Raw genomic sequence first — 144,179 nt, 5'->3', positions numbered from 1 at the left:
GAAATATCTTACAAATTTTGCTTTCTCAGCATTCAAGAAATTAGACTTTCCTCTTGAGACGTTACTTTGAATACCTATTACCTTTATAGAAATCCATTCATGGATACCATTCTCATATTTGGAATAGTGCTCGACCTTGTTCTTTAAAAATTCCTGATTCAGTACAGAACAATGAAGTTAGGTGATTAATAATCCATCTTTCATCAAATCACTCTACTCTCTTTCATACAAATATCCAATGTCCGCTTGCATTTTCCCGCAGATCTTTCCACAGTTACTGTTCATCAGAATTGGCATCGATTCTGATGAACAGAGGAAGTTGTAAATTCCTCTCATTCTGTTGAAACAAGTGCGGCAGTTATTCCTCATCACTTCACATTTCAAATTCACTGACCATATTATTCTTCCTCATCATTCATTCATTCATTTCCACTACTTCTATATTTTGAAAAGACTTCTCTCTCTCTCTCATGTAATTTCCAACGAGTACTCTGTAGGTGTTCACATCCAATATTAAAATTTTTTTTCTTAACTTTCTTTTTCGTCCACGATACTAATGTAGTATAGGCTGAACAACAAACTCCTCGTGTATGGGATCACCATAAAAAGAAATAAAAACCAATTAGTTAAAGCCATTTTCTCCATAAACTTGACTCTTTTTTAAAGATTGTCATGCATTTAAGCTAGTTGGGAAAATAACATTTTGCTCTGAATTTTGGATTCGCATTTGTAAGACAAATCCTTCTGTAACGCAAAACTATTTCTGTCGGGGGTGGTGGTGGTGGTGGTGGGGGGAATCAAGTATGCTTTATCATAACAACTATTCGTTTCCCTTTGTAACTGTTGCTCCTTTCCATTTCTTTTCTACTACACACTTTAATCTTAGCTAAAAGGCCGTATCTCTGAAAGAGAGACAAAATACGCATACCCGCCACTGAATTTGAAACTACGCAGAAATGTGTCGTCTCCGTACGAGCATACCAGTACCAATACTGACCTTCATTTCCCTGTGCAGGGGTCGGTGAGTTATGGGTCGGGAACAGCCTTCATTAAAAGCTTTGGTTAATTGGTGCACACAAAAAGTTCTGTTGTCCGTACAAGCCTTCTCAGACAACAGGACCACAGTTATGTTTCTTAGAGTGAGAGAGAGACGTGGGTTATTTTTCAACTGATTACCAGTCAGCTGTGCTGTTTACAGAATCGTGCCTCCAGCCAGGTGAGTAATCATAAAAAGCACATTATCGAACTCCGAAATATCCTTTGTTTTTCCCCATTAGAATCAACACTATTGACGATTACTGATCAGTAACATTCTTAAAATAGTTGCCTTAAACCTGTGGTAACGCACCTGACCAAGTATTTTGTTTTGCATCTGTAAATTAGAAATATGTATGTAGTAATGAGAAGACTTTATACAGATATACATGAAGTTTACGTATATCTGCATACAGGTTTCTAATTCAGGGGCCGATATGTGTAGAATCTGAGTTTATTTTTAAGTCTAAATCGATTCAATTTTCAAACACACTTCCCATCATTTCTCTATTTTTCTTTGAGTAAGAGAGTGTTTGTGCAAAGTAAAGATTTTTTCTTTTGTTTTTGCTTTTTCTAGGATTGAAATAATCAATATAATTACGAACTCTTTGAAAAGAATCAGTTTCTAGTTTCTTCAATTGATGTTTAAATATCCGGTAGTTTGTATAAATAATCTGTAATCGATACGAACTTAAAAAAAAAAAAAATGAAAACAAAATCTCTTGTGAAACTGCCAAGCTTTGTTGCAGTTGTTAAACGAAATATTAAAAATTACATCACATTGATTTTCAGAAGGGTGTAATGATGGAATATCGTTTTTAAATAAATGCTAATTTCTGGAATTACGACGACAGCTTATTAAAAATACACTTGTAATAATTTTCCCCTTTGTTAACTACTCACTCTATTTCGTGTAATTATTTCGGAGATGATTTTCACAGGAAGGAACTTCATTTTTCACCTCCAGTGTTCGTCTGGCACACATAACAGGACCGGGAGGAAATGTAGCTCCACCCACCCACACCCTCGTTTCTCTAGCACTTCTCATCCGGTGTCGGAAGTTGCCTGCATTTCCTCTTTAGAATACTTTCGTTTGTTCGTCCTTGACGGCCACGTGCACTTCGAGTAAAATCCTAAATTTCCAGTGGGATGTTTTCCTGCGGATTTTTTTTTTTTCTTTCGCTTTTTTCGTTCCCACAAAGAACGCCTGTGCTTCATCGCAGGTGTGGTACGAGCTCTTTACACATCCTGTTTACTCGACAGGGCACGCGTAATATTCAGAAATAAAGTTCAACAAAAAAAAAAAAAAGAAATTGGATTTCAGCAAGGAGTGGAAGATGGATACACTGCGAATGACATCGAAGTGTCGAAAATGCATTTGTACAGAGCTTTTGCGCAGATTATAACCAGAGGAAGTTTTTTTTAATAACACACACACACACACCCACACACATATAAGCGGTGATGTAACTGGGATGGAACACTCTATGAGATCACAGCAAAGCCAAGAGTACGACAAATAATATAAACATTTAATAAAAAAGAAAAAAATGTTTTTGGTTCTATTACTTATTTATCTCTATTTAATGTTCTTGTTCAGCAGTTTTTGAAAAGACGATAAATTTTACCCAATCTCTAAATCCTGACCTAAAAATTTGGTCAAAACACAGAGCTTAGATCTAATTATTGGTAACAATAAAATTGTACAAGTTTCTAAATTCAAATAATTGGGAAGCTTCTTAACAAAAACTGCCAACTGCTCGGAAGAAATAAAACAAAAGATAGCCATGACCCTTCATGAATCTTGTAAAGTAGGAATCATATAACGAGTATGAAAAAATCCTGAAGGAAGCCACTAAACTTCTATGTATATGGAAATGGCACTTTATTCTTTTTGGAACTTGAATCTCACGATAGAGATAAGTTCTTCTCCAACAGCATACCAGAAAGTCTTTGAGATGTAGTGGACACACACACACACACGTACAGCGAAAGGTAAGATGGACAAATAAAAGAAGTTTAAAAAGATAGGAGAGAAGAGAAAAAAATTTCAACAATATTCAGATGAGAAGATGAAATGATTGGGACATAGTCTAAGACAGTGGTTCCCAAACTTATGGATGCAAAGGCCACTTGGAAAAATTAAAATATTTCACGGCTCCCATCGAAACAAAAATCGTAATACAGACATATATTATTATAATATTTATTGTATTTATATCCAATACAAAACATACACAGCGAATATTGCAAAAATCAAATGCAAATATTACATTTTTAGAATCTTACATACGCATTTGACATGGCACACTAGTCTTAAAACATTTAAAATTTGTTATCATTATTTCACGGTCACCCCTCGACAAAACTAACGGCCCACAGTTTGGGAAGCGCTGGTCTAAGAGATGGATTCCTGCTCTTAATCATTAATTAGTCCACGAGAATACCAAGAAGAACATTCACGCAGCAATTGAATTGGGAAGAGAGAGAGAGAGAGAAATATGCTGCCAACTAGTTCCACGGATTGAAATTTAGATTGCATAATTAGTATTTTGTTTGGGCGCTGCAATACCTGGCTATGGTGCTGTTATATTTGAACATAATCAAGGTCAGAATTAACATACTTGGAGCAGAAGACCAAATGGAAGGAGGACTTTCTTAATTGTTCTTTTCTATGAGATTTCATTGGACAAACTGCCAAGGAGTGAAAAAGGAAGAGAACAGAAGCAGCGATTACATTTTATTTACACCACTTCGGAGATATATGTTACTATTAATATTTCTAGAGTGGTTGTTAAAGTCTCGGAAAAGTGAGTTCGGCATATTCAGAATAGGGTAACTAGCGATATGAAAGTTTATTGGGGGGAACAACGTAGGAAGAATCTATTTCAGTGATCTATCACTATACCGTGATTTACTACGCTTTGAAAAAGCCTCTGATGGAATGCATCGCTGTAAGTTACTACACCAGGTAGGATGATTCGAATCAGATCAATGTCCACTAGCAATAACTTCATATGCCGCTGTCTACAGAAGAAAGATCACGAACTTTTCTTCCTAGGACTTTTTTCCAGCAGATTTCACAGCTAGTCGATTTTTCACGCAGTTAGGTAAGGTTTTTCTCCAGGAAAAAAAAAATCAGGTTTTTAATATTTAAAATGGATCACACACACACGCACGCGCACACACACACACACACACACACACACACACACACACACACACACACACACACACACACACACACACACACACACACACACACACACACACACACACACACACACACACGTATAGCAGATAAATACTAGTTAGGATTTGAAAGATCGTCTCTTATTTAGCATTCTGTGGGAACTCACTTAAACTAAACAATGATGAGATCGACTGTCTACCACTTTCTAAAACTTTTTTTTTGGAATAAAAGAGTGCTACTTATCGAAGATTGTAGCAGGATGGTTGGTAAGTGATAATAAGCTATTGGTAATTCTTGCAGACATGAAATAGTACTGTATAGAGAAACAGGGCCCAAGAGAATGAAAATGACTATTAAGACCCCATAATTCAGACCCCTAACACTTGGAAACTGTCAATGTTTCCAAGTGTTAGGACTGATGATCATCTGCGGTCACTCGAGAATGAATACGATTGTCTTTCGAAAAAGGTGGCCTACTGGAGAGTCTAGAGATAGCAGGCCTAGTGTGGTCTCTATTTGGAAGACTGTGCTCGATATTTTATAATGTGGGATGTTGATAGATTATAACAGGTCACACAGTACATAAAAGTTCGGAGATCTAATTCCAGTGGCATGGAATCAGATCTTCGTAGTGTTACAGCCTTCTTCCACCATTCTGAATATTAAAATATAAAATATTTTTTCTCTCTAGTGAGTCGCTGACGTCTTCATGTATTTCATGTAGTCAGGAGCTTCCCTTTTGACTTTGCGTAGGACGACCCTACTAAGATGCGAAACCGATGGCAAACTCCATACCAAATTCCCCAGGATGGAATCAGATCTTCGTAGATAACGCAAACATTTCCATCGCACCAAGGTGGAATTTAATGGAGAGGAATGTTGATCAATCCACTCAGCCTGTGCCAATGTATCCAACATAATATACTTCGAACATAAGGCTCATTCCTGCTGTACTCTAAGTTCTTTCTTTTTTTTTTTTTTCATGACATAATTCTAAGAACTTATGCGTAACTTAGAATATGTGTTAGTTAGTATTAATTTTCTATATGATATTTATATATTTTTTTATTAATGACATTATTTTTTTTATCTTTCAATGGCAATACATTTGTCAAATACAAAATATGAGCAGCAATGCCACATTTTAATACAAGATAATTCCATACTGAATGAATATTCCAAGCGTTTAGATACCCATAACAACGCACTTATAACACAACAGTGATGGGTTTTAGAATGTTACAATTTGATTCTAAGGGATCAATATGATCCTACAAGATTTAATTGTGGCATATGCTTCATATTTAATGAATTTACATCAGCCTCAATTAAACGAAAATTAAAGTAGCAGAACAGGCTTTTCAAGTGTCAAGGAAAGTAATTATTAATTTCTTATGTAGTACATCAAAATAAATATACATTAGAAATAATTCTTAAGTATAGTCAATATATATAAGTAAGGCCAATATTTATTTTAAAATAAATATTGACTATACAAAACAAATCAGTACAAAAACTTTCAGTATACATTACTAGGTAAAAGTTAGCAATGTTTCAGCGTCATTTATGACCACAAGAAACAGTCTCAATCTTAAAGATTACCTTCAAATTTCTGAGCTTTTCTTTAAGAGAATTAAAGATTCTTAGTGCCTGAACTAACAATCTCATAATATAAGTTCTGTAAAAAATGATGAGACAATGCAAGTTTAATGTGTAAATCGATATAATATAAATCTTAATTTGTTAGTAACCGACTGGATATGAATTTTCCGATTGAAATTGTGGTCCATGTCATATATATACTTAGTACTGGTAATACCATCTGAATGATATTGCAACTGCAATCACGGGAAGTAGAATTTTAACTATGCTCATTATACACTCTAGGAGTCTTGGAAAAAAAGGTAAAGAAATTATTAAAGAAACAGCAGCAAAACACCTGGGCTATCAGACAAAGGTAAACAAAGATTGGTTTACACCAGAGATTTTGGACTTATGGGAGAAAAAAAGAATATCCAAAACTAACCTCTCAAAAGAAGATAATGAAGAAAATAGAATATTATACAAAAATTTGAAAAAAGAAATAGACAAAAATGCAGATTAGCAAAAATCGCATATTTAGAAGAAAAAGCAAGAATATGTGAAGAAGCATACAAAAAACATGATTCCAAAACCATTTATAAAATAGTTAAAGAGATAACTAGAATATACTCACTCAACCCAGTTTCAATGCTGCAAAAAGAAAGAACCACATCGAGTAGCCGTGAAACAATAAAAGAAATACGGATTAATCATTTTAAAGAAGCATTTGCAGCTAAAGAAAATATAGATCAAGACGTCTTCAACCCAGAAGAAACTTCTGACACAAAAGACATACTAAATGAAGAAATTATTTTTCATTATTTTTCATATACATTGAAAAATAATGAAAAATAATAAAGCACAAGGCGTATACAACGTTCAAAAAGAACTTCTAGAAAAAGGAGAGAAAGCTATGGAAACTATTCAACAAAATAATAAAGAAAGGAAATTTACCAACAGAATGGAGAACAGGCCAGATCATACCCATCCACAAAAAAGGAAATGTCAGATCCTGCACTAACTATAGACCTATCACCCTTCTAAGCCATTGCTATGAAATATTCATTAAGGATTCTTCAAACCAGAGTTAAATATTCCTATGAAGAATAAATGGAAGAAGAGCAAATGGGATTTAGAAAACGCAGAAGCGCATTAGATGCAATTTTCACACTAAACAGATTAGCAGATCTTATGAGAGACAAAAAAAATAAAAACCTCTACTGCTGTTTTATCGACTTCAAACAAGCTTTTGACTCAATAAACAGAAGCAAACTCATTAAAATTCTAGAAAACAGAGAGTTCGACAAATACCCATTAAATTGTATCAAGAATTACTATTCATAAACCCGAGCAATAGTGAATTACAAAAACATAGAAACAGATCAAATAGCAATTAAAAAATGAGTTATGAAGGCTGTCCATTGTCACCATATTTATTCAACCTGTACCTAAAAGAAGTAGTAGACGAAGGACTGCAGACGTGTGAAGGCATAACTGTAAATGGAAGAAATATAACCCATTTAAAGTATGCTGACGACATAGTTATCACTACAGACAGCTAAGAAAAATTAGAAAATATCCTGACCAAGCGCATCGAACAAGTAACAAATATGATATGAAAATCAATTTTAGTAAAACAAAAGTAATGGTAATAGGAAGAAAAAGGGAAGCAATCCTAACGAAAATAGGAAACAATAATAAATATAGAACAAGTAAAGCAGTTCAATTACCTAGGATCAATGATCACTGAAGATCTAAACTATTTCAAAACCATCAAACACAGAACAAATAATGAATGGATAACAATGGGCAGACTACAAAAAATATGGAACAATAAAAGATTAAGAAAAGAACTCATATTAAAAATATATAAAACACTAATAATTCTCACAGTACTCTATGGCTCAGAATGGATAAACTGTGGATAAAATGAAATTTATCCACAGTTTATTTTAAGGGGAAAAAAATGGATAAACTCAATGCTTTTGAAATGAAATGCCTAAGAAAAATCAATAGAACAAACTGGACAAAAAGAAAAACAAATGAAAAAGTCAGAGAAGAACTTAACTTTAAAGAGACACAATAATTACGCACTAAAAAAGAGCCAACTAAGCTGGTTTGGACATGTTTCTTGAATGAATATATATATATATATATTTTTTTTTTATACTATCATATATTTCGAAAGCATGTGAACAGCACTGTTGTCATTAATAATCTTGTGTTGATTTAAGACAATAAATATCATTTTATTTAGTACTTGATATGCATTTGTAGCCTTAAGGTAACTTTCGTGGCTCTAGACTCATCGACTAACTAGAGAAACTTTTTCTAGGCCTTTATTCAGCCGAATCTCAAGTTAGTTTGGCGCAGACCCGTAAGTTTTCTCAACCTACAAAAATTGGAAAATCAATATTCTGAAACTACCGAATTTCCTAAAATCGATCATAAAAACGATATACAATACACACACACACACACACACACACACACACACACACACACACACACACACACACACACACACACACACACACACACACACACACACACACACACACACACACACACACACACACACACACACACACACACACACACACACACACACACACACACACACACACACACACACACACACACACACACACACACCAGAATGGTAGTTAAGATTATGATCAAAAGATGGCGATAGTTGCCTGCCATTCCAATGCAATCAAATACACGCAACGTAGGGAGATGAGAAGAATACAGACCGGCTCTAATTCGATTTCCGATACTGTAGGCAGTAAAGATATTTTATTATTATTACATAAAATCAGTAGAATATTATTTGATACTTCAAAGCAAAAACATATTGGTTGAAGGATTGTATGGAAATCTCCTCAGCTCTATTTGGAAACAATCAGCCAGAATTTCAGAGTGTCTAGAAGAGCAGATTAGCAGTAGTGATAGGAAGCGAAGTAAAGATTGTGTAGGCTCTGGTTTTAAGGAAGGGCAGCCACACGTAAACGTATCACCACGGCAATCAGTGGTACGGGACTACACTACTGTATGCGCTGGCGTAGTCGTATTTGTTATGTAGAAAGTGGAGAATGTGTGATCATCGCATCACGCTATGCGATGGGTGTTATGGATGCCCGAGGAACTTATACTCATTTATATCATCCCAGCTGTGAAGTTTAGTCGTGGAACTACCATTTGAATTGTTACTCGAATGTCAAATGGAACTAGAGCTGTTTCTTCTCATTCCGAATTCTAAATGCCTTCTGAAGGTAACAAAGGAAAGCCAGAGATAACATTTCCACAGAATTTGGAGGTCCAAAATTTGAATATATATATATATATATATATATATATATATATATATATATATATATATATATATATATATATATATATATTGTTGAAATTAGGATTTACTCGGGATGTATACATTAATAAAACTAAATTTAACTGACTAGAACCCGAGAAAGTATAACAAAAAACCTTTACTACATCACAACTAGTTTCATCGGTGCTCCGACTTCTTCAGGTGAGAAATAAACACCTTCTTAAATAATGGATATTCGTCTCGTAACATCGCTAAACGTTTGAGACCACGCCAACATCCTCGACAAGAAGATGACTCCAACCCTATCACTCATATTCAGTTACCTTTTATCAGCACTCTTACCCCAAAACTAGCTAAGATTCTGAAAAAATTCAACATAAAGACCGACTATACTACGCTGCCAAAACTTCGTTCTTTTCTGAGTCGACCAAAACCAAAACACAACCATCTGCATTTTCCTGGTGTTTATAAAGTTTTGTGCAACTGTGGTCGACCTTATTTTGGCCAGACAGACAAATCTGTTTCACTTCGTCTTGAGGAACATAGACGTGACATCTCCTCCAGTAGAGCACGAGCGAGCGCCCTTTCCAGTCATGTCCTTTTCTCGGCAAACTCTAACCTTGAAGAACAGCCACATCAAGTTGATTGGGAACGCACTACTAATTTATATATTTGCAAGGATGAATTCGAAAGAAGAATTATCGAATCAAAAGAAATAGTTCTGGACCCTTCACATTTAAACAATAATCTTAGCTACAATCTACCTGATTCCCATAGCGCAGTAATCCAGTACTGGCGCTCAAAAATTAGCTGTCGCACACATTCTACTCATGCCAACGGTAGCACGCGGTCACCTATTCAAATATGACTGTTATTATTCTGCTTTTTATTAAGCTGTAAAGTTCATTTTTTACCGTGTTATTTTATATCTTATGTTTTTATTTCTCACCTGAAGAAGTCGGAGCACCGATGAAACTAGTTGTGATGTATTAAAGGTTTTTTGTTATACTTTCTCGGGTTCTAGTCAGTTAAATTTAGTTTTATTAATATATATATATATATATATATATATATATATATATATATATATATATATATATATATATATATATATATATATATATATATATATTACTTGGTAGTAGAGTTTCCTGTCCAGCTTAATATCATATATGATAAACCCTGTAAATGATCTTGATGTCATCTCTTTTATCAAATTGGAGGAAGCTGGAGCAGTGTGTGTGTGTGGGGGGGGATGAGCACTCAAGACCATATTATAAAGGGATGCTGGGTGCACTATTTATTTCATCTCTATATCTAAGCTTTTCCAAAATCTAATATATATGTTTCCTGCCAGAGAATACCAAATCTAGAATTTCTCTTTTTGGTATTCTGTAGCTTCAAATTTCCTCTCCTCATTCTCTATTAATTTTTTCCTGCTTCTATAGGGCGCCAAATTCTGTAAATTGCCTTTATTTCTTTGGTTGTTTATACCGAAGCTTGAATTTCTGCAGGTCCAATATCTAAAGAGTGAAATCATGTTTTTTGGTGAATTCCAGTCCACAGTTCCAACTGCTTCTCTACCTTTTTCTGCTGAAGAAGGTCCAAGAGATATTGAAGTATATGCTCTAAGGAATGATCTCACATAGATATTTATTCATCAAATACACAAGCAAATACTTGCAATCCCTAAACATTCTTGATGTTTTCGTAATCAGCTCTTTTTCAACGCGATCTTCTCTACTGCAAAACACCCTTCTATTGAAAGGGAACACAGATTTCGGCCAAATTTGGAATTTTTTTTTTTTTTTTCCGTTTCTGAATGCCTCTTGAGAAATTCAAAATAATTGGACTGGAATGAAGATTAAGGGTTGGTGAAGCAAGATCATATCGTCAACTGATTTTGACTATCAATGAGTCGAACGTTGTTTAAAATCTGACAATTTCTGCACGAACCAAACTGAAGGAGGAGGGGTGGATTGTAAAGGAAGGAGGAGAAAATAAAATGCTAGGAACATTTCTACACAGTGGTGTAGCTAGAGCTGTTGCCGTCCAGGGCGGTCCCTGAGTTTGCCGCCCTTTCAATACACATCAAAAATAGTACAAAAAGTCAAAACGACGTATAGGGAAATAAATTAAAACACTATGTTTATTTTTGAAGTAAAACCTTAATTTCCACATTCTAAAATGTTATTTTTCTTGCTTTTCTGTTAGCAGAATCGTCGATGACATTGGCGAAGTCTATTTCATAGTAATGTAGCTAATTCTTAATCAATTTTATTTAGAAAAACTCCTCTCACAACTAGCAACACTTACAGCAATTGTGAGGGAAATTCGCTGTAGTATTACAATATTTGGAAATGAGTTCCAGAGAATGTATTTTAGAATTAACTACAAAAGTTCAAAAAGGTTCAAAGTGCCGCCCGAGGCGGACCACCCCCTCCACCCCCCCCCCCTCTAGCTACGCCTCTGTTTCTACGTGTTATGCCGTTCAACCAATGTAAACAACTTACTTGTTGACTGCTTTTTCTACTTGTTAGAAAAGGGATGTCACAAAAAAAAAAAAAAAAAAAACAACGTATAACCTGAACTGAGTACTGAGTACACAGGAAATTGGCAATTCAGAATCGGCTACTTAAATGATATTCTCATTTTATTTGTTGTGATAATAACAGAATGTGATAAAGCAATCTCTTCTAAACTGTATTCAATATCCTGCTTAGCTATAGTGTAGATTCAGTACGTAATTCTTGTTGGTGGACCCATGTAATATACAATATTACATAGAGTTATCTTCAGATGGAAATTGTTTTAAATTTTCTTTTGATGAACTGTAGTGTTTAATGTAAAAACAGTTTCAATCATTTTTCTGATTCATTAAAGTCCATCTGCAGCAGCCTCATTTCCGTCAATTTGTCAAACATAGCTTCAAGAAACACAGTTTCTTGATGATTTTCGCGAAACAAACATTTTCGTTTAATAATAACAAATAAGGTAAATAAATAAATAAAATCAGCTAATGCCTTTTATTCCCCTATAGGGAGTAAGCGAGTAGCCAATCAGAGAATAGCTGGCGCAAAGACAATTACTTATTATACATTGCCTCCGGTGAAGAGAGGCGGCTGAGAAGTGCTGCCATCTCTTGGTTCCCAATCCTAACACTATGTTTTTACTGTCTAAAAAACCCGCTTGCCCGTGCCAGAGATCGATTAACTCGGGAACCGGTCGAAGAAAGGTTTAGCAAAAATTCCTCTAGTCGGTGACTAGAACAGAACTTAAAATTAGAAATCAAGTTAACTCTGTATACCACAGCAATTAAGGGTTTAAGACCCTTAATTTGGCAACTTTTTTTTTTTTGCTCTTGAAACAGTCCAATTAACCTGATGATTTACACAGTCGACCGAAAAATATTCATTTCTGACGGTCTTAACAGCGCCCTCAACCGACCGTTTCGAATTCATCGCAAAGAATGCAGCGAAGTACTGCGCATATAAACAAATAATAATAATAATAATAATAATAATAATAATAATAATAATAATAATAATAATAATAATAATAATAATAACTGTTGAAAAGGACCTGCTGCTTGTTTTAACCCCCTTCCTATTTTGCTATTTTAATTACATGCAGTCATAATGTTTGTGGCTTAAATTTCAGTATAATGTTTGAAATTCGATCATAATTAATCGTTTAAATAGGAACAATAATTAGAAGGCAGCTATAATAAATATTAAATACATTTTTAATAACCATTTATTCTCAAAGGAGAATTGAAGAGCATTCTTTAATCTTCGGTTTCTTTGACACTTAAAGAATGCATGAAAGATAGGTGATATGGAATGTCGCACTCCTGCTGGTCGAGTATCTGCAGACTTAAAAAAACAGGGTTTCTCAAACTGTGTTCCGCGAGAAGTTCTGGAATTTGTCATTTTAGTTTTCTAAGCATTTTTCATGAATAAATATTTTATAGTTGAAATATTCTGAGGAGAATAATATTCGTGAATATGTCGAAAAGCTCAGACCCAGAACGCCTAATAACATCTGTGTATCGTTAATTTTCACACATCGAAGCCTTTCAATATTTAGGAAAGGGAATAATTATGAATTATGAAATTATGAATACGGGTCATAAAAATTGCCTGCAAGCGGATTATAACAATGGGTGGCATATCCTCTGTTCTCAAAACTGAAGGAAATGACATCTGTGTAGCAAATGTCAGTGACCAAGCAGCATATTTATAAACATGGAAATATTCATGAATTATCGTTAATTTTCACACATCGAAATATTTCAACAATCGGGAAAGAGAATACCGCCGTTTATGACCGATCATAAAAATTGCTTGCGAGCCGATTACAACAATGAGCAGCGTATCCTCTGTTCTTAAAACTGAAAGAAATAACATCTGCGTTGCAAATATCAGTGACCAATCAGCAAGGAAGTATAAAGAAAATTTTTCCACTAAAATTGAAGATCAAGGTAGTCTGTATCCGGTTCTCAAATCTATTAATACGGAATACTTTCTTCGCAAGTTCGTGCTGTAGTGTGTAAGTGCATGTTCTGAAACTGGAGTGCCGTGATTTATTTAAAAGTAATTAGGAATACAGATTTAAATTCTAATATGAATAAGACACAAGGCACTTTGTTTAATTTTGGTATTAAGAAATTTCTTATTGAAGGTGTTTGTGATGCAACAGATAGTGAGTCATTCACTACCAGTGATCTACAGAATGTACAAAAGGAGGGGGGAAAACTACCAGCACACAGGAGAAAAAGTCTGCATTCACTCGTAAGTATTTATAATAATATTATAAATATATTTCGTGATCAGAATGGGATGTGTCAATGAAAATCAACACAAATTAATTTAATGATGGTTTAAATGATGCTTAATTAATTAATAATTATTAATTAATTATAGATTATTAATATTAAAAATCAGCTAAATTATCAAATAATTATTAATTAATACATTACAAAATAACCAAGGTGTTCCGTGAAATTTTCAGGATTTGTGAAGTGTTCCGTAGTAGAAAAAGTTTGAGAAACTCTGCTGTAGCACATTGTAGCTCACCAGTGGTGGCGCTGCGGTAGAGTAAATAGGATCTATCTATCGATCTTACATACACGAAATTGTAGTTACTTAAAAAAAAAGTCTATGAAAGTTTTTCACTGATAATGCAGATAAAAATTTAAAATAAATATTATCAATGAAAAACTGAAATTATACTTTAACAAAAAAAACTGTAAATACTTGAAAAAAAAAGAAGAAAAAGAAAAAAGAAAACTCAGGTATCGCATTTGTCTTTTTGGCTGCAGTTTGCAGTTGTACCTACAAAAACGTGGTACTATGCTATATAGATATTTATAACATTTTATAAACTTACGCTGCCTTATTTAAAACTATATTTTAACAAAAGCGTGTTTGTTATGAAACAAAAAAAATTTTTTTTCCCCTAAAAATAAGCTTTTTGGAGTAATAGCACATATTATATTGCATCATGGCTCATGATTCTTAATGTTGAAACAACTGTTTATGCCTAATTACATTAGGATATATTTATTTACTCTCTGCTAAGTATGAAAGCTATCTTAAAAATAGGGAAATTGTCCTAAAGGAGTAATTTCTTGACGCTCGAAAAATGGCATAAAAAATTTCGGTTTCAAGCTTCAAAAGCCGCGCCTCTCATAAAACATTAAATGCATTAAGATGTATTCTCAGATTTTTACGATACTCAAGAAGGACAACGATGTGAATTGGAAATTATCCATGCTTTTAAAAAATCTATTTTGCATACCCAATGGGTAAATATTCATAAGAAGTAATTATAATGAAGAGCCAAAAGGCTTCAATTCACAAGAATATTTCCTAAAGAAAGATGCAATTTCGGATAAGAGAGACTTTAACAACAACAATAAAAATGCGGAGAACAGTTCATAAATAAACCCATTCGCAATATTTTTGGAACAGAAATAAAATCAAAACGACTAACAGGAGTAATGAAGAAGATCATCGACAATCAGCTTTACACTGCCTCTGCGACCTATCAGTGAACCCCTTAACGTACAATTAAAAATCAGAAAGCGGTCGTTTTTCTGCCAATGTTTTGGGCGAGGGTGATTTGCTGGATCAAATTCATCATTATTTGAAAAATAACGGATGAATTTGTGCAAACGCAAACGAAATAGCCGATACACGCCGTTGGCAAATTTTCTCGGTTGAAAGGAAATAGGCACAAGATTGTCTAGCGTCTATATTCGGTTGTATTTATATGTGAAATAAACAAAAGACGTGTAACGGACGTCTTCGTATGTTAAGGGGTTGATCAGCAATTGCCAATTGCCAATATGGATAACACTATTCTCTTTGTTCGTAGACCTCCTCGCTAACCTTATCCACCTTTGGACACGGGCAATGGAACGATTTGGAGAAACCCATTTGGTTGCTGTTGATATTTCTAAGACGTGTGATCTTATCTGGTACTGAGCTCTTTTTACCACGTACCATCATATGATCTTCCTCCTGACCTTCGTAATTGGATTGCTCACTTCCTTTATGGCACTTCATCGCGTCTCATAGTGAGGGCTTCCTCTCTCATTAAATTAATTATAATTATTATCATTACAACGTAACATTTCCAAGGAGTCTAAGGACTCATCGCGGGAGGGCACTATACTCTACTCCGGCTATATATATATATATATATATCGTCATCTCTCTCTTACTATTTAATTCTCCAGGTCACAACACAACGGTATCTATCGCTCACCACCAACAACAGTACTTTTTGTCTATAAATTACATGTGTATTCATAGCTGAATTGCCTGCTTTCATCTTGTTCCGTAATTAAAACTCGGGTTTCCGGGAGAGAAAAACGACCCTCGTCACGACGAGAATCGAACGTAGATCTTTTCCAATCGAATGGTGAAATGTTCCGATGTTCTTCCAATTGAGCTACGGAGGCGCTATAACTTTTCAAAAATTATTTATTTTTATCAAAAATTTTATCAATGATCAACTACTCCATAGTTCTGTACTCTGTAGATCAATCACTTTCTTTAATATGGTATCTCCGTTCCTCCTATTCATTCGAGGTATTCAAATGACTCAAGCTGGTCTCCTTGCTATTTTCAAGTGGAATGGAAATAATCTATTGAATTTCTTTGCTAATGAAAGATAATCCTTTCTTATTATACAGAAGAAAGATCCTATTTGCTCTCTTTTACTTCTGATAATGTTCCTATTTTCAGAGATCAGTTTCCTCTTCTTCAGCTGACTTCACATCTACCTTATCCTGGCATAAAAATATCACACTCATGGCTTCCCCAACCTTCAAAATGCTTGATATTCTTTACTTTCGAATCACTATTTTTCTATTACTTAATTCCTAACATTTTGTAACTCCCAAATCTGATCGATTTTAAATCCAATCAATAAAGGTCGAAACCGGTTTGGGTAGTGGCCCTTCCTATAATGTCTAGTTGTTAGGGCAATGATGCTAAGTCATTAGCCTATATACAAATTGCTCAGTCATGAAGTGACTTCACATGCGAACTTTGTTTGCTTACACTTGGATGAAGGATGAAACCAAGTATATCATTTCTTGGAATGATAGGCTTATGCGTTCGTCAGACATGTTGTAATAGATTTAACGGTATTGATATGAACACAGATGGATAAGGATGTGAACACAGATGGATAAGAAAATAACTATTTATTAACTTAAAGCTAATATTTCGCTGGTATTATATTCAGTATCTTCAGAGCACACAACACAAAGCTTGTTACAAATGCAAGACAAACACAATTCAAATCATATCTAATAATAGATCGAGATCCCACCAACTCACAAAAGAATAAGGTGTACAAGTTACTGAACAAAGTTACTTCCTGGCCAAAAGAAATTGTCAAAAAACTCAAACCTTGCACGTTAAAACACCCAGAATATACGGTGCTCCTAAAATACACAAACAAGGTACACCTTTGCGTCCTATTGTAGATACTATAAACAGTCCTACATACAAACTAGCTAAACATTTAGCCAAATTACTAGCCACTTACACAAACAATTCTCCCTCTTTTGTTAAAAATTCTACCCATCTAAAAAGTATTTTAGAAAACCACACCTTAAATAGTTCAGACCTAATGGCGAGTTTTGATATCACCTCATTATTATTCACTAATGTACCACTGATTGAAGCTTAACTTGCTAAATTCATAATTTCCCCCCAGATATATTTCAGCTATTTAAATTCACAGTACAGGCAGGTTATTTTACATGGAAAGGGAAAATATACAAACAATTAGATACTGCTATGGAATTTTTTCTATAATTAAAATATATTTTAATATTTTAATTAAAATATTAAAATCTGAGAACAGACTGCGAGTATGTGAACTGCAGACTCTGGTTAACAGGGGAAAGAGGGATGATATGATAGGGGTCTGTAAACTTTTGAATGGGTATTATAGGATATCAACTAATGAAATATTTTGTTATATGGAAGGTGGGAAGAGAACACATGGGCATCCATGGAAGTTAAATTTATTTGCAGTCAAGAAACGAGTAAGAGCTAGGTTTTCCTCCCAGAGAGCAGTGAGTAAGTGGATAAATTTATCCTTAGGGGTGGTGAGTGCACCTAGTGTGAATGAATTTAAGGGAAGGTGTGATTACTGGTTTGGGTGAGTTATAGCCTCCTTCGATGAGTCCTTGACTCCCTGGAGGTCTCACATAATAATAATAATAATAATAATAATAATAATAATAATAATAATAATAATATTGAACATATATCTAGAATGACCTTATGAAACTGTAAACCTTCTACTTTGGTGTTCTGCTAATACTATCTTCTCCAGGATTTTATTATTTTTTGCTGACTTGAGGACTTCTGTAATTCGTCTATTACGATTGGTGATTCTGTATCTCTCTCTCTCTCTCTCATCTAAATTTAGAGAATTTGTATCTCTTTCTCTGCCTGTGCATAAGTTTCTATACAAATCACTGCATATTTCCATCATTGTTTTCTATTGTATTGTGCTAGTCTTTGCTTATTTTTCAGGTTTCTGATGTCATTTTTTATTTCTTTTCTAACTTTCACATTTCTTCTTCCCTTCCCTTCACGTATTAGGCCTAAGAATAGCTCCTGTTACGGAGCTATTCTTAACCCTTCTAAGCTGTACCCGTCCCGAGGATAAGGTGGTTAGCCCTATGCCTCCGGGTGTGTCCTCTGTCTGTAGATGCGAGTGTTCACCGGGCCGTTTTGCCTGCTTGAGGGAGGAAAAACCCCAGATAAACTCGGGAGAAAAACTCTGCTGTCCACGCCCAAGACCAGCTAACTTGGCTATGTCTGAGAAATATCCTTAAGCTCCTCACGTCGGCAACGGGAATGGAGCCCAGGACACTCCTTTCTCAGGCATATGGTTGCGAATGGCACAGCCACTCACCTAACTGAGCGGACCTTTTACATTTCTACAAATTTTATATTGTCTGTGCTACTCCCATGTCTCTATTTCCTTAATTCTTTGTTTTCCTTTATTAGATGAAGTGTCTGTAAAATACGTTTTTCTCTAGATGTTCGGTTTGCGTTGGTAATGATTTTCCGAAATTTTTAGCAACTTCTGTTATTGTTGAAGCTATTTCCTTCATTCTTTTAGATAAGACTGATGTATCTGTACTGCATTCAACTTTCCTTCATTATTTCCTCAAATTTTGCTTTGATTTATTTTACCTGAACCTTCTACTGTTTTTTTTTATTTATTTTTTAATCACGTTTCAGTCTTTCTTTCTTGATTTTTATTCTTATTCTTGCTCTCACTAGCCTGTGATCAGTATCATAGTTAAACTGGTTGACAATAGTTACATCTAATATTTCCATGTTTTCCACACCATAATATAATCATTTTTATTAAAAACGTCTTCATTTGGTGATTCAGGTCCAGTTTTGTCTATTCCAAATTTTCAAGAAAGTATTACCTATGTACAGTCCTTGGTTCTCTGTAAATAAAGTTGTTTTCTCTCCTTTCGCAGTTAGTACCCCATCATAATTTTCCATGTATTATCTCCGAGAGTGTTGAAGATCCTCATAGTTATTGTCAATTTTTTTTATCTGAACGAATGGAGGTAGGTGCATATATTCGTTTTGCGCTCAAATCAAACTGCTTATTGATTCTCAGTCTGAGATGTAATTCTCTGGGAGGTTGGTCGTATGTCAGCTTATATGTATCGATCATATCCCCTCTGTTCCTTCTATCCACCAATTTCTGCAAGGATGTTATTCAAGGATGTTATTTTTCCATCTTTTATGGACCATAATCTCCTCTAGTGGTACGTAAAATATACTCACTCATTTCAGTAATTTTTACTTCAATTATACTTTCAGAAATTCCAAGTGTATCCCAATTTATTTTTTTTCCAGTCTTATACAAATCTTCTTCTTTTTTTCTTTTCAAAGTTCTAACATCATAAGTACAAATATTCAGTTTCCTTATCATGGTATTCTTCACAGATGCATTATTTGTTATCTACTCCCATCCAGGTTTGAGTCAATTCGATCATTAGTCTGAGGAGTAGATATCACATTCGAGGTAACTTTCCCGTTTTGGCCTTGGCTGCTACAGCCTTCGATTCTTATCTTAGCTCCATTTCTTTAAGGAGATAGATGGTCAGTCCTCTCATGCTGACCATGCCTCATAGGATTCAGAATACTAGATAAGGCAATATATTTCTCCCAGAATACCTGGGAGAAAAGGCAGTATACAATAATATAGTAAAATAAGAAAAGATTGCCTCCCTAGTCCTCGTATACTCTAATAGCATTGGGAGGAGGGGGAACAAGAAGAAAAGATTACATAAAGTAAGGCATTTTTCAGCATATGATACTACGGGTTTGCCACTTCCGTACTCATTAAAGTGAGCCCTTCTGAATACTAAATGTCGAAATCACTATTGTATCGGAATACTCACTAAAGTATTGCGTGAAATTACTGACATTAGTGAGTATTTTCCCTGAATATTTACTCTAAAGTGAGCGCAGATGAATATTCTGATTTGTATCGGAATAATCTGCACAGCCCCATTACTTGTAAGATTAATATTTGTTTATAAAAAATATATTGATATATATAACGCGCAACCAAGTTGCTAGCCGTTGACATTCAACGATTGAGAACCTTCTTATTGTTGCATGCCTCAATAATAGAACGCAAAGGAAATTTGATGCTATTTTTTTCGTCTTCTCCCGAATAATAATTTGTTTAACATTTTCAGGACTTCAGTGATTTATTTACGAAAGCATAATTCAAATAGTCTTCATTTCTCTTGCAAAGTATTATTATCTGGCGTGACGCAGAAATTAAAAAAATACTATGTAAGAGAATGAGATTTCAGTCTGATGTAGTGCTGCCATCTAGAAGTATTTTCAGGAAATAGAACGCCTACTTATTTTAACACGATTGTTTTTTGCTCACTGTTTGCAATTATACCAATAATTTTACTATTTTAATACGATTCCTCACCTAGTTCTGATTGTTAATTTGATATATAAGTTGGATAAGCAACTGTAAATTCATGGAAAACGTGCACAATCCCGTTCCCGTAATTGTACTGTATTTTTAACTAATTGTATACACGGCATATTAAATAACAGTCAATATGCAATTAAATAAATTGTTGCAAATGATATGCTGTTAACTGTTAAAGTATATACCGTTCATAGGCAAACGCTCTCTTGCCTCTCTTGAATTCAAGAAAATATATAAAATAACAAACATCAATCCCCATTGGCGGAATAATTGGTTAGCGCGCGGTGCAGTATTTGTGAGTTATGCCGAGGCTGTGAGGGCCGGCCTGGTTGGCCGAGTGATTAACGTATCCGCTCTCCAGCCAAAAGGCTGCGGGTTCGAATCCCGACATGGATGGCTGTGATTGTCTGTGCAAATGCTAGTGGTGGTGGTGAGCAGTAGATGGCGTTGATGTAGATGATGCGCTTCTCTGTAGTTGGTTGATTTGAGTGGTGAAGACGGAGAGCTGTGGAGTAGGTGCCCTCCCTTAATGAGTCTTTGGACTCATTCTTGTGCGTGAGCACTCTTCTCTTCATCCTACTTATTAATGTGGTATTTATCGATATATTACGTATATTATTATTATTATTTTAAAAAACCTCCATGGAGTCAAAGACTCATCGCGGGAGATCCACTGTTCACACACACACACACACACACACACACACAGTTATCATACCGCGCCTTAAATATGTTCACCGTCTCTGCGCTCACCGCACTCTTGGGCAATGCATTCCAATTACTCACCACTCTTCATGCAAGAAAAACCTGCTCCTCACTCCCTTCTTATACAGCTTCCAAGGATACCCTCGTGTTCTCTTCCTATCTTCAGCCATTCTATGCAAAACCTCCTCGACATTAATCTCGCAATAAGCTCTTAACAGCTTATATGTCTCGATCATATCCCCTCTCTTCCTTTTATCCACCAATTTCTGCAAATTGCATTTTGTCAATCTGTCTTCATACTCAACATTTCAGAGATCAGAAACCACCTTAGTCAATCGTCTCTGACCAATACATCTTCATCTTTTTGAAAAACTAAGTGACCAAATCTGCGCACAGTAATCCATATGTGGCCTGATCAAGGCCTTATACAAAGCAACCATCACATCCTTACTTCTACAAGTCAGTGCCCTCCGCATTATTCCCATTAACCGCTGTGCTGTCCTCACAATTTCATCACATGTATTTCCCTGATATTATATATATATATATATCAAGGAAAATTAGCTGTTTAAAACTGAGTTACACGAGATAGTATTACAGCGAAAAGATAAAAGAAAGCGACCTGTTTTATTTTACTTGTGAAATCAATGAATTAATAAGCCATCAGTTTATCAATTGAACGTTGTGGGTATTGTAGAGTTAAAGAATGTAGAGGTGTTTTATTTATTTATTTATTTATTTTGACGTTCTATTTTTATGGTATGCATTTCACTTGAATACTATCTCGTTTCTGAGGAATGAAAATGAATTACAGGTAACCCTCATTCTGATTTTCAGTTTCTATGCTATTAAATCGCATGATTGGTTTTGTTTCATTTCTGTTCTTAAAAATGTTGGACCTTATTTTAGTTTCTACACTATTAAATGACATAATTAGTTTTGATTTTATTTCTGTTCTTAAAAATATTGAATTTATTTATGAGTGTCACGGGGATGCCTGGACAAGCAAACATCTGCTTATAAAAATATTTTTTTCCGAAATGACATCTGTCTCTGCAGATATACCCGTGAATGGTGACAAACTGGGAATTCAAAAGAACATTTTAAAAGTGCAGAAGAGCAGGGGCGAATGCTGGTCTAGAAATTCACGCTTGCTCTTGTTAACATTCAGGGAGTGAGAAGTGCGATTGAAATCTGATTATCGGAATAATGAATTACAGGTAACCCTCGTATAACGCGGATGTTAGGTTCCATAGAAATGCCGCGTTATATAAATCGCGTTATGCGAGACTCAGATCACATACAAAAAGTAGGGTTATGTTCCGAAATCGGTTTTTTCAAAAAAAAAAAAAAAATTATATAAACAATAATGACATATCCAACAAAAAATATTTTTACTTAATTCAGGTAATTAATGTAAGTTAAGAAAATATATAAACTATGACACAAATACATAGTATAAAATTTAAAAAATTACAAATTGTAATTAAGTTTCATTGCACATAATGCATAAATGTTTTAGGCAAAATAAAAATAGGTGCATATTTTAATCTTTCATAGCACGAGGATTTGAGGATCGGTTAATAAACATTAGTTTTTGTCATGTAATCAGGTGATTACTACAAAACAGTAGAGTAATTCTGTCTTTGGAAACTTTGAATCCAGGAGCTGATCTTTCATTTTTCGAAATATAGGTGCGTTTTGGCATTTTTCCCCCAATATAACCCGGATTCATCAGCATTGAACACCTGGTCTGCATTATAAATGTTTATAAACTTTGAGAGTTTTTTAAGATTTCCATCCGGAGGAATTTTCTTTTAAGTACATCTTCTTTCCAAATCATTAGAGATTTCTTCATTTTTCTCTTAGAATATTGCGTACACGAGCAACGAGCTTTGCACTTACCGTTGACCCAGCAATAACCACTTTTTCGGATTTTATGTTCATTGTGTCTGATTGTTTGAACTGTTGATTCATTTAAATTCAAAGTCCTTACAACTGGTTTTTCTCCATTGTAAAACCGATCCATGATTTTAATTTTTTTTCTTCGAGAAAAATTTTCTTCGAGATGAATTTTCTTTTCAATATTAATTTTTTCCCTTTCAATGCAATTTGTGGCCATTACTATAAAAATAATTTTTTTACATAAAAAAGCATTACATATTAATTATGTATGTAACTCACCAGAAAATAAAGTGCTCAGCTTGAGATAACACACTTATGATTTTTAATGCACTTTCCTGGCAGAAAACGAAGACAACTTTTCAACAATAAACACTTTAAACTGTATACAATTGACGTATATGCGTGCTAAAAGATGTTTCCCCTAATATAAATTCGCTACTTATAATTACATGCGGGATATACAGGCAGACACAAATTTAACAAAGATAAAATTTGATTTTTAAGTCGCGCGGTGAAAAATATATGAAAAGATAAAGGGTTACTACAATTTCTAGACTGCGTTTTTGTCAAAACCGGGTTTGTGTAAGTACCGCGTAATACGAGGGTTACCTGTACTGACCATTTAAAACTATACATACAAACATACATACATCTTCAAGGCCTACCTTTCCTAATTGGGTTGTAGGGGCAACAACTGCAAGAGGAACTTCCAATGGTCACGATCCCCTGCCACCAAGCTCATGTGTTCTGGTGGGATTCCCAAACGTGTCCACCCAAGGTTTTCGATATAATCTATCCAGCGAGTCCTTGGCCTTCCACGTGGCCTCCCGCCCTCTGGCTTGGCAAAGAGGGCCTGCTGAGGGAGCCTCTCTTGTGCCATTCTGACCAGGTGCCCGTACCAACGTAACTGTGATCTCTCAACACGGAGAAGCAGCGGTTGAGTATTGAGGGTTTCCAGAATTGCAGAGCTTCTGACACTATCGAGTCTTGTCAGCATCGCAACCCCTCGAAGGAACCTCATTTCAGCCACCTGGATTCGTGTCCGCATTCTTTCGGTCATTACCCAACTCTCATGACCATAGGTGAGGATGGGGACATAGACTGTATTGAAGACAGCGAGCTTTGCCTTCTGGCTTAACTCCCGCTTCAATACTACCGAACGACCAAGCTCCCGCAATATTGAGCTTGCTAAGCCAATTCGAGTATCCAGCTCTAAGTCCCATTTTCCATCATTCGTGAATATGGACCCAAGGTATTTAAACTTCTCCACCTGCCTCATTGGGACTCCACTTACATGTAGAGTGCACCGGGATGGCTGTCTTGAGGCCACAAATGTTTCAGTTTTGGCCACACTGATCTTCATTCCGGCGTCTGCACAAACCTATCCAGGGCCCGCTGGAGGTCATCTGTGGAAGAGCTAAGCAGAACTAGGACGTCTGCAAAAAGCAGACGTCCAATGCTACATCTTCCAATTCTGACACACTCGCTGCCTCGGCTGTGCCTATCAATCCAGTCCATAAATATTACGAAAAGGAGGGGGTGACAGAAAACACACCCTTGGGGGAGGCCAATAGAGACTGTAAAAGGTTCAGACTTTGTGCTGTTTACCCTGACACAAAACTCTGGGCATTCATACAGCACTTGATGGCAGCTAATAGTTGGCCATCCATTCCACACTCCTGTACTACTTGCCAAAGCTTATCCCGAGGAACCCTGTCATATGCCTTCTCTAAGTCCACAAAACATGTGTAGACATTCTTGGTATATTCCCAAGATTTCTCAAAGGCTTGCCTTAAAGTAAAGATTTGATCAGTTGTGCTTCTACCAGGGCGAAAGCCTGGTAGAAGCACAACTGGAACTTTGACTCAACTATGCTCCTGCACCGTCTTTCCAAGCACCTAGCATACACTTTCCCAGGCAGGCTGAGCAGAGGGATGTCATGATAGTTACTGCAATCCTTCTTGTCTCCCTTCTTGAAGACTGGTATTATTATGCCTGTCTGCCATTGCTTTGGTGCTCGCCCAGATATCCAAGCAGGCTGACACACTCGAGTCAGCCAGAGAACACCGTCTCGATTTAAGACTTTTAGCATTTCGGACCGAATTTCATCATCGCCAGCAGCCTTGCGCGATTTTAGCGATTTTATTGCTAAATGGACCTCTTTTGCTGTGAGACTAGTCATTGCCCCAATCTGCACCTCTTGGATGTCCACCACTGCTGGGCCACCCGGGTTAAGAAGGCTCAAAGTATTCCCTCCATCTGTGGAGGATATCCTTCTCGGTTGGTAAAAGTGCACCATCAGAGGCCTTAATTGCCCTTGCTGTGCACGATTTCATCCCTCGAAGGCGGCGTCTTTACTGCCTCAGCAGCAGGTTTTCGTGCCTCAGCATACTGCAAACGCATCTCAGGTGACCTGACCCTAAGCCATGTTAGGTAGGACTCCTTTTTTGCCAGGACAGTTTTTTGGACTTCTTGGTTCCACCAAGGTGTCATTTTCTCACTGCCTGTTGCCATGCCGAGCCGCTTTCTGCCACAGCATGAGAGTGCAGAGGCAGTGACAGTTGTTCTGAACAGCTTCCACTCCTCATCAACATCTGCAGTATGCTTGGGAATCTCTTCGAACCTGGAGGAAATGTCATCTGCAAAATTCTTCCTCACAGCCTCATTTTCCAATGCCTCGCATTTCACGCGGCATAGCTGCTTAGGCCTACCAGCGTTGATGGTAGCATCTTGTTTCTGAAGCCATAGAGTGCATACAACAAGGTGGTGGTCAGTTGACAGTTCTGCCCCTCTTCTCACACGAACGTCCAACACTAAGGAAAATAGGTCTGCTCAGACTATAAAGAAGTCAATCAGAGACCTTTGTTCTAGTGCATCCCTGTACCCATACTTATGAACTTCTCGGTGCTGGAAGAAAGTATTCATTATGGACAAGCTGTTAGTACAGCAGAAGTCCAATAATTTCAACCCATTCGCGTTAAGGTCAGGGGAGCCGTTCCTCCCAATCACCCCCCCCCTCCATGTCTGGTCATCTGTTCCAACATGTGCATTAAAGTCACCCATTAGCAGGACTGATTCCATGTCTGCCACCCTATCAAAAGCAGCATCCAATTCCTCTAGGAAGGCAGAGTATTCTGACTCTAGATTAGGTGCATAGGCTTGCACCACAGCCAAATCATGGTTTTTTATCTGAAGCCTTAACACACATACCCTCCCCCCCAATGGGATCCACTCAGCAACACAGTCTGACAGGCTGGGGGCTTGTGAGTATCCCCACACCCGCCTGAGCAGACATTGTCGGGCTCACATCGTAGTAAAGCTTCCACCCCCTTATCCAGATCGACAGTTCCAGAGCCTCTCCTCTTGGTCGAAGGAAGTCCGACTAAGTCTAGCCGGTAGTGCTTGGCTTCCTCGACTAGTTCCAACTCCTTCCCTGTCAGAGAGAAGATGTTCCAGTTGCCTAAAGCCATAGTCTGGTGCCGTTGTCGTTGCCATTTCCGTCCTTTTGCAGAACCATTTCTTTGCGCTGCCTCTAAACACCTCCTAAATATTTAAAACTATATATTTAGAAATTTATGCACATTTAATCACACAAATACAACATTTATTTTACAAATGATATTCTATATTTTTCAATTTAGCTACTTGAATACAAATTCTACCCTACGGTTCTTCTTTATGAACTGGTCAATAACATCGTCATAAAAAAAAGTTGGTTGTAACTTAATTTTCCCAAGCAACACGCACACTTGTAAAGGTTGCTGAAGCTCACTGGCTAAAGCTACGTTGACTGCGTATGGCCTGTGGTTTAAACAACAGATTAAGACGACGTGAAATGAAATGGCTGCGCGCGCATGAAATCACAGTGCTGCTGCGAGAACCTGGAAGCTCCTACAACCGGGCAAGCCAAGGTAGCTTTGACTAGACGAGCAAGCATCGGCCTTCGATACACAACGCAAAGCTCAGTTATTGCCGCGCATGCTTAAGACGTTCTTCTGTCTACAAAAATAAAAGCCTAAATGGAATGCTTATAAATGCATGCATTTATTAACAAATAAATAGTACTTTTTCTCAATTAATGAGATTGCGTAGCAAGCATAGCAAGCATGGAGAATTCTCCACTGCAGAAGAGTTTAATACATGTCAATTTTGAGCATCGAGTGAAAAATAAATCTGGATAATCTGTATTATTAGTTTTTCAGCTATAATCTGGAGGATATACTTTCTCTCGTTCAGGTAGAAAGTTTCATAGCATTTGTCCGGGAAACTTCGAAATTCGCGCAACAGACTTACAGGTGTTCATCAGCACTACTTCTACCGATTCAACCTATTTTCAGAACTAATGCATGTGCACAGTAAGAAGTAGCACGAACAATTTTTCCTAAGAGAAAAGAGGGAATGATTTTTTTTTCTTCATATTTTATTGCATTTGCTTTCCGAGGTCTTTCAATAACATACATGACTTCATTCTTTGTTGTATCAAAATATTCCCCATTTGGACATTGCTTTCTAGAATATTTTCTTTTGCAACAGCCAGGATTCGTTACTCAAAAAAAAAAAAAAAAATCTTTAAAAATGTTTTAGGATTCAGAGGAAGCATACTTAAGGAAGGAAAAGACTGTTAATCCCTTCTTAAACACTTCCTGTCTTCATCGAAAGAAAAATAACATTACCAGGACTTAACTATTGAAGAGGGAGCCTCCGTAGATCATTCGATTGCCTTTGGTTGAAAACAGCTGCCTTGAAATCTGTTGAAATCTGTGACTATACAGTAAATAAATAATATCTAGAATTGTGGAAAACTGTTCTCACGCTTAGTTCGAAAGATAAGATTTGAACCTTGAAGCTGTCGTCTAACTGTTCCACACAATACTCGTTTCTCAGTCTTTGAACCATTCCGTTAAGATATGAACATTAGTCGCATGATATTTGTTTGTTTGCACCAAATGGGGTCGAAGGGGTCTTGTGATTGACCCTAAGTAACTGTTTTTTTTTTTTTTAATGGATCAGCCTACAATGTATACCTTACCAAAGTGATTACTTAAGAGTTGACCATTTCCTGTGTATTTGGCAGTTTTTCTTCTATCCGATGTGTTTAGCTAACTTTTTTCAGAGTCTGATTTCGTTTTTCTTACCATGATTGTTACCCTCCTGTTCCGTTCTTACTACTCATGCACCTGCTCATCACATTTCTCCAGATATTGGTTCCATAGCATTTTATTTATATGTAGCTCTTGCTTTAAAGTGTTCTTCCTCTGTTTAACTCCCCTGTGATTTATTCTCCTAACTCTGGGAATGGAGTCAGTTATTACTTGCTTTAGACACTTCTTGACCACACTTCCCTTTACCATTAGAGTTTCTTTGACCATGCAGTTTCTTATACCATGCACAGCTGCAAGCTACCTTCGCAGTTTGCAACTGTGCATGCTATAAGAAACTGTATATACCCCTTTTAAACCCAACTCCCATATGCTTTGCTACCACTACTCAAGTTAAAACTTGTACATGATTGTGACTGCTTTCACCATTTGTAGGCATATCTAATTTACAATCGGATTTACGGGTGTCATTACCAGATCTAATATTCTTGCACTGCAATGTGCTGTTCAAAGAAGTTACTCCTTAGTAACTATAAATTATCTTTCCCTGTTTAATGCTTTCACTTCCCTCTAGTCCAGCGTTTCCCAGATGGTGGGGCATAACTCGGCACCAGGTTACGAAAGCTAAATGCTGGGTCGCCTAAAAAAAACTCTCTAAAAGCTAGGTGTTTCGTTTTTGGGTTTTCTTTTTTTTTTTCACGAAACTCTCAAATACAAGTAAATAGCGTTTAATCGGGACTAATGAATAAATAATTTAATTAATAGAGACGAAAAACGCGCTCCGTCCGCGTCGCCATTTCACAGTCTCTTTGTTCGCGGTAAAGTAGCTCAAATAATGGCGAGGCTACGCAGCGTCAACCACGTCACCAGCCGAATCGTTTGGCGGTCCGATGTTTGTTTTACTCGCCTCCAAGTACTCACTCTGCTTGTTCAGTTTGAGTTAAGCATCGAGAGAGAGAGAGAGAGAGAGCGAGAGAGAGAGCGTATTTTTTTGTATTTACTGATTACGTGTAACTTTCCCGGTGGGTTCGGCTGAAGAACCGTAATTATTATAATTGTTTCTAAATAATTTATTTCATTCTTTCCATTCTTTCTTCATCTCGCTTGCCATTACCCATTTAACGATGGATAAACAGGTAATAAAAACAACAAACAAACAAACAATGTGCCGGTTACAAACTCTTCGATTAGCACCAATGAACAATCGAGTGACGTGCAGCCAGGCAAGGGTTCTGAGAACAGCACTAACAAACGGCCGCACAATGTGTTGTCTACTACTCTTGCAAAACAGAAGATGTACTGGACCCGACAGTATTCTGAGGATTACATACAATTCGGTTTCATCAAGGGTGCTGATGACAAACCATTATGTGTTATTTGTTGTGTGGCACTTTCAAACGAGTCCATGAGACCTTCAAAGTTGAAGCGACATTTGGAATTGAAACATCCTAAGTACAGTAATAAGCCAATAGATTTCTTTATAAATAAAAAGAGAGAACTAATAGCTGCAAAGAAGACTATATCTTCGAATTTGTCTCAGGGAGCTCAGTCTGAAAACCTTGTAATGGCTTATTATGAAACATCAAAATTAATTGCTTTAATTGGTTATCCTCCCACAGTTGCCGAGAAAGTAATAGTTCCAGTAATGAAAATGTTAACATCTCGAATATATGATAAAAAAACAGGGGAGCCAAGTAAATATGCTGACGCTATCAAATAACACAGTGAAGCGTAGAATCATGGAGATGGCAGATAATATCGAAGAAACTGTCGTAGGTCACTTAAATGAGTGCACTTTTTCCCCCTTGCAAATCGATGAAAGCACAGACATATCGGACAATGCCAATTTAATGTGTTTTGTGAGATACGATTGTGACAATACAACTTACACAGAATTTCTTTTTTTGTAAACCTCTGACAACAAGAACAACAGCTGAAGAATTTTTTAATTTGATTGCAAATTACATCAATGAAAAGGGCATTGAATGGAAGAAATGTGTGGGAGTGAGTAGCGATGGAGCCCGCGCAATAGCAGGCGCACGTACTGGACTTTTTCCGAAGATCAAAGTCGTAGCACCAGACTGTGTATGGGTGCATTGTAGCATTCACAGAGAAGCATTGTTGGACGTCAAAAGAATGCCATTGCTTTTAAATGCAACTATGCAAGAGTGTGTACAATTTATTAACTTTATAAAATTTCGTCCATTGAATTCAAGAATATTCTCTGCGTTGTACAAAGAAATGGGGAGTGAACATGAGCCTTTTCTTTTACACGGCGAGGTGCAATGGTGCAATTGACATCATGAAAACTGTCTTTGAATTCAAAGACAGTTTTCATGATGTCAATTGGTTAATCAAGGTTGCCTACCTTTGTAACAATTTTGATTTTTTGAATAATTTAAATCTGACATTACAAGGTAGCAATGTAACTGTATTTAAAGTGTAAGAGAAGGTAGAAACTGCAACAAAAAAACTCAATTTATGGTTCCGTCGTGTGGAAGCAGGGAATTACAAATCTTTTACAAAGCTAACAGAATTACAAAAAAAAGTATAATATGAGTTCCTTGGATGAAATTTTTCATGGATCCATGAGATTTCATGGATGAAATCTCACCCATGACGGATGAAATTTCAGCTGTTATCAAGGAACATATGCTAGGACTGCAGGCAAGTCTGAAGGAATAACAAAAAAAAAAAAAAAAAAAAAAAAACAGCAACAAAGCATGGATAAGGAACCCTTTTACAGTGAACGCAAAATCTGAGACAGAAATAGCCGGATTCAGATATTGAATCTATAATTGAACTGTCGTGTGATACGGCAAAGACATCTTCCACACAATACCACTGATTGATGGATTTTTGGCTGTCTTGACGTCAGGAGTACCCAGTTTTAGCAGAAAAAGCGATAAAATTTCTAATGCCTTTTGTCACAACCTATAAGTGTGAAACAAGCTTTTCAACACTGGTTTTTCTAAAAAATAAATATAGAAACGATTGGAAGTCGAACCGGATTTAAGAATAAAGTTAACATCTTTTGCTCCAAACCTGAAGTTTCTAGTTAATAAACAACAGCATCACACTTCTCATTAAAAAATTACTTGGCTTTAGTTTAATTTCTTTATATTTTTGTAAGAGTAAATGCTTCTTTATTATAATAATAATAATAATAAATGAAAACTCTATGAACGTTCAAATCTGTTTTATTTTACCTATTGGCCATAAAAATTTTAGCGGGTCACAAAGATGAAGTATTAAAATAACCGGGCCACGGGAAAAAAAAAAAAAAATGGGAAACCTTGCTTTAGTCTATAACTCCCCTTATCTCCCATAATAATGACAACCTTTCTTGTAACCATAAGGTCAATCTACGTATGCAGTTCTTTTTTTAGTTGTTCTTGATCTATGGCAGAGCCAACTCTGTAATTTTATCCCGTGAGCCGCTACTTTTGGCACCGATCAGCCTAAAACCTTTTTTTCTGTATTACTTATGATATCATCATTCTCAATTCTTGAATATTCATTAGCAGCACATCCTCGTCCTTATTCTGTCTGTTTGCCTTACCTGATTACACTGTACCAGTCGCATTCCAGTAAAAATATGTTCTGTCAAACAGATCTCACCAATGCAAATAATTTTTGGTTTATTTGCATTTATCAATGTTAAGAATTCATCGACTGGCATCATTGAACAAGTATGATAACCACCCACCATCCTGAATGATTATTCAAATAACTCTTAAAAACGGACTCATTCAGATCCCTTTCTATGGCTTTTGTCACATCTATCGTTTGACAAAACTGGTCCTACTGTTTTAGGGGTAATTTTGTCCATACTGTAATTCTTAGTCATTTTATCCTTGGAAATCGGGAGTTTTTTTACATGTAAATGTGTAATCGATAGCGGCTGCCTTGTATCTACAGTTTTCATGTAACGTAACAGTTCACCTGTTACGTTACACCTGCGATATGTAGAACAAGAGCCAAGTGTTGACAACTGGTGTTCATGCATTAGATAGAGAAGGAAGTTTCCCCCGTTTTGTTTTTCGAATAATTTCGAAACACCGCCTCCAAATGTATAAGCGTGGCCTTTAGAGCAGAATACGTCACGCGCTTGGAGAAATATATTCATCAGATTAGTTGTCGACCATCAATGTATATCTAAGTCATATCCGTCCATTTCACTTCTCAGACAAAAGGCTACAAAATTTTGTTGATAGATCTTCCACTCCTGGTACAAATTGTAATAGAATCGCACCTTCCCTGAGTTAGAGGATGCACGTGACTGTAAACAGTTTCCTAGAAGCAGTGCGAAAACATACAACGTGCTACCTCTATGTGCAATTCACACCTTATTTCACCTAAAGCATCCCTGCTGACGTCCCGTACTGAGAAGGCCTTGTCAAGGGCAACGACTTCCGCATTGCTGTCTCGGGCAAACAAGTAAATTGCACCTAAAGGCAGCCTTAGTCTTCCCTTGAAAGTTACGAGCAGCACTGATGTGCACTGTCTGACATTTCCGCACTTAAGAACGCGTAAAATGAGCCGGGTGATATCATTCGTGTAAATACACAATTTCAAAGATTAACTAACGAACTTTTATAGTGGGCCATATGACGTCGCCTTTAGATTCGTCAGTGAAACACATTTAAAACATTTTTTCCTTCTCAGTTGTTACCATGGCAACATCTTATGCTTTTTTGAACACCTCAACGAAGGATCAAACGCACATAAATGTATATGTGGCAAGCACACAATACTAATCAGAATTGTATGGAACACTAAAATTATCTGAAACAGATAGATAAAGGAGTGCAGTATATCTTTCATCCTTGCTCTACTTGCTGTTAAGTTCACGCAAAGCTACTTCAGAGAACTGTACAGTAAAGAAAATATTTGCACTGTTTACTTGTTAATGTACGTAAGCTGATACCACACTGATATTTATGATTTTGGCCTCATATAATAATCTTTCCTTTAGATATAAAAATTACGATAAACGAGTATGAAAATACTCTAAATATATACGTTTCCGAAGGACTTGAGTGTTTATATCCCCCCCTCTTCCCATGTTCGCCTTTTATTTTATTTAATTATTTTTCATATTTGATTTCTCTATTTGTCGCATGCAGTTATAACTAAGGCGTGAGAGACACACACACACACTCTCTCTCTCTCTTCCTTTCTATCTGGAGAGCAAAACCAGAGGCACAGAAGTTTATACAAAATATATAAAAATAATTTGTATGTTATTTTACCTACTAATATGGATTAATATATTGTCTTTGAAGAAACTATAGTCAAATAAAAATTAAAAACTAAGTGACGTTTTTCATTTGGAGATACTTAGAATGGTATTTAACTACGTGAGGTCATTCCCTGTAAAATCATCAGATTAAAAATTAAATTGAGGCTGAATAATTTTGTATTTTGATGAAAGTGAGTCATTTGGTTACTCTATCATTTGGATACCAGAATCCTTCCGCACCCACCAGCATCTTTTTCATTAGTACGTCTATTTTTATTCGGCGGATCCAAAAAATTTCACATGTTTTTAAAATTAATTACAACTTATTTCCACATTGTCAGATTTCATATATATATATATTTTCCCCCTTTTTTTTCCCACCGCCATTTTAATGCTCGAGGTGTATACTTTTTGATTTCTTATTTGCTTTTTTCAGACAAACTAATAAAAAAAAAAATGCGGCACTGGTGTTCGGATGCCCCTCTTTCCCAATTTTGTATTCTTCCCAGTAATTAATCTCTAAGTTGACACAAAGTATCAGCCACAGGCCTGCTTTTTTATGTGTGTTTTACAACAATATTGAAGCGTTTCTTCTATGGAAAAAAAAGGAAAAAAAACTCTCCAAGTTAGTAAAAAACGAAAAAACTAAAAATGGCCGACTTTCAAGTCCAAAAAAAAAAGTTATGTCGGAGATCATAACTGAAATTTTCATGAGAGATACTCTGGATAGGTGACTATAATGCAAAAAAATTCAGCCCAGACAGCCTTTGGAAAATGAAGAAAAATGCAGTTTTTGTTCATCTTTGCTGTTTTTATTGAACTTTGAACTTCTTTGGGAGATGGACCGAGTCCTTGACTCTTTATCCCTTCATCTGATTTTGGCTTGTGTGTGAGAGGATTATTGTGGGTAATTTACCCGCTTATTGTGAGCATTGTAAGCTGTATTAGCTGTCTCTTGCAATGGCGGATTTTTTTTTTTTTTTTTTTTTTTTTGTGTGTTTGAATCGATCTGAAGGTTCGTAGTCCGCTGCCTGTCGAATTAGCTGATTTGGGTGATTGTCTGTGAGTGCGAAGAATTTTTCTGTTATGCTTGTCATGTAGGTCTTGATATCTGGAAGGTTAGCTTCTTGGTGTAACTGGAGGTTTCTAATGAACCAATGGGCATTAAATGCCATTCTAAGGAATTTGTTCTGGATTGTCTGTAATCTGTTGATGTTGCTTTGAGCTGTGTGTGCCCAGGTTGGTGAGGCGTAAGTTAGCTGGGGTCTTATGATTGATTTATAGAGGAGAATTTTGTTGTGTTTATTTAGGAAGCTGTTCCTATTCAAAAGTGGATATAGCTGTGCTATTGTCTGACTTGCTTTAGTGGAGATAGTATTTATGTGTGTCTTGAAGTTTAGGCGTTTATCAAGATGAACTTCTAGATATTTGGTAGAGTTGTGCCAAGGGATGATTTTTCCAAACATTTGTATGCTTGAGTTCGGTTCTGCTTTACGTCTGGTAAAAAGTGCTGCTGAGCTTTTTCCTGAATGGCAATGCGCCATTTGGTGTACCAGTCCTCTAATTCGTTGACTGCTCTCTGTACTGTTTTTATTGAATATTTACATCCACCTATCAAAACAATTGTTTTAGGATAATGAGTGGTGTTGCATGTAAGAGCAGGAAATGAAAAGTAAAAAAATAAATGAATGAATGCTTAAATTAAATTAAAAAAGAAATAGATTAACATTTATATGCAGGCACATACATGTTAATCTATTTTATTGTTAATCCATATAAATGTTAAGCATTGAACGCCTAATAAAAGGAACTCTGATTTAATACTTCCCAGAATTTGTCGGGAATGAGATGTGATAGTCAAATTTTTATTAGTGTTTATGCGAAGTAGTAGCTGTTTCACAGGTAAATTACTTCCATAAATTATGGATAATCTTGACAATGACGACTTAATCCAAAAATTGGATAAAAATCTTGCACTCGAGCTGCTTAAAAAACTATTAAAGATATTTGAAATCGTGTGGCCAGGATACTTACTCAGTGACAAATAATGACTCAAAAGGTGATGACACGAGAGCAGAGGAGACTTGGTGGCTTCCCCACCTAAAGAATTTCAAGAAGTGCATGCGCGTAAAAAAACGCAGAACGGAAGAAGTGCTCAGAGATGACGACATCTCTAATACTGACCCATCTAGCTTTGTTAATCAGAAGGTGCCTCCAGTCATTACACGAGAAAAAAACAAATAAACCCTCGTTTCAATCTTGAAGGAACAAAATATTGCTCACTCATGAGCTAAAAATACCGACGAGGACATAAAGATTCAGTCCACCAGAGTGGGGGACTATCGTCATCTAACACCAAGGTGATAGACGGCCTTAACGTGCAATATCACACATTCTCCCTCAGCTCGGAAAAAAAAACACCTAAAAGTACTTCTGAGAGGAGTTACTGAAGATATCACTACGAAGGAGATAGCGACTGATCTCTGCTGTCACGGTGTGCCTCCAGTCAAAGTAAGTAGAATGTTCAGAGCAGACAAGCGACCCATGTCACTTATTTTGGTGGAAATTCGAAACTCACACAAGAATATATATGATTTAACATCGATCTATGGGCTCAGGATAACGCCTGGACCTTTAAGAAAAAGAACATCAGCAGAGCAGTGCCACAGATGTCAAAAGTATGTCCATGCTCAAAAAATATGATATGTAAAGCTGATTACAGGTGTTTGAAATGTGGAGAGAACCACATCACTAACACTTGTACCAAGCTTAGAACCACACCGGCCAGATGTGCCAACTGCAATGGCCCTCACCCTGCAAATTATAAAGGATACATCTACCGTCCAAAAAACAGACTGGCAGTAAAAAATAATCAAACTTTCTCTCAATCTCGCTCACCACTAAAGGAAGCAGAATTTCCTCAAACTCAACATTTTTTTTTTAAAAAGCAAGCAGAAAGCAGATATTCATCAAATGAACAAAACGTATGCCGAAGTGAAGCGCCTCATGAAAGCAACATGCCAGAATCAAACGCATCCTAACTTGACTGCGGGTATTACTACCTATATCGTTACCATGCTTCAAGATTTCAGTAAATTAAACCTCCACTAACCTCTACAAAAAAGATTCCTTCAAGAAACTCATTCTATCCTAACAGCACTTATAATTAGAAATAAATTTCTTCCAAACGCTCTTTTAATTGCCGCTCGGAATGCCAACAGCATATCCAACAACATTATTGAACTTCAGAAATTTTCACTAAGATACAATCCAGATATTATTCTAATAAATGAAATTTACTTACGACCTGCGGACGATCTGAAACTGGGAGTATACCTGCTCTACATAAATGACAGACTGGATTACCGAGGCGGTGGCACTAACATTTTTGTTAGAAATGATAGTGAACACAATTCAATAACCAACCCACCAACCACAAATTTAGAGATGACAGGCATTGAAGTCTACACCAACACAGCTGGTATGCTCAAAATCTATACTGCTTACCAACCAAACTTTTACTGTTGGCTGATTTAGACGGCATTCTAGGCATCAAGGAGTCCATCATTATTGGTGAGGATCTGAATTTTAAGCATCTAGCTTGGAACAGCTGTATAACTGAGAAGTCAAAGCTGTATAACTGAGAGGAGACCTCCACATAGCCTTTCAAGGAATGCGGAGAACCGACCAGGGCTTCTGACCTAATGTCCAATCCTCACCTTCTCGTGGTGCACCCTGTTGGGTATCTACTTTGATACTGAACGAACGAGGATTGGCAATTTGGGATTTAGCCGACCAAATTGTATTCTTATTGGTTAAACCAAAATAAAAAATGATGGTACAACATGACAAAATTTCATGCCGACTGGGGCGTCGCACGGTTAAACAAGGCCCCCGTTGTTTTCACCAGGGAACCAGAGCGAACAGAGAAAAGTCAGCTACTGAAACAAATCTGAAAACAAACCCCAACTCAACATCACCAGAGTTAAAGATCGGTACTATCAACGTAAGAAGCCTGAATGGCAAAGAAATGGAGCTAGCTGAGGAATTAGATAAGTACCAGATCGACATAATAGGGGTGACTCAAACAAAAAAGACCAAAACTGGTGAGATCTTTCTGAGCAATAAATACAAAATGTTATATTCAGGCAATAACAATCAAGGAAAAGAAGGAGTAGCCATAGTATTCAACACAAAATACGAGGCTAATCTTCTTCAATGGCAGTCAGTCTCAAGTAGAGTAATGTGGGCAAATATGAGAATGGGGAACTGGACAATGAGACTTATTTGTGCCTATGGTCCCACAGAAGGTTCTACTAAGGTAGAAGTGGAGGAATTTTTTGAGGCTTTAGAAAAAGCAACTGACACAATGAAAAATGAAAAGTTGGTCCTTGTTGGGGATCTAAATAGCAGAGTAGGAAATGATTGTGAGACATACAAAAATATTTTGGGAAAATTTGGAGAAAACAGCAAAGCTAATAATAATGGCAAATATCTGTTGGATTTCTGCTCAGGACATGGACTGGTTATTACTAACACCATGTTCCAACATAAAAATGTGCACAAATTCACATGGAGAAAAGAGGCTAGGAATAAGAAAAGTCTCATTAACTATGTTATTGTTGATAGTGATATTTTCTCCCTGGTGCAGGACACCAGAGTGTATAGAGGATTTGAAATGAGAAGTGATCACTATTTAGGCTTGAGCAGGATAAAATTGAATTTTATATTGAAAAGAATAACATGTAAGAAAGTTTTAAAGCGAATAAAAGTTGAGCAGCTCTCAGATGTGAACTGTAGACTAAAATACAGAAAGATTATTGAAAAGAAAATGAAAGAGTTTGAGAACAGGAATCAAACCTTGGAGATTCATTGGCAAACTCTGAAGAAAACATTGATTGATTCTGCCAGAGAGACATGTGGTGAGGTTGTGTGCAAGGATAAAAAAATCAGAACTCCCTGGTGGACACAGGAAGTTAAAGAGGCAGTGAAGGAAAAGAAGAAAGCATATCAAAAGTTCCTGGCAAATAAGTCAGCTTTTACTCTTACAGAATACAGAGACAAAAGTAAGAAAGCTAAACAGTGTGTAAAACTAGCTAAACAAAAGTCATGGGAGGACTTTGGCAAGAATATAGAAAATAAATATCAAGAAGGTGGCAAAATATTCTGGAGGTTGTTGAAGAAGCTTAGGAATAGAGGAAAGAGTGCTGTAAAAGGAGATAGAGATGATAAAGGTGACATGAAAACGGTAGAAAAAGATATCCTTGACGTATGGAGTAATTACTTTGAAAAACTGCTAAATGAAACAAGCAGTGATGACAGCACAGTGATAAAAACACTGACCAGGCATGCAGTCAGGAATACATATCCATACTTGAAGTAGAAAAAGCCATCAAAGGCTTGAAATGTGGAAAGGCAGCAGGAGTAGATGATATTCGATCAGAAATGCTGAAGTATGGTGGTATAAAAGTCTTACAGTGGCTGTACTACATAGTTCAGAAAGCCTGGACAGAGGGACGAATTCCCGATGATTGGAGTAGAGCTCTCATAGTACCCATATATAAAAAGGGAAATAAAACTAATTGTGAGAATTACAGAGGTATTTCCCTACTGAGTGTTCCTGGCAAGATCTATGCAACTATACTTGAGAAACGGTTGAGAAGAATTGTGGAAGAAAAGCTTGGTGAAGAACAAGCTGGATTCAGGCCAAATAGAGGCTGTCAGGATCAGATCTTCACTTTACCACAAATAGTCGAGAAAGCATAGGAATATAACAAAGATCTGTATTCAAGTTTTGTCGATTTGGAAAAGGCATATGACAAGGTGCCAAGAGAGAAGCTATTCAATACGCTGCAGTTATATGGTGTCAATGGGACATTATATCAAGCAATACTTAGTCTTTATTTGAGTTGTAAGTCATCAGTTAGAATTGAAGGAAGTACAGGAAGATGGTTTAATGTTAAATCTGGTGTGAGACAAGGATGTACATTATCCCCTCTGTTATTCATTATCTATATGGATCACATTATGAAGGAATGTGGTATTAAACATGATATCAAAATTGGAGATGTTAATGTGAGCTCTTTGCTTTATGCGGATGATGTTATACTTCTAAATAAATCCGCTACAAGTCTGCAAGATTCTCTGACTAAATTGAATAGCTATTGTAATAGATATGGTATGATGGTCAGCAATAAAAAGACAAAGACAATGACAATAGGCAGAATCATTGAAAATGTCAACTGTGTTGTGAATGGAGAACCTGTGGAACAAATAAAACATTTCAGCTACTTAGGCATGATTTTTACCGAAGATGGTAAATTAAATATAGAAATAGACAACAGAATCAGCAAAGCTGGTATGGTGGGAAGTCAATTGAATAAATACATATGGAATAAGAGAGAAATTAGTCGGAACACTAAATTAGCTGTATACAAGAGAGTGTTCAAACCAGTTTTAACTTATGGATCTGAGAGCTGGGTCAGAAGTAAAACATTTGACCAAAGACTAGAGACCGAAGATATGAGTCCTGAGAAAGATTAGAGGCATGAACAGATGGCATCAATGGCAATATCACATTAAAAATGAGGATATTAGGAAAGAACTTGACATTGTCAGCATCCAGGAATGCGTCAGCAGAGCTAATCTCAGGTGGTATGGTCACTTAAATAGAATGGGAGAGGAAAGATTAGCAAAACAAGCGTTCTCTGCCAGGTTGGCAGCAAAACGACGTAGAGGAAGACCAAGATATAGGTGGATTGATACGGTACAAAGTGCCTTAGACGATAGAAATATAAGATCTGATAATGTTGGAGTCTTGACAAGTAACAGACTGATTTGGAGGAAAATTGTAGATAGGAAGTTAGTAACGATGTAATTTTTTCATGTAGTACTGTCATATCCTGTACACCCCTTGAGGGTACATGGCAGGAATTTGATGATGATGATGATGATGAGCTTGGAACAGTAATACAACCAACAAAAAAAGGTCGCATTCTTTATTATTGTTGTTATGTGACACCTCCAGAGAGTCCAGAGACTCATCGAGGGAGGGCACCTACTCTACAACTAGGTCTCCACCCTCAGTCCACTAACTTCAACGAACCGCAACTACCATCATCATCTACACTAACCCCATCTACCTCCCACCACTAGTATTTTCACAGACAATAACAAACATCCATGCTCTTGGCGGGATTCGAATTCGCAGCCTTATGGTTGGGATAAGATAACCACTCGGCCGGCAACTATACCTACTAAGGATTGAACTACATTGTAGTGGCTAGTCTTACTGAGCGTACTCATCTCAGTCCTCTTAGCAGATCAGATGTCTTAGATATTGCTATCTTACAGAACGTCGAATACCAATACCACGTACAATCAATGAATAAGCTGTCCTCCGAACGTAACCCTATCTTACTGAAATTAGGCAATCAAGAATAAATATCTCCTCCCTCATTCCTTCATAGCTTGGGAAAGATTATCCAAAATATTCTCCAAATACATTGGTCCAGTACCAAATATAAAAGCAAAGGAAGAAGAGATCGACAAAGCAAGAGAAAACCTCACTAATCAAATCAACAAAGCACTAGCAGCAGTCACCAAAACTACAACTATTTATAAGCCTAACCTCTTCCAGAAGATATTATGGACAAAATCAGAGAGAAAAACGAAGCAAAGAAAAGCTATCATAACACATATGTGCCAGTTCAGTAATAGAAGCTCTCAAAAATCACAGAAACCAGCAGTGGGAAAATAAATTATCATCTGCTAATCCTGAAGATCATTCTATCTGGAAATTCTTAAAAAAATCTCAGAAACAAACACAAATCTCTCCCTTTTATGCAATCAGATCAGAGTTTAGCACATACTGATGCTGGAAAAGCAGTAGCTATAGTAAGTAATCTGGGAAAAAACAATGCAGTTGTCCTGCATATGAAAATTTAAACATCAATCATGTTTATAAGGTGTATCGTCATGTTTAATAATGCACCTTATATAATGATGCACCTAGATGAGATACAAAATAACATCATCAAGTATCTCAACAATAAAAAAGTTCCATGTCCGGATGGCATCACAAAGTTATAAAATTGCTACCGTGCATCTTGTCAACATCATGAATGCAATCCTTAAAATACAATATTTCCCTTCCTCCTGGAAAATTGCTGACATTATACCAGTTCACAAAGCGAGCAAAGAGCCTCATTTATCTCAAAATTATCGCCCCATCAGCCTGTTATCAAATCTAGGAAAAATTTGCCGAAAAAAAAATATCCTCTCCAGACTTCAAGAATTGGCAGAACATCGGTACAGAACATACGTTTAACCAGGTCATACTTTACTAATAGAAAAATGCAGGTCAAAATAAGTGGAAAAAGCTCTACCCAACGTAGAATTTTGGCTGGAGTTCCACAAGGATCCTTACTAGCCCTGCGTTTGTTTGCAATCTACATGGAAGATATCCCACAGACCCCCCATGGCGTCCGCCATGGCTTTATATACAGATGACACGCAGTATTAGCTAGATTACTATGCCCTCGCCTTTTAACGAAAAATATTCAAGATAGCATTTCAATGCTAGAAAAATCGTTCTCAGACCGGAGACTTCAAGTAAACCGCAAAAGAGTGTAACCATACCCTTCACCAGAAGGCTAGCATCTCCCAAAGGGGGCATTATTATGTTTGGTACCAAAATCGCATGGTAAATGGAAACCAAATATCTTGGGTTACTACTAGATAAAAGGTGCTCCAGTAACCATATCAGGCACATCTGTGTGAAAGTTTCCAAATCTATCGCTCAACTCTATCCCTAGTTTAATCGACACAACAAATTAAACACAAGGAACAAACTATTACTCTACCAGATGGTGATTTGTCCTATAATTAACTATGCCTCCCCGGCTTGGAGCCACACCTCCAAAGTTAACATACTAAAATTACAATGAGTGCAAAACAAATGTTTGCGAATGATATTTAGATGCTCCATGGTTCATCGAAAACGAACAGATTCACCGTGATACCAATATTCCATATATCTCCACATTTCTTCCCTCACTAGCAGTAAAGTTTTTTTCAAAAGCGGCTACGCACCCTAATCAACTGATACAAGCAGCAGACAAGAGCGAATATGATCTCTATAAACACAGAAGACCTAAAACCATTCTATTTTCCAGATTAGGTCGCTTAATCTCTCATCCCCCACAGGGCGAGCTAAATGCTCATAAATTATTCCTACCAATGTTTTCTTTGATTCAGACAACGGGAAGTATAAAAAGCGTCAAGCTTCACCCTCTGCAACAGTACTGTTATGCGTACTTCACTTCTACACTTTACTTTTATTAATACGTGATACCTCCAGTACACTTCACTCCGTTTATTTTCGAGAGATAGAGAGAGAGAGAGAGAGAGAGAGGGGGGGGGGGGCGAGAAAATTGACAGTACAATAATACATCACATTTATATCCCAGTCGATGAGAAAATGTTGTTGTCCGCCACTATTTTGTTTCAGAGAATTTTGAAGTTTTTTATCGGCCACTCGAACATCAAAGATTGTTTTATGATAACTGAATGAAATGTCTACCATGTTTACGATGGTAACAATTAAAATAGGGTTGCTATAGAATTGTTATTAAAATTGACAACAAGATTTTATCCTTTGGAAAAATAAATGATATTTAAGTGGCAAGTACTAGTTACTTTTATTACCTAGCTAAGAAAAAAAATTGTAATGTAAAAAACATTGGAAGATACATTTTTTTCTCTCTAATTTAATGTTAATGGTGGTGAGATATACAAACTCAATAAGAGGAGGTCCTAAAAATTATATCTTGATATTGTGGATATACTAAATACACAAAAGATACAAGAAAATATCGCAGTCTGGCTGAAGGGATGATAACATAATCGGACCAATATTGCTTTATAGTTACCTATCAAGACTATCTCTCATAAAAAAAAAGTTTCATAATCAAAGAATTATTATATATTGAATATCGTTAGCTTGAAACGGTAGGACTAGAACTAGAGAAAAAAGTACCCCAAACAAAAAAAACTGATCCTTTTTTTTTTTTTAGGTCGCTGGAGATATAACAGAATCATCGGAATGCAAAAGCGGTGGAGACAGAGTTGCACACAGATTAATGCTAGTTACTTAGAGATTTACTTACCTTGCCTTTATTATTACGTGACACCTCCAGCTAACTACTTCTATGAGTTTCAGCTTATTGACTAAAAATAAATAAAATAAATAAAATATTATTTTAATCACTTTATCGAAATATATAAAAAAGTAACATATTCTGTGAAGATATAAAGGGAAATAGTTGTCATTTTCGAGCTCAGCTTACAATGGATTACCGAATCACAGCGAAACGTTTTCAGATCTCCATAAATTATCTAAACCTATTTTTAATAGAATTGCCTGTGTTTGAAGCGCCATCACGCGTTTCAACAAGTTTTCCTAATAACCAAATACATTATCAAATACTGATACAGGACTACAACATCTGTTGAACAGATTACTGGAATCCTGTATCAATTATGGAATGAAAATTAACATCAGAAAAACAAAGGTAATGAAAATAGCAAGGAAAGAAGCAAATATGGATATTAGAATAAATGGGGAAAAATTGAATCAAGTAAAGATATTTAAATATCCAGGGAGTGTTATTAGCAGTGATGGAAGATGTGAAAGTGACATAAAAGCCAGAATAGCGATGAGAAGAGATGTCTTTGATAGAAAATGGAATTTATTCAGAAGTAAAATGGATAGAAACCTAAAGAAAATACTAATAAAATGTTATGTGTGGAGTGTTGCCCTTTATGCAGCTGAAACTTGGACATTGAAGAAAGAAGAAATTAAGATTTTGGAAAGCTTTGAGATGTGGATTTGGAGAAGGATAGAAAAAATCAAATGAACAGATAAAATAACTAAAAAAGAGGTCCCAGAAAGAGTAGAAGAAGAAAGAAGTCTGTTATGAAGGATAAAAAGAAGAAAGGGAAACTGGATCGGACATATTCTGAGAGGGAATGGAATCATCAGAGATGCCATCGAAGGAAAAATAGACAGAAAAAAAAGACCCAGAGGAAGAGTAAGGAAAACAATACTAGATGACATGCTCAATGGAGACAGGTACACAACCTTGAAAGGGAAGGCTCAGAACAGAAGAGAGTGGAAGAAACGTTTTTGCTACAAAGAGAAGAACCTGCTCAATTGCAGAATACTCAAGAAGAAGAAGAAGATCGTGACAATATCGTATTAGAGTACAGATAATTTAAACATTTCGAGAATATCACTAAAACAGTCCCAAAAATTAGTTTTTATGCGAAATAATCTTTAGTCTTTATTTTTTAAAAATATTAATTCTTGTACGATGCACACAATTTTACATTGTATTTGAAGTATACAATACAAATAAAGTATTTATTTACGTCAGATAAGCAAACGAAAAATTCAAAATAATTTTTGCAAATGAAAAAGTTACTCTGAATAGCTTGGCTTCAGGGACAAATGCCGGTATCCAAATTCACGTTTGTTCTTGTTATCATTCAGGGAGTGAGAGGTGATTGAAGTCTGATTAGCGGAATAATGAATTAATGACCATTTAAAACTATATATTTAGAAATTTATGTACATTTAATCATACAAATACAACATTTATTTTACAAATGATATTCTATCGTTTTCAATTTAGCTACTTGAATACAAATTCTACCCTATGGTTCTTCTTTATGAACTGGTCAATAACATCGTTATAAAAAAGTTGATTGTAACTTAATTTTCCCAAGCAACACGCACACTTGTAAAGGCTGGCTGAAGCTCACTAACTAGAGCTACTTTGACTGCGTATGGCCTTGTGTTTAAGATGACGTGATGGGAGCGGAAATGGCTATGCGCGCGCATGAAATCGCAGTGCTGCAGCGAGAACATGGAAACTCCTACAACCTACCAAGCCAAGGTAGCTTTGACTAGACGAGCAAGCATCGGCCTTCGATACACAACGCAGAGCTCAATTATTGCTGGGCAAGCTTAAGACGTCTTCTGTCTATAAAAATAAAAGCCTAAATGGAATGCTTATAAATGCATGCATTTATTAACAAATAAATATTACTTCTTTCTCAAGTAATGAGCTTGCACAGCAAGCATGGAGAATTCGTCCCTGCTTAGCTTAAGGAAACACAATCAGTTTGGTCATCAATCTACACCATGAAAAATTTTTCTATTTCTGCAATGTCGCGTTTACGGATAACTGTGGTATTAAACAGTTAAAGACAAAGACTTTCTCTTTGTCCGACCAAAGGACTTTGTCCATAGCGACTGAGCTACAGAGGCTCTTACACTACCCTTAGTAAATTTAATAATCTTAGTATAATAGGTTTCTTTATGTCTTCTTTATACTGGAAACAAAACAGCATCCTTACTTTACATTTTACCTACCCTATTAACAACAGTAGAATAAAATTTAACTGTTATTTTAAAATTTTACTAAAATAAAATAATAGTTATAAGCAGTTTATAATTCTCAGTGAAACACCAAAACACAGAGATGTAGCTAGCAACGACATCTTAAATATTATTATTATTATTATTAAATTAAGGGGGATAGTAAATCCCGTATTATTTTACAGCCGGATACGAAACTCGGAGATCGAAATCCATCGAAATCTAAGAGTTTCTTGCTGAAGAACTATCGGCGAGTCCAAGCGTAAGTCATCACTTGGTTTTACAGCCGGGTACGAAACATCTCCGAGTTTCGTACCCGGTTGTAAAATAATACGGGATTTACTATCCCCCTTAACTTTATTTATGTCGCCGGAAAAATAGCCTCTGGGCTCTTTATCGTATTATTATTATTATTATTATTATTATTATTATTATTATTACGTGACACCTCCAGGGAGTCCAAGGACTCATCGTGGGAAGGCACACTACTCTACCTCGCTAAATGCATCTCATCCTCTCCCGTACTACTAAATTCTTCAACTACGACATTATTACCATTACTGCCATCACCAACAACAGTATTTTTTGTTGGTGATGATGAGAGATTAATTGCGTGTAAATTGCGTGTGTTCTGAAGGCAGATTTGTCTGTACGCGGAATGAAAAACCTGAGTTTCCGGGAGAAAATACTCTGCTACCACCGTATGAGATCGACTAACTCACCTTCAACTGAAAAAGCCTATATAAGGATTCCCCTCGTTACGACGAGAATCGAACCCAGGTCTTTTCCAATCTAAGGGCGCAATGTTCCGCTATTGTTCCAATTGCGCTACGGCGGCTATTAAATATTTCAAGAAAAACTCATCGGTTGAACGAATGCGGCATGATATAAAGGGGGCAATTGGTCATAATTGAAAAGCATGGTATGAACGGACCGTCGTAGGCGTGGGGTGTGTATTACTGTATGTGGCATTACTGTACTTAAATGTGGAGCAAGCTACATTTTTCACGAGTTGCTATCACTTTCAGAAACTTATGTACTAATTAATAATTCGACATAGTTATTAATCTGTGCTCCTTAGATTTCAGCGTGTTACTATAAATTAGGAAAAAGAGAACTAGGACGTCCTCTTAAACGATTCAACGATGACTTCTAAAGCCGGAACTGGCCATGCTAGGCCTAAATCCTTGATACGTATGATGATGATGATGACTATAAATATCGATTTTGATATATGCAGTCTCCTTAGTTGGTTATAGGTAACCCTATAACAAATCCCTCCTTAACTGAAACTCCACACGTAGCCACCTCTCAGGTCAAGACTACATGGTCAGGTCAACTCTCAGGTCAAAACCACATAAATCTAGCACTCGCAAGCCCTTGGTAGCTTCCTTCGCATTCTGCCTCAGGTAATTATTTCTTAGTGGCTGCATAAATTCCATATCGTTTCCTCATTCCAATCTGTTTCCATTAAAGTCCTCCCTCTAATAATAATAATTACTCGCCCTTCACTGATGGAGTTTATTTCCCAATCCATATCTTCCACTTCATCCACTCGGCGCTGTCATTTATTAACAATAATTATATAGTATTGTGTATTCAATTAAACTATATATAGGCTGACCATACTTACCGTTTTGAACGGTACAGTACCGGGTTTTTTTTTTTTTTTTTTTTCATATTTCCCGGCCGTCCCGTTGTTTTAATAAAAATGCCAATTTTGTCCCGTTTTTATTAAAATCTATAAATATACTTTAATATTGGTCGATCATAAATTATTATTCATAACCTATAATCGTATATCAATATCTTGGATACCAGTAATTTGTATAACCATGGAGTCGCATTGTTCGATACTAAATATCGATATCTGCAGTGATTTATTCAGAGAAAATAATAAATACATTTTCGCAACACTTGCGTCTCAGGCGCGGCGTCTGTTCTGCTGTAGCGTTGGTTTTTGTTTTGTCTGTATGCTAAACGGTGGCTTTGTTATTCAATGCAGGCGGTTTAAATTTCATAATTTTTAAAGCTTAAAGGTTTATTTTTTTTAACGCTTTAAGTTTATCCTTGCAATGTCAAAGAGGCGAAACTGCAGTTTTAATGACGATCTCCAGAAAGAAATCAAATTTATTAAACTGGACAAGCTGTGTTGTGATGGAACAAAAGTGGTTGGCCAAGATTGTAATGTCCATTTTTTCCGTTGCTCATGGAGGTAGAAGCGACATCTACATTGCCAGAAACATAAGGATGCTGAAAAGACTCTGGCTCAAATGAAAAACATTAGCTCGTTTATGGTGAGACGTGATGGTGATAGCGAAAGTGATAAAATTGCAGCAAGTGAAGCGCTTGTTGCTTATCATACTATAGGTCACGGCCAAAGTTTACGCGCAAATGACTACTTGTCGACATTGATCAATAAAAGTTATGAACCAAAATTTTCTTCAGCAAGTACCAAATCAGAAGCAATAATTACCAACTTTTTCTCACTATACGTATTGGGCAAGGTAAAATGTTTTTTTTTTAATCGTCTTACTTTTTCATGAATACAGAATATTACATAACCCCCGTCCCGTTTTTGTCTCAAGGAAATATGGTCAGCCTAACTATATACCATATATAGTTTTATATTTTAATAAAATATTTACTATATAAATTATATATTTTTGGCAGTATATAATTACTATATATATTACAGGTGGAATTGTCAACATGAAGGCTGAAGATTGACTGTCGTTCTTCAGCCTTCATGTTGACAATTCTTTCTCCAGCAGATCCGCAACTATCGCCGAAATGAAGCCTATTGGCTCTTTATATTTAAGTAGCAGGTGCCTTATTTTGACACACTCACTCCTAACGAGACATGTGTTTATCATTATACCCGAAGTAAGCGATAGCAGCGCTACCGCTTTGTTATATTTTCAGCCGAAAGCCTGTTCATGTAGTAGTCTTGCAATTGAGTTTAGTTTTCATTTGTGATTGTTATACACCTAGCGTTGAAAGTTCGAAATAATGTTTGATGATGATTCTTCTCTTGTATCGTATCGTACTTGGTCTAACCATTATGGCACACCATGGTTATCTTCTGAAAAAAAGAAAACATGTAATACAATTTTTCCTGCATTTATAATAATATCTCTCTGCCTAATAATTTTTACTAATTTCATCGATAGTACCTGCGCAGACGGTAGCTGCAAAATGGCCAACAGTAAGATGGATGACATTTACGTTCCTTCCGCAGGGGGAAAAGTCGTCGCTAAAAAGCAAATATTTAACATAAGTGTTGTCTGTGAGAGTTTTGAGAAGAGTGCATCAATTGAAGGGCTGGATATTGCTGAATATCTTAAGGCATATAGAGAATTGTATCGGTAAGTTGAATGATTGTTCTGTCATAGTTGTTTCAAGAAGTTACCTAAGGTTTTCAGTTAGCAGAACTAATTTAATGCATTTCGGAAACATCAAGATCCGGTCTTAGAATAAGGCAGGTTCTCTCGAAAAAAAAACACGCTACATTGCAGCGTGTTTTTTACCGAGAGATACAAAGCAGCTGCTGCATGCTTTTATACATATAGCAATGCAGCGGCTGCATGCTATATGTATAATAGCCAGTGAAATTTTCTTATAGATATAGTATGTATATCTGTAAGAATAGTAGTAGTATATCTATAAAGAATAGTATCCAATTTGTGATATGGAGGAATTCTAATGCACCAAAAAAAGGTTTGTATATATCAATATAGTCTACACAAGTAGATTTGTTGTGGAGACCCCAGAAAGTTGAACATAAGGATGAGAGAATAAACAAGCAAAATCAGGTGAACCTAGAGATATTAAGTGTGAAACTTGTGTATGCATGTACAGACACTTTTGAGTTTAGTTTTTGGAAGTAGAAATGAACAGCATGGTGGTCAGTTTGTTCAAATCTTTGGTGAATCATGTGGGAAATGGAACAGTATCAAAACTAGGGTTTTTTTGGGGGGGGGGATGAATGTTGAATTACAGGCAACTGATTTGAGTTGCAGGCTGTAAAGGATGCATGAATATGTATAAGATAGGGTCAGTTATCCAATTTCGTAATGTTAGCAGCATTATCTCACTATTCCCTCTAGGAAAGAAATACAAGGGATAGTTTCTTTCCTAGAGGAAATAGTGAGATTTGAATGAATATACTTGGAGGAATAGAATAGAAAGGGTATAGGAGTAGGAAGTGGGAATGTTGCTGATAGCAGATGAATCCTGTAAGGCTGCCTTATTATAGCAGAGGCCAACTGCACACAGCAATATATAAAAAGCAAGTTTAATCCTGAAGTGTTAACATGAATTAAAGCAAGAATCACAAACTGTATAAAATTTATGGCAACCATTTCTTTAAAGATTAAGTCTTTAAAGAAATGGTCTTAACTACAAAAATTATGCATCAGCATAAATGCAATGTTAAGAGGCAAACATTAGTTTTATAAATTAAACATGATGCGTGTGCCTTTGTCATACTCTGCACAATGAGTTTCTGGAAACTTGATGTGTTGTCATCTGTTTTCTCTCTCTCATTTGTTACTTGGGCATATGCTGCAGTTAATCCAACAGTGAAGTTGAGAAATCAGTTTTATTGCTGATGCAAAAGCAGAACAAAATCTAGACTCACCTGCCTTGTGCATCAAGAGATAGTTTCTTTCCTAGGTGGAATACATTTTGTCTCCAAAAAATTAGAGGGAATAGTGAGAGGAATAATGTGTATGTATTAAAGGAATCAGCAGCATCATATTTTGCAGGCTAAATTAAAGCAGTGGGAGGTATAATTATAATAATATAAATTACATGACAGTAATATGGGGTACAGTATTAAAAGCCATATTAATTATGACATTAGTTTGAATCGATTTTCTCATGGAAAAGAGCATTCAGCAGTGAGAATGGAAATAAACAGCGTTGAATGTAATTTTGCATGACTGGGATATGAATGGGAAATCATTGAAAGTGACGCGAGTACCTGTGAGCCTAAGGATACATTTACCTTGATTACCTTGATGCGCCTGTGGTTTCAGTCAGGATTTCTCCATGACTGCAGGTCATAAGGAGTCCAGCTATTCCTGTCTTGGGCTTTTCTTCTCCATTTTCTTCCAACTTTCTTAATCATTGGGTCTTCCCACCTTAAGGTTGGTCTTCCAGGTTTCCTTTTGGTATCTCTCGGATACCAGTTTGTAACTCTGACTCCATCTGTTGTCTCTCATTCTGGCGAGATATCCTGCCCATCTTCTTTTGCTGTTGTAGATTGTTTTTATTATATCTGTGAGTCCAGACTTCTTCCTGATTTCTGTGTGTCTTACGTGGTCTATTTTGTTTATATTGCATATTCTTCTTTCTATTGCACGTTGAGTTGTTATTAAGCTTCGTTCTTCTTTTAAAGTTGTGTTCCAAGTTTCACTAAGTTAATGCTGGTAAGATGTGACTATTGAAAAGATGAGCTCCTATATCTATGTTTTGGTTGGTAATTGTTGATTTTATTTTGTTGAAGGCTATCCAAGCAGCTCTTTTTCTTCGTGCTATTTCACTTGATATATCATTATTCATTTTTATGGACTGGCCAAGGTAGATGTATTCAACTTTTTCGATGGTATGAGATTCTAGAGCGATTGTATGATCTTTACAGTATTTGTTTTTCATCCATCTTGTTTTGTCAGGGTGTATTATATTGTATAATAAATTAATATAATAATTAATATAATAAATTTAGTTTAATCCTTTATCCAAGTGTAAGCAAACAAAGTTTGGCCTAAAGTATCTTCAGGACTGAGGCAACTCATGGTAAAGGTGGACCAAGATCTCATCACTCCTTGTCTCAGTATCTCCCATAATGCAAAGCACATCTCCTTGCAGACATGTATATGCATTAAGGGAAGGGCCACTACCCAGACCGATTTTCTCGCCTTAGTATCACCATACTTAGTATCACCAGAAGTGGTGATACTAAGGCGAGTTGCCTCAGTCCTGAAGATACTTCAGGCGCAAACTTTGTTTGCTTACACTTGGATAAAGGATTAAACTAAATTTATTATCGTCTAACCAAGTGGAAAAAACTTCCAACATCTTTCTCTAAATCCAGAGTAACTTGATAAGGTGGTACACCTTTTGGCAACTCGTATAGGTAAATATGATTTCTTCATTGCTTCTGCCTTAGTATCACCACTTCTGGGTCTGGCAAGACCTCAATAAAGGTCGAAACCAGTCTGGGTAGTGGCCCTTCCCTTAATGCATATTGTTATATATGTCTGCAAAGAGATGTGCTTTGCATTATGGGAGATACTGATGCAAGGAGTGATGAGAGCTTGATACATTGTAATTCACTATATATTGATGTCAGAAGTCTCAAGACTTCTTGGCCAAAAGTTATGGGCATTAGTGAGACTTGATCTGTAGCAGAAGCTTATGGTTAGAATGAGGGATACTGTGCATTAGGGGTGTGTGTGTGTGTGTGTGTGTGTGTGTGTGTGTGCAGGGGGAGGGAGGAATTGCTGATGATGGCAAAAGAATTTGAATGGGATAAGATATGAAGGAATTCTTGGAAGCAGTGAAAAAAGAAGAGCGAGAGATTAAATATTACTAGTCTGCTGCCATGTGCTATGATAGAGATGAGTTTAGTATTTTAGTGATTGCAAATGAATCAATGCATAGGTTGTGTAAAAGGAATGGTTTGGAGTTTGTAGACCCATGGACTGAATTTGACAGATGGAAGGACTTATTATAATATAGGTATCTCCATGGAGTTAGAAGACTCATTATTGGAGATCCATTATTCACACAATACCTATCATTGAGCTTTTGAAATTATTATTATTATTATTATTACCACCCCAAGACCTCATGGAGGCAAAGACTCATCTCGGAGGTCCTTTTATCACACAGCTCATACCGTGTTTTAAACACATTCAAACAATTTGCAGACACCACATTCTCAGGCAAGGCATTCCAATCATTGACAACTCCACACGAAAAAAACCTGCCTCTCACTCCCCCACTCACACCATCTTTATACAGTTTCCAGGGATGACCTTTGGTTCTCCCCTGATCCAATATTTCGGCAACATCACGTTGCCGAAATATTGGATTTGTATTAAAAAGTTATTTTAATGTATATCCTGGTCTACGTTGTTATTTCCCTAAACTATTTAGTAATAATGCATAACCAACGTCTAAGCCTTTCCACTAGCATCAAGATTATATTGTACTTCATGAGTCTGATGTCTAGTTTGGCCAGCCACACCTCATCTGCCAGGCATAGAATTCACTGGAATAAAACTAAAGTCTTACACAGAAGTTTTTTTTACTTGAAAGATTATGTAAAGAAAGTTGCGAAGCACACATTCACAGACATAATTGCAACGAAAACAACAGCCTTAAATTCTCCTGATTTTGGGAAATCGTCCTAAGGAACTCTTCATTCCTATGTTTTATGAATTAGTATTTAAATTTATTTCTTTGAATTCTAATAGTTGTAGGTGGAGTTATCCTCCTTTAGTTAATAGCATATATTTTCACCTGCTTTTAGTGTTCTAATTTTGTTAACTCTTTACATCTGTATGCATTGATAATGACTAGGAAACCTAGCCAAAAATTCTGCAAGTATTAAGTAATTTTTTCTTTAAGTAAGTGTCATTCCATCGTTATATTCTTATAGGAGTTATAATTGTCATATATAATTGTCACATCTTGGCATGCATCAGCAAATCAGCATAGTGAGTATAGGTCAAGTATAATATGGAGACTTTATCTATAGACACAGATTGGAAAGAGGAGAGATCATATGACCATGACAAGAAGGAAATGGAATTTACCTACTAAGAGATAATTACTTGAAATAACATGTGATGGAGGGACTCAGGTTGGGTGGGAGGTGTTGTGAAATGTGGAATTTCAGTTAAGGGGAGAATGTGGAACTTTGGGGAGGGAGAAGTAAGGTGATTATGATAAGTTAGGAGACAGCTTGAAGCACTGCCATGGCATAAGAATCAAAAGAAGGATGTTAACAGTACGTGGGAGACAGTCGGGGGGGGGGGGTATCTGAAGGAATTAGTACCAGACTTCATATCCAAGGTCAGGAGGAATCAGATAAGTTATTATGGATGAATAGTATTATTAAACAGGAGCTGCAAAAAAGAGAAAATATCATTATGGGTCTCAGCCAGCTCACAAATAGAAAGTGCAGACAAGAATAGTGATCAGCATGGTAAGGGATGCAAAATCAAATTGAGAGGAAATTAGCTGTATAGTGATTAAAAGAAGAATGATAATCGTTGTAGGTGGTTCTGGGAGGATAAGAAATAATTCCATTATTGAGTGATCATTTTGTAAGGGTGTATCATCCAAGTGGAGATAATTCATTGACTGATTGAGAATAGGAGGTGAATGAGCTGGAAATATTCAGATATAAAATCTTGATGCAAACATGGCCATGGGATATCAGCCCATGGTTAAAAGTTAATGCAAGAAAATTGGCAGGGCCTATGACCATATTGTTTAAATGTCAGCAATGTGAAGATTCTCAAAGAGGCAAAAGGAGGGCAAAATGTTCCTATTGCATAAAAGAGGCTCTATGATAGATAACAAATTACAGAGCTGCCGGTATCACAGAAGTGGTTATGGCCATAAAGCATATAGGAATATGATACTTTGTGGGAAACAGCACAACTTTGGAAAAGGTAGGTCATGCTTTTAGTAATTTACACTTTCTATAATAGTAAGAGTTAACACGTTCGCTGCCATGCTACTTCGGCATGGTCTGTTCCCCTACACCGAGCAATTTCACTTCTTCAAGGTCAGTACGATAATCTTGTTACCGGAGGTAAGCGTCCTACGAGTATACTCGTAGTTGGCTTGTACAGAGCATATACAGTCCATGAGAATACACAGTTTTGATGCTAGTCCCACAAGCCAAGCATTTTCACTTCTTCAAGGTCACTGCAATAATCTCGTTCCCGGCGGTAAGCGTCATACGAGTATACTCGTAGCTGGCTTGTGAAGCAGGTTTACCCACTACGAGTATACTCGTAGTTGGCAGCGAACGTGTTAAGGTAAAAGAAATGACTGTACTTGTCCCAGCACACCTTATTCTTATTTCCACATGATCTTAAATTAGCTTTAATCTGCTTAACATATATATCTCATTGTTAATCCTATTTCCTGTTCCCAATGCTAGCAAACACACTTTAAATTATCAGCCTATCTGCGACATGCAGGTTACCAATTCTTGCACTACTCAATCAGAAAAATTTATTATTTTTTTTGATGACTGCACCATTCGAATTTTACTAATGTAGTTTGAGAATTAAGCTAAGGAATACAGGCAAAATCTTAGTTAATTTGCGGACAGTAGAATAGCTGGTTTTAGATTGCAAATAAATAGAACAGAATTAGAAGCTTCACAATACAATCTGATTGCCGTATATCTTTTGTCAAAATGGTAAAATGAAGTAATTGATTTTGAATGCTGTCTAGAAAAGCTTTCGAACCTGTATAGAAATTTAGAGTAGTTATGCAATTCACTTCCAGGAGAGAATAAGGAGGGGGGGGGGATTTGTGTCCCTTCCCCCTGTCTTTACGTCTATTGCGTTGCTTAGAATTTCATTTACTGTCCTAAGTTATTTGACCTTTCTTGCCTCTAAAATGATTTATTGTGTCTCTTCCCAAAAATTGAAACGAATTTCACATATGCGAAAAAAGTCAATCCTGAAATGACCACTGATCAGCTTTTGCAATGAATCTATTTAGTGATAGTAAATTTGGTGTATTTTATTCTACAAATCAGTGCACCGGAAGAGTTGCACTGATTGTTCTTTCACTTTACATATAATAATTGAATATTTTTTTTTTGAATTTCAGAATTTTCAAATGTTTGCTTTGAAAATATGATGTCAAATATTTATATTTTTAAACAATATTTATTGAAATAAATATAGCCTTTTGCTTTCGTTTCTAGCCAAATAGCATTATATGGATCATCACATTTCAGTTTTAGAAACGATTTTTTGTTATTCATAAAGACAAAATAAAAAAAAAATGTTAAAATGCTACATTGCATTACTCGGTTTCCGATTGTGTGTCTTTTTGGTATCAAAAATTTATATCCAATGATATTTTAGCAGTGATTCTTCGCCTTCGTCATTTATTTATTTATTTGTATTATGCATATTACGATAATATCTAGTGCACATCCTCGTAGATATGTTGAAAATATAATGTGAAAAATATCATATACGGAATGATTCAAAATTCTTTTTCATTTTGAAGATTTTCTAATGCTTCCCCCTCCCTCCTTATCCTCTCCTAGAACTCAGAGGTTTGAAAGCTTTTCTAGACAGCATTCAAAATCAATTACTTCATTTTACCATTTTGACAAAAGATATACGGCAATCAGATTGTATTGTGAAGTTTCTAATTCTGTTCTATTTATTTGCAATTTAAAACCAGCTGTTCTACTGTCCGCTGAAATTATGTGAAATTTTAGAAACAATATGCTATATTTTCACCATGCAAAATTGTTTATATGCATACCACACAAAAGAAAGTTCAGTAGTATTATTTGTGTATGTTTTCTTTGAAAAAATCTAAATATTACTTCTTCTGCTGCTGAAAGCTATTTCTGAAATAATCTACGTCTTCTAAATCCTTGGTAATATCCTCTTAGCTGGAGGAAAAGTTGAAGGCTTATTACTCTCAGTGCTATTGAGAAGAAAGGGGAGAACACTAAAGTGGCACTGAAGTGCCTCAGGCTGTAGTGCAGAATATGTCAAGAATGTCTTGTTTCCTTTTCGATTGTTGATTTCCTTTATCCTAACAGAAATACTGACATTTCGTTTACACGCTTATACATTATTTATGCCAAAATAATTGCTTAATTTATAATGATCAGTTTCACTTTTATTATCAAAAATTAGAAATTAAATCATACAATTATCTTGAAAAAGAGGATTTGAATTATTTTCAAAGAAAAGGTGCATATGCGTTTCATAATCTTCTTTTTGGGGGGGGGGGTGTATAGACCTAATCAATCTGCAGATATTTCAGATAATTTATTTCATAAATCGTTCGCAAGACAGCCATTACAAACGTAAATCACTTGGGGAACATACCCATTCATTTTAGTGTAAAATAGTAGCAAAGGTTCAGTTACTTTAGATATCTAATCTAGAAAAAAATGTTATGTTTGCTGAGATTAGAATCTTACGTGAATGATTTTTCTGACATGATTTCTCTATTCGTTATAATGTAACCAATTTCCAGGTTTTTTTTCCCTCCTGCGGACTTCATGTTATATGCAGTGATTTCTTCTTTTTACTACAAGAAAAAAAATCAGATAACAGGAGAAAAATATGTAGTATTTTCTTTTCCACTGACTGAATTTACAATGTTCTTTCTTTGTGTTTTGAAGAGAAAGTGCAAATGACTCTTTTCTTACTATTTTTGCCATTATAACATCTCATAATTATAAGAGTGACATTTTACCATTTTTCTCAAACACGAGAAACAGAAATAAGGTAGTAATAATATTGTTGATTCTGCCAAACTCATTGTAGCAGAAATTTTTATTACAAAACTTTGTAATTATATATATATATATATATATATATCTCCGAAACAAGAAATTTGGAATCCATATCACATCAATGTTGAGTGTTGGCAAGGTGAAAATGTTCCCGTTATTATTTATATATTTCATTTATTAACTAGGGGGGCTATGCCCAACCCCCCCCGTGTTCCGGTATGGTAGACCAGTTTTCCTTCAATTGTGATAACTCGACAGGGAGTTCCGCCCCTGAATTCTGATGACTCGACATTCAGGGTAGCCCCTGAGTTTCAAATCGTTTCGATAAACATGACATAAAAAGGCTTATCATTATATATATGAAATACTTTACCTGGAATACTCTTTCCAATTTCTCTGTGTCATAAAAAGAACTTAAAAATTAGCCTTCAAGATGAAAAAGAAACAGTGCATTCGGGTATCCCTCTATCAATATTTGTAGTCCTGAAAAGGACTCTTTTGATGGCCTTGAAAACAAACATTTTTTATTTCATACTGTTCAGAATTTAAAATTCTTGAACAGTGTGGAAAACCTTGAAGCAAGAGTAAATACACAAAGCAGTTTTACACTCAGGGCACCAGATTTTTGTTTCCTTTCTGATATTTTTTTTTATTACATACATAATATTTGCGTGCAGGGTTTTTTTTTATTAGCCATTGGTGGTAGATTTTCAGGATAATGGTTGGAGTTAGCAGCGTTCAACCTCAGATGTCTGGCAGGATTTCCTGTTTTTCTGCTTGCTGAAGAAGGTGCATGTGCATGCAGCAATGCTTTCGCAATTTCAATTCTGTATTCTAGATATGCTATAGTAGACAAACATTTTTTCTTGTACTGGAGGAAACTGTTCCAAATAACAAAATCCAAACACTTCAAAATTCAAATAACACGTCCAAACACTTTTTTGTAATATTTTTTATGCTGTTTCCTCATTACAGAGTAGAATGATAGCTGCTGATCGCACCTGTCGACTCAACCCATAGTGTCGTTGTATGCACACACAGCAATGGGTTTTTCTTTCTTCAAACCATGCTTCTCCACAGATTCCGTTGATGGATTGTGCAGGGAAGACAGCAGAAAAACATCTTTTTTGGCTTTCCAACGCTGTGCAAAGACATTCCCTCCCTGATAAGTTCGGATTTCCCCCTTCGATAACTTTCCTGAAGCCAGATCTGGAGGCATATCTCGCCTTTTTGCATTTACAGTACCATAACTATCTGTACGATGCTGTAAAAGCAAATCAGCGAGTTCAGGACACATATATAGTAATTATTCCATTATAATGCAGTAACCTTTCCCCAGTAAAGGGTCTAGTAACTGCATTACTGCACGCATCGACAAGGGGAGATCCGAATATTTATCGTGCTCGATTGCAGTTTGCTTTCCCGTATAAGGTTTGAAATCCCAAAGATATCCACTTTCCGATTCGCAAAGCATAAAAAATTTTACTCCATACTTCGCTTTCTTTTTGGGAATATACTGCTTACATTTCAGTCCACCTTTGAATGGCATAAGGCTTTCATCGATACTCAAGTCTCTCTCAGGATTGCAGAGAGATCTACATTTTTGACGGATTTTCATCAGAAAATCGTAAATTTTGTTGAGGACCTGGGCAAGGATGTGTTGCCTGATCGTATTCCTCATTATTCTGAAAATGCAAATACTTCATGATGAGACTGAATTGTTTTTCAGTCATAACATCACGAAACATTGGCGTGTTCAGAATCCAGTCTATAGACCAATACATTTCGAAACTTCGGGTTTTCCACTTTCTTTATTCTGATATTGCATTTGAAGGATGACAGTGATTTTAAACATTAATTTCACCTATATCCGAATATCACATAATTTCCTGATTTATAATAATCAGGAAATATGTATATTGTCTGATTTATAATTTGCTAATTTATAATAATCACCACATAGTTTCAGTATCGAAAAATTAAAGTTATGTGGAACAATTACTAGAGAAAAATAACGAATTAAATAAAAACTGTACCTATGTTTCATAACAGTTTTCGGGTGTGTGATAGTAATGCAACGGGGGGGGGGTGTTTAAACTATCAGAGGCGAAATAAAGTTCAATTCTATTATAAAAATATGGAAATGAAATTTCACATTTGATATACATATTTTGAATGATAAAAATAAGCAAATGTATCGCTTACTTTAAAAATTGGAGAATAAAATATCTGAATTATGCAGAAAATATAAATTTAAATCATAACTGTTAATTTCATTTCGTAATGACCAATTATACAAGGAAACCAAGAAAGTGAAAGTAGAGATTACTATACAACATGAAGAAAAAATTTAGTAATATGATTAAAGAATTTCAGGTTATTCTCTATAAAGCAAAGTTGCTCAAGCGTGTCCTAAAGGAAATCTGTTAAGTATTATTCGATTTCGATGGTTTTGTACAAAAATAAAATTAATATAATCTGGAAGGTCGGCAGCCGGTTTTCTTTTCTATTTTTAAAAGAATATTTCAAATAATTATCGTGAATTAATTTCTTCGATAACAAAGAAAAATCTTTTGTCTAGTAAGCGATTAGAAAAATATTAGCGCAAAAAAAATAAATAATTAAATTGGTTCTCCAAGGTAAGGCAATATTTAAGTGAAGAAATTATGCAAGAACTTTATTTTGTCCAGAAATTAAAATTGTATTGTACAATAAAAAGAGAAAACAAAAATATAAATAATTTCTCTATTTTTATTGAAAGTTTATTTTCCACTTGGTTAGAGTATAATAAATTTAGTTTAATCCTTTATCCAAGTGTGAGCAAACAAAGTTTGCGCCTGAAAGTATCTTCAGGACTGGGTTAAGGTGGTACACACCAGGGCAACTCGTTGCAAAGGTGGAGCAAGCTACCAACACTCCTATCCTAGTATCTCCTATAATGCAAAACACATCTCCTTGCGGATATGTCTATTGTTATGCATTAAGGGAAGGGCCACTACCCAGACCGGTTTCGACCTTTATTGAGGTCTCTTCAGTGGGAGCCAGGCCCAAGTTGAGATATCAGGCAGAAGCATTTGCAGGTCATCTCCACCTATAGGAATTGCCAATTGGTGTGCCACCCTTTTTTAATAAATTACTCTGGATTTAGAGAAAGATGTTGAAAGTTTATTTTCCACTTGGTTAGAGTATAATAAATTTAGTTTAATCCTTTATCCAAGTGTGAGCAAACAAAGTTTGCGCCTGAAAGTATCTTCAGGACTGGGTTAAGGTGGTACACACCAGGGAAGGTAGTGGCCCTTCCCTTAATGCATAACAATAGACATATCCGCAAGGAGATGTGTTTTGCATTATAGGAGATACTAGGATAGGAGTGTTGGTAGCTTGCTCCACCTTTGCAACGAGTTGCCCTGGTGTGTACCACCTTAACCCAGTCCTGAAGATACTTTCAGGCGCAAACTTTGTTTGCTCACACTTGGATAAAGGATTAAACTAAATTTATTATACTCTAACCAAGTGGAAAATAAACTTTCAACATCTTTCTCTAAATCCAGAGTAATTTATTAAAAAAGGGTGGCACACCAATTGGCAATTCCTATAGGTGGAGATGACCTGCAAATGCTTCGGCCTGATATCTCGACTTGGGCCTGGCTCCCACTGAAGAGACCTCAATAAAGGTCGAAACCGGTCTGGGTAGTGGCCCTTCCCTTAATGCATAACAATAGACATATCCGCAAGGAGATGTGTTTTGCATTATAGGAGATACTAGGATAGGAGTGTTGGTAGCTTGCTCCACCTTTGCAACGAGTTGCCCTGGTGTGTACCACCTTAACCCAGTCCTGAAGATACTTTCAGGCGCAAACTTTGTTTGCTCACACTTGGATAAAGGATTAAACTAAATTTATTATTCTCTATTTTTAGTCTATCATATATAACTAAAATCCAGTTCACCAGCATGGAACAAGAAAGTCCGTTTCTTGTTATAGGCAACTGAGAGGCAGCTACGATCGGGAGATAATCCGATTAACCATTCTCTTCAGCATGAGGGTTTATCACACCTTCTAATGGACATGACAGTCAAATTGCACTTCTTATCCAGGTTCTTTAAACAGGTGGGCTGAATCATATCCAGATTTAGTTGGACGTCTATAGACGTCGTAGCCGGTAGGGAGGTTAAACACACGAGGTTTCACCTTAGATTTAAGCTAGGCTTTCTCTCACATATATATAACAAAACAATTCAAACATCAGCATATGGCCTAAAGTCCTCAAGTATCATATAAAACAATTCCCTTAAATAAAACACCGTCGCAATCTTGTCTCTAGCTAAAAACAATAAAAAATACACTGCATTCGGGTACCTTCTCCGGAATTTGTGAGATCTCCTCTGAACATCAGGAATTTGGCAGCATGAAAATCCGCTATCTAATTTCTTCTAAGACAATTTAGTTGCGTCTGTCTTCTGGTATCTACCGTCTGGAATGCAGGTCTCCGATGGTGATTACGAATCATCTTCCAAGATGCTTGCAAAACTCCGTTACCATAGCATACATCATGCCTCGGTAGCTCCTCAACCCTCGCTGACCTTGTCGCCTCTCGCTTGACCACAAGAACTGAACTCCGGAACCGACTCTAGAACGTCCCTGTATCAACGCAGCAACCCTCTATTTATCTGGTTCTGATGACCTTGGGTTTGCTTATGTTGTAGTCCCCTGGGTATTACGATGTTCTGCACCCACCACCATTTTCGGTCATTGCATTAAGGCAGGAAACCCCCTTGCAATGTTGACCTTTGTGATGGTAGTTGCCCCAGGTCATAATTTAATACGATAATCCATCTAGAATTATCTTTGTCTGGGACACAAATTATTTTACACTTATTTTCCTTTGTTCTTTTACAATAACTTTTGGCAGTGACAATATCCAATAATATTTCCAATTTACTAAACATAAAAAAAAATTTTTACTATTATTTCACAAGTATTTTTAGTGGAAATTTGTTTACCAGAAAAATTGATGTTTTTGTATAAATTCCTTCTATACATGATTTTACAAAGTCGTCAGTCTACAGTATGTTTGGCATGCATTTGATGTTGAATCTATATGGTATTGCTGAAGGGAGGGGGAAATAGAAATTGGATCTGCCTGCTTTGGAAACCAAATATGGCATCAGCTGCTTCAGTCCTCCAATAAGCAATTGTACAGCAATGGTCATCTCCCATCTAGTGAAGTTGGCATTTCCTCCAACTCACTGAGTATGCCAGAGCCTCTTGGATGGAAATAGGCTTCACCATGAGAAGGTGGAGGAATGACAGTTGACCGGGGTAGTCAATCCATTGTACCCTACTTTCTATTAGTGTCCCATTAATTGAAATAGTTTCATTTCTAAAAAGTATATTAGATTATTTAATGTTAAAAGACAGAAATGAGTTTAAAAAACATTTTTGGTTATTGTTAAATGAATGTGGTGCATCATTGCCCTGGATAACCATTTTCATTGTATTTTCATACAAGATAATCATTGTATGTTTTTAACATTGAAGGGCAATTATGAAATTATAGCATTTTAACTAAAAGGTGTTAGTAAAATGTCAGTTTATATGAAAGAAATATAGTATAATAAGCACCATGATGATTGGTTACACTTGGATTTTTATTGAATTTTCCAAATTTTTCACAGCTGCCTGTGAGATTGTTTTGACTGGTTTCTGAAAATTGAAGAGTATAAAATATAGTAGTAGTAGAAATAATAATAATAATAATAAAAATTTAATGCTAGAAGATTTAAATTGGGATAATTAAATTCAATCTAAATAGGCTATGGGATTACATTTATTATGGGAAAACCGAGGCAGGGGAGAACGTTAACCAGGTGCGAATCATTTTGGTCGACTGATCATCATTAGAACATTTTTGGAATTAGTGTAGGGCTATGTCATAACTGCAAGTTGAATCTTCCAAATAAGGGCATTTGTTGTTGCTAAATGGCCGGAGGTGTGGCCTGATTCGCAAGTTGTGGATCGTCCAACATTCGGAAATTAGGTAGGGTCCGTGGACGATTGAGTTTTCATCGCATTTTATGGCAATTGTTTCAGATATTCTAAGCATTGTTTCGTTGTCTTGTTTGTGCCTTGTCGATTTGCAGGATATATTTCAGTTCAAGAGCGTGAGCTGCAATTTCTGTCTTCCCTGTACTCTGTATTTTATTTTTCTTTTTGATGTTGTGATGTTTTTTTTTTTGTGTTTAGATGTTCTGGAATGGAGATGTTGCAATCTCGGAAGTGCTCTTGTAGTCTAGACCATAAAGACCTAATGGTAGAGCCAGTGTAGGTGATATCACAGTCTTTTTGACAAGGAAATTTGTAGACTACATTGTGGTGCGAGAGATTTAGTGTGTTTTAGGAGAGTTGCTAATTTTTGGTTCGTGCTGAATACTAGATTATAGTCAGTGTGTTTGAAAATGTATTTGTAGGCTTTGTATGTGTTTTGGATGTATGGCAATTTGATGACCATACATGTAAGGAAGTCTGTTTTGGTTGTATTGTTGTTATGATGGGTTTTTGCCGTACTGTTCGCGTAATTTATTAGATGTGTGGGATAGTTGCGATTTTTAAAAACCTGTGTTAAATACTTTAATTCTGTGTTAAGATAATTACTGTTGGTTGAGAATTTGTAAGCATTGATAAATTCTGATAGGATGACTGATTTTTTAATGGAATATGGGTGGTATGAATTGAAATGGAGGTAGTTTCTGATATGTGTGGGTTTGTGGAATATCTTTGTAGCTATTTTGTTGTTGGTTCTGATTAATGTCAGGTTTAAGAAATTGATGGATTTGTTCTGTTCTGTTTCCATGGTGAATTTTAGTCTGTTGCTATAATCGTTGAGGGATGTTTGTAAAGCGGTGATGTGCGAGGGTTTACCAATGCATAGAATATCATCTACATATCTGCTATACATTCGGAAACATCAAAACCCACAAAGATGATTATCCGATACAACCCATAGTCTCCTACAAGAATACAACCACAGCTCCTTTATTAAAATTTGTTGCCAAACTCATCAAACCATTACTTACAACGTCTAACTGTATGATTAAAAATATGGACGACCTATTTCAGAAAATAAATAACATTACTTCATCCAGAGATGACATCCTCACCTCACTAGATGCAATTTCATTATACACTAACGTGGACATCCCCAGAACATTAGGCATCGTACACACACTACTCACAGAGGACTACACACACATGCACAAAATTAACACCAAATGACATCATTAACTTGATAAACTCACAATATCCGCCAACTTCTTTAAGTTCAACAACTCCATATATATATTCAAATTTTCAGTCTCCCAATGGGCCAAAACATCAGTGGACAACTAGCAGAATTATTCCTGGCACACATAGAATCACTCCTACCCCCCCCCCCCCCCCCCAATATATCACCTTGTATGGCAGATACGTAGATGATATTCTGTGCATTGGTAAATGCTCGCACATCACCGCTTTACAAACATCCCTCAACGATTTTATAGCAACATACTAAAATTCACCATGGAAACAGAACAAATCCATCAATTTCTTAAACCTGACATTAATCAAAACCAACAGCAAAATAGTTACGAAGATATTCCACAAACCCCTATCGCAATTTATAGATGCTTACACCAGTAATTATCTTAACATGGAATTAAAGTATTTAACACAGGTTTTTAAAAATCGCAACTATCCCACACATCTAATAAATTACGCGAGCAATACGGCAAAAACCCGTCATCGCAACAGTACAACCAAAACAGACTTCCTTACGTATGGTCATCAAATTGCCATACATCCAAAACACATACAAAGCCTACAAATACATTTCCAAACACACGGACTATAAGCTAGTATTCACCACGAACCAAAAATTAGCAACTCTCCTAACATCCACTAAATCCTCTCGCACACAAAGACATATTCGAACACCACAACATAGTCTACAAATTTCCTTGTCAAAAAGACTGTGACATCACCTACACTAGCTTTACCATTAGGTCTTTATGGACTAGACTACAAGAGCACTTCCGGGATTGCAACATCCCCATTCCAGAACATCTAAACACAAAAAAACATCGCAACATCAAAAAGAAAATACAGAGTATAGGGAAGACAGATATTGCAACTCACACCCTTGAACTGAAACATATCCCGCAAATCAACAAGGCCATTATCATAGACAAACAAGACAATGAAACAATGCTTAGAATATCCGAAACAATTGCCATAAAATGCGATGAAAACTCGATCGTCCATGGACCCTACCTAATTTCCAAATGTTGGATGATCCACAACTTACAATTAGGCCACGCCTACGGCCATTTAGCGACAACAAATGCCCTTATTTGGCAGATTCAACTTGCAGTCATGACATAACCCTACACTCATTCTGAAAATGTTCAGATGATGGTCAGTCGACCAAAACGGTTCGCACCTGGTGAACGTTCTCCCCTGCCCCAGGTTTCCCATAAGTAAACCCCCCCCCCAAAAAAAAAAGCACCCTTAAACACAATAATATATATATTTATATATATTATTAAAATAAACCTGGGTTTCCAATTTATTCTTCCCAAATCAAAAATCCCCCACCCTCATGCTCCCTTCTCCCTTGTTATAAACAACCTTCAGCAGGAACATGGAATTTGAAGACATTCTAGTATCAAAACAAGGTATTTACAAAATGTTTCCTCCTCTTTTAATCTGCTATAATTGCCTTCAACACTCACCCATAATGCCCTAAAATATATATATAAATTTTTTTGAGTAAAAATAGCTAATGTATTTAAAATAAGGGACACTCCTAAACAAAAAAATAGACTATAATAGCGATAATAATAATAATCTATCGATTTATTTCTATTATGAAAATTTTTGGCAGTTTCCTTTTCCTAACATATAAGCCAGTCAAGACGAAAAAAATAATAGACTGTTTGTTTTTTAAAGGATTTAAATTGTAATTTTCTTTTTTGTTCACCTGTTACAAAAAAAAAAAAAAAAAAGGCCAAATCTTGGCCACTGGAACTTTAATGTATTAAGAGATGTTGTCCTGGGTACTTTTCTGTTTTTGTCAGATGGGGAAAAAAAAAAGAAAGGTGGAACTGAATTCTTGTTTTGAGAAACCTTGGCATATTCATAAGATATCAACTGACTCACCTTCAGTTGAAAACCCTTAGGAAGGTCCTCCATATACTACATTTCAGTGAAATATAGATCCTTCCAGCCAAGACATATTATTGTTATCAAATATGCTTGCAGAGGCTTAGCATTTGTAAGACAAAAGCACATAAACCATTTGTCAAAATACCTATCAACTGAGGTTATCTTTTTTGTATGCATGACAAAATTTTGAAGTGGGTCTTATTACTATTTCATTATATGCTGATTTTTAACTCAGAGAGAGAGAATTTGCATGTGTAAAGAAAGGAATGGAACAAATAGAATATCTCAAATAAAATGAATATTAGATCAAATCATGTTTGAAATGTAGCAGGCATATTATGGCAGATATCTTACAGTATTTAAGAGAAATTTGCTTGAGTGCTAAATAAAAAAAAGTAAGGGATGCTGAATACTCTTTTCTTCTGACCATCAAATATGTTGTAATCAATAAAAAAATAAAATAAAATAATGTTGCTTACCCTCCATTAATAACTTACAAAAATAATAATTTCCTTTGGTTGGAAAGATCTGGATGCAAATCTGCTCTAGGATGTGAGGTTTTAATAGGAGCTTTTTAACTGAAGGTGATTTATGTGGTCTTATATGTGGGTAACATTGGTTTTTCCTATTGTGAAAATGGTTTGTGAATTTCATCACATCCTGCTTATAGATGGTTTGATGAAAAATACATTAACATAACTACACATTTAAACATAAAAAAATTTAATGTGTAGAGCAGAATTTCTGATTTATCTGGCTTTTGCCTGCATTACAAATACTAAATGTACTATAGGTTGTACAGCTTTTTATGGGCAGCATTCACATAAAAAAAATTAGCATGGTACAGAGAATAGCAACATTCTGATTAGTGTAGCATGAATGGTCACCCACTATTTTGGCTAAACCATCTTATTGTAGCACTTCAAAGGACTGGTGATAATAGTAATGGTTATATCCCTCATGCAGTAGAAAACAACTAGTTCTGCCATTAAGTTTTCCCCACTTTTGTTTGATAGAGAGGTAGCTCAAAAAATCACACGATCACATATCTGAGGGTAGAGTCAAGATTGGTTGAGTTTGATGGGGGGGGGGGGGGCTAGTTTCCAACCAGTTACACCACTGAGAGAGAAATATGGTATAATTACAAATAAAAATTAACATACTGAAATGAAGGGTGGGTGAACCTGTTCTGTCCTTATATGTCCTATATTTCATCTAGTACACTTTTAAAGATAAAACTGTGAGATATGTGAATTTCTGTGTAAGATTGAGATGGCAAACAACTAATTACAAGGAATTTGTAATTAGTTACAAATTCTAATCACAGGTCAAGAGCAGAGGCACTATTCACTCAGCTCTCCAAGAGCAGGTTCTATGTTTCAATCTTACTTTGCATAGTTGTTTGTATATGCCTTTAAGTGGTTGACAATATTTGTTGCCCAGTGTGAAAATACATTACTGCTGCTTGGGGCCTGAAGTGACTCAAATAATTTCTATTTTTGGTATCTAGAATGGTAATCGCTAGGATTCCTAGATTTACTCTGCCCATATCCATAGTAATAAATGTTCTATAGATTCCCAGACTATAATGTAGGATTTGTATAAATTCAAATCAGCATTGTGATTAGCATTTGTTTGTGAAGTATTTTCACAAAGAAAAATGTGGAGGGATGGGAGAACAGAAGAATTCATTATCAGTTTTTGATCAATGTTATTAGCCATAAATGAGTGCCTGTTGATCATTATTTCCAAAAGAAATGGAAGAAAATACTTTGGGGGTATTTTATGGTTGCATTGATTTATATTACTTATTTATACTTACACCCTGTTTCATGACAAAATAAGGCTAGCATTGAAGATATGTTATTAATCTTTATGAAGTAGTTATAAAAAATAATTGTTAAAAAGCCTTGATGGCTATGCCTACTTGTGTTTTCTATGTATTGGGTTATGTTAGTGGTCTTTGTAAATGTTACACAATATTTGAAAAGAAAATTTTTGATGATTCCCTTATCCATGCCTCTTTCAGTTAGTGTTGTTGAATATTCGAGGAACTGCTTGATCTATAGTCTCTTGTTTGCATTTTATAAAATAGCAATTCTGTGGTCAGTTTATTTTGAACTTTATATTTTAAGTTCTTCAATTACATTTACACATTTCAGCAGGGTATTTTTTCATATATAATAGGTGTGTGTGTGTGTGTGTGTGTGTGCGCGTGCATAAAGTTAATTTTTTCTGTATTATTGTTTTCTGGTGTTTTAACATGCATTATTTGTTTTTTCAGGTTATTTTTATCTTTAGGATCAGTGTTTAGTTTTGTGGCATCAGACATAATCGAAAAAATAACCATCTTAGAAAATTATAGATCCACTGATAAGCATCATTATTCCACTATTTATTCAATGATTTTGTATGAGAAAGAAAACGGTCTCCTGACAAAGAGTGACCATCCATCTGGATCTAGGGTGCTGTTAAGATTACACCGTGCATTGGAATTTATAACACTTTTCATGCGTAAATTGAGTCAAGCTAGTTCTGAAACTAGAACTTCCACTGTGGCTCAAGAAAGTTATAAAAGTACCTTAGCTAAATTTCATCCTTGGTTAATTCAAAAAGGTGCACTGTTAGCCATGTATACACTACCTACTATGAAGCAGTTTCTTGAAAGTGTTGTAGGACCAGTACCTCAGAATGCATCAACATATATGAAAAACTTAGCAGATTCCTCAGAGTTAGTTTACAATTTAACACAGAAGTTATATGCTGAGCAGGATCTCTTAGAACTATAACATATCATTATCTGTATAAGAACTGTTATTAATGTACCATTGCAAATGTATACTGTATATAAACATTTAGTTTCCTTTTAGGTTGTGGATTGCTCTGTGTGGACTGTGCAATTCAGATATAAATGAAAGGCTTGATGAGTTTGATCCAATTTTTTCTCCGTTTGCCTAAATGTAATATAATTACAATTATTTCAGTTCAGCATTTATTATCTTTGATAAAGAACTGAATTAGCTTTCTGCATGTTTCTTTGATATGATGCACAAAATTACGATTCTAAATGTACTATATTTATTATAGTACTAATAATAAATTAAGATTTTAACTTAATTTTAAGAATAATGATTTAGTTTCAAGTAATGCTTATAATGCTCTAAAGTGTTTTAATATTTTTGAAAGTAAAAATATATATTACCACCTGTTCACTCAGGTAAGTAAAATTTTAATGTGTCATTAAGAAATACTTTAAGCCAGTGATTAGTTAAGCACGCTAGTCTATAGAAAATTTTGGATGCCAGATTAATTTATATTCCTGATTTTCTGCACTATTTCTTTTTTGTAATCTGCAAGTTATATTCAATTTGAAAAAGATTATCTAAGATAAGCACATTAGCAGTTTTCTGAAATCATGTGTATTGTAATTATGTCATTATAATGTATATTAACCACACTACCGGCCAAGACGTCTATAGACGTCAAGGTTATCATGGATGCGAAGTGCATATTAAAATTGTAATACCATTGATATTACATTGAAATATATGATGGATACGAAGCATATGAGGATATGTATTTGATCCATAATGGGCAGTTAGGTGGTTAATAATAGCCTTATTTAAAGATATTCTATGCATTTTATGTTTCTTTATTATTGGTATATTTAGATTAATATTAATTATTTATACTTGTTAACTTGAATATAGTCAGTGATCATAGTAAATTTAATTTAGTTTACTGTGATGGGGTGAGTTGATTGTGTAAAATTATTTTAATTTCATTTAATTAAGATTAATATTATTAATGCCCTTCATGTTTCAGATGCTGTTTGGTTGGAAAAACCTGGCATCAAATTCCTATCTAGCACAAGAAAAAAAATTGTCACCTGCTCAGTAACAAATTAATTGATGCAAGGAAGGATGTTATAGAATCAACATGGAAGGGACAAAAAAAAACTAATGAACTCATCCAAAATTTAGGTGTATTTATCTTGACAAAAGTTTTGACTACCTGTATAAAATATTAGACATGAGAAATAGCCATGTTTACAACTGACAAGGTAAAAGAACAGTAGGAAAAATTTGTTCAAAAAGTGACAGAGTCTGAAACACCAAACAGAAAATGTAATTGATAATAAGCAAATACTAAGAATAACAAAATATGTAAATTAAAAGTACAACTAGAATGTAAAAAAAAAATGAAGCATTTTCAAAGAAAAAATCATTTGGTAGCTTGCTCTCTCTCTCTCTCTCCCCCCCCCCCGGTATATATTCTACTTTTTTTAATATTTTGTTTTATATACATATGATGAAAGTATCATAGTGATACTTTCACCACTCCAACTACTCGTGATTTTGGTTCCTGCCAATTCTAATGCTAATTCAATTAATTTCATATACACGCATTATTTTTTTTTATTTATTCTGTTTTTGTATGACCATAGAAATAATTGATTATAATAGAAAGTTTAGTATAGTGAATGTTTTTAGTATAATATTGAGAACTATGGAGCATCAGCTGTAACATTTCAGTAGTTCGTATACTGAACTTGCTCACTAAGGTGTATGCTTTAGTAGTGAGAGCTAACTCTAATTTTCATTCCTTCATGCTTGTATACATTCCAAATTAATCAGTTTCCAATTTAATTAAGATGGGTTGTTTATTAAAAGTAAATATAGCTATTTCTCATAGTATATCAAATTAATAAACAGTATTATTTTGACTAGCACTCTTTTATGGCCAAATAACATTGGTTTTTAATCTGATTCATTGTATATAATAGGAAAATGCATCCTATCTATATTATCTGTATTTTTGAGTATTGTGTGTGTGTGTGTGGTCCGCGTGGTTAGCCTAGTGGCATTGTGCTTCACCACCATATTCCTGGGGAAAGAGTGTCCCAGGTTCGATTCCCATCATAGACGTGAGGAATTTGAGGATCTTCCTCAGACATAGTCAAGTTAGCCGGTCTTGGGCACGGGCAGTAGGGTTTTTTCCACCAGTTTATATGGTTTTTTCATCCCGCAAGCAGGCAAACTGGCCCCATGAACATACGCCTCTACAGTCAAAAATATATCGCCCCCCCCCTCAGCGGCAGACCAGGCGACAGGTCGGTTGGGAGTATTACTAACAAGAAGTCACATCTAAGTAACACGCGGACCCTGCATAGGAAGTGGGAATAACACGTAGTAGAAGAAGAAGTGTGTGTGTGCACGCGCGCACCCGCACACACCCACGATCTGGCTAGTTGTCTGTTTTGCAAAAAAAAAAAAAATCTCAGATGGAAAACTTGTCTTCCGTCTCTGTTCTAAGACTAAGTCATTTGTTTTCAGTTGAAAGTTATAAATCTTCCTTGGGCTCCAGATGAATTCAAATCTAGGTTTTCCAGCCAAAGGGGGCATCATCACTGTCAACTGCATTATGCAGATACCATCCTGAAATCTACTAGCAAAATAAGTAAATTTTACTTTTCTGAACTGCAAAAAAAGAAAGTGTTTCAGTTATAGCATAATTGTACTTTGCTTAAATTATGGTTCTATAGAAAACATTTAAATGCATTTTCTAAGGTAAAACGTTATTTGTAGCTACATGAGCTTTTGAGAAAAACAGTCAAATGTTTTATCAGCTAATATAAAGCACAAATCTCTATCAGATCTGTTATTTATCTCTGTTACTTTTAAAGCTTATCTCATCATGAATAGAAGGAAACTCTGGAAAGATAAGTAAGATGTAGGTAAAGTTTTGTTTTCCACTTTAAAAACTCCATTTTTTTTAAAAAAATTTTTATTATTATTCTCCATAAATAATAAAAGTGGTTAGAGAACACGTAATTAATACACATAAGAAATGATACCTGATAACCTTGACACTTGATCTCTCATTGCTGAGCAAAGCCAACTAAAACATTGTTAAACATGTTTTTCTCCATTCTTTCATTCATTGATTATTTATCCTTCCTACAGTTTTATTGATCTGGTAAATTCTCAGGGATGATTGTGACATTCTGAGTATGCATGTTATTTATTTTAATTTTTCTCCTGTAAAGTATATAAAATAAAAGTATGTTTCTGTTGAACTGTTTGGTTTGGAAGATTTCTCAGTATTTAAAAATTTTATGACTATTGCTTTGTGTGTGTGTGTGTATCCTTTGCACCAAATAGTTAAAATTGCAATTTAATAAATAATGTATATTTTCATATTAAGAATTTTAACTTGTAATACAAGATGCTTATATTACATAAGTAATTATTTTTAGAAATTTGATGTTTGGTGGAATAGCCACTTATATCAAAGAGCTAACCTCTTATGATGATTCTTGTTAGTCAACATCATATGGTACTATGAACATCTAAAACTATTTGTCTCATTTATGTTTACTCTACATATTTGTTCTTTGGACTGATCTATTTATTTAATGCAAGTGCTCTCTCTCTCTCTGACACTGTCTTTTTTGTTATAAATGAATTTTCAAGCAATGATTATAAGCCACTAGTTGTATTTCTCGTGTTGATTAAAGATGGATCTTTAATATTTTCAGATAATTTCTTCATTAAAATTAACATATTATTCAAGTATAAACAGGTATTGGATATTTTTTAATCACTGGTTTGTTAATTACACTTTTTATTCAAGAAGCATTATTAAATATGAATCTCATTCAAGTTTAAGATAATTTTATTGGAACTTCCTAGTTTCTTTTTTATTTATGTGTTTCAGAGTTTTTGTCAGATAAGATAATCATTTTGAAAGTTTCACTTCAAGAATCTAAAAATGTTTTTTCAGTTATCCCATTATACTCTCTCCTTGATTGATAATAATAATGATTAATTAAAATGTAGTAATAGTAACTCTTTCCAAAATAGAAAACAGTAAGTTCTTCTGAGCACATTCACTTTATATGAATGGACTTCTGCTTCTGGAATTCAGCCTGGTCTTCATACATTTACAAATTAAATTGTATTAGTATCATAGAAATGTCAGATAAATGACTAATAATGTGAACAGTAAACTATATATGCAATATGTAACCTGAAAATTTTATCATAATATATAGAAGAAAAAGCATTAAAAAGATAACTACCTAAGCATGCTGCTTAAGATACTTATTAAAGAAGAAATATTTGTTTTAACTGAATCTAATGCACAAGCTGATACTTAGTGTTTTAATAATTAAGTGTGAAATGAAATGTTGCATGAATGCATGCCGATTAGTGGGAAATATCTGGCTATACATTTGTAGATGAAGAATTTTAATCTTTTCTGTTCCATTTGGTAGGAACATCATTATATTTATAAACTGTTTCATGTGTTTTATTTTTTTAGGGGGGGGGGTAATTATATCTACGGATATATAGCTTTAAAAAATAGAAAATTTAGCAGTGGAGTTGTAAATAGTGCTTTATATAATTTATAGCAGAATGGACCAATAACCTTGTGTAATCGAATACTTATTTTATACATGGCATTTAGCTAAGTCAGTGTTTTGTTCTGTGCAATTTTTTTATGAGATGTCACTCCTAAGCATACTCAGGTTTTGTTGAACTTTAATAAAAGTTAGCCCATTTTCTTATGTTTCAGAATTTTTAATTAAATATTTTCTTATTACTGAAAGCAGTTGAATTTTTTCTTATGTATAATAAATGTGCGTTTGTTTTACATATGTACACACCAAAAGTATATAATTTAATGCATCTTTAGGACATTGTTTCAAATATTCTTTTATACTTTGGACATTCAGAAAAGATAACGTTTAAAAGTCAGATTTAGAATAAAATATTTTGTAATTATTCTGATGAAATAGACAATTAAAAAAAAAACAAATTTTATTTCTAACCCTTATTTAATTATTGAGATAATAGAAAAGTTTCATGCCAAGTTGACTGTATTGTTAGTGCAATGCTGGTATCAAAAAAATGAATGGGAGGCGGGGGGGGGTAAAGTGAAAGATCAGTACTGAATATGAAAGTTATTCTACTAAATTTCTAATCAGCTGATAATTATTCAGTAGGCATTTAATATTTATTTCTTCAAGTGTAATTTTTTTTTAATAATGAAAACATATTTACATGATCAGTTACAAAGTATCCAGTCATCTGACCTAGCAGTGTATAGGGAGGCATCTCTATTAATGCGCCTTCGATTAGTGCGTCATTTTTTTTTCTATACCCAAATTTGATTAGTGCGCCTATATACATCTTAAAAATAAATGTTACAGATTTTAAAAATTTTCTGTCTATATATTTTTTCATGGCTATTTTAAAAAAATTACAAGGATGAAATAATTTCTTACCGATTTAAAACATTTTATAAAGTTATTGTTTAATAGCATACTATACTATTTCCATGTGCGTTTATGTTCCAAATTTATCTCCTCTGCAATTGTTTTCCTTACTTTAAAATAATTTTTTTTTTTAAAAGTATTTTCCTAACCTTTCATCATGAGTAGGAAGAGAAATTTTGCAAAAATGGGTGGATCAACTATAACAGCAATTTTAAGCAAAGCTGCTGAATACAGAGAGAAAAGTAAGGCTGCTTCAAGTTAATCATGCATGCATGCATTTTCAAAATCAAAGTATTATAATGACTGAATTAGAGAGACTTCTTTCTACATGGATTGAAGATCGTAACCAAAAACGGATCCCCTCACTGACCTGACCTGATCAAATCAAAATCATTGTCTTTTTGCAACCTTGAAAGAAAGCGCTATCAGTGATGGAAAACAAGAAGAATACCGTGCTAGTGTTGGGTGGTTTTGAGCGTCTTAAAAAGAGAAATAGCCTACATAATGTTCTAATCACAGGCAAAAGCTGCAAGTGCAGATAAGGAGGTCGCCTCAAATTATCAGGAGATTTTGAAGAAAATTGTGGGGCTATTGTGACCAACAAATATTTAATGTCGATGAAACCGGCCTTTTTTGGCGAATGCCTTCCAAGATTTTTCTAGCCAAATCAGAGAAATCTGTCTTGTTATAAAGTCGAATGAAATTACTGCTAGCAATATGCGAGCCGTTTGGAAGCACACTTCCATTGTACAAATGATTTGACGCTTTTCAAATGAATCTAAGTTAAATCTCATTCTGAGAAATTGAGTGATTCTGATCTGCTAAATTTAGGTGCACAGTGGGAAGATCCTGAAGAATATGAAGAAAATTTAATCACTGACAATCCAAAAGAGATTCCACAGAAACAATTTGAAAATAAATACAATCGAAGTTTTTAAGCAGCAATGCTTAGAGGCTGACCCTGGTGAAGAGAGAAGCAGTAACATTTGCAAAGAGTAGAAGAGGCAATAGCGCTATACTGTCAGTTGTATGAAAAAAAAAAGAAAATGCCTGCCGAACTGTGTTAGCTCAATTCTTTGTTAAGAAGTAGAATAATAAATTTATATTCTGAATATGTTTTATTGTCTTTCAGCTTCATGGTTTTCCTTTAACTAGGCCCTGAGATATACCCTAATTCTTTTATTTAAAAAAAAAAAAAATTAAGGGTCAAAAAAAGAAATTTCAGGAACGAATTATACTTTTTCCCATAGGTTATATTTGATCAGTGCGTGTTCGATTAATGCGCCATTTTAAAGAGCGCATTAATCGAGAGATTGCTGTATATATATTTTTTTTAAAGCTTGAATACAGGATGCAAGTGACAAATAATTTGCCATTTGGTGAATAGCTGCAGACTGCACAAAACAGAATATTTTTTTTATTTAATTAAAAAAAAACAATGTTTTAAAGAAAACAAAATATGCTTCATATAAAAGGCCATTCTCGTAACCAAATGTTGGCTTTACTGTTATATTTATTGACTTTTTATCCAAATAGTTCTCACAGAAATGAAATTTTCTCCAACCACAACATAGAGCACTAATTATTTTATGGAACTCCTATTGACTTGTTGGAATATATATCATTACAAAAAATAAGGGATGGGCAACAGTTGGAAAAGTAAGAATTTTGCGTAATAAGCATGGTTTCATACTTTGTCAAGTCCTGTTTTGAATATATATATAAATAAAACTTGAAATTAAGCGAAAATTGCTTTTTGTATGTTGGAAAGTGAATTTTTAATTTTATTTTCAAACGAGGTTGACCACATACCGTTATCTTAGTTATTAGTTTGTCTTATTTACAAAAAAAAAAAGTAATAATCATGTAATGTCAAAAAACGGACATTTACTATGTTACACTGTATCGATATATACTAAAATACTAGAGTAGTAAGCACAAAAAGGTGCCGGGTGATCTTTATATTGAAAGGACAGTGTTGTGTGTCACATGAATTGTATCATATATAAACAACAATAATTAATGACACTTTTTTTTATTTATTAGAGAAGCCTACCATGCATAGATAAAACCATTTGGATTCCCTAAAGATTCAAGGAATATCCAGATGACCATATTTGTGCACTGGTGACCAGATTCAGTGCTTCAATACTCTGCATATGAAGACAGACTTGAAGGAGTTTGACCTTTAGTCTGAGAAACAAGATGATACAAGCTCGTAAGATGATCTTTACAATAAATGTAGGAGAAATTTTAAAGTGACAGGTGTGGATGGGAAAACTTAGGGTCATTCCTGGAAGCTGAGGGTGTCATTAGGAAGCATGTAAGGTCCAGGTTCTTTTGTGGTATGTAGTCAGTTAAAAGAATGAACTAGTGGATAGTATGACTGCATCATTTAGGTTTTAGAGTCTGATCCCTGCAGTACATATAATAGCAGTTAGCAATTATAAACTAAAGCACTTAGAAATTATAAAAGAAATCATGTAAGATGATTACTTGAGGAATCATCACTTAGTTGCATATGTATTGAAAAAGAAGCAACTCAAATTGCTGTGAGGATTCATTCAGAATTAGTTATAATAATTTTGTTATTCCATAACAAAGTTTGAAAAAAGAGGGAAGTTTCACCATTTGATTGGAAACATCCAAGTTGGACGATGAGAGGAATTATGTGGGCGTTTTCAATTGAAAAAAAAAAAATAGTTTACTGGTCTGCATACTTACAACTCGACCCGACCAGGGAGTATACTCAATTAACAGCTATTTTATGATTTATCATATCTCAGAAGAGTCAGGGGAACTTTCAATGGCCAGATGCATTTTTGTTTATCAACTGTTCTAATGTGGCTAGCAACTGACGCTTTATCTCATGACCTGATAATTATAATTATTTTTAAACTCTGTTGACAACAAGATGGTGGCAGTTGTCTGCCACACTCCTCCTTAGCATGTTCTCGATATTCCATAAATCACAGCCTGTGTGTAGAAGTGGCGTTTGCACTCTACGATGTTGACCGCACGACGAAAGGCGTGTGTTCGAATCTAGTCGCCGACTAGAACATTTTCTAAGCCTTTTGTCGGCCTGTTCCCGAATTAGTCGATCTCTGGCACGGACAAATGCCAGAGATCCCAGAAACTCGGGTTTTTCGTCCCTTAAACTCAAAAAAAAAAAAAAAAAAAACCGTCGAAACAACACTATTTTCAGACATTAAAAATATTGTGTTAGGGACCACGAGATGGTGGCACTTACTGGACGCCGCCTTCACTGTGTACCGATTAATTAGTGATAGCCTTGGACCAGCTATCTCTGATTAGCTATTAGTGGAGATTGAACTGCCCACTCAGTCTCCAAAAGTTTGATACGGCTAAAACGGCTTTGCCTACTCCCTATATGAGTACAAAAAGGTATTAGCTGATTTTTATTTTCTGATTCACTGATTATATTAGAACCATGTGGATCAAGGGATAAGGTATACAACTTATGGATAGCACATCTTATAGATTCAATTCTTTCTAGGAGGAGATCTAGAGAAACGTTATGGCAGATCTGTCTAGCTCTTTTTGATCGAAGTAATTGCCACTAAAGTTTCAAAAAACACTAGAGCGATGATTGGTCATTTTATGCAGCCTAGTAAAAGCGTTTCGTAACCTTTCTGAGTACACTGCAAATGATGTTGGGTTCAAAGCTGCTGTTTTTTTCTGACCATGTTACACACCAAAAAGAGCAGAAAGCATCCTACAATTTAAGAAGAAACATTGGTACCATAATTCAAAGTGTGTGCGCTGCAACCCGGGAACGTCATGAAGTAATTTTTGAGTAGTGATTTATCTTGTAGATTTATGTATTTATATCAGTTATCTGAAATAGCCATGAACTGTTACAAAAATCAAGACTCCCTACGTGGAGACTGCGACGAAAGACACAAACAGCTAAAGGCTGACGAAAATTGAGAAACTGACTGAAATTTGCTCGGCAATTAAAGATCCTTGAGCTCTCAGCAGCATAGTTGGCTTGGTTCTACTCAGTACATCACTTGCAGCCAAGAAGTGCAATGCAGTTAGTTATTCGTTGTGGTTTTGTAAAATCACTATTAATATATATATATATATATATATATATATATATATATTTTTTTTTTTTTTTTTTTTAACTGCCATTTATTTTTACCCTTCTTGACAATGGGAAACAGCGTTGAAGATATTTTATGTATGCCTTTTTAAAACCGAAAATCCCCCCACCCGGAATATCCATCGTTAGCCACTAGCATTACTATTCTTAAGGAAGAAAAAGGTGATGGGACTTATGAATATAGCGGACTATCTCAAAAATAACTCGGATTTTTTAATTTATTCCTCCCTTAGACAACGATCCTATTTAGATGAATCATGAAGAACTTGTGATCTCCTTCGCAATATGCAAACTGGTCAATTGAATTAAAGCCACACTACTGGCCAGGACGTATATATGCGTCCACATTTCTATGGATGCGAAGTGCATATTAAAATTAATACCATTGATACTACATTGAAATTTATGATGGATACGAAGCTTTTGAGGATGCGTATTTGATCTTTAATCGCCGGTAAGGTGGTTAAAACTCAAGTCTCTTCACAGTTAACTACCAGATTTTATGGTTTTCCATATTCTCAAGACTGGCTTCTCTTTGAGACTCATAGTTAATGATATAAACTCATTGACTTAAATTTTGACTAAACATCTTGGATTCCTTCATCAAGAGCTCAGAACATTTTGTCCAGAAACTGATATTTCGATCTCATCAGACATGCTTTTCAAGCCGCATATGGTCTCTCTACTCAACTGGTCTTTATTTGAGGACTTTTCTCTCCAGATGATTTAAGTGTTACCTTCAGTTTAATTTCTTCAAAGGGATAATAATCGCCTCTATATAAATTACTTTTTTGGCTTAGCAATGGGGAAAATTTCCTTATTCTAATTCTCCTCCACTGCAAACTGATATTTATTATAGAAACGCCATTCCATTGGTAACCTTTCCATTAAAATGATCAACCTCCTTAAAATTCACATCACAATGGTCATTAAGCTTATTTCTACCATACACAGCCTTTTACATTATCTGAAGAACAGCATCAAGAGTGCGAGTCTGGTTGGCCGAGTGGTTAGCGTATCCGGAGTAGGTGCCCTCCCTCGATGAGTCTTTGGACTCCCTGGAGGGGTCATATAATAATAATAATAATAATAATAATAATCTACTTCTACAAACATCAAGCGTATACAGAATTCTTTGTTCGTGTGATTTCAGAATTGCAGAAGTTTCTAAATAAAAGGAATATCTATCAACGTGGTTTGCAACAGAAGAAAAAATCAGGGCTAGCTTTCCACTCTTTAAACACATTAATATATCGAATGAAACAAATCTCTGCCATTTCTTGAAAAAAAAACTATTGTTCCTAGAATTTAAGAATTTAGCACCGTCATTCTTTTACATATAGTCACTTTGAACTATGGTTAATAATCTAACGGTTAATCTGAATACAGTATGTGTATACAATTCATGATTATGTAATTTTTTGCGCACACTGTACGTTAGACGATTAATTTGTATTATTAAAATATTGTCATTATTTTATTATATATATATATATATATATATATATATATATATATATACAGGGTGTTCGGGATAAATTTGACAGTTTCGTAAGGAAAAAGAAAATCTTCTTTGTATCTATTAAATTTAATGAATTGACAAAAAAACATTACAGGCAGAGTTAATTACAATACTATCAACAAGATTTACTCAAAATAACCACCATTAGCATCGATCACAGCTTCAATTCTGCTTCGGAACCTCGAACAAGCTGATGCTACAGTCTCCCTGGGAAGGGCCGCAAAAACTGTTTTAATTTTATCCATTAACTGGGCTTTTGTATTACTGGAAGTGCGATTGGTGTCTTTTTCAACTGCGCCCCATACAAAATAATCCATGGGGTTAAGGTCTGGGGAGTTTGGAGGCCAAACATTTGGACTGGTGAAATCGTAGAAATTTTCAGACAACCATTTTTGACTTTTCCCAGAGGTGTGGCAAGGGGCCGAATCCTGCTGCCATACATACGGCCTACCATTGGCTACCCTTGTTATCCAGGGCTTGACTACAGTTAGCAACTCCACGAACAAAGCCGGAATTCCAATGCCAGGATTCTTCAACACCTGTTCCTGCAGATTTGCGAGGAATTCTGCTGTACGAACGCAATCAGATCGTCTGCTAGGGATCTTTCTTCTTGCTACATCCTCGTAGTCACCATTGCAAGTCTCTAGTTCATGCCTGATTGTTTTTACTGTATTCAGGGAGCATTGGGCAGCAGTCGTAATATCCTTATTTTGATGGCGGGCACGAATCATCATGATACAAGTTATTCTCTTCCATGATTCAGGTGGGTTCCAGCTATCCATCCTTTCTGACATCTTGTATATGAATGAAGAAGGGTCCAAACTTTTAAATGAAGAGAAGTGTGTGTTAATACATGTAACTTACGGAAAAATATAATTAATTATAAATATGTCAAATTTATCCCGAACACCCTGTATACACACACACACACACACACACACACATTGTAACTAGACTTTGCGTTCCATTGCTTGTTTGTATATTTTCCACTGGTTCTGAACATGCAATAGAGTATTATTACTAGCTGGAGAGCAGTAGAAAAAATTGCACTCTGTAGAGTTTGTTTTTTATTCACACATCATTACATGAAGTGTTCTGTTTTGTGTGTTCACTTTGATTGATGAAATAGTCATCCCGAAATATAGGAGTTTTTATATTAAACTCTTTAAATTTGCATATGTAATACTTTATCATGTCACATTAGCAATTAAACATATAAAACTTGAATTTTATAATGGACACGAAAAAAAAAAACATTCTGAATAATCCTGCATCCAGAATTGTTTAGACTCTTGACAAAATATTTCTCACACGAATATGAAAGCTAGTGAAAGACATTTGTGAATTTATATTTTATTTCAAAGGTCTAATTCACCATCCAAGTTGATTGAAGAGGAAAGACGTCTTCCACTAGGCAAATCAAGCCAGGCAACAGAACCTGCAGCAACCATAATGCACAAATGCCCTACATTACAGAAATTGTAGTGTTTAGCAGGACCCGACTATCTCACTGTAATTGTTTTGGAATCGTTGGTTGCATTATTTCAATTTGCATATGAAGACTAACCCAAATTTTAATGATCGACTGATAACTTACAGAGCAAGAAACTAGTGAATGCTTTCTCTATAATCATTGTTTCAGTTATTCATTACAACGAACGGTTTCATTCGCAATACAATTTTGACCTTTAATTATAGTTGTATACTTAACTTTAAAAGTATTTTCCATTTTCATTGTTTAGCAGTTGTCATAATCCTCTCTCCACTGTGAATGGTCATTCCAGAAACCTTGTTGCAACCCCCCCCCCCAGTTCGTATTACCTGTACAACTCCTTCTTGTAAGTCGAGGCCGTCCTATCTTTTTTTCTTGGTGGTAGCTAATCCATCCGCTTCTGCCAGCTTTCCTGTGGCATCCGTTGCACATGTTCGTATCAATGTAAATATCGACGTTCCAGGCGGTCCATCACATTTTCTTGCAAATTCAATCTCTTCATGATGGTCTTATTCTGAACTCTCTAAGGACGAGAAATACACAGGGTTCATCGTAGGCCATCCATCTCTTATGTGCCTCTCTCATAGATGACTGTTTTCATTTGGAGTATCATCTTGGTTAATAGCATTACAGGCTTGGTTGGCATGATCATCCACATCTTTCTCACATGTTCCAGACTTGTGAATAAGATCTTAAGTATCTGAAAGGATTTACTACCCTGGCTTTACCGACTAGAAGATCTAAATCTCTGCTTTTTCCACCAACCGCCAAATATTTTGTTTTGGTAAAATATACTTTTAGACCTCCCATGCTGTTGACATCAACCAGTTACTTCATCATCACACTCATCTTCTTGCTAATAGGAACTGAATCATAGGCTTTTTCAAGGTCCACAAAAAACTCAAGTGTGTTTCATTTCATATCCTTTGGCAATTCTTTTTTTCTATCTTATGTTTTATGTCTTATAATGAAAATATTATCAATACAAGATTTTCCAGCAGGAAAGCCAGCTTGTTCATCTGACGTACGAAAGGCAATACTCTCCTTTAAACCTGCTCATGGAAGCCATTACACTAATGCCTCTGTAATTTGAAGGATCATTCTTATTACCATTTTTTAAAGTTGGGAATTATATATGAAAACCATCACGAATTACATCTCCTAGAATTTGAGCGAACATGCTTGTTATTCTTAGCAGCTGTTCACCATGTACTTCCAATTTCATGGGTTCTCCTACTGGATCAGCTGCCTTTTCATTACGTGACCTTGCAAACACTCTTGTATGCTGAGCCCAAGTAAATATGTGTATACATTTATGCTGGAAGTATGAATTCATCAACTGGCATTTCTATGCTGCACAAGATGCGATCAATCTTTTACCATTATCGTTTTCTACATCTTCACCCAACGTCTGCCAATTCTGTTTAAGCCACTAAGGAAATAAAGCTCATAGTTATCTTTACATGTCTCCATCAGGCTGCATCAGTACATCCTCTGCTGGAGCATATGTTCCTATTACAATATTTCCATTCCATAAATATTGAGGACTATTTTTAATAACTGCCTGCTTGTTAACTTCTTCCCAGCTTTTCATAGATGCTTTCCATTTCTTTCTTTTTTTTTTTTTTTTAATTCACAAGGAGACCTCAGTTCTAGCTCTGCTCGCTTTATCCACGCCACTTTAAATATGTATGTAACCACCCCTAACCACCTCGTTTTTGGTATTGTACGCCCACAGATACGAGACCGTTCGACACTTCTGCGCATATCAAAAGAAGGAGAATTCATTCCGATAATAGGATAATCAATCCGTATTGTGGGATGAGTGTTTATTATTACACGTCGGAAAATTAACTTCTCTTTTATGATCATTGTAGTTTTTAAAGTGGTAACTATTTTGCTTGTATAACAATTGGAAAATTTTACGTATAAAGCACGTGATTTCGCGTGTGTTTGTGACCGATTCGTACATCGCCTTATTTCTTTCTCCCCTTCAACATGAATTGACTCTTCTTGGCAGTCTGCCTACTCCAGATCTCGCTTATATGATCGGACTTTACCTTTCTTTTTGTTTTTATCAAAACCACGAAATCTAAGATTTTGTCAGTGACCTCTTTTAATACTTTCAATTTTCCAGTTAAACCCTATATAATCCGTATTCCAAATCTCAAAGTCCGTGTTCATAGCCAATTTCGTTTCCTAAATTTCTGTCCTGATCCAATTTTCTCCTGAGAATACATAGCAATAAGTTTTTATAAGACACCAGTGCCAGCCCTTCACTTAACCCCAACCTGCAGGACCAAAGTTTTATTTCTGGAATGCACCTCCTTTCTCCTAGCATGTGGGAACTAACCCCTTACTGTACCAGGCCACACAGAGAGGTTAGCATTAAGGACCTCTACTGTTAGAAGGACTATTCACCCTGATAATGAGCTCCTTCTACCCATAACCAATACAATAAGAGATAAAGGTAAGAAAACAAAAAGGAAAGATCCCTTGCTCTTCACCAATCTATTAGCACCAAGGTCAAGAGAGACCAAGAAAAGGTAAAAGGAAGGGTCTGTCTCAAGGTAAGTGGAAGAAAAGAATAAACTCAGCTAGGGTCCCAAGGGACACAGCTATCCTTTCTATCAAATGATAGCCTCTAGGGCTCTGTTGGTCCATGGGTCTCATTCAATGTATTTGGACCACTCCACCATATCCATTCTATTGCACGTCGCCTCTTTATGCTCTCTTACTTCACTAGCATCTATCCTACATCCTGAAAATTAGCCTATGTTCAACTTATTTCCAAGAAAGGTGACAGATACTTACCATCAAACTACTGCCCAATCTCTCTCTCTCTCTCTCTCACCTTAGTCTTCTCTAAAGTAATGGTAAGAACTATCAGTAGCAAACATCTATGCTATTGTGAAAGTAATCAACTATTAAACAAACCAGCAGTATGGATTCTGCCAAAGCTGCTCAGAAGGTGGTCTGCTCACTTATGTCACATACCTCTGGATAAGCACTAGTGGAAAAGTTTGTTGAATTCCAAGTGGTTGCACTATATATCCCCAAGACATACGACTAGGTCTGCCACAACGGCCTATTAAGTAAGCTTCCATCATTTGGTCCATCCTGTGACTTCTCAAATCTGTTGCCAGTTTTCACACTGGATGTACATTGCATATAATGGTGGACAGTTCTTTATCTTGTAACTATACATTTGAGGTCCCAAAAGTTCTGTCTGCTTATCCATCTTATTTCTTCTACACATTAACCACCCAAACGGCCAAGACGTAGTTATATATATATACTCACCCAGCAGTGGCGTTGCATGCTCATTCGGTTGGGTGTGCTGTTATGTGGATTATGCAACCTATACTACAAATTTCAAGTCAATTTGATGGTATGAATGGGCGTGCATCTGCAGAAAATTTTCCAGGGGGAAGAAGATTGCAGACAAATAATTACATCAATAAATTTTTATTGATTTAATTAAATAATTACATCAATAAATGTTTTTTCATCTTTTTTATGTAATTATTTATCGATGTAAACTATAAATACATTATTTTCATTTTACATCGATTTTACTGATCTTTAATTCTTAGGGGGAAAAGGTATTCAGAATTAATTTTAGAATTTCAGAATTTTAGCACAATTTCGTATATAAAAAAAAATTGACCGGCATATTTTATTAAAAAGCAACTAATTAGTTAATCCTTAATTAAATTATTTCAGTTTAAAAGCAAAAAGATCATAAAACTAACAAGTAAAATAACATTAAATGCTATACACTTACCTTTTAAAAATGTATTTTTTGTTTAAATTTGTTTCACTATAAATTTACAATTCACACTTTACTCAGTAACTCACTAGACAGAGGACAAACTAACCGGTCACTGTTCACAAATCAGAAAAAGATGAACCGAAAACAGGAACACGTGTTTTATTGCTGTAATGAAACAGGCATAGCGTATCAGCGCTCATCTTAATTGGCCCAATGCAATTAATTGCAGGATAACTTTGAATACTTCTGCATGGAGTGGGGGACCAATCTGTTTTAAGATTTATTAGAAAACAACAACAATGAAGATGATTGCTATATTTGGTTGGTATATTTGAAATACTCAAAGATGAAATTATGTGAATTATCGTTTATAAGACATGTAAGAATAGGATAGAATAAGTGTGAGTAGAAACACTCATTAATGGTAAAGAATAATTAATAGTTATCATTTGAGAAGTGTGTCCCCTATAAGTTGCTGAGTAGAGCGAATAGCACGATCCTATAAATTGTAAACATGAATAAATGAATTTATGATGGCATAATTAAAAAAAAAAACATATGAAGAGAGAGAGAGAGAGAGTATTGCAAATATGGTTTGATGGAGCAGCAAATTGTTGCACATGTTATGTGTATTTCTCTGGTTTGTGTATATTTCGCTCCGTTCTCCAAGAAATTTATTTTGTTTACTGAGACTCAGCGTACATAACATCCGATCATTATCGGAATTATCCACACTGTCCGGAATCCTAAATTCATTAGTTTTTTTTTTTTTTTTTTTTTTTTTTTAGTATCAGTGGTTCTTCTGTCTTATTAATCTCACGTGCTGGCATTTTGTTGTAGATCAACAACGTTTTTTATAACACACAGAATATTCATTTTTATTTTTCACTGTCTTGTTTCTGAAGACTACAATAAAAATGTCTCTATATATACCGTTAAAAAACTTTGCAACCTCAACAGATGCTATACTGCACAAGCAAAAGAAAAAACAATTAGCATTTTTCTCCTGACATCCACTTTCAAATTTTTTAGTTGCAGAAAACATGCGTAACAACTGTTTGTAATATACATCGGATACGATTGGTTGACACAATAACCAATCACAGACGCTAGGTGCTGAGTGAGCTCAAAATTTTAGCTCACCCCGGCCTCGCCTTCTCAGCGGTTTAAAAATATTTAAAAGCTAAGAATTTGACCCGCTGCGCCCTCTTTATATCTTTTCGAATGGCTCAAAGGTGTATACATTTCGAAAACACACCCGGGCTATTAACGCGAATGTGACGCAATGTTTACGCTGCGAAAACTGCCTTCTTCATGAAGCGCTAATGCTTTATTACCCTCGTGAAGAGGACAATGAAGCATTAGTATATTGTGTTCAATTCTAGGAATCGCGCGAAGTCTGCAAACAATTGAAGGAATCTTTAACGGGAATAAATGTGCAAAAATATAATATAATATCACGATTTTACTGATATTTCGTGGATGAGCACCGCACACCCGGAATATTCTCCCCTGACGTCCAGGTTACCATGGATGAGAAGTGCATATTAAAATTGTAATACCATTGATATTACACTGAAATATATGATGGATATGAAGTGAGAGGACTGGTGTATTTTATCCATATTGACGATGACGTGGTTAATGGCCTGCTCCAGTACATTCCTCCTCACCAAAGAAACCTATCATTAAACCTTGTGAAGGTTTAATGATAGGTTTGGTGGTTATTAAAACCTTGTTTTAATAACCACCAAAGAAACCACCACAACTCACAGAGCAACAACCTCTGCAAGCAAAACTTCTGATCTCCAAACCATTATTGGATGAGACTTGGATGACGCTGTCAAGTCCAATGCCTGCAAAACAGTTCTACCTTATTTCCTACAAAAAGAACCATATTATCCCAGCCCTACCTTTGACAACACTTAAATCTCTAGGCAAGATGGAATCTCTCTCCTTGGAAATACTTCTTGACATCAAGACTCTCTTGGCATAAAGCCATTACAACCATTGCCTCCTCGGCATCCAAAAATTGGGATTCTTCTTTTTTTCAAGGCATTACTTTACTCCCAAGAGCTATTACTCTGTACATATCAGAAATCTGCCCATCCATTGAGTTGTCATGTTTTGTGGAGAAATGTCGCAATAATTTGCTAGGAACCATAGCCTCATTTGATAAAACCAAACCACACAAAATACACTTAGGTCTGGGAATTAATTTATCACCACACCACGTAAATCCCATTTTTAGATAGCTCTCTTGATATAAACGAGTTTTTACACTCTTTTTCATTGTTCCCTTTTTACATGAACTTATTCTTTCTGTTTCTGTTGTTTCATTCGTGGTTTTTTGTTGCTGAACGTTAAAAATTGTCAAATCTTCATTAATGCAAGTTATCAGTTTTTGATAATTTATTAGTGCGAATTGGTTCGTTAGCTTTGCTACAAGTAGACATTTCTTGATCGTCAGAATCTTCACTTCTTTTTTTAAGGAAAAAATTATTCATGATTTTGAAGGGATTTTATTTTAAAATTTAATTCAAGTAAATAATTTTTTTTCCGGATGGAAAAAGGAAAAACATTTGTTTACGATGTCTCTCGTTATAGTTGGAATATATAACAATAAGAAAAACCTCTACTCACTGAATTTAACTTTAACATCGTACTTCGTTTATTCTCACCGATGATAAAAGACTCATGATTTTTGTTTAGGGGAAATGATCATGTATAATACTTGTCACACTGGACAGAGAAATACTAAAACAGACAGCAGGACAACTAACCATTCATTAGTTCATTTTCCCCAGTATTTATGTGCCGTCACATATCTAGTTACTACGACACGCGGTGATCTAATGACATCCCAGGATATAATATAAGAGTGATACAAAAAATGATAATTTTTATATACGCTTCATCCATTAAAATCAAAAAATATATATTTTTTGTTTTTGATTTAGTTATTTGTGGCAATTGAATATTTTGCTTTTTTCAAATACACGATTCAAAATTTCGCGGCACCCAGTTTGAGAACCACTGGGATAGTGAATGCGATAAAATTGCAGCAAGTGAAGCTCTTGTGGCTTATTCTGCTGTGCGTCAAGGACAAAGTTTTCGCGCAAATGACTGCTTGTCGTCATTGATAAATAACATTTATGAACAAAAATTTTCTTCCGCACTTACCAAATCAGAAGCAGGAATTAGCAACGTTTTATCACCACACATACTGGGCGAAGTAATAGAGGATTTGAATAAAACAAAAAGCATTACAGTCAGTTCAGATGCATCAGACAAAAAAAGACATCAAACTTTTTCCAGTCGTTGTGTGGTACTTGTTGCCAAATTGTGGTGTTCAAGACAAAATTATAGACTTTATTTCCTTACCTGGTGAAACATTCGACATACAGTGTGCTATGTTGAAGGAAGTAAGTGACAAATCTGCCGTACGAAACAAAATTATTACTCTGTGTGCAGATAACAAGACCAATTTTGGTGGTTGCAAAAGACTTGGCAAAAATAATATGTTTATGTAATAAAACTTTTTTATCGTCTTGCTTTTTCATGAATACAAAATATTACTAAACGCCCGTCCTGTTTTTGCCATCCCAATGTCCCGTTTTTGTCTCAAGGAAATATCTCATCTTCCTTTTCCCTCTATGGTCAGCCTATTTTTACGAAACTTTCATAGTTTCTACATTCGGCTTTGAAATAATGCTAGATCTAATATCCACTTTACTTAGATAGGTTTATAACCTTTCATGGATGAAATTGTCATTAAAAATGGTCCACTGTTATATGTTTTAAAAGTAAAAAACATTTCTATTCTTTTCTTTATGACATACGGATAAATTTCAAATATCACTTCAGTAGGCTACATGCTGTTTTTCTTTCCAGATCTTTGATTCTTAGGTAAATATGTCCAATTTCCCTTTTGATAGTTGCTTAAAAGGTTTCTTAAAGAAAATTCTTTCATCTTAAAAAGGAAAAATAAAAATAAAAAATGAAGTAGTTTTTTTATCGGTGTTGTTATGCTTCAAACTCCAAGGAAGGAAGGCAGTGCCTTCAAGCTATAAAAGTTTTGAGCTGTCTAAACTGAAAATTTATCGGCTAACTATTTATTTCCTTCTAAGGGTAGGCTAGGTAGTTTTAGCTGTAGCTTTTTGAAGACTGAGGTAGAAGTTCTCTCTCCACTGGTAGCCAATCTTAGATAGCTTGCCCAAAACTATCACTAATTATACACAGTACCGGTAAAGAGATGCGGCTGACAAGCGTTGCCATTTCGTAGTCCCTATCCATATGTCTGAAATACTGTGGTCGATTTTCTCGAGTTTACGAAACGAAAAACCCGAGTTTCCTGTAGAAAAACAAACAAATAAATAAATAAAAAACTGCTTGCCCGTGTCAGAGATCGACTAACTCGGGAAATGGTCGAAAAAAGCTTAGTAAAAGTTCTTCTAGTCGGCGACTAGAAGAACTTAAGACGCTCTTTCTTCGGGCAGTCTAACCATGGACGACAGACGCTACTTCCATTGAGCTACACAGGCGCTAAAGCAAGAATTTATTTTTTTAAAAAGAAAAAGAATGGGTATATATCAGTCTCTTATCCTCCTACCATAGCCAAATTATCTTTAGTTATCTTAATTGCCTCTTTAAACCTAACACACGTGAATCTCTTCCCTGAATCTCGAATAAATCTAATCAAATCTCATGATAGATGAAGCTCACTTCTCAAAATATTTCTCTGTGATAGTTTGTTTTTCGCGTTCTTTTTTTCATCACAGTTGTGATTTTCTCTTACATTGCAACAATTTCAAAATTATATTTAATAGTGAGAGAGAGAGACCAGCTTTTGTTCTGAAGCAAAGTCACACTATTAAGGTGCCACGCTGTATAGCGTAATGACAAAATGAATCTGCAAGATTCATATGAAGTCAACTATAGCTATGAGGCCAGTGTATTATATTGTTAATTTGTGGTCTTCGACCATCTTTTGTGGTATGAAACACTAGCCTTTTGAAGAGTGGAAAACCCTTCAGCCTTTTTATGAGTCTAACTCACTTTTAGGTGAAGGGCCCTTATTAAAGATTTATCATATGTCTCAGACGGGATTCGAACCAAGATATTTCCACCCAAAGGACAAATACTGCATTATCTTCACACGAGTGCCTCTTTTACACTTTCAGAAGTGCAGCGATGAAGGTAGTAATCATGCTTGGAAAAGTTTATATCTGAACACCATAAATTTTCCAGACACTCTGTCTTCTTATATTTTTGCCTTTCCTGCAGTGCATTTTATAAGTTTAATTTACTCTACTCAGAATTCCATATGAATCTAGCTGGAGTCTTCTACAACGAAAGGTCATTGTGGCATCTTTCACTCACTTGTGTTATAGAGTGCTCAACATTTTATGGATAATATTCATCCCATGATGTTGGGATGAATATTATTTAAAATTTATTTCTTTATTTTATAAATGACTAAACAATTTCACTTATCTGTCGAAAATAATGTGCATGCATAGCATCCCCCGCAATTTTAATTATTAGTATTTTAAGGATTTGAATCGAGGAGTAGCTCCAGAAATTTAAGTTTCATGATCTCATTTCTTAGTGTAACTTAAACCTACAATACAGAAAATTCCATTTTGTCAAATTGTGTTAGTTCAGGAAAGATAACCTGGTTCAAATATCACCAGAAAGTTGGTTTTCTACTGTAAAACAGGCTAATGAACCAGTGGTAAAAAATACATTCAACGCTTGTTTCGTTCAATCCATTGAGCTAGACGAGCGTAACTCTGTAGCTGTACAAATGTGTAATTACTCTATAAATAGGTAATTACTCCATATAGAAAAAACTTAAATTAAAATAGGAATATTGATACAAAGATCTCATTTATATATTCCACTTTTTTTTATGAGACTCAGACTCACTAAAGGTTAGACTCTTTAATCTTTTATTAATATTAGGATATCCTGTTAACCTATTATTAATAAAAGAAAATAAGTCCGCTAACCTTTTATTTCTCGACAGAGTAAGCAAGGCTGCTTTAGCTCAAACTTATTTTTCTGAAGAATGATGGCTTGCCCGAAATTATCAATGATCCGCTGGAGTTCAGGAAGAATAGCGGCAGGCAACTGTTGCCATCTTTGCCTACTTCCTTTGGGGAATAAAAGACGTCACAGGATTTATTTATTTTATCCTCTACGACACTTCATTTCCCATAGGAAGTCAACGCTTTAGAACTACAATAAACTTGGCGGAGGTACACGAAAAATAGAAAGAATAAATGATCTTTGACATTTATTCGACCTTCTCCTGGAAAATTTCACGAATCTGAAATAACTGAAATGCAAAATTAAATGCGCGGTAGTCTTTAAATTTTCCTTTTATGGTAATAGTTAAATGCGGACGTCACTGACACACTTAATTTTGTAGCTAAATTATTTTTACGATTTAAAACTGCTGCTCACCAAGGTGAATGGGAGACGTTCACAATGGAAGTCATACCATTGGTCCTCCGTATATAATACTTAACTTTAACTGATTAAACTAGACAAGTGCCAAGAAATTCCTTCGAAAAACACGAATCACTTACAAACTTCTAGACAACACGCTTACATCAAAAAGTGTCTTATCAAAATTCCGAAAAGAAAATACACGGGTCCTACTCCTAAAACCTTAATGATATATACACAATTTTTGTATTTCATGTTAAAGACACTGCACATAAATTAGACTGTTTTCTGAAATGTCAGCAAAAAAATTAAAATAAAACATTAGGAATCACTACACTTACCGTTAATTTAGTACATTACCTTTCAACACTGAACTCAGCATTTACAACGGACAAGACAAACTATATAGTCACAAGAAAATAAATTAAAAATATGTGCGTTATGGTTAACCTATGAGCAGGCTAACCGAACATCTCCAGGAAAATGACCTGCAGTAGTGCAGTCGCTACATATGTCCTTCGGTTAAATATAAAGTTTTGGTTGATAGAAAAAGAAAAAAAAACATTTTGAGGCTGTTCGCATGATGATGTTGACTAGGAATACCATTTTGCCTAGAACAGATGATTATTTCATGAACCCTGATTCATTTTAAATCGATTCATTATTACCTTGGTTTATTTAAGATACATACACAATAATGGACATTCACAAAAAATAATACGTCAGAATAACCATAATAATGACGTCATATGAGTTGAATTACGTCAACCGTGTGATGTTGTTACACCAATGTAACTGATGAGATCTTGGATGCTCTAAAATCTGCAAACTCGCACAGAAATTTTCGAATGTTCGGAAATATTTGTCGATTCAATTCCGAGACTCCAGGTAATCCTGGGAAGAGAAGTAATGGATGATCATTCAATTCTCTCTGATTTTGTTGTATAGAAGAGCGGTGATGTACCTTAGACGGTTAGCGCCCGTATAGGATGAGCGTGTCAAGCATCTAAATACACTTTGAGGTTGCGACACAGTTAAGGCGAGGTGTGTGTTTACTGCCATCGGTGTAAATGAGGCCAATATAATTGGTGCTCGAATGGTAGTACCTGTGTCTACGTAACCCAAACGTTGTGTGTACAGTATAGAAATATACTGTAACAGCATGTACATATCGGATGATGCGGTTTGATGCGGACGTGGCATTCGTTGGGGAAAAGCTAGGCATGGACATCACTGTAATGAAATTTCTACGCCGAAAATCAATTCATGAAACAAATGAGGAAAGTCATTTGAAAACACCAGAAAAGGGATTTGGTAAGTGAAACAGATATTTCATCAGCACAGTTAAAAGACTTAGTAATAGTAAGATGAAAATGTTAATAGAGATGGGTTGTATGGGAGGGCATTTAAACTACAGTTGAAACAGATATAGGTAATAAAACTTAATAAAACGGAGTGGATATTTGAGTAAATTTTTTTTTAAAACTGCAATAAATTTGGAAGTGGTATTTAATGGTACCATATATCCGATATATTTTAAGATTTATTTTTATGGTAGATTTAACGGGTTGATAAGCACGGTTTGTTAATAATTTCTTAAGGTTTTACTATATAACGAAAAATAAACGTTTAAAAAAAAAGCATACCTGATCTTATTTATATTTCTACTAACAACAACTGGCAAACCAGGTATTTAATTCAAATAACTGATTGGCTTTTCACCTTATTTATTTCCATTCATTTGAAAATATTTCAATTCAAATGTTAACTGCATGTTCCAATTCATAGTTTTCGTCCGTTATTATAGTGTTTGAATAACATCACGGTGACTGTCATAGCACCAGGTGAATAGAAGAGAGAGATATATCCGTTTTCATCGACGATCTAGGAAAGGACTTTTTCTAGACCTACGTTTGCAGCCAATTCTGGAATTGGTCGATGTAGGGAGAAGGTGAGTATTTTTTTTTTTTTTTTTTTTTTTTTTTTTTTTTTTTTCCTTTGCGGAAGAAAGTAGGATCTCAACGGAAATCAGAGCATGATATTAAAACACATTTGGAAAAGCTTAATAAATTCACTATGTTTAGCAGAACTCAATTTCGCGAAAAACTACAAACCGCGATCTACAAACAATGACTAAGTCTTCACGCTCTATGCTCTTAATGCCACGCGTGTTTTCAATTTTAATTAATTTTAATGTTGATACGGTATTTTTTTTTTTTAGCATTTAATATTAGTGAAGTGAACTCCTGAAGAAGCCAGACAGACTTAAGCTGGCGAAACTTGTAGACGATTGTATACATATATATATAAAGAATCATGGTCCAATAATAAATCCAAAGCAAATGTCTTATAGTATAAAAGGATCAAATATTAACAGTTAAAAAGGATTTAATCCTGCAAATCAGTAAAACCGGCAGAAGAATACGGACGATTACATTGCAATAAATACTATTAAAGGTAAGGAATATTGCACTTCGGTTTTGCAGTTGAGGGCTAGTTGGAAGGAGGTGAGTTAGAGTTGGAAGGAAGAAAAACTAGGGAACTCGAGTAAGAGTAAGACACAAGATAAATCTTATCGTATGCCTGACTTGTTTTGATTTTAGTGTGGAGTTCAGTTGCCTGAGTTCATGCAATTACGGAATCCAGATTGCATTCTGATGTAATCTGGTCCGTTAATTTTGAGTTTTATGTCATTTTGTTTGGAGTGTTCCTCAAAGAGCACAAAAATATAATGATGTTTTAGGTTGATAAGATTCTTGAGCAACTTGCTTATTTGAGGTGTTCTCTTGTCTTTGTGTATAAATCGTACAATATCGGATGCAAATTTTTTGCAAAGCATGTCTTTTTTTTTTGAGTACAGTGTAATAATACCTTAAGCAAAAGTTCAGTTCATCAATTGCCTTGTTATCAAACTCATTCATGGATTTATTCGTTAATTTTTCTTCGGTCTGTACATTCTGTATATCAAACAAGTCTTGAACAAATAATTAAATGGTGTTATATTTTATAGTTCGTTTTCAAGAAGTAATTATAAAAATGCGTCACCTGCAGTCTTTTTTATCAGACCACACTCGCATTTTTCTTATTATTCTAACCTGCATTATTTGTCCCCTACTGTCGAATGCTGGTTTGTCATTTTGTCCTATCATATTTCATTTTTGAAGCGCCAGACTCGATTTTATGTAGCGGTGTGGATCCCAAAAGGCCTTAAGCGAGCGTGCGAAGTGAATAAAGAAATTTATACCGCCTACCAGATTTTTCTGAGTACATTCTCGAAGATAAATAGAATTAGTGTGAGTCCCTTCTTTTGAGAAATGAGACCCCCACCATGTGTTGGCATCATGGAAGTGCATCAATGGAGAATGCACGGAGAGCAGTATTTAAGATATAGAAGATCCTGAAGAGTGATCTTCTATATCTTACTACAGCGTGAGCATTACAGCGTGTGTCAAATGAAGAGGTGTAAGGGTGTTAGAGTCATAACCAAAACTATGGGTAGGATCTGAGATGACTAGAAAAAGGCGTTTATATATAAGAAGAAGAAGGATACAAGAGAAAGTACAGAGCCCTTTTGGTATTCCCACATTATTAGGGAAACCAGAAATGAGGAAACCATCCAGCATAGCATTAAATAATGAACTATGAGATGAAACAGATAGCTAAGTTGTAAAGAGTGAAATCTTCATCTTATAGAACGTAAGATGGTAATTTCGAAAACAGACCTCAAAGTTAGACTTGATTGACTGCCCTGGGAATGCTTATTAGGATAATACCAGTGTCTGCCAACATTTTCATTGCTTCTGTTCAAAAGTGGATGAGATTGACTTGCACATTTCTTGCAGAGTGAGAATGGTTGAATCCATATATGATGGTGCTATTGAGGTTATCCATCACTTCAGAATAGAAGCTAAGGTAAGGTAATAGGGCAATAATTTTATGGCCAAGCCAACGTTTATGTTGCTTTAGTAGGAAGGACACAGAGATTTCTTTTCGTGTTGTTTCACTTTCATCTTTTTCGTATATTCTTGAATCTAGATGTTAGGCGAGTAGGAGAGAATATGACAGAGAGAAAGCCATGTGGATCAGGAGAGGTGATGATATTCCAACTCTTTACAATTCTTCTGGTGTGATTTTCTGATGTCAGGAGATCAGCATCATGTTTTCGTGATTACAACGTTATCATCTAAATGCAAGAAGCGGAGGCATGCAAGGATGGAGGTAGCACCCAACAGCTTTAACGAGGACTCCCTTAGTCAAGTAACTGAGCAGGACACAAGCTTTCTACATTTAAGCGGCTTCGAAGTTGGATTTTCTGTTGATTCTTTCTTAGCTGTTGCACGCTTCAGTATAGACTATATGCGAATCTTGAGTTTTAGGTAAATCCACATCTACTTAAATGGTTGAGTTACCAAGTGGATCGTTGGCATCTACAGTATATTTGGAAAGCAAGCTGCTTAAGGGTATTGGTACTGGAACAGTTGTCAAGATGATCTGTTATTTTCATGGGCAGATGGATAATTTGTGTTAGATCATTGATAACATCAAATTCCTCGCTAGTTGAAGAAAATAAAGAAACACCCAACAAACTATATTCTGAGACAATTACACTTTTTTTTATATACTTTTGTCAAGTAGCTTTATTTTATCTTCCTACATGTTTCGCCAATTTTTCTATTGGCATCCTCAGGGAATACAAACTAGTAAGCTAAAATGAAGGTTACAGACTAGGTTATAACTGATTAGCTATGGGTAGCCCCCTCTCACCTCCTTGTGCTGACTTATTCATGGAAGATCTAGAGAAAAAAATCTTATCCCAGATCATTCCCAAACCGAAAATTTGGTACAGATATGTAGATGATATCTTTATCATTTGGGATCATACGAAAGAAGAACTAATGAATTACCTCAACCAAATCAATAGTTTCCACAATACCATCAAATTCACATTAGAAATGGAAAAAGATAAAAAACTGCCATTCCTTGACATTTTAATAAAGAAACAAACCAATAATAGTATCAACCTATCTGTATACAGAAAACCTACAAATACTGGACGTTACCTCCATTTCAACTCAGCTCATCACATTGCTCAGAAACTTAGCATTATCCATAGTCTCAAGAAAAGAGCTATACAGTATACAACAGACAAGGATGACCTACTAACGGAATTAACCACAATATCCAGAGAGCTTTCTTTAAATGGTTACCCAAAAAGACTCTATAACAAGATTCTCTTTACTGATATACCACATCGACAACGTGATGACGTCCAATACATCAGTACAATTACGATTCCTTTTGTCAGCAACATTTCCAAAAAATTAGCTAACCTTTTAAAACCACATAAGATCAGAGTGGCATTCAAACCAATCAACACTATTCGGAAATTTTTAAGATCACCGAAAGATCCTCACCCATTCTACAAGTACTCTGGAGTACATAATATATACCTTGTTCATATATACCAGTATATATACCTTGCTCATGTGGTATTAGTTACGTATGTCAGACCTCTAGAAGCTTTGAAACGAGAAAGAAAGAACACATAGGATATGTCAGAAATAACAGACAATACATTTCAGGCCTTTCATGCCACTTTGCCTCTACTAACCATCACATTGAGTGGGATAAGAACCTTATGCCATACATAGAAGATAACTACCATTCCAGAACCTTTAAAGAAGCAGCTACAGTCGCCCGTAAAACTGATAACCTAAACAAGAATCAAGGTCTAATTTTACCAGAAATTTGGAAAACTTTTATCAGATCATTAAACATCAAAGAAATGAACTTTCATAGCAATTACGTCATGAGCCATAACGAATAAATCACGTTAATGAGACACGCACATTGTCACGCACAATACCAATATTTTGTATGAATTAGAACCATCAGTTAATAACCTAGTCTGTAACCTTCATTTTAGCTTACTAGTTTGTATTCCCTGAGGGATGCCAATAGAAAAATTGGCGAAACATGTAGGAGGATAAAATAAAGCTACTTGATAAATATTATATAAAAAAAGTGTAATAGTCTTATGAAATATTGTCAAGAAAAAATTCAACATAATAAACTATATTCTGGTTATTATTAATTTATGCATTATCAGTAAAAGAAGAATAAAAAAAAAAAACGAAGAAACTTAGGAGAGTTGATATTTTCTGACACAAACATGGAATTTAGAAGAAACACATACTGGGGAATACTACCCAACGTTACACGCCCCCCCCCCCCCCCCCCAGTGGAATTGAATGCGTTTGCAGTGATATGTGTTCACTACTCGAAGAACCCACGATTTCTATTTTAAGAAATTCAAGTCCATCAGAGTTAACCTACGGATTATCCGTATTAAATCTACTGCAACAGAATTCTCAGTTAACCTTCCATTGAATCAGGTTAATCATGTTCGAAATGAGATGTAACGTCTGCAAAACAGTACTCATCGGATCGAATAGTTGGACGAATCTTTAATTATTAAAAATATCGCAAATTATTTAAAGGTGATGACTGTATATTTATCTAACAGCGTATAATTTGTATTACACATCTCTGTAAAATATGCATTTTACACAGAGATTTATCCCATTTCACTTGATTATTGTAAAGCAAAAGCTAATAAATTAGTGAAATTTCTTCATGCAAATGAACTTAACATGGAGTTCAATTTCTTGGTTTTCGAGAACTATTTATAATTTCTATGAACTAAAACCGCTGCAATGAGTGCTTCATGACTTAATATAAACATATAACATGCAATAATTACGGTATTTTATCATGTCCTTGCAAATATAGGACAGTTTTCTCAAGGCATCCTATTTAAAATCGTACATATGTACTGTGTTTTACTGCAACTCAGATAACTACACTTACTGATGCCAACAACAACATAAATAGACAAGTTCTCTACCGCCGTCTGTGTGTCACTTCAACAAAACCCGAAACCAACGGGGGTAAGTATATTGAGAAGCAGATTGCTTTTTTTTTTTTTATCTTTCAACAGCACATTTCACACACACACACACACACACACACACACACACACACACACACACACACACACACACACACACACACACACACACACACACACACACACACACACACACTTCTGTCTATTCTTGGAAGGCTTTTTGTTGTCGTTCTTCAGTTACGTTCTGAGCATCCTAATAATATTTAATTTTATTATCATTCATTATGAATCAAAATGTATTTAACGTATTGTTAAGTATTTAATGTTGAATATTTCAACTAAAACTTAACAAAATAACAACTTTATATACTCTTCCCTTAAGATTATTCTCAACTCACATCGTCTTTAATGTTTAGCTTTGATATGAACCTATATTGTCTATGATGCGAGGAATTTACACTTAATAGATAATGCGATAATAGCAGAGTCAAAAATTGGTGGCAGCTCAATGTGGTCTGATTATACAGAGGTGATGATATGTGTTTGTAAACCAATGCAAAAAATTCTACAATATTAATATGGCGCTCTATCTAGCCTGTTAATTAAATACATTAATTGAAATTTAATATTGAATGTTAAATTAAATCGAAATAAACTTGCTTCTTGCGAGTAATGCGTAATTGATTGCAGATGGCAAGGTGTATGATATAAATAGGAGACAGATTGTCTCTGAAAGAGGATATCTGCTTTCAGGTGTGCACGATAATCGACAAAGACTAAATCCAAAGCCAGACAGGCCAATATCTCGGAAACTGCTGCTCTATAAGGATGGTTACGTGCAACAATTTCTCGTACACATTTATGTGATTGACTTAGCTGGACTTACTGCAAAACTAAGGCTATAGAGACCAGTTCATTAATTCTGTTTGTTCTTTTGGTTTATCTGTTTATCAAGATGAAAAACTCTGGTTTCTGCGAAAAAAAACTCCTATAACCTCAGTACGAAACAGATTACCTGACATTCCAGAATAGTTCTAATCCTGGAAGGTCAGGTAGCCTTGCTTCCCATAACGCCACCACTGTTGCAGTGCGCTCTACTCCAGCTGTTCTTTAAACCCTCCAGATTCAACCAGCAGGAAGTGCGTCATTCTCTCGATTTCCAACATCTGTTTACAATATTTTACGCATTGTTCTCCGCAATCCTTCGTGCATTCTCTAATTACATACCAAATAACTTTTAATGAATCCTATTTGGCTTTGCGATACCTTTGTAGTCTTGATACTGGATCTGCAGACGAAGTATCATAGAAGATGCCATAGGTTCGATTCTAATCACCCAATAGGGAACTTTTTATAGGCTTTTTTCATAGTCAAAATTTGCTTCTTGAATATGAATACTAAGAAGATTATACATATTCAAGAAGCAAATTTTGACTATGAAAAAAGCCTATAAAAAGTTCCCTATTGGGTGATTAGAATCGAACCTATGGCATCTTCTATGATACTTCGTCTGCAGATCCAGTATCAAGACTACAAAGGTATCGCAAAGCCAAATAGGATTCATTAAAAGTTATTTGGTATGTAATTAGAGAATGCACGAAGGATTGCGGAGAACAATGCGTAAAATATTGTAAACAGATGTTGGAAATCGAGAGAATGACGCACTTCCTGCTGGTTGAATCTGGAGGGTTTAAAGAACAGCTGGAGCAGAGCGCACTGCAACAGTGGTGGCGTTACCGAGGAGAATACAGGGGTATTCTCCCTGCCCTTCCTTTCGAAAAAACAAATAGTTAAGAAACAAAATGGTCTTCACTCTTTTAATTCTAATACAAAATAAAAATTTTAAATATATATATTTTCGGTGAAACACTGAAAGAAATTGTGAAAAAAAGTCAAGAAATGCTAAAAATCTTAATATGATTTAAGTTAGTTTTTATAGGGACGAAAGTCCTGAAAACGAAAGTCTAAATCAGCCTTTTCCATGCCTACAGTTTGGTAGGAAGGTTAAAAACATCTGCTTTCTTAGCTATCATTTAAAAAAAAATGTGCTTTTGCTACTATTTCTATGAAAACTCGTGTATTATAACTGCCAGCATCTGTGCTCTCCAACTATTCGGCAGTAGTGCTTGTAATTAATGTGTACCCTTGTATTAATGTGGTTTACAGTATCTCTTAAACCTATACCATATTTAAAGAGGGAACTGTATTTTAATGGAGAGTGTTTTAACCATTAAACAGCTAATTACGCTTTTGTCTAAATATCAATGAAATGAAATGTCTGTTGCAAATGGATATTAGTCCTAAAGAAGCAAATGTTCACACGATTTCTAAAATGGCTAGATAAACAACAACAACAAAAAACTCTTCCTGACCGAGGTTGTAATTCTTTGAACTTCATATGCATTGTGACTCTCGCCAAATATTAAATGAATTGAAATAGGATTCAATAATGTGTGTCGAAAAACAGTTTTCGACTATTGAAAATATGTTTTTTTTTTCTCTTTTTTTGTCTTAAAACACACAAACCGCTTGCCTTCATCATCATAGACAGATTTTGAAAAACTATTCACGTCTTTCTTTAAGCTAATGGATCACTTTTCATTTATCATCGACAAAGAAATGTTAGAGTGAAGCACATGCGCGCCTTAGAAACCGAACCTAACTATTAATTTAAGAAACTGTACATTCTTTTATTTATTTATTTCAGATATCTACGAACTCTAACTGATGAACTGTAATGTTTCGTTAATTCATTAATTTGACCATATCGCTCGTGAAAAAGGCCACAAGCTTTCTCTTATCTTTTGCAGCTTCGGCAACAAGGAAGAAAATTAAATATTCCATCTTACAGTTTTTTTTGTTTGTTTTTTTTTTTCGTTAACTCCAACTACTGAAAACTATTTGTGATAGTAATAATTCCTTTGTTTTTGTTGATTTATTTCGAGATACGCTTCATTCTTATTCCATCAAAGTGACTTAGTTCTTCTACAGATCCGTTGTGGATCGTTCCTTCCTTCCGTTTTGTTTCCATTCATATAGACATTATATTTATCGTTTCTTTTAGAACTTTCCTCCTCCTTAATATATATTTCCTTAGCTATGTGACTTGCTGTCATGAATCAAGATTAACTGTTCGTAATTTTTGGATCGATGTTAGCATTTCCATGATGTCTTTTGAAAGTAATTTCATATTGATGGCAGAATGTTTGCATTTTCAAATAGATGGGCATTAAACGTACGTCCGGTTATAAAATGTTGGACTTTGTTATATTTCTGAGGTATGTTGCACCCTATTTCCAAGCAGGAACATCGTACGCCATCAGCGATAGCGTGGCTACTTCTGAGTAGCCATGTTATCGCTGATGACGTACGATTCAATGGCTGCTTCTTAGTTATCCTTTCCGATTTCGCTAGGAAGATTAACTACTTATAAGCGTCTGTCAGCAACATATGCCTTGTCGAAGTTGAATTTATTGTAAATAATTATTCTTAAAAGTTTATATACTATCTTTAGAATTTTGTTTTTGATATGTTTTTTTTTAATGATTGTTGTAGTTTTCACAATTATTTTCACTCAAGCCGCTCAGTTTACAACTTCAATTCTTATAATATTGATTTTGATTCTTCTGTTTTTTTTTTCTTTTATCATATTTTGGTTTATTTAAGAAAGGGTTACTTTCAGTTCGTGTTTGTGTTCAATTTTGGTTATAAACAGTTGTAAATATAATGGAGTAGGTTGAGTTAAATTAACCTGACCTGTTTAGTTGTAGTTTGACTTTTATTTTATTTTTTATTTTGATTATCTTGATTAGTTCACTTACCGCTGATAATGTTCATTTAAAATCAATTAAATTACTGTCATTTTGCTAACGATACGCAACAAATCGAGGCCTTTCTCGAATTCGATTTCTGCCATTTTTTATATTTCTTTCCAGTAAAAGTTTTAATCGTAAAATGTTTGGACTTTCTCTGATAAATCTCTTTAAAGAACAAAATGTATGACAAATATAGATACAGTTTTGCTACCAGTTTCGAGAAGTGACTGTTCCATTAACCTTGTATTGGCTACAAGAGACAATTGCAGGTGTGGCCTGTATCCACTTTTTATGGAAGCGGTTATGAGTAGTTTGCTGATCTTTGCTGAAGTATCTAATCCTTTGCTAATAATACAAAAGCTTAGCTACAATTTAAGAGCACAAGTAAAGATACTAGCTGAACAATGGATATAATCTCACTAAATCATAATCGAGTCAAGAAGTTGACATAAAAATGATTTCTACGCAGCGATGTTGTTCTAAATAAAAAAGGGGTACCGCAATGCTTCGGGGCCTTATGGTTTTATTTCCGTTCGCGTCAAGCTAATCCATCTCACCTCCCTTCGTTCTCAAGCACGCTCCGGATTAAAAGGAAAAGACTGGAGAGCAAATTTTAGGTTCCCCAATCCCGCTATTTATACGTTTTAGAATTATGAGAATGGGTAGTAAATAATTCGCTGGAAACAACACGAATAAGTCGAAGGAAACATCTCTTACTAGGGATATATCACTTGTATCTTTGTTTAAATAAATTCTGTAAATAAAAAGTACTCTAAAGGTTAGTTGCATAAGGTTCATAAGAGATTTTTTTTTAAAAAAAATCAAAGGTATAAAGTGAAGCTAATATACGTCTTAAAACACTGAGTAAGCCTCATGATTGATGCTAAGATGATCACTTTCTTTATAGCTTTCTTTTTCCTCTCATACCAGCCTCAATAGTCTGTGGCGACCATGTAACTTGGCTTCATAACAATCTAATTAAGGATATGATGAGATGTTTGATTCTATGAACATTGTTTCCTATATCTGTAATGTGTAACTGTTTTGCTGTATTATGGGATGAAAAATCTGAGTTTCCCATAGTAAAACTTGTCACTTCTTTATGAGATTAACAGCTAATCCATCTTTAACTGAAAGGTGCTAATAAAAGTTGTCATTCTACACAGGATTCTCAACCAGCTCTGAAAGAACTGAATGGGAATCCTGTCTAGCACTAGCTATGTTCATTGAACTATTACTTTAAAGCAAGGATTGTTTACAGCTTCGTTTTTCGCTGTAAGATCACCTTAATGCTTTCAACTTGCATTCGAACACTTATGGATGGTTATAAAGGATCGGTCAGTCATGTACAATGGATGCATGTTTTTCCAGGGTTGTCAATTTAGTATCAATCTCCGATATAGAGTTGTTACCAAAACTTTGCTGAAAACAACATTATCAAATTAAATGCTACCACTTTTTCCAACTCTGACAATACTCCGTTACAAGTACGTTTAGTACCTTATTCATTATCATGTGTTATTATAATGATTTTTCCACGTTTCCAAATAGCGTTAGCGTTCGAGTTTCAAGAAAATTTTAAAGATATCAAAGCATTCAAAAATCCCTAACGAATTTTAGCTTGATATTATATGGTTTTACAGTTTTCTTAAATCTTCAAACACATATGTCGGAATGACTTCGTTTCTGTATTTTGTATATTTTTAAAGGTTTTTCAGGTCGCCATCGTTTCATTCAGTGTGAAAGAACATTAAGAACATTAACCAGTAGGTGATGGACATCTTTTACCCCCATAAAGTTGGAATGCAATTACTTCATCGCTCTTTGATTCTGAAGTATGAAATCTCATCTGTTTAAAATCTGCAAGGTAACTGATGAGATTAGAAGCGTGGTTGGGACAGTTCTCTGTTCTACACATTCTACTATCTTTATGTATCATTCCGATGCATTCCTGTGCAATTTGTAAGTCTCGCCTGCAAAGTACCAACGATTCTGGGAGAGAGTACTGTTGCCTTAGTAAAGGTCTGAATATTGTGTCAGTTTCCCTAAGCCATCTAAAGTTGACTTACCATGGAATAAGGCAGTGGGCACTACCTCTGAAATTTTTGTGTTAAAGCATTAGTTTTATGTCTTTTTTTTTGGGGGGGGGGTTATAACTTCAGTCCATAAAATATTGTATACTTCTAGGACAATATTAACATAGGTGGGGGTGAGGTTATTATTACTATTATTATTTTATATTTATTTTTATAATTTTACATTTACTGAAAAGCTGATTTTCAAAGCTGAGTGGCCTTCACATTTTCTGGATTGATATCGCGAATAAAAATTCCACTCCAAAAATTCCGACTCCAAAAATTCCACTAGCTTCCTTACCATGTTGCTAAAGTCCAAAGCAGGCTATTTACTGATTCTATTTTCGGAACTTTCAGAATTGCTGCGAGGTGGAGAATATTTATGTAATGCTGCAATATGCTCTATATTTAGTTTCAACATAAACCTACTTGCAGTACAGCGGAGACACTTCATTTTAATTCTCCAGTTTATTTCTCCCACCATCACATTAATCATATAGAACATAGCTCCTTTATGTTAAAGGAAGAGGAAGCGAAATGACTTTATTTCTTTTGTCATAATCTTCTCGAACAATATTCTGAACTTGTATAGTCTGAGGCTGTGAATAATTTTTTTTTTATCCTGAAATCCCGTTATAAGCTGCCAACTTCCTACTTTTTTTACATCTTCCGATAAGCTTAAGATATGTTCTTGAGAGATAAGGTAAGATATCGCTTCACTATAAGGATTTTATATTTAAAGGTGAAAAAAAAATTAACTTCTTGAATCCGGTGTTTGAGAATGAATGATAGTAGTATGTTTCATTCAAAAGGAGATTTTTTTTTTCACAGTATTTGTTGAGAAAAAAAATCTGGCTTAGTACATACAAACACTGAACCATTGTTTATTTTATTTATGTATTTATGTTTTTTTTTTTTTGAATTTTTGAATTACAGTCTGAGCAGCTAAGGTTATGGAGCCAAAGTTTGTCTGTTAACACCTTACATTCTGCGACCAGTTTGTCTGTCTGTTTGTTTGTTTGCACGATGAAATTCCCAAGAAGGGGGGGAAAAAGTCTTTCACTTCTGATAGCGGCTAACTTACCTTCTATTAAAAAGCCTTTGTAAAAATAATTCCCTGCTGCAAGGCAAGAATTCGAAACCAGTTCTTTTTAACTAAAGGACATCATTATTACTGACCGAGCTACGCTAAATCTATGTGGTGAACTTCATATCAGCATTGGGTATTCATTTCGAAACAATAATACGAATGGCAGGGTTTAAAGCCACAAGATGGCAAATTGTCAGCTGTACTCTATCTCTCTCTCTCCTCATAAGCCTTGATTCAGTGATGCTAGTCTTCATCCTTCACTACTCCATCATTAGCGAATGTTTGAATGATGATGACTGACTATCCAGTTATCATTAAAGGAGCTCTGCCTACTCCCTTTGGGTGAATAAAAAGGGTTAGAGGATTTATTTATTTATTTTATAAATGATTAAACTATAAGTTACTTAAATATAAAGAGCCAATAGGCTTCATTTCGGCGATATAAACATTATATTTATATACTGTTATAATGTTTATTATTATATAAACATTATAACTTATATACTCTGCTATACGAGTTGTCAAAAAGGTGCACCCATTAAGTTACTTAAATATAGCAGAGTATATAAGTTCCTTTCGCTATACCCTTGGTATTATTTTGGTCTAGCTACTCACTGATGAAGCCTCAATAAAGGCTGAAACCGGTCTGGGTAGTGACCTCCCACCATAATGTATAACATCATACATCACCTAGGAGATGGGTTTTACATTATGGAAAATACTAAGAATAGCGATCAGAACTTTTTCCACCTTTGCTACGAGTTGCCCGAATTTGTACTACGTGCTTGGACTACCTGCATTAGTCCACGCTAGTATCGCCGATACTTTTATAGTTTACTATACTATATTCGGCATGAAACTCTTTGATTCCGATCCTTGAGTTTCTTATTCGGTTTTAAAACAATGTGGGATTTAATTCCCCTTAATTTAAATAATGATTAACCTATATTATTTAACTTATGTAACCTACCAAAATAATATGCCTTCATGGCGATATTTGAATTTAAACACAACAGCAATAAAAGCAATCACATCTGAAAGGTATGTAATTCTTCCAACGTTAATTCTTCTAATATTTTAAATTCTTCTAGTTTCAGGATTCGAATCAAGGAGTAGTTTCAGGAATTAAGGCTTGCTGATCACATTTCTAACTGATGATTAGAACAACGAATGTGCAGTCCAATCAAGGTAATTAAGTACAAATGTCGTCTTTAAAGGGAAGATATTGGCTGAGTTTTCTAAAATGAGCTCGTTTTTTCGATCTTACAGGAGATAGTAAACTCTTTAATGTGGAAACCGGTTTTTCTAGCGGTAAAATAGCTGATCAACGAGTGAACACACATTCAAAAGATACGACCGAAAACTTCAGACATTTTCAAAAATATAGGAATGTAGAGCAGTGTCAGGTCATTCAGATGAAGATGACTTATGGGAGATAAGATGGAATGGTTTTTATCGCAAAAAAAAAAAAAAAAAGAGAAAGCAACTCATCCCATTCAGTTCATTGACAACCGCTCTGTATATATATATATATATATATATATATATATATAAAAAAAATGGAAATTGAAAATAGCAAATAATTATACAAAGATCTAATCTGCATAGCCCTTCTTTTTATATGAGAAAGATTATCCTCTTATTAATGTTAAAATCTCCCGTTAACTTCTCTTAATATTGAGATCTTATTTTTTTTTTTAAATAAAACGTTTGATACATGGCTGGCAACCAGGTTGTCAAGGTATGTTCAGTTATACCAAATGAAACTTCAATGAAATAATTTTGTATATTTGATGTAGGACTATAATGATTATTGACGAATGAATGCTGAAAAATCTTTTAAGTTGGACTGCAAAGTTGGACTGTAATGATGCTAAATTAGCAATACTCTACAAAAAAAAAAAAAAAAAAAAATTCAAGTCTAAGCTAGTGCTGCCATCTATGACTCCTTTCATGAAATAAAACACTCATTTATCACGTTTTTGGATCGCCATTGCTTGAAACAGGCAAATCGTCGAAAGAAATGCACGCAGTTTAATGGAGAGAATAGTATAGTGCTCTTATGACCTTAGTTGTTGCTCCGGTAAAAGCTTACTTTTACCAAAGTTTACTTTTACAATGGTAAAAATCTGAATTAAATGTTTAATAAAGATATGAATCTTCTATCAAATTAACTCTAATTAACATCTAATTTTCGAATTTACGTCAAATATAACGTCCTGTATTTCTGTTTTCAATTACAGACTAACTGGAAACTTGGAATCAGAAAAAATAAATACAACATTAATAAATCTTATAAGGTGCTGCCATCTAGCAACCATATTGCCAAATGAATTAATTTTATTTTTACAATCACAGAAGCAGTCAGGGAAGCAAACATGAAAGTTATCATATTTTCTGAACAACAGCTGGTTTTTTTCATGTCGGTGATTTTCGAAAAAAAAAAGTGCACAACTTACTTTATATTTAAGTTAAAGGGATAATAAATCCCTCATTGTTTTAAAGCCGGATACGAAACTCGGAGATCTAAATCTAAGAGTTTCATGCCGAAGAACTATCCAAGCGTAAGTCAACACCTGGGTACAACACTAGGGCAGCTCGGAGCAAAGGTGGAGCAAATCATCACTATCCTTAATATTTTCTCATAATGTAAAACGCAGCTCCTAGGAGATGTATTCTGTTTTACATTATGAGGAGAGGTCACTATCCAGACCGGTTTCGACCTTTATTTATAGCAAATTACTTTGTATTTTTAAGCTCCCAAAATATTAAAAAAAATGAAAGTTAACATATTTCTATTCAAAGTGAAAATGTAATTATACATACAATATACTGTACGCTTTATATGTAACTTAGGATGAGCTACAGTCGTCTCCTCTTTGACAATGAATAGAAGACTGAGTCTCACTGTCATGTGACGTCCACTGCACGGCTTCACAGGCGTGTGTATTAGAGAGAACATTGTCACCAACCATAAACAACTAACACCTTTGTATAAGGAATTGTCGTAGATTTCACCAGAGTCTTTGGTTACAGTAAGGTCTTTTTTTTTTTTTTTTTTTTTTTTTGCAGAACCATAAGCCAGTGTGCTTTTCTGAGAATAGACTTATCTGAAACCTGGTGAAGATCCTTCACCTGGTTTCAGTGCTAAATCGTCAGCAAGCAGAGGATAGAAAATGAACTCACCGACGGAAAAATATCCATCGCAGTGGACAACCATATCCACTGCAGCAAGTCCCACTGAACTCTAACAAATAAAGAAGCAATTGCCAGTACACCCTCTCATTACAAGTTTGCTGCACCTATCTACCACATATCGCAGAACGACCTTCGTTTCGCATTGCAGGCCAGCAACATCACCGCAAGCCCAGAACGACCTTCATCTCGCATTGCATGCCAGCAACAACATCGTACATAATCGTAACACCCATTATATTACAAAAAAAAAAAAAAAATATATATATATATATCTTCTCGGCAGTTCAAGCGTTTATTTTTCCATAAACGTCTAAGGACACTTACGTAATATAGTTGGTTGGCTGATTTCATTCAACAAATTTCATATTTACTCGAATTCGAAATACCTTTACATGCAAAATATTATTCGGTATTACCCACAGTTCCTACAAGCTACCCATTAGGAACATTGGACATCTCATACATTAAAAGAAATGGTTCTTGTAGGAATGATTTCCTGTTAGTCATAACTCCTCACGATGAAAGACAATAATTAGCATACACTTACGACCAGCCCTTTCGGACTCATTTTAGGATGATGATGAATGTTCAAAACATTTCAAAAGCATCCGAAGCAGTTTTGAAGAGTGTAAACAAAAACTTGACGCAGACTTCTTGCTTTTACACATTACTCATTTCGAAAATCACCAAGATCTTAAAGGAATATTAACAAAACAGTTAAATTGCATTTTCATTAAAACATTCCAATCTATAAAGACGACATGAAACAGATCGGCTCATAATGAAGCATTTGAACACGTGGACAGTACATATTATTGTATAATGAATCTGGGATTTATGAAACAACACTGAAATGCGTATTTGAGATAAGTGAAATAATTGTTTAGACTACAATACATTTTGTGATAATGTGTGCTTAATTATTAACGAGGCTAGTACAGTTTTTGTCCTGGAAATTAAACAATTTAATAACTCTCGAAAAAAGTTCAGTGTAAAAGGAATCGTAAAGAACTGCACTGTGATCAAAAATATTCAGACATCCCTTCGTAGTAGCAAATATGGCTATATACATCACAATCATGGCTCATACAGATATAAAAGGAAATGCACCATCTTGCAATCTTCACGAACAAACATCAAAATGGCCTGTAGTGAAGAGCTGAGTAACTTTCCACGTAGCACTATCCAGGGGCGAATGCGGGTCTTGAAATTCACGCTTGCTCTTGTTATCATTCAGGGAATGAGAGTCTGATTAGTGGAATAATGAATTACTGATCATTTAAAACTATGTACAGGTAATCCTCGTATAACGCGGTTGTTAAGTTCCGCAGAAATGCCGCATTATATAAATCGCGTTATGCGAGTCTCAGATCACATAGAAAAAGTAAGGTTAGGTTCCATCGTTTTTTTTTTTAATTATATAAACAATGATATATCCAACAAAAAAATATTTTTATTTAATTGAGGTAATTCATGTTAAGAAAACATATAAACTATGAAACAAATACATAGTGTAAAAGTATAAAAATTACAAATTGTACTCGAACTTCATTGCACATAATGCATAAATGTTTTAGGCAAAATAAAATAGTGCATACTTTAATCTTTCATAGCACGAGGATTTGAGGATTGGTTAATAAACACTGGTAATCACCTGATGCATTACTACAAAACAGTAAAGTAATTCTATCTTTGGAAACTTTGAATCCAGGAGCTGATCTTTCATTTTTCGAAATGTAGGTGTGTTTTTGCACTTTTTCCCAATATAACCCGGATTCATCCGCATTGAACACCTGTCTGCATTATAAATGTTTATAAACTTTGAGAGTTTTTTGTTTAATAAGATTTCCATCCATAGGAATTTTCTTTTGAGGTGCAATCTTCTATCGAAATCTTTAGAGATTTATCCATTTTTCCATTAGAATACCACGTACATGAGCAACGCGCTTTGCACTTATCGTTTACCCAGCAATAAACACTTTCTCGTATTTTATGTTCATTTTGTTTGATTATTCGAATTGTTAATTCATTTTAATTCAAAGTCCCTGCAAAAGCTTCTGGTTTTTCTCCATTTTTCAACCGATCCAAGATTTTGAATATTTTTCTTCGAGAGACATTAATTTTGTTTTCAATGCTGGTTTTTCCCGAAAGTTGCAGTTTGTGACCATTACTATAAAAATAATTTTTTACACAAAAAAGCAAGCATTACATATTGTATGTAACTCACCAGAAAATAAAGTGCTCAGCTTGAGATGAACACACTTATGATTTTTAATGCACATTCCTGGCAGATACGAGGACAATTTTCAACAATAAACGTTTTATACGGTAAACAATTGAGGTACTTGCGTGCTAAAGAGTGTTTCCCCTAATATAAATTCGCTACTTATAATTACATGCGGGATACAGGCAGACACAAATTTAACGAAGATAAAATTTGATTTTTAAGTCGCGCGGTGAAAAACATATGAAAAGATAAAGGGCTTACTACAATTTGTAGACCGCGTTATATCGAAACCGTGTTGTATAAGTACCGCATTCAACAAAGGTTACTACAATTTTATCCGCGTTATATCGAAACCGCGTTGTATAAGTACCGCGTTATACGAGGGTTACCTCGTATAACGCGGTACTTATATTTAGAAATTAGCATAAATTTCTAAATTTCTGTGCATAAATTTCTAAATTGTATTTAGAAAATTATGCACAGCAAATCACACAAATACAACATTTATTTTACAAATGGTATTCTATCTTTTTCAATTTAGCTACTTGAATACGAATTCAACCCTACAGTTCTTCTTTATGAACTGGTCAATAACATCGTCATAAAAAGTTGGTTGTAACTTAATTTTCCCAAGCAACACGCGCACTTGTAAAGGCTGGCTGAAGCTCACTGGCCAGAGCTACTTTGACTGCGTATGGCCCGTGTTTAAGCAACAGGGTGAGATGACGTGGAGGGAGCGGAAATGACTGAATGAAATCACAGTGCCGAAGCGAGGACCTCGATGCTTCCACAACTGAACAAGCCAAGGTAGCTTGACTAGCGTCGGCCTTCGATACACAACGCAAAGCTCAATTATTGCCGCGCAAGCTTAAGATGTCTTTCTGTCTACAAAAATAAAAGCCTAAATGGAATGCTTCTAAATGCATGCATTGATTAACAACTAAATATTACTTCTTTGTTGATTAATGAACTTGCGCAGCAAGCATAGCAAGCGTGGAGAATTCGCCCCTGGCACTATCATAGGATGCCACCTTTGCAACAACTCAGCTCTGGCAATATCTGTCCTGCCGCAGCTGACCCGATCAACTGTGGGTGATGTTATTGTGACGTGGAAACGCCTAGGACCAACAACAACAAAATCTAGACCGCGACGAAAAAAATCTGCAGTGCTCGGTTGAAACACTCACTCCAGAGTTGTGAAATGCTTGTGCGAGCAACTCCCGTACCATAGCAGAAGAACGTGGGTCGTCTCCATTGCCACGAGGCCACACAAACCTAACAACTGCAAGGACAATCCTGAACGTTCAACTGAGTGGCGTAAATCTAACCGCAATCGAACTCTACAGCTGTGAAGTTCTTCGGAGTGATGAATCATGATTCAACATCTCAGTCCGACAAACGAGTCCGAGTTTGGCGGATGCTAGAAAAACGCCATGTGTGCGAATATGTTGTGCCAACTGTGATCAACACGACAATGCCTCCGTCCACAAAGTGTGGTATGGTCTCTGCAGGAATGGTTGGGTGAGATGGGTGTTGAAGAACTTGCCTGTCCTGCAGAATCCTGATTTCAACCTCATCGAACACCTGTGGGATGTTGAGCGAGTCAGTCTATCTCGTAATTGGAGACCAAATCGCTCAATATCAGTGACCAACCTCATAAATGTTTATTTCCTCCTCCTCCTCCTCCTTATATGTATATTAGGCCCTAGTGGCCCGTCGTATTAGGCATAGCCTACTACGATTCGTAATCGTGACCGCCTCGAGAATAAGGTGGTTAGCCCTATGTCTGTAGATGCGTGTGTTCACAGGCCGGATTGCCTGTTCTGGGGAACGAAAAATCCCCTACCTCCATATGATGCCGGCTTAATCACCTTTAGTCGAAAGAGACCAGATAAATGTTCCTCACGTCTTGGACGGGAATAATCGAACCCAGATCTTTCCAACAAAATGGCTTCGTCTATACCCTAAGCTTCGGAGGTTCAATGCTCATTTGGATGAATGAAAAGGAATTACTGCAGCCACTCGCTAAAATCTAGTGGAAAGCCTTCCCAAAAGATTGAATAGCAGCAGAGTGGTCAACTCCATATTAATGCGTGTCGTATTAGAGTGGGAAATGTGATGAGTAGGCGTGTGGATATTTTTGATCAGATAAGTTTTGCATTCAACATATGAAAATAAATACGCTTTGAAATCTTGTTAAGTGAAAATTATAGACCTTGTGGATGCAGTTCTTCGGACATCTTTACCACCCTTTTTTTTATTGTTTCTTTCTTTCTTTTTTTTTTTTCATCATTTTGCTGATTCCTGCCAGCTACATCGAACATTTGTCCTTTGATCGCTTCTTGCGCAATCGTTCACATTCTACGAGAGAAACATTTACAAATTCCTAGAATGATGCGGGAAATGTGCAAATAAAGTCTGGCGAATATGCTGAAAAAAACTTTAAAATTTATGTCCTAGTTGCCAAGTTCTTTAAATTCCGAGAGTCGAAAACTAAAAGGCCATAAACTTGGCAAGTAGCCCATACATATTTTTGGTGGTACATTGTTTCAAATTCTTGATGTTCAGAAGAGGGAAGTTTGTTGAAATGGCGACATCTCCATGAGTGATGTTAAACAGAAATGGCATCCATCATTAGTGCCTTACTAATATTATACGCAAATGCATGTAATACCACTAAGGATTACGAAAAATAACTTCTCATTTTCTTATACCTTATTCTCGTCACATTTCACCCTACTGGCTAGGCCCTCCGTAGCTCAGTCGGTATAGACGAAGCCCTTCGGTCGGAAAGACCTGGGTTCGATTCCCGTCGGTGACGTGAGGAACCTTTATCTGGTCTCATTAGACGAAAGGTGAGTTAGTCGGTCTCATACGGATGGGTAGGGGTTTACTTCCCCCCCCCCCCCAGAACAGCCAAACTGGCCCCGTGAACACGCATGGATTACCTCCGTAAAAGGGGCTCACGGCCGTTGAATCATCATACGAAATAATAAAATCCTACCCGCTTCAGCAAGTGCACTCAACTGTTTCGAATGTGAAAGGTGAAACTGGTCGAAGTATCAGTTTCCAGAAACTTTAGGGCTAAATGCCCTTCCGTTAGAGAATGGAAGGAAATCAGAATTATAAAATTATTTTATAGCGCCTTCGTATGCAGTCGAAAGTGGGACCCGGAATGAACTTTGTGGCCAGAAAATGTCGGTGTTTAAACCATCTGAAAAAAAAAAAAAAAAAAAAAAAAAAAAAACAAGCGCTTCAACCAACGAGGAGTTACCTAATTTCGATTGATATTAGGTAACTATTACCTAATATCAATCGATTAGTCAAATCTTCGATTACTTAACTTCGAAAAGTTGATATCAATCGATTTTATATCTCTTAATAGATGCACGTAGCTCTCTTTGATTTCTCTTCTGCTCCGGATGATATTTTTCTCCTGTAATTGCTTATTTTATTCAAATTCCAAATCTTATTATCTGGAAGATAATCCGGATCATCCCTGATTCGTACAGTACTATAAGCTTTTCTTGGGGAGGGGGGGGAGGTGAGTTCTCATAAAAGAAAAACTTCTTTGTTTTTTTATAATTATTTCCTCTTTTGTATATATTTTGATAGTCCATTACGGGAAAAAAAGTTTCAGGATTTCATGGCGAAGTCTTCAGAGATAAGAAAATATAAACAGTCAATCTTGACTGTCAGATATACAGGCTCTTGTAAACTTTAAAAAATGATACCGTTTTCTTTGCTTCCGGTGTTGAACGCATATAAGACTTTTCACTCTAATGTTCATCCGACTTTCTCCGTATTCGGTAGGTTAGTTCTGCTACAATTCTGCTGGTTGGTTACTAAATCCTTACGCTAAACGATGTGTAGAGCAGGTCAGATAAAATACCGGAAGAAAGAAACAGCTTACGAGAGTGATAACAGATGCGGAAATTCAAGTAAGTTTGTATTTTAATCGAATTTATTTTTATTTTTCCTGCTTGAGAAATAAATGACATATACATAATAATAAATGATTAAGGAAAGCGTACGTTTTGCTTTTTATGTGCTCATGATATACACTTCAATGCACGAATTGGCCAAATTTTAGGTAACTTGAATGCGTTAGGGTTAAGAACAAGAAAACACCATCGCTGACTAATATTAGAAGACATTTTTACAAGTGTATGAAAATAAAAATGCTAACACTATCGGATAAAGTGATCCTCTCTATCCCACAAAAAGTGGCTGATGAGGTAAAGTCAGGACAAACCTGTTAGCTTCCAAGACATATAAACTTCCTTGATTTGGACACACTGCAGGTGAGTCTGTAAGCGAACCGAACCCAGATGTACACAAATGGAAATACATTGAGATCATCCGAATATCGACTAAAAACTTGAAACCGAGTGAGATAAAAATAATCAGCTATAAAAATATGAATCATCCATCATCGCCTTTTTCGAAGAAGTCGGCACTCTTTACTTCCCAACATTTTTGGAAATCTGTAATTTCTCCAGTCTCTGTGCCTTTCACATGCAGCTGACTGAATGCATTTTTCTGTGGCATGATTGATGAAGGTCACAAGAATACGGTCGGTCAACTATCACCCATCTTGTGGTCCTAATCCTAACCAGTATTATATATGTGTGTACGTAAGCTATGTGATGTATACACGATTTTTCTTATCTGCGTCAACCCAGTTGTATGCCAATGATCGATTAACTAGGAAATTGGCTGTTTTACACTTAGTGAATAATCAAACCTATATGACAATAATACTTTTTATGTAAATCCCACCTGATAATTAGAATATTGAATTAGAATTATGAACTTATCCACATTATTACTGTAGGTCAGTTGAGGATTCGATAAACGCTTATACTACTCTTTCGTTTTGTTTAAGAAAATATTCCACTTTTGCAAAGCAAGTTTTTTAAACGTGTATACGTATTAAAATTAGAATATTGATATTTATATTCGCTGTTCTTGTATGACATGTACATTTTTTTTATAATTTCAAATTTTAATTTTTCAAGTATCTCTTCTCAAGTTTATTTTTATTTTATTACCCACTTTTGTATTATATACATTCATAAAACTTTTTTTGCTAACAACTTCTATTGAATTTTGTGTTTATTTTGTGTGTTGCCTTCACGTATGCTTATGAAAGCTCAGGAAATTTACTTACTTAAAAAAAAATTAAAATAAATATGCAGGAGTCCAGGTATTAAAAATAATGTTTTAACGAGTTAATGAGTTATCATAGAATACCATATGATATTCAAAATGAACTCTCTATTCTCATGGAAGAACAGCCGTGATGGGAGTAGACTGAAGAACGCCGGCAAACTTTCGTACAGAGTGATAAATCACGATATATACTTTTCAAATAAGATGGATGTTCAAATATCAGTTAAGTATGCATTTTGAATATCACCAATTCCAAATACAACCTTAACGACTAGTGTAAATATTCCTTTAAATATTATATACATTTACAGTTAAATAAAATAATACGTTGCAGAGAATTTTAGAAAAAATTATTCCAAGTAAAAGAGTTCACTTAATAGTTTGAGTTTATTAAGCGTAGTTAAAATTTTATCTTGGACAATGAGAAAGCTCCGAAGTATGAAACTACAATGTCGTTTAAAAGGCTGTTTCAGACTACGTTGAGTTCAATGTTTAAAAGGTGATTCAGCACATTTAACAGAAGCCGGATAATAATCTGCGATGTTAAATGTGTTTGGTTTCATTCTCAACATATCTAATTATAACAAAATAATCAGATGACTTCCGTGCCTTTACAACAGCTGCATTTTATTCCAAAAAAAAAAAAAAGATATGTAATTGAGAACCACATTTATCAGCTGTGGAATTAACAGCTGCAATACAGAGTATCAAACTGATAGATAGCTATAAACGATGTGCATTTTGCTGAACTAATCTTTATTTTTTATTTCTTTTTAGTGATGGATAGATTAGCGCCTGTTTTCACACACAGAAAATGACCTTGCTGCATGGATGATTCCAGCTACTATAAAACAGGTTCTCGTCTTCCTGGAGCAATTCAAACAATGTTGAGTCTGGTAGTAAGTTGCACCCTCCTAATAGTTGTCAAAGGATCGCACGATCCAAACGTTGTGCCGGGGCGAACAACGATAGTTCACCTCTTCGAATGGAGATGGACGGATATAGCAGAAGAATGTGAACTGTTTTTGGGGCCTTATGGATATGCAGGAGTCCAGGTAGGTCACCTCTTGCCAGACCTATTACATTGCGCAAGCTGGTCGTTGCATTTCAATGAGAGTATTTTACTGCTGAGCAAATTACTTCTATCTAAAGTGTTTCTCAACAGAAGGTTTCAAGAATAAAGAATTTTAGTAAACATGGGTAATTTTGTATTTCTTTTCCTTTAATATACATTCTGCTGATATAAGTATTGTAAAACTGTTTTAGAATGAAACATAACTGATACTTATATTCCTGTTAATGAAAACTAATTATATTCCTAAGAATAAAAAGGATTTTTTCCTTTTTTTTATTCCCCAAATGGGAACGAGCAGATTTACTTTTATTGATGTGACGGATGTCTGGATCTTCGCATTCAGTGAGCATCGACGATGCCTTTTGTCTGGAAAGACAAGAGTCCGAAGAGGTAAACTGAATGAACGAAGAGGAAAAGGAGAGATTAGTACTGGGTTTTGCTATTGGAGAGTGGATGGATGTTGAGCAGTAGCTCGAGTTTATTATGTTTTGAAGAAAGTACCTGGAAATGCACGAAAGTCCATGGACGTGCCTTTAGAAAAGGAAGGACAGAAAGAGAGTGAGAACGTGAGTATATCTTATGAGAGACGGGTCACCCCCTCTGGATGGAACCAAAGTTTCAAGGAGATTTTGTTCCGTCAAACCTAAATAAGAACAGTCCTAAGATTGGGGTGATTTTGGATTTGTATGAAGTTAGAAATTGTACAGGTGAGACGCAGTGTCTCGAGCAGCAAAATGCAGCATTTTGTGGGGATGAGTTGGCTGTAGATATGATGCAATGCGAGTCCTTTAGCTCCTACACCCACAGTTTGTTTTCAACATTCTACTCCTAAGTTTGCTAAAATGTCCACTTCTGGATCGGGTTCCCAAATATCATAACTGCCAAATGTCTTTTTTTTTGTGACAATTTCGAAGAAGATTATGAAAATACATTGGATTAAATAATCCAGAAATCTAATTCTACGTATGTATGTAGAAGAAGATTTCTGGATGAAGAAGAAGAATTTCTGGTAGAAGAAGAACACGCATGTAGAATGATGCATGTTCCAACCATGTTTTTTTTTTTTTTGAATAATTATTTTAAGCATTTTGACTTTATTGTTGGTTTCTCATCTTCTTTCCTGCCTGTTTGTCCTTCTGTCCTTAGAAATCGCATTCGATAGTGACTTTTATTCAGAATTATTTGATTGTTAATAAATCATGAGTCGTTGATGTAAGTTAGTACATCAACGACTATAATTTGACCGGTAATGACAGTTTTGTTTTATTAGTAATTTTCTTAATTAATTTCTTAATTTTCTTAGTAAATAAGATTTTTTAAATTTTAATACCATTTCCGGGATGATAATAATCTGCTAGTGACTTTCCCAAATAATTTTTATTTTTTATTTATAATTGATTCACAATATTTAAGGCCTGCGTCTTGTTCCAGAGTTATATTTTGAAGTTTAATCTCAGGTTCTTAAGATATGATCGTTCGTTTCAGTTTGAACTCATTCTAGTGTTAATTTTTTATTTCAGATAGAGAACGATAACAAAGTACTTCACAAGCACAAGCATCCAACAAACTTCAAAGTATAGTTCCCCTAATGACATAATTTTGGGTAAAGAAGAGTGAAGTTAAACTCTGAATAGAGATAAACTTAAACTTTCAAGAAACTTTAGAAAATTACCTAAAGAAAAACTGATTAAAGTCACTGGAAATAATGTCAGGGAAGTACGAATGATGTTTCTCCAGTGTTTACCAAAATTCAATTTAGAAGTCCCATTGACAAGTCTGTCGATTGATTTTGTGCATTTCTGTGCAAAGCAAGTGTGATGAGCATTGTACGAAATGTCCAAAAATATGTCTGTTTGCGACTTCGTTAAAATCTCATATTGAAATATTGTGAATAGTAGTCTCTTAGTACGCAGTTTCGAAACTGTAAGCCAGCACTTGTCATGTGCTCTTTAGTATTTCTACAGTTATTACTTAGCTTAGTAACTATCTTCAAGTGTTACTAAGCTTAGTAGCACAGTTATTAACAGTTTTACCTTTGTAATATTGCAATGAAGTCACTTTTGATGCCTGCACTTTTTATCCTTTACAATAATCCTATAGAAAAGACTTTAAAATGTATGTCAGAACCTACTAGTTATCTAGGATATTGGAGAAACTATATAGAATTAATATATTTATATAATATATATATATATGTTAAAGATACCAAGCTATTTTAAACCTGGTTTTACTCCATTTCCCAAGTAAGCAAACAGACAAACAAGTCAAGTTTGCGCCTGCAAGTCATAGCTTTGTATCTTTAACATTAATTATACCCAAGGTAAAATACTTTCTACATTTATATCTCCTCCTGAGATTTTTATTTAATAGGGTTAAAACACCTTATGGTAACTTGTTTTGGTAAAATACTTATAAGCTCTGTATTACTAAATCTTGATATTTCTAGCCTAGCTCCCACTGACGAGACCTCAATAAAGGTCGAAACCGGTCTGGGTAGTGGCCCCTTGCCTTTAATACAAAGCATCATACATCTTCTCCAGGAGATGTGCTCTGCATTATGGGTAAATATTAAGATTAGTGATCAGAGCTTATTCTACTTTTACCATGCGTTGCCTTGGTCTTGCACTACGTGCAGGGTCAGCTAGACTTGCAGGCGCAAACTTGACTTGTTTGTCTGTTTGCTTACTTGGGAAATGGAGTAAAACCAGGTTTAAAATAGCTTGGTATCTTTAACATTTATTATACCCAAGGTAAAATACTTTCTACAAATATATATATATATTAATATCACATTTTTCTTTGCGCTTTTGTTTTTTTAAGATGTTTTTTATTATGTTCATATGTTCACGATACGGAAACTCAGAATTTCCATTCCAGAAATGTAAATAGGCAAGAATACACACGCAATTAGCAAACATAATATATTGATCTTAGTTATAAGTCTTAATTTCAACTCCGATCATCCCAACCAAAATCGATAATCTATTGACTGTTCTGCATGATCAAAGGACAAAGAAAGCGATGCCTGTAAACTATTATATTGTAAACAAAGACTCGCATTTCGTCGAGGAGGCGGTGACAGAACCCCAAAGGTTCTAGTAGTTAGAAAACTGTAAAGAATTCCATCTAAAATATCTTAAGAAGTTCATTCAAATTTTCTTATTTTGTGGGCCATCAAAATTGCGCAATTTCAGTAGCAATCTCCGAATGCGGGTCGAAGAAATTTGAGGAATCTTATTATTTCAGTATTTTTAAAGCTGCTGCACGAGAGGTTGTATATCTTTCGCATTACTCTCTTTCACCTCTCCAGTCCTGTCGCATTCTTTTTGGTAACATTGTTCAACCTTCTAAAATAAGTTCATCTCTTTTAGGTTTCTCCCCCTAATGAAAATGGAGTTATCTGGAAACCACACTGGAACTCGTTAATCGAGAGACCCTGGTGGGAGAGGTATCAGCCTGTAAGCTATAAGATTGAGACCAGAAGTGGAAATGAAGAACAATTTAGAGATATGGTGAGAAGATGTAACAAAGCTGGAGTAAGGTATGTACCTGTTTTTTTTTTTTACCCAGTATTTGAAATTAGATGGCATGCTATCTTCCTGGAAAGAAATGAGGGAGACAACTCCTTCGTTTCTTTCCAGGAAGGGCTGGGATGTTTGAGATTACACTCGAAGCAACTAAGGTTATGACACTAGGTGGTATGTCTGTTATTGCATGCATTATTCTGGCTGGTTTGCCTGGTTTACGAATGAGAAACCTCAGTTTCAGCGAGGAGAAATCCTACATCGCCGTATCAGATCTGCTAACTCAATAACTGAGAGTCACTAGAAAATTCTTGAACTCTCCACTGTATACTGTATACCGTTTACAGGAGACTATATGATGTATTACTCAGGACATGAGACAAGTCGTAAAAATGCAGTATCTTTCTTACTCAGGAAAAAGATGGCTAGGTATGTATTGGGTTATAATCTAGTGAGTAATAGCATCATTTCTCTCAGAGTGAGTGGACATCCAATGAATATGACCATCATTCAGGTTTATGCACCCACTACAGAGACATCAGAAGAAGACATTGAAGAATTTTATGGCAAGTTACAAGAAGTGATAGATGCAGCGCCAAAGGGAGATTTATGGCTACTTATCGGAGATTGGAATGCAAAAGTGGGAGAGACTGAGGAACAAGGAATAACAGGTGTTTTGGTTTAGGTATTCGTAACTCTGCAGGGAAGAAACTAGTTGAGTTTTATGCAGAGAATTCTTTGTTGTTGTTAACACCTGCTTTAAACAGCACAAAAGAAGATTGTACACATGGACACCTGATGGACAATACAGAAATCAAATTGACTACATACTTGGACAAAGAAGATGGACAATACAGAAATCAAATTGACTACATACTTGGACAAAGAAGATGGACAAGTGCAATTCAGTCTGTCAAGACTTTTCGAGGTGCAGACTATGAGTTATTAGTAGCTACGATATATGTGAAACTACGGAAACTGAAAACAACAGAAATGTCGATCAGATATGATCTTGGAAATACCAGCTGAATACTATATTAGCATACAGAACAGATTCAACCAGAGGTGTAGCTAGGGAGGGGAGGAGGGGGCGGTCCGCCCCTGGCGGCACTTTAATGAGCTTTTTTGAACTTTTGCAGTTAATTCTAAAATACAATCTCGAGAACTCATTCCCAAATATTGTAATACTACTGCGAATTTTTGTCACAATTGCTGTAAGTGTTGCTAGTTGTGAGAGGAGTTTTTCTAAATAAAATTGATTAAGAATTACCTGCATTACTATGAAATAGACTTCGCCAATGTAATCGACAATTTTGCCAACAGAAAAGCAAGAAAAATAACATTTTAGAATGTTGAAATTAAAGTTTTACTTCATAAATAAACATGGTATTTTAATTTATTTCCCTATACGTCGTTTTGACTTTTTGTAGTATTTTTGGTGTATTGAGATGGGCGGCAAACTCAGAGATCTCCCCGGGCGGCAAAAGCTCTAGCTACATCACTGGATTCAACACACTCAATTTGTGTGAAAGAAAACCAGATGAACTATGGGAAGAGATTAAAGATATAATTAAAACAGAAGCAAAGATGAATATTCCAGCAGCTTGTAAGAAGAAGTCCAAATGGCTGTCAGAAGATGCCATTAAATCTGCTCAGGAAAGGAGGAAAATGAAGGCCACAGGAAATTTGCAGGAAGTTCGACCTTTGAATGCAGAGTTTCAACGACAAGCCAGAAGAGACAAGGAAAATACTTTAACCAGGAATGCCAACAAATAGAAGACCAAAACAAGAAAGGAAAAACAAGAGATCTTTTCAAAAAGATCAGAGAACTAACAGGGAAGTTTAGTGCCAAGGTGACAATATTTAAAAGTAAACACAAAGGATATCTTACAGAAGCTGCAGACATCAAAGAAAGATGGAAAGAATATACAGAAGCCCCTTTACAGAAAGGACTCCAAAATTACTGAGAAATTTGAAGAGCAGAATTATACACAGGAGTCAGTACAACTGGAGAGTGAAGTTAGGTGGGCACTGTAACAGTTATCCAGTAAGAAAGCACGAGGAGGAGATGGAATACCCATTGAGCTGCTCAAAGCCCCTGGGAGAAGAGACAGTTAAAATTTTAACAGCTCTATGTCAGAGAATTTGGATCACAACTACATGGCCTAGGGAATGGAAAAAATCAGTTTATATTCCTGATTTCTCATGCAAGTAAAATCTTACTTAAGATCATTCAGAATAGACTGGAACCATTCGTGAAGAGAAATGCCAGATGAACAGGCAGGATTTCGAAAAGGCAGAGGAACAAGTAATCAAATCGCTAATGTGAGATGGATAATAGAAAGAGCACAAGAATATCAAAAGAATGTCTACCTTTGTTTCCTTGACTATAGCAAGGCTTTTACTCTGTAGATCAGTGGTTCTCAATTTTTTTTGTCTAGCGGCACACTAAAATCAATAAATAAATTTCATGGCACCGCTAGTATTATTTGCTTTTTATAGAGAGTAAAGTGCCGATTAATTGATTCTGAAAGACTCGCATATATAACCCATAAATAAATTGATATTACAGATACTAAAGATATGAAGGAAAGCGTGTTTAAAAAAAAACAGATTTTATTTAAACTGAAAAGGAAAAAGGAAAAACATTTGTTTACGATGTCTCTCGTTATAGTTGGAATATATAACAATAAGAAAAACCTCTACTCACTGAATTTAACGACTTTAATATCGTACTTCGTTTATTCTCGCCGATGACAAAAGACTCATGATTTTTGTTTAGGGGAAATGATCATGTATAATACTTGTCACACTGGACAGAGAAATACTAAAACAGACAGCAGGACAACTAACCATTCATTAGTTCATTTTCCCAAGTATTTATGTGCCGTCACATACCTAGTTAGTACGACACGCGGTGATCTAATGAAATCCCAGGATATAATATAAGAGTGATACAAAAAATGATAATTTTTATCATTTTTTGCATCACTTAAAATCAAAATATATAATCAAAATGCTTCATCCATTAAAATCAAAATATATAATTTTTTTGTTTTTGATTTAGTTATTTGTGACAATTGAATATTTTGCTTTTTTCAAATAAACGATTCAAAATTTCGCGGCACCCTTGTGGCATACTTGCGGCCCCCAGTTTGAGAACCACTGCTGTAGATCATGTGAAACTGTGGAATGTGTTAAGAACAATGGGAGTCCCAGAGCATTTCATTATCCTTCTGAGGAATCTTTATTATGAACAAGAAGCTACTGTCTGAACAGATCTTGGAGAAACTGAATATTTCACAATAGGTAAAGGGGTGCGACAAGGATGTATTTTATTTCCATACCTGTTTAACTTGTGCAACGAATACATTTTAAGAATGGAAGGGCTGGAGGAGTCTTCAGTTGGAATTAAAATAGGTGGAAAAAATATTAATAATTTGAGGTATGCAAATGATACCACCTTGCTAACAGAATGCAAAGAAGATTTGGAGGAACTTATTTTGAAAGTTAAAGAAGGGCTAAATATGGTCTAAACTTAACCTCAAACAACAAAAGTTATGGCAGCATATGAACTTGATTTTGAAGTAGATGGGGAGAAAATGGAAGTAGTTAATAATTTTGTGCTCCTAGGATACCGAATTGATAAAGATGGTTATTGTACTAAAGAAGTTACAAGAAGATTATTACTCGGAAAGAAAGCAATGACAAATTTAAGCAAGATCTTTGAAGATAAAGATATTAGCCTCAAAAAAAAAAAAAAATCAGAATCGTGAAAGCAATGGTATCCCTGTGGTACTATATGGATGTAAAAGTTGGATCCCGAGAATGAGTGAAAGAAGGAAGATAGATGCATTTGAATTATGGGTTTGGAGACGCTTACTAAGAATACCATGGACTGCAAAGCAAACCAATAAATCAATGATAGACAGAATAAAGGCAGATTGCTCCCTCAAAGCTATGATTATCAAGCAAAAATTGTCATACTTCGGACATATTATGCGAGCAAATGACAGTCTGGAGAAGATGATGATGCTTGCTGAAGTTGATGGAAGCAGGAGAAGAGGAAGACCAAGAATTAGATGGGTGGATAGAGTTAAAGAAGCAACTGGAGTGCGCTTGGAGGTTCTGAAAGACATGGTCAGGAACAGATCGGAATGGATGATATATGCACGTAAACACATTCTTGTGTTTACGTGCACGTGTTTACGTGTTTAAGAATGCACGTAAGCACAAGAATTACGTAAACACGTAAAGACAAATATTCTTGTGTTTACGTGCATATATCTTTCAGTCTTATGTCACAGGTATCCTTAAAACAGCAGATCGGAATGGTGAGTGTATGTTCGTGGAGTCGCCAGGACTCAGAAACGACTCGATTGAACATAACACACACTTTCCAACTGAAGTAGGTCAGCTGATCTCATACGTCGGTGCAATGACTTTTTCATCCCAAAATAGGCAAGCCAGCTGGGAAAATGAACAGACATACGTAACCCAACGGCTTTTTCTACGGCCATAATTCAAAACAATCTAATTCAACTTTCTCTCTCTCTCTGTCTGTCTGTCTGTCTGTCTTCCTATTTCAATAAAAGCTCTTTAAATTAAATATGTTTCTTTGATTAAATTACGATTTAATTTATTCACCGATTTTTAAATTTATTTAATTTAAAAATATAAATTATTTTTACATGAATTTAAAGCATATAATGTTCGGATAAATTCCGATTTCTTTCCCTCCTCCAGCCCAATTTTATTCAATTATCCGAAATTAAATTTGGAGGGAAAAAAACCATAACTGTTTCTTTGAATGCGCAATTGATGAATTCATGTTCCCATATTTATGATTTATCAGAGAAGCTCTGGATTTGTTCGAGTCACTTAGAGTAAACTACGCCATGCTGTCAGCAATGAGTTTAGTCAGCGAAATTACTGAGCGGTTTGAAAGATTTCAAAAAAAAAAAAAAAAAAGCTCAATTTATGACACTGGCGGGATGAGACCTTGGGAAAGAAACATATGTTACCCTCTATCAACGTAGCCCAAATGTAAGATAACCATAATAAAGAGATTACAACAGTGTAATCTCTTTACAGGTTGTCTAATACACACACATCTACAGCTAATCTTGCTTGAGTTTAATAATATCGTCTTCTAATATCATTTCTAATCTAGTATGTAATATCATCTTGAAGAATTGTATTATTTCCTTATGGAGGATCTGCATTAGGTGGTACAATTTCTAAAGCGTCATCTAAGAAGAGAAAAAAAAATCAAGAACGTGTAGTACGGAGCATAAATAACTAGAGAATAGATAGTGGACTAAGGGAATAAAACAGCATCAGGACATCTTGTCCTCACCAAGGACAATAATCATCTAAGACGTAATGAAATTAGTACAGGATTACGTCAAAAAACTACGGGTTGTAGGTTATTATTATTAGGTTTATAAATCTTAATAACAGTTTACAGTAGATACACTTACACTGCACTATATATATTTTTTTGGGGGGGGGGGGGAGAGTGAACAACACAAATGCATTATGTGACGGAAAAAATCTGTTGATGTGAGTGATCCGTTTATTCCAACAACTTCCTGTCTTGGGCTTTCTGTTGACACTCTTCCGTTGGAAAAAAAAAAAATGCTAATTAACAGTTCTCTAGATGACAATATTAAAATGTTTCTCTTAACAAGACTAACATTTTAGTCAGTTAATATGCCATTTCATCACTGGAGAAAGCATAATCTAAGTACTAAACATCTCTAGGCATACCTTTGCAGTCACCTGATATTATTTTTCCCCGTGTAAATTTATAAATGCTCTACTCGAACAACTGCAACCAATAAACTCGAATCCCACCGATGCACGTTCCAGCATAGCAGTCGTAACCTATGACTTCCTGGTTGGGAAACAAGAAACAGATCAAGAAAAAAAATACATTTAGCAAGATTATAAAATAAACTAACACAATCGCAACATATTCTTTGTGTCAGACAATCTGAATATATTTGTTATTACGAATATTTCTAACAAACAACAGCAGTAACGAAAATTTCCTATCCCATCTTTCCTTTCGCATTAGGCTTAACGTTAGGCCTACTGAGGAAATTGAATAGCCTAACCAAGAAATTTAACAAAATTTCTAACTAGGACCCTAATTAGAAAAAAATTCTTGATTTTCCTAATTAAAGTCGATGAAGTTTTTTTTTTTTTAATGTGGCTAGTCAAAACTTCATGATGTAATCATCATTATGGTAGAGAGAAGTAATCTTTTTATTAGAGAAAATTATAACATCAAATTACTCAAATTAATCAGAATGTACTAAACCTACTTTTGCTGCTATATCACAATTATTTCCTAAATCATTTCTGATATTAGGAAATAAATATTTATTATGAAAGAAATTATGAGCTATAATCTAGCACTACTTGCGGCATTCACGAAATCCCTAATTATTTTGTAAAATCAAATAATTTAACAACTTAATTCGTAGCAGAAAAATTCATCACAAAAACAAAAATATCGTGGCGATATTTTTGTTTTTGATTATAAATGAGAGCGCTCCATCACTCAGATGGTTTATTAAAACCTGACAATTTCCTATCCCATCTTTCCTTTCGCATTAGGCATTACCAAATATTCAAGAAAATCTTACACTATATCAAAAAATACATAAATAAATAAATAAATAAAACATTAGCCAAGGCCGTTTATTTCCTTATAGGAATAAAAGGCGTTAGATGAAGCCATTTTAGCCGTATCTATCTTTTGAAGACTGAGGGGGAAGTTCAATCTCCACCGGTAGCCAATCAGAGATAGCTGGCCCAAAACCGTGGCATCCGATGAAGAGACGACAGAAAGTCTCTTGGTCATATAGTGTCACATATTCTGAAATTGTGTGGTACAGTATGTGGATTCTACGGTGCATTTTCTTGAGTTTACGGAAAAAAAACCCACCTAGAGATCGAATAACTCGGGAACAGGTCCGAGAAAGGCTTACAAAAGCTTTTGAACGAAAAAAAAAAATCAGGACTGTGTTTTAGTAGCACTGAAATTATCTATCCTCATCCCATCGAAGAATTGCATTATGGTTTGTGTTTAAAATTCTAGCTATAAGCCTTGAAGGGCTCGGATGGTTGGGGAAATATGGCAATATAAGTTTGTCAAAAAGAAGAAGAAGAAGAGGGATTGAGTGCACGGCCATCAACAGAATAGGATATTTTATGCATAAATGGCCGGTTTCTCACTAACGAGAAACCGGCCATTTCCTAGTTACTATGGATAGGGCTATCCATAGAGTTACTATGGATAATCCTATCCATAGAATTATGGATTAATGACAGAAGGTCATTTATGAATAAAAGAAAGAGAATGATAAAATAACTGAGCTCTGGGAAATTCCTGATGGCGAGGAAATTGGTCGGGAAGTCCGAAATCGTTTTATTTATTTAATACTTATAATTAAAATTCAAAATATAAGTGGTGGATGGAGATAGCCTTCCTGTGTTCCCCCTGATCTCTGGGTGCACATGAAGCAAAAGTCTCCAACCTGGCGTCCAAAGGATATCATCCCTCCTGGACTGCTTTTTATTCAACTATATATTGTCCCACTACTCAGCTTCATGCCGGCTCGACCGTCACCTGGAACAAAAAGAGTCGCGTGGTCTGCTTGGGAGGAGGACAGACCACGAAAAGTGTACTACAGTCCCCACATCAACAAAATCTCAGGATTTACTCCCTGAGCATTGTAGGTCCCAAGATCCAAAGCCGAAGTCATTGGAAAACTCTCCCAGAATAAAAATATCGATGTCCTGTTACTTCAAGAGACTCATGTGCCTGATACTGTCCCAAATAGACTCAAAATCCTATTTGGGCCACATCTTAGTGGCTCAGAGGTTACATACAGATTCACGATTCATTTCCGTGATGAACAACACTTAGTTATTTATCTCATTTTTATGGCAATTGAACAGCAATTTTTTCTTATATCATGAACGAGAAATGAAATCGATAACATCAGTCGGGTAATAACCAAAACATGATTACTTACTAACTCATTTAAGTAATATCTTTATTTATTGCTAGTAATTTATTCCCAATAACAATATCTTTATTTATTCTGATGTTGCGTTACTGTTCGACATGTGCAATCTAAACTGCATCCTGAAAATACTAATCCTGAAACCATCTTTGCCATAGCATAAAACTGTCCTGTACATTCTTTATTCATCTTGCAATTAATAAATTCTTAGGTTGACTGTCTACTAAATGTCTAAGAGCATCTCCGAGAATCCTAAGAGAATCCTGAACTTACTGATTGAATTCCAATGTGACATGATGTTTATGAATATCTTTAGGTGGTGGAACAGTTTCTTCACTGCTTATCGGAAGTCTAAATTGTCTTAAATTATGCCATGTTTGATCTCTAGAGCCCACTAAGTATTCGAGTGCTATAGATTTTTAACCTTTCAAATTTTTATGTGAATTCAAATGTAGAGGAAATTTATATAAAACAGAATGAATCATATACGACGCAGTCATCTTTTAAAACAAGAAATATTTTGACTGACTTAAAAAAAAATGAGATTTGAACTCTCATCGAAGGAACATGTTATGTTCTCCATTGCTTCGTTAACATGTTGTATTTCTGAGAATAATATATTTCTAAGAGGATTTCTATGACTAATACAACATACTTCTATAAGCAAACGTAGAATTTTTTTTCTAAGTTTTTTAATTTCTAAGTTTACTTTAAGTTAGAATAGAAACGCGATGTAAACTGAAATTCTCCAAACTGATTCATCAAGGATTCTTTAGACCGCTAGCATCTGAGAGTGGTATGTCAGCATAATGCTGTTTTAAGGTAAAAATGTCATTAATTATAATGTGGACATTTAAAATACGTTGAAATATTGAAAAATACTAATTCATAATTAGTAATTAAGAAATATTGAAAAGAAGTTCTTACTCTGTCGCGTTTTGCAGAATTTATGTCGATGCTGTTATCAACCATATGACAGGACAGATTGGTGCTGGACAAGGTACGGGAGGGAGCTACTTTGATCCGTCTGTTCCGAAATATGATGGGGTACCATATGGACCAGAGCACTTTAACGGCAAAGACAAGTGTGGAACGAACAGTGGAGACATAGAGAATTATAACGATGCAAATCAGGTAAGTTAATAAAAAAAGAAAACATATACAGAGACCATACTTCAATCAGTTAACTAAATGAACTATTAACGACGTTAGCAAATTACTCCATGACATTTATGTCACAGGTTAAGGATGCCTAACACAAATAACATGGGAGAGGGTATAAGATATTGAAATGTATCTTCAGAAATGACGGAGTTTTAGTCTAAACCAGCCAGGTTAAAATTCACTCGTCCCAATCCACTACATTTTCTTCTTTCTTCCAGCTTCTTTCTTTCTCCAATCTGGAAGTTTGAATCCCATTATGAGCAAGGATACTTGAATATCTTCAAATGGCAGATGATTTTTATGGCTCAGTGTGAGATTACCATCATACTGACTGGAAGTCTGAAGTGGCTTGAAAAAGTTCTACGTGTGGTTTCTAGAAGAGAATTTCCAGATTATCCTATGGCACATCCAGGCAACATTTTTTTAATGATAATACCATCCGGGAGAGACTATTCAGACTTGAGGAGAAAGAAAAAAAACTTGTTAATGTTAGAGATTTGATGACCTGTATATTGTGCTCTTTACGAAATATGTAAGAAGGAAGACTGTTTCAAAAGGCAGTAGCAGAAGGAATGAATTAAGAAGAATTTTTTTCCCTGTGAGTTTGAAGATGAACTGTGGAATATTAAATGGCTACTGCATGTGTTTTAACAGATTCAAAAGAGAGTTGAGAAGGGGGCTTTTACTGATGTCAATTCTAATGAAGACCATTAAAATATCAGGAGAACTAGAAGGAACTGAATGTAATGGATCATTAAAGAACCTAATTTTGTTCTCTTCTGTACGGAGCCAAGTATGTTTATGACGCTCTTAGAGATGCCATCCCAAAACATTTGGGATGGTGGACAGATTTGTGATTTAGATTGAGTTAATAGCTATTCAAAGCTAAATTAATGTTGTAGATGCTGAAGAGGTTATATTCGTGATACGTTTATCCCAAGGGAGAGATTGGAACTTAGAATAAAAACGCAAAGCCAATAAGAGAAATCTCATCTTTTCATTTCTAGAAAATTCGGTGTTGTCAAAAGTAAGAGTGGAGAAAAAGGTTTTGTGTTTTTTTAAATAAAACAAGATTAAGGTTTACTAGGACTAACAACAGCAGCACATTGACGAATGGTGTGAAGGTAAGAATTCAGGATTGTAGAATTCAAATTTTATGAACGACATGTCCTCATTCGACAAACTTTATTGAGATCTGTTTAGTGCAAGGCTTAGTTTAATTTAGTTCAGTTTAGTCAGAGTCTGCAACTAATCTTTATTATCAAAGATTCATTCTCCACATATGTAATCTACATCCAGGCAAAAGGCTGGCAACCTAGTTCACAGAAGTCAGAAGACAGACACACAAAAATGGACGTTTGCTTAACAGGCCTTTGTGCCAAACCTAATCGCATGCCTTAAAACATCTCGAACAATCACTTGAGATTCCCCCAAAATTTCCTTAGCATTTATCCAACAGTGAGTGACGTAGGTTGATTGGGTTGTTGAGTGGTAGAATCCATGCCAGCGATTGTGTATCATTTGAGAGCTTCAGATGATTATTTATTGCAAGAACAAAAGAAATGGCTTCTGATCCTAAAGAAGTTGGTAGAATTACGACTTTTTTTTAAAGAGCTTAAAAGAACACAATGAACTGTCTTATTATGTTTGTTCAAAATCTTTGCGATAAGCGGAACGAACAAGTCACTAAAGCCGTTAACGAATACGAAGTCTTTGTTAAATATAATAATTTAGCAGTGGGAGAATTCTTTAAAACTGTAAGATTTGTTCTTCTTATTCACAGTGTAATAAAGAGACCACTGAACTGTGTCAAGAACTTAACTCTTTAAAATTACAATACGAACTTTTAAACCAACAATAACATATAGAATATATTATCATAGATAGACAGTCTCCCTAAAACTACACCTACAAAAATTTAGGGACACAATTTTTAACTCAAGTGACATCTTTTTGATGAACACCGGACTTTCTGATATTCATCAGAAAGTCTCAAAACTCAAAACCAATAAAAATCTAGCGCTCAGAAGACATAAACCGCAAAAAAAGAGGATGCTACTTTTAACCAAAATGAACGTGGACAATAAAAAGACTTAATGACAACAGAGCACAGCAGCACTCATATTCTGAACTCGCTCGACGAATGTAAATAACGAGGGAGTTTTCTATTCTACTTTAAATATCAGGGGTATTCGAAAAAATTGGGTTATGCTATAAGCTTATCTGAAGAATGTGACATTCATGGTATTGATATATTAGTCCTAACTGAAGTATTCGCTACTATGGATTAAGTAATAAGCTACTAAATTCCAAGCTTCGTACACACAGCAGACAAACAATTCGATGTTGTAGAATACTAATATTGACAAAACAGAAAAAAGTAGCAACCATAAAATACAAAGTCGCAGATTATCATCATTTCATGGCCTTAAAGCTACATAGTAATCACAATCCTTACGATGTTCAGAACCTGAAAAGAAGTTCGAAAAAATAATTAACGAGGAAGTGCTAACCAAGAAATAAGGGGAAAAAACGCCGAAAGAAATTATATAATAGCAAGCTATACGGATTAAACGATTTAGTTTCTGCATAGATATGCTATAACAAAAAAAAGTATGCATTTTATGTTGACTATACACTAAACAGATTAATATCATCACTGTAGTACTATAAAATGAAAAAGCTGATCTTCTGGGACAAAGAGATGATGGCCACTTTATCTGCACTGCAATAAAAGCACATAAAATATTAGCACTAAACACGTATGCCACAATGTACTTATGTTAAAGCATTACTGTGATAATAACTAGTTTATAACTAGAACCGGGTACCTTATAATAGGCCACAAACAACAAACCATATTACTTATAAATACAATCATTAGACAAAAGCCACCAGTTGTGAGAGACTAAATCGTTTTTGACAATATGTATTGTATCGCATATCAAAAAACACACTCATATGTAAAAAGTGAGCTAATAGTTGAGGAACCAAAAGATCTTTCCAATTTCCATGCCCATTTATTTCTGTGAAAATCGCATTTGATTAAATGCAATAGACTGAAGGAAGACCGTTCTCATTTCGATTCTAGTTTCCCAGTGAAACTTTGACTAGACCTTAAATTGACAAGTTTCTGAGTTAGTCGATCTCTGATCTGAGCAAATAGATTTTTTCTTTCCCTGAAACTCAAGATTTTAACCCCACAGCTCAAAATTTGACCTTAGAATCCACACTATTACAGACAAAAATGCGATGTTAAGGTTTGGAGACACGAAATGATGGCCGTTGTCTGCGCTACTCCCTCCAGATATTCTTGGTTTATTGATAGGTTGGGCTCACTAGTGAAAGATGAAGGATGGAGACTGGTTTACCAACCTCTCTTCAAAACGGAGCTCCGTCTTGAAATGAAACCATTCTTTGAATGATGTGGTGAAAAATTCTCCCTTTGTACCCTCGTTTATGTTTGCCCAGTTAAGTTGATATTCTTACGGATGCACAAACAGCCGAAGAATTAACTAAATCCAGAAGAAATAGATTGATCGATGTGAAGTGTAGTGGTGTTTGCAGAGAATGCGCTCCTTTCATTCTCACCTCCTCATTTAATTCTGATCAAGCTGGACTTTTCAGGAAACCCAAACCTTCAGAAACATAAAATACAACAATATTCCAAATTTGATCGAAATCGGCTGAACGATATGAAGAGTACAAGTGACCAGCATACGAAAGAGATTGAAGAAGAAGGAAAAAAAAAAAAGATTTGAAGAGAATATTTGTTCAGGAAAAAATAACCAATTTTTTTCTGTCTTCTCAAAATGTTTTTATATTTTTAAATGAAATTTAAAGCTTCAAATATGGTAGTGTATGGGGAAGTATGGGGAACTGAACAATGAGACTTATTTGTGCCTATGGTCGCACAGAAGGTTCTACTAAGGTAGAAGCAGAGGAATTTTTTGAGGCTTTAGAAAAAGCAACTGACACAATGAAAAATGAAAAGTTGGTCCTTGTTGTGGATCTAAATAGCGGAGTAGGAAATGATTGTGAGACATACAAAAATATTTTGGGAAAATTTTGAGAAAAGAGCAAAGCTAATAATAATGGCAAATATCTGTTGGATTTCTTCTCAGGACATGGACTGGTTATTACTAACACCATGTTCCAACATAAAAATGTCCACAATTTCACATGGAGAGAAGAAGAAGCAAGGAATAAGAAAAGTCTCATTGACTATGTTATTGTTGATAGTGATGTTTTCTCCCTGTGCAGGACACCAGAGTGTACAGAGGATTTGAAATTGGAAGTGATCACTATTTAGACTTGAGCAGGATAAAATTGAATTTCATATTGAAAAGAATAACATGTAAGAAAGTTTTGAAGCGAATAAAAATTGAGAAGCTCTCAGATGTGAACTATAGACTAAAATACACAAAGATTATTGAAGAAAAAATGAAAGAGTTTGAGAACAGGAATCAAACCTTGGAGATTCAGAGGCAAACTCTGAAGAAAACATTGATTGATTCTGCTAGAGAGGCATGTGGTGAGGTCGTCTGTAAGTATAAAAAAATCAGAACTCCTTGGTGGACACAGGAAGTTAAAGAGGCAGTGAAGGAAAAGAAGAAAGCATATCAAAAGTTCCTGTCAAATAAGTCAGCTTGTGCTCTTAGATAATACAGAGACAAATGTAAGAAAACAAAACACTGTGTAAAACTAGCTAAACAAAAGTCATGGGAGGACTCTGACAATAACATAGAAAATAAATATCAAGAAGGTGGTAAGATATTCTGAAAGTTGTTGAAGAAGCTTAGAAATGGAGGAAAGAGTGCTGTAAAAGGGGTTAGAGATGATAAAGGTGAAATGAAAACGGGAGAAAAAGATATCCTTGAAGTATGGAGTAATTACTTTGAAAGGCTGTTAAATAAAACAAGCAGTGATGATAGCACAGTGGTAAAAAACACTTACCAGTCATGCAGTCAGGAATACATATCAATACTTGAAGTAGAAAAAGCCATCAAAGGCTTGAAATGTGGAAAGGCAGCAGGAGTAGATGATATTCGACCAGAAATGCTGAAGTATGGTAGTATGAGTCTTACAGTGGCTGCACTGCATAGTTCAGAAAGCCTGAACAGAGGGACGAATTCCCGATGATTGGAGTAGAGCTCATATAGTACCCATATATAAAAAGGGAAATAAAACTGAATGTAAGAATTACAGAGGTATTTCCCTACTGAGTGTTCCTGGCAAAATCTATGCAAGTATACTTGAGAAACGGTTGAGAAGAATTGTGGAAGAAAAGCTTGGTGAAGAACAAGCTGGATTCAGGCCAAATAGGGACTGTCAGGATCAGATCTTCACTTTACCACAAATAGTCGAGAAAGCATGGGAATATAACAAAGATCTGTATTTAAATTTTGTCGATTTGGAAAAGGCATATGACAAGGTGCCAAGAAAGAAGCTATTCAATACGCTGCAGTTATATGGTGTCAATGGGGCATTATATCAAGCAATACTTAGTCTTTATTTGAGTTGTAAGTCAGCAGTTAGAATTAAAGGAAGTACAGGAAGATGGTTTAATGGTAAATCTGGTGTGAGACAAGGATGTACATTATCCCCTCTGTTATTTATTATCTATATGGATCACATTATGAAGGAAAGTGGTATTAAACATGATATCAAAATTGGAGATGTTAATGTCAGCTCTTTGCTTTATGCGGATGATGTTATACTTCTAAATAAATCCGATAGAAGTTTGGAAGATTCTCTGACTAAATTGAATAACTGTTGTCATAGATATGGTATGAAGGTCAGCAATAAAAAGACAAAGACAATGAAAATAGGTAGAACTGTGAAAATGTCAACTGTGTTGTTAACGGGGAACCTGTGGAACAAGTAAAACATTTCAGCTACTTAGGCACGATTTTTAGTGAAGATGGTGAATTAAATATAGAAATAGACAACAGAATCAGCAAAGCTGGTTTGGTGGGAAGTCAATTGAATAAATTCATATGGAATAAGAGAGAAATTAGTCGGAACACTAAATTAGCTGTATACAGTTTTAACTTATGGATCTGAGAGCTGGGTCAGAGTAAAATACTTGACCAAAGACTAGAGACTGCAGATATGAGAGTCCTGAGAAAGATTAGAAGTGTGAACCGATGGCATCAATGGCAATATCATATTAAAAATGAGGATATTAGGAAAGAACTTGACATTGTCAGCATCCAGGAATGCGTTAGCAGAGCTAATCTCGGGTGGTATGGTCACTTAAACAGAATGGACTAAATAAAGAAATAAAAAAGGCTAAAACAAGTGTTTTCTGCCAGGTTGGCAGCAAAACGACCCAGAGGAAGACTAAGATATAGGTGGATTGATACGGTTCAAAGTGCCTTAGACGATAGAAATATAAGATCTGATATTGTTGGAGTCTTGACAAGTAACAGACTGATTTGGAAGAAAATTGTAGATAGGAAGTTAGTAATGATGTAATTTTTTTCATGTAGTACTATCATATCCTGTACACCCCTTGAAGGTACATGGCAGGAATTTGATGGTGATGATGATGATGATGATGAATATGGTAGTGTCTGTCCCTGGTCGAGACCGTGTAAGCTTGTGATAACTTCCATAGCACCAGAACGGCTTAAAAGCGACCATTTTGTTTGGTTTTAATCCCCGACAACTTGTTTTAGCCTTTTTTATTTCTTTATTTACCTTTTTTTTTCAGCCGATTCCCGATTCTCGAGCTTGACCTTTCATGCAGATAAGTTTTTTCGCCTGGAAACAAGCCTGATAGTTCATTAAATAAAAAAAAATAAAATAAAAAAATCGACTATAGAACTTCCATTATTTCTCACTATAATACCAGTTCGGGTTAGGACACAAGGTGGTACTAGCTTGCAGTAGTAAACTTTATTTATTTATTTTTTTTTTTTTCATATTTCATTGTTTCACCCTTTTATTCACAGGTGAGGAACTGTAAACTCTCTGGACTGCTAGATCTGAACCTGGAATTGGAATACGTAAGAAACAAGATTGCTGATTATTTTAATCGACTCATTGAAATGGGTGTGGCTGGTTTTCGAGTGGATGCTGCGAAGCATATGTGGCCTGGAGACTTGAAAGCTGTTTATGGTCGTTTACGCAATCTGAACGCGGAGTTCTTTGCTCAAAATGCTCGACCTTTCATCTACCAGGAGGTGATTGATATGGGTGGTGAACCAATTAAAGCAGAAGAATACGTGCAATTAGGAAGAGTTACAGAATTTCGCTATGGAAAGAAACTAGGTAAGTAGCGACACCAAACGGTAAAACTAAGAATTATAAATTCTTTCATTTTTTTAACAACGTGACTCAACTTTCTCTTTTCCAGGCGATGTCATACGGAAGAATGACGGCCAAAGACTCAGATACCTTAGAAACTTTGGAGAAGAGTGGGGATTTGTGTCGTCCAACAACGCATTAACTTTTATTGACAACCACGATAACCAGCGAGGTCATGGAGCGGGAGGATATGGTAGCATTCTGACTCACTTCGACAGTCGTATGTACAAGATGGCTATTGCCTTCATGCTTGCATGGCCTTATGGGATGACTCGTGTGATGAGTAGCTACAGCTGGAACCGCGACATCTCTAACGGAAAGGACAACAACGACTGGGTTGGTCCTCCTCACGATGACAATTTCAACACGAAAAATGTAATACGTAATCCTGATCTCAGCTGTGGTAACGGTTGGGTGTGCGAACATAGGTAGGCATTCCCGTGATTACAGTATATTAATAGATGTAATGAATTTTTTGCATGGAATGCATGGAATTAAACTGAAAGTTTAATTTTTATCTTAAATATTATTTTAAATTACAATAACTTTTAATATAAAATATTTATTGCACATAAAATATGAAATATTAAAATTTTGAATGAGGCATAACTGATCGTTTCATTTTTTTTCTTCACACACTAGATGGCGCCAGATATATAACATGGTTCGTTTTCGCAACGTCGTTGGCTTTACCAACGTGGAAAACTGGTGGGATAATGACTATCAACAAATAGCTTTTAGCAGAGGTAACAAAGGGTTTATTGCCATCAACAACGAAGATTTTGCTCTAAGTAGAACACTGCAAACCGGTTTGCCATCAGGGACCTACTGCGATATTATATCTGGAATCAGAATAGCATTTGAATGCACAGGAAGAACAGTGAATGTGGATTCAAATGGAAACGCAGAAATTTTCGTCGATAACAAGTGGGAAGATCCAATGATAGCAATTCACACTGAGGTAATATTTATGAAAAGACAAACTCGGAGACGTTTCCTAATTGAATGTTAATTTAAACAGAAAGGAATTCGTTAACTATAAAAGGATAAGGATATTTTAATTGTTTTTTAAATTTAGCAATCTATCAATGTATTACAACGAGACTGCTGTCACTTAAAGAATTAGTGCACAATAGTTAAAAAATAATGAAGGCATTTAATAATACAACAATAATTCGAAACAAATAAAGACATAAATGTACCGTTAATATAAATCATAAGAAGTTAATGGTAAATGTTCTATGTATTACCTGTTACATTCGAAAGTATAATTCAATTGAGTATACTCAATAAGCGCAGGTAACGTAGCATTTGTAGAGTAGAGAGGAGGGGAGAACGAAAAGTTGGTATTCCAAGTACGATTTGGGAAATTATTATTTTTCAGGGGATTCAAATAATTATAATTCATTCCATGTGCATTGTTGGCAATCCAAAAATCATATCGCGTGCATTGTTTGGTCATTTTGAATGATAATTATGACAAATTCTTCCATTGTTGTGTTCAATACTGTTATGCCCGATCACACCATGTTGGGTTTGTGTGCTATAGATGTTACGAAACGCCTATGCAAAGTAACGTCAAAACGAATCCGAGGAATGTTATCTTTTATTTGTTAATAAATTCGGTTAGCGTAAAGTGACATTCATCAGATAAGTTGATAAAATCGTGAACAGTTCTTGTTAACCAAACTGAGTTTTTAATTTAACGTATATGATTTAATGTCTTTTCGACCTCATTTCTGAAAGTGATTTAAAATAGGGGGAGTGGCGATTTTAAAAAAGTTTCCATCAGTTATTCGCTGTCACACTAGATACCCATGACTAATTCATAGAGGACAGAAATAATGTTTCTAGAGCTAACGCCTTTTCCTTATCTCTAAACATCGCCTTCATGATAACCGATCTCAGCGCACACTTCAGCGAGTCTAGCTCAGTACGCACAGATGATGCACACAGTGAAACGCTCCATCCTGTTGATATCGATCTAATTTATTTACCTTGCCATAACTGCCCTAAGATAAGATAATAATATACTAAAAGGATCCTCCCCCTGTTTGCCGGGGAAGGGATCCGACATCCAGATGTCCTTCTACTGATCTGGAATGCGAGTTTCATAGAAGAGAAATTAATCGTTTATAATTCTTTAAATGTTAAGGTTTGTGATGATTGGCCTTTCCGATACAATTGTATTCATTTTTTTAATATACAGAGTGACCATAAAATAATTCATCCCAAGCACTGACCTACACCTTTTTTTTTTTTTTTTTTTTATGTCTGAGTGACCTCTGTCTGAATTTCCACTGATGATACACTTCCCTATAAAGGATTTGAATTTTTATTCAGTGGCGGTTTCAGGGGTGAATGGGAGAGTTAAGGAAGATAAGTCAATTGCTTCCTTCTTCAAGGAACAGACAAAAAAAAAAAAAAAAAAAAAAACGTTTTGAAACGAATTGTTTTGAAAAAAAAAAAAAAAGCAAAATAAATTAAAAAATTTGTTAAGCTCCCTTTCCGATGTGTAACTTCTCCCTCCCTTAAAAACAATCGGCATTTCTTTTCTGTGGATCGTTTTTTTTTCCCTTTTCGAATTGGTCATTATGTGATTGCGATTCGATCGTATATGAAAAGTAATCTCTCTCTCTCTCTCTCTCTCTCTCTAGCCTGATTTTAGTTGAGATTCACAGCAGTTAAACTTTACAGTTTTTAGACCTTCCCATATAAAGATACACATCGGAACTGGTTTTTTAAAAGTGGATAAATAATCCGCATTCCTTTTGAAGGATCTACGTGATATGTAAGCATCCCACGGTCAACTCGCATGTAGTTTATTTTGCTGAGTATCATAAAATTCTTGCTGCTAAAAAAGTACAGGAGTTTCAACTACCGGTGTGTGTGTGTGTGTGTGTGTGTGTGTGTGTTTCTTTCAGGTGGGTGAGCCTGCTTAGCTCAGTGGGTATAGACCAGGGGTCGGCAACCTGCGGCTCTTTGAATGAATAATTGCGGCTCTTTTCGTTATTAAACAATCTATTTTTTAAAATGCAAAATGAATGTTATTTATTAAATTAGAAACTAAAAACCCTAAATTTAGCATTTGCAATAAGTTAAGGATATTTTACATTTAATCAAGGACATTTTACATTAAGTTAAGGATATTTTACAATTGAAAATAGTATATACGATGCTGAAAAATTTAATACTTTCATGTTTGAACTCTTTGAAATCATACGCGATATTCCTTCTTTACATTCTATTTACATTTTACAAAAATTCTACTTTATGGTGGATATGACTTCCCATTTAAATGCACTAAATAAGAAACTACAGGGAAAGGGAAATACAGCAGTTTTGCTTTTAGAAGTGATTTCGTTTGAACCAAAATTATATTTGTCTGCGACAGACTTAGAAAAAGGCACATTTTCCTACGTTGAAGAAATATCAACAATAACAAGCTGATAATAGTTCCATAAATTTAACCTTTTTCAAAGAAATTGTGGTAAATATGCGATCTGCATTTAATGGGAGATTTGAGGAGTTTAGAAAGAACAATGCAACTATGTCATTTTTATTGCGACCACTTGAAATTAATCCTGCCGAATTAAATTTTTCACCCTTTGCTGGAATTGATGAGGCTGCATTTCAACTTGAGTTAGAGGACCTGAAAACCAAGGATTTGTGGAATTAGAATATAATGAAATCTTAAAGCTGACCTGGAAGAGTTGGAAAGACAAAAAAATCTACCCTTGCAATACAACACAAATAGTCTGAAATAGACGATCTTAAAAAGCAAGATCAGATTGTATTTGACACGTGGAATTGTTTACCGGACACTTGCATTCAGTTAAAAACTGAACTGGACTTCTGTCGATTTTCGGATCGACATATTTCTGTGAGAAAATATTTTCTAATGTGAATTTTATTAAAAGTAAGTTGAGAAACTTACTAAACAACATGAGTCTTTCGTCATGTTTGAAAATGAAAATTACGGCGAATACGCCGTAATTTTCATTTAGAAATTGAGAAAATATTTTGAAAAAATTATTGAGAAACTATCCCAAGAAGATCAACAGCAAAAGTCGCATTAAGAAGATATTTTAAATTAAAAAAAAAAAATTAAAGAAACAGGTATGTTATTGGATTTTATACATGTTTTTGTAAGGAGGAGCAAATCTTTGTTTTATTATTTAATATTTAAAAATATCATATAATTTCGTGTGACATGCCACCCCTGTGTTTTACAAGTATGATAACGTGTTACTGCAAAAAAAAAAAAAAAAAACTGAATAAATAATTTAATTAAAATATTTTTCAATGTAGTTTCTAAATTTAAAGCAGTGATGAGAAATTAAATAGTAAATCAAATACTCGGTTCGATCCGCATAAAGAATATTTTCTTTTTCTTTGATAAGAAATTATTACTTTATTTACCATTATTTAGGTATATTTTAATTTTTTAACCTGCACAAATAAATCCACATGTAAAAATCAACATTCATAAAATAGATGTTTAATTAAAATATACTAATTCTGCCGTACAAAACGAACACCGTGGACCACACAAAAAAATCCGAGAGGGCCGCATGCAACCACGGACCATTGGTTACTCATCACTGCGTGCGGTTCCTAAATTTTTTTTAACAGATATAATTTAAAAAATGGCTCTTCTATCCAAAAAGGTTGCCGACCCCTGGTATAGACGAAGCTGTCTGGTCGGAAAGACCTGAGTTCGATTCACGTAAAGAACCTTTATCTGGTCTCTTTCGACGAAAGGTGAGTTAGCCGGTCTCATACGAGGGGGTAGGGTTTTTTAAACCGGAAACTCTGGTTTTTCGTCCCCCAGAACAGGCAAACCGGCCCCCGTGAATACACAGACGGATTGCAGTCAGGAATGCTTAAGATCAAGCCATACGCCTGATTCGTCAGCTATGCCGGTCCCGAGCCCAGATAAAATTAGGCGGGGGGAATTGAGATGGTGCCGTACTTCCTTGTAAAAAGGGTCTCCCTGCCGTTGTATCACCATATGTTAAATAAATAAAAAAAAATCTTTCAACTGGGGTATTGAGTTTAAATCCCTCCAGTTTCCGGTTTAACTTAGGAGAGGGATTGCGGAAATCTTTCTAATGAGAAAGAATATTTGTAAATATGAAATAAACCTTTGTTTTATGTAGAGTTTTTTAAGAATTACTTTGTGTATTTCAAGTTTTTATTTATTTATTTATTTTTTACCGTACTTTAAGAAAATATACAAGGAAACAATCATAACGTATTTAATTTATTTGCGCAGAACACAATACAAAAACAATAGAAAATGATCCCGTCCCATAAGCATTGGGGAAGGGAGAAAATCGTTAGAAATAGTTCACTAATATTTACTTTTCTCTTACTGTTTACAGGACAAGATTCGGTGAACCTCGTGATGCAGTTTGACAATCAGGAAGTCAAGAAATGGGAAGGGAAAAAAATCTCGGAGGCTACGGAAATATTTCTATTAAAACTTAATCGTCAATTTCTTCTTATAGTTCTATAAATTAAAATATATTGATGGCTCATTTCTTTACACACAATAAATTATTTTATTAAAAAATGCTACGCTTTTAAAACTATAAACAAAGGTATTTAGTGTTTGCAAGTAGCTGTAAAAGTGCACATGGAATTCATAAATAAAGCACAGCTTAATTCCTGGACTCAGTTTTATCTTTTTTCCTGTTAAGTCACATGATAGGAAACCTAAGTAGCGCTAAATAGGTCGGCTCTTCCTTGATGCATTCTTTTAAGTGGAAGTAGTGTCTTTCGTCTCAGCTCTATTTTGTAGGCTGGACTGAGTAATTGATGAACAAAAAAGGTCCATTAGAATTCGATTAGCCATCATTTGCAAGGGCACACACACACTCACCACACACACACACACACACACACAAAAAAAACATTTTTCTTGTACTACTCAAGACTCATACCAGGGTCACATGATTTCATTGGAGGGAGGGGGGAGGAAACGATCAGTTGTACAACGGTGATTATCACTAATCAGCCATTCCCAATCCGTTGACGACCTCTCTGCGAACAATACGGCGTGACCTCAACGAGACGGAAGTTTTGCGCACACCTGCT

General features: G+C 35.3%; 3 protein-coding genes across 4 annotated transcripts; all 3 read left to right on the top strand.

Moving 5' to 3' along the window:
• Positions 1 to 29,675: 29,675 nt before the first annotated feature.
• Positions 29,676 to 30,101, top strand: LOC150109330 (protein ZBED11-like). Its single transcript, XM_090402122.1, has one exon. It carries the CDS (start codon positions 29,676 to 29,678, stop codon positions 30,099 to 30,101), a length of 426 nt encoding a protein of 141 aa, XP_090258248.1.
• Positions 30,102 to 49,083: 18,982 nt separating this feature from the next.
• On the top strand, positions 49,084 to 74,382 carry LOC150109329 (ceramide-1-phosphate transfer protein). Its single transcript, XM_090412605.1, has 2 exons — positions 49,084 to 49,439; positions 69,095 to 74,382. The coding sequence occupies exons 1-2, from the start codon at positions 49,084 to 49,086 to the stop codon at positions 69,597 to 69,599; spliced, it is 861 nt and encodes a 286-aa protein (XP_090268731.1). The 3' UTR covers positions 69,600 to 74,382.
• Positions 49,316 to 143,755, top strand: LOC150109328 (pancreatic alpha-amylase 2a5-like). Of its 2 annotated transcripts, XM_090412583.1 has the most exons (9): positions 49,316 to 49,439; positions 94,276 to 94,419; positions 117,736 to 118,013; positions 121,405 to 121,574; positions 130,544 to 130,733; positions 137,723 to 138,041; positions 138,127 to 138,505; positions 138,720 to 139,038; positions 143,465 to 143,755. In XM_090412583.1, exons 3-9 carry the CDS (start codon positions 117,786 to 117,788, stop codon positions 143,477 to 143,479), a joined length of 1,620 nt encoding a protein of 539 aa, XP_090268709.1. In that variant the 5' UTR covers positions 49,316 to 49,439; positions 94,276 to 94,419; positions 117,736 to 117,785; the 3' UTR covers positions 143,480 to 143,755. The 2 variants fall into 2 exon arrangements, with proteins under 2 accessions (XP_090268709.1, XP_090268716.1); XM_090412590.1 differs by lacking the exons at positions 49,316 to 49,439; positions 94,276 to 94,419 and adding an exon at positions 115,656 to 115,724.
• The last annotated feature ends 424 nt before the right edge of the window (positions 143,756 to 144,179 follow it).

The sequence above is a fragment of the Typopeltis vanoorti genome, chromosome 2 (assembly GCF_054136105.1).
Source record: "Typopeltis vanoorti isolate ZY-2024b chromosome 2, IOZ_Tvanoo_1.0, whole genome shotgun sequence".
NCBI lineage: Eukaryota > Metazoa > Arthropoda > Arachnida > Uropygi > Thelyphonidae > Typopeltis > Typopeltis vanoorti.
The sequence above is the reverse complement of the archived record's forward strand: the minus strand, read 5'-3'. Positions and strand labels throughout refer to the sequence as shown.

Bases quoted from the DNA above. Each gene is read 5' to 3' on its own strand.
- LOC150109330 (XM_090402122.1), top strand. From the start codon at position 29,676: ATGTACTGGACCCGACAGTATTCTGAGGATTACATACAATTCGGTTTC.
- LOC150109329 (XM_090412605.1), top strand. From the start codon at position 49,084: ATGTTTGATGATGATTCTTCTCTTGTATCGTATCGTACTTGGTCTAAC. The intron at 49,440-69,094 runs GTAAGTTGAATG...TTGTTTTTTCAG, and splicing joins GCATATAGAGAATTGTATCG to GTTATTTTTATCTTTAGGAT.
- LOC150109328 (XM_090412583.1), top strand. From the start codon at position 117,786: ATGGATGATTCCAGCTACTATAAAACAGGTTCTCGTCTTCCTGGAGCA. The intron at 118,014-121,404 runs GTAGGTCACCTC...CATCTCTTTTAG, and splicing joins ATGGATATGCAGGAGTCCAG to GTTTCTCCCCCTAATGAAAA. The intron at 130,734-137,722 runs GTAAGTTAATAA...TTTTATTCACAG, and splicing joins ATTATAACGATGCAAATCAG to GTGAGGAACTGTAAACTCTC.